The 121,896-nt window shown below is 47.8% G+C and overlaps 2 protein-coding genes across 4 annotated transcripts; both read right to left on the minus strand.

The window, feature by feature from the left end:
- Positions 1-1,551: 1,551 nt before the first annotated feature.
- On the minus strand, positions 1,552-73,413 carry CLUH (clustered mitochondria homolog). Of its 3 annotated transcripts, none has more exons than XM_083587386.1 (26): positions 73,075-73,413; positions 38,498-38,691; positions 35,597-35,768; positions 33,450-33,593; positions 31,854-31,981; positions 30,789-30,943; positions 30,319-30,444; positions 28,092-28,239; positions 26,686-26,778; positions 23,571-24,265; positions 21,295-21,536; positions 19,558-19,662; positions 17,351-17,451; positions 16,938-17,090; positions 16,535-16,597; positions 13,920-14,164; positions 13,462-13,546; positions 11,164-11,317; positions 10,064-10,203; positions 9,408-9,488; positions 8,115-8,240; positions 7,397-7,518; positions 7,017-7,110; positions 6,781-6,915; positions 5,436-5,509; positions 1,552-4,007 (listed from the first exon to the last, which is right to left on the minus strand). In XM_083587386.1, the coding sequence occupies exons 1-26, from the start codon at positions 73,181-73,183 to the stop codon at positions 3,857-3,859; spliced, it is 4,035 nt and encodes a 1,344-aa protein (XP_083443512.1). In that variant the 5' UTR covers positions 73,184-73,413; the 3' UTR covers positions 1,552-3,856. The 3 variants fall into 3 exon arrangements, with proteins under 3 accessions (XP_083443512.1, XP_083443511.1, XP_083443513.1); XM_083587385.1 differs by lacking the exon at positions 73,075-73,413 and adding an exon at positions 47,298-48,596; XM_083587387.1 differs by lacking the exon at positions 73,075-73,413 and adding an exon at positions 39,417-39,545.
- A 17,154-nt stretch (positions 73,414-90,567) lies between these two features.
- On the minus strand, positions 90,568-121,649 carry CCDC92B (coiled-coil domain containing 92B). Its single transcript, XM_083587973.1, has 4 exons — positions 120,839-121,649; positions 115,948-116,104; positions 101,857-101,904; positions 90,568-93,563 (listed from the first exon to the last, which is right to left on the minus strand). Exons 1-4 carry the CDS (start codon positions 120,890-120,892, stop codon positions 92,800-92,802), a joined length of 1,023 nt encoding a protein of 340 aa, XP_083444099.1. The 5' UTR covers positions 120,893-121,649; the 3' UTR covers positions 90,568-92,799.
- Between the last annotated feature and the right edge of the window lie 247 nt (positions 121,650-121,896).

The raw sequence follows: 121,896 nt of genomic DNA on the forward strand, positions 1-121,896 counted from the left end.
AATTCACGGGTAGGCAGAAGGGATATCTGGGTTATATGAAGAAATGGCCCCCTGGTTGGTCCTATTGATGGGTATGTTGGGGAGATCCTATTCCCATTTAGAAGCTTGCTAGGCCAGCTCATGGAGGTGGCCTATAGTTGCTTTCACATGGTTTAATTGAGCCAGTTAAATACAGTGGTTCCTTGGTTTACGAACTTAATCCGTTCCGGAAGTCCATTCTTCAACCAAAGCGTTCTTAAACCAAGGTGAGCTTTCCCATAGCAGCGGGGGACTCAATTTACAAATGGAACACACTCAACAGGAAGCGAAACCTGTTCTGCTTCCAAGGCAAAGTTCACAAACCAAAACACCTACTTCCGGGTTTGCAGTGTTCTTAATCCAAGTTGTTCATAAACTAAGCTGTTCTTCATCCCAAGGTACCACTGTATCTTTTATCCTTGCTGGATTGGGACCGTAGAAATAGTCTAGATAGCAGTTTTTTGTCCTCAGCTAAATGTGGATGAAAGCACAAGAGGCCTGTAGAGTTACAAAGCAGTCTGTGTGTGAACAGGGGCGAGAAGATTGCCTACAGGTGAGGCTCCTAACCTGGCAGCTATAGTCAGGCACCATGACACCCCGAGATAGATGCAGACACCCTTGCTAAGGGCTTACTCTTTTAAGGGTGTGTGTGGGCAGAATGCAGATCAGTTTTCTGTGCAATTGGCATTTTGTGGTGCCCTCCCATCTTACAATTGAGACGACTAGGCTCAGAGAGGCGAGCTCAAATCCCGTTGGCTACGAAGCTCACTGGTGACCTTTTAGCCAGTCACCTCCACTTGGGAGTGGAAGAAGCAGACAAAGCACTTCCTTCATGCAGTGCATAGTTAAAAGTATGGAACTTGCTTCTACTGGAGGGCAGTGATGGCCACCAAGCTAGGAAGCTTTGAAATAGGATCAGACAAATTAATGGTGGAGAGGGCCGTACTCTGCCTCCATAGTCAGAGGCAGCAGTGCTGCTGAATACCAGTTGCTGGAAAGTACAGAGGGCATGAGAGCTTTTGTGCTGGATCTCTGTTGCAGGATTCCCACAGGTATTGGTTGGCTACTGTGAGAACAGGATGCTGGACCAAATGGCCCGCTGGCCTGATCCAGCAGGCTTTTCCTATGTTCTTAAGCATGTGTCCCTCCTTGAGGTCATTAAGCTAAGGACTGGTGGGGAGACCTTTTGGGTCTCCCTCTCACTGGTAGTGGCAGCACCCCAGAACATAATGCACACCTCTGGACCCACAAATTATAGAGGTCATGTAGTCTGTAACATAAGGAAATAACGTGGCAGAATAGCTGAGCCACAGCATCTGGCAAGATTCTGACCATACCGCCTTAAAGCCCCTCAGGAGACAGATACCCAAGGCTGTCATTGGCTTCAAGTATAAAATTAAGCCAAAGTGTCCACTGTCTGCGAGAAAAATTGGGCAGATGGTTCTTTTTCTGCTTATGGCACAAATTTATTTGAGGGGAACCATTACTGGGAGATACTACTCAAAACAAAGCACACAAAATCTAAAGTAAAAGTTGCATTGAAATCTGTTCTTTATTCAGACACTTCCAAGGAAATTCTGTATTTTTCTCTCTCGCCCCCCACCTCCACATCTGGACCAAAGAACATTCTCTCCCCCAGGGAAGGGGGCAGGGCTCTTGCTATGTACCTAAATTGCACTCGCGTCAAGGAACAGGCAACCTTCGCTATCTGGGCCCCAGAACCATGCCAAAGTTTCGCTTTATTTTATTTTGCCCACTGTAGCAGCAATTTCCAGCCACGCTACGATGACGTCGCTCACTCACTCCCCTCCCACCCACCTTTCTTTGGTAGCCGTTTTTGGCAGGTTTAATAGGGCCCCAGGGACCGTAAGTTGCCCAACCCCTTGCACTGAGTCTGTAACACAAGTCCCGCCCCCCCATCCTTCCCCAAAATACAATATTTGAGTCACATGGTAGAAACATGACCTCTCACTCTTGTGGTTTTGAGCAGGGGTGGCGGCTGACAAAATGCAATTTAGTACAAAAGGGAGGAGGAGGGAGGTGGTGACCACCAGACTCTGCATTTTGAACTCAACATGATGTATGCGTTTCTTTAGGCAGGGAGGGCAGAGCTAGGAAATCAGCTTTATTGTTCTTACGAACACATTCAACCTGTCGGTAATAGCAGGGACGTACAGTAGTGAGAGCTATTAAGAGTAGCTGAAGAACATATCACCGTTTTCCCCCTTCAGGGGAGAGCAGAATATTGGGCAGAGCATCCATTGCCAGCAATGAATGCCTTCTTGGGAAACTTGTGTTCTAAAGCTGATGAGACTTTGGGACAAAAAGCCTCCACACGAACAAGACCCTCCCCCCCCCAATCATCTTGTTGCATACTATATAGTATTTAATACAAATTTATTATTATTTTCACTGCGAGAAGGAAATTAGGGGGAGAGAAAAGAGCTTCATTTTAGGTTCATGATTCTTGTTTAGTACATTCACAGATAAACCTTTTAAAAACAACAACCCAAACATTGATTCAATTCAGCTCACCAATTGAACCAATTGTTTTCGAGACAGCAGTCTTCAGCTCCTCGAGTACGATTTTGGGGTGCATAACTTGCGAGAGACGACCGAGGCGCTTTTGTTCCATGCCATTCACACAACTCTTTGAGAAGCGGGTGGGGAGAGAGGTAAAGTATAGGCACTAGGGATTTTCCATTGTATAAGTTGAAAAGGGTAAGGGGGGAATTTATACCAGACTTTAGGGATGCTTTGACATGGGAGGAGCCAAGCCTAGTTACTCAGCACTCCCTCCCTGCCCCCAAGCCATCAATTCAGCTTTTACAGTTAACTTGGCATAGGGGGGCAGCTGGATGATCACAGCTGTAGCATCCCATGGCTTGGTTTTCTTCTTTTTAAATACCCCCCTTCCTTTTGGATGCTGTTTCTTATGCTGTGCTCAAGAGGGAGCAAAGCACAAGGAATTTAGGCGGACACAAAAACCACACAACATCTCCTTTCCTGGGCCATGAAACTTGGGAAAAAACAAAACCGCACCCCACATTCCCAACAAATCTGAATAGTTTGAGGGGGGGGAAGACAAGGAAAGAATAAAAAGAGGAACCCTAAAAGGAATCCAATGGCTGTCTCCTAAATTTAGACCAAAAAAAAGTTCTATGCCATCTCCTCAAAACAGTTTCCTCTGCAGTACCAACTCTGCTCAGGCCTTAAAGATAAAACATTGAGATAAAAAATATGGCTGAATTTATATTTAATATATAATATTTATAGTGTCACGATCACTTAAACAGTGCAGCAGCGGGCTGAGCCTCAAAAGTTGGAAGAAAAAGGAGAACTTTTTTTGGGGGGTGGGGGAGAAGAACCACCAGGCCCGGGAGGTGGGGAAAGTTCCTTTTCTGCAAAGTTATAGATGTCCTTTAAAAGTCAACAGAAAAAATGACCTGAGAAATGTTATTATACCTCACTTGGAATTAAATCTCTTATGTACACGGTAAAAATGGATTGAAACGTACACGCACACACGCATGCCCCCTTTCCACCCTCCCCACGGCATCCCTGCATTCTCCCGCCCCAGTTAGACTCTCCGGGCTGTTGCACCGCCCCGTTTCGGGTGCCCAGTGCCCGCCTTGACAGGTAGGGTTCATTTCTCAAAATTTAGTTCTTTGCATTGTGTATTCATTGTACCAGTGCAAATTAAAAAATAAAAACAACAACAACACAAAAACACATTGCCGAGGAGAAGCCGCCCCGAGGAGAGACTGAGCAACTCTCTACATCCCACCCCGGGACAGATTCAAACAGCCAGAGCCTTCTCCCGACGCAGACCCCCAAGCTAGGGAGCCGTGGCTGCAGGCGGGCTTGCTTCGGGCTCGCTCTCTTCCGTGGGTTTTTCTTCCGACTCCAACTCTTCGCTGCCCTTGAGGACCTCCTGAAGTTGCTGGCGCCGCTGCACTTCGGCTTTAAGGTTCTCCAAGTCTTTTTGGCTGCGGAGGGAGAAGGGGGAAAAGCTGGGCAATCATGGGCAGAGCAAATTCAGAGGAATAGCACGCAGAGCGGGGCGCTCAGGGGACGATAGACAAGAGGTAGCTCATCTCCTGAGCTGTTGCCGTGACAGAAAGACCCGACCTGTGCTTATGCATCTCTCCTATCCAAGCTGCGTACAAGCAGGCAAAGACTCTGTCTGTGATTAACCTGCTTCTGCTCCTCCCCCTTCAATCCTCTCCTGGGTCATGGGAGACAGAGGAGGGGGTCAGCAAACTTTTTCAGCAGGGGGCCGGTCCACTGTCCCTCAGACCTTGTGGGCGGCCGGACTATATTTTGCAAAAAATAAAAATGAACGAATTCCTATGCCCCACAAATAACCCAGAGATGCATTTTAAATAAAAGCACACAGTCTACTCATGTAAAAACACTGATTCCCAGACCATTTGCGGGCTGGATTTAGAAGGCAATTGGGCCAGATCCGGCCCCCGGGCCTTAGTTTGCCTACCCATGCCCTTGACTCTCCACCAGCCTGACCTCTCTCTCTCCCCCTTTCTCCTGCCTCTGACTTTCATCTCCTGGCTGTTAAAGGCTCCCCCAATTCACCCACCTCCACTCCTTGGTGTCTAGCCATTCCTTGATAATCTTATACCGAAAGATGATTCCTAGTTTTTTCGAAAGGTAATTTTGGCAATGCAGATTTGGCCCTGGTGCTTTCTGGAGCAGGGGTATGGAACTGCAGGCTAGGAGCCCCCCCCCCCCCGCCTCTCTAAAGACTCCCCTTTGGCCATTCCCCCTTGTTCCAGGTCACACCCCTCACCAGCCTTGCACCTTTTGTCCTGGCTGAAATGTATCCTTGTACTATGATAATGATTCAGAATGGAGGGATGTGTGTGTGCGCTAGCCTACCGTACAATGTTAAAATGTGCATCAGTTGCTCTGCCCATTTTTGGCTCTGGCCCCGCCCACCCCTGCCATGTGTCTGGCAGGGAACCTATCCCTTGGGATGAAATCCTTTTCCCCTCCCCTGCTCTAGAGGAACAGATAAAGGCAGGAGAGACTTTATAACACAACAAAGGAACTCCCGTCACTGTAGAGCAGATGAAGAGTTTGCTATGCACTTTAAAGTTAGGTGGGGGTGAACATTTGGCTCTCCAACTACTGCTCATCTACAGCTCTCCTAATCGCTGGCCGATGCTTGCTGGAGCTGATGGGAGTTGTAGTTCAGCAACCTCTGGAGGGCCAAAGGAAGTGTTGCCAAAGAAGTGACCTGTAATCGCGAACCAACCTACACCTAAGCTTCAAAATTCTCCTGAAGGCCCCCCTGCCCATTGAAAACAATGGAGGCGACATCCAATGCCATTCATACCACCACTCCTGGAGTGGTAGAGAGAAAGACAGTCAGATACACAAAGTTTGGGGTCTCTTACCTTAGTGGAATGAAGAGAATCCCATTGATTATGTTCAGCTGCTCCAGGACGCTGGCCATACTGGGAGCTGTGAACTAAACGAAACAAGAGATTAGCTTATTAACCAACAAAATAAAAGCAACACATGGGGCTAAGAAACCAATGCACAGTTCTAAGCAGCAAACAAAAATGCTGGGCTGCCTAAATGGGACCGTGGATCCTAGAGGCAGCCAACGCTCTTCCCCAGTATAAAGGGAGGTGGTGATTTGGGTAGCAAGCAGAACACAGGGTTTCTGACACAAACAGGACTTGGTGACTGGACGACTGGGAAGGGCTCCCAGCAATGAGGATACGAACACTGGCTCAGGACCGCAATACCTCAGATGACCGGCTCTCTCCCTATGAACCAACCTGGACCCTGCTGTCTTCATCTGAGGCCCTTCTTCATGTGCCTTCTCCATGACAAATGCGGAGGGCAGCAACACAAGAACAGGACTTTTCTGTGGTGGCTCCTCATTTGTAGAATGATCTCTCTAGGGAGGCGCGCCTGGCGCTTCCATTACATATCTTTTGGCACTAGGCAAAAGCATTTCTTTTCTCCTTGGTCTTTAGCTAATTAAATGATCTATGGCCTTTTACACTGGGGGTGTGTGTGTATTATTTTTGGTTTGTTACTATAGTAACAACAATTTTTAAAAAACATGCCTGGAATGGTATCTGGGAGCCAGGTGTACACCACACCTTGGGTTCCAGGTTGGAAGAAAGACAGGAAATAAATGCAAGTAAATAAAATGTATGCACTTCTCCACCCTTCTGAGCCTGATTCCCAAGAAAAGGAACCCTTTAGGTCAGGTTAGGCTTAGAAGGGAGTTGTTTCCTGGCAGTTCAGTTGAGTGGGGAGGGAACAAGTCACCAAAGGATCATTATGCTGACTTCAGTTGCTTCGTATCTGCACTACAATGAATTAAGCCTTGGCTTTATCTGCCATTTTTATCTTGCCTAGAGCCTTCAGTGCTACAAACACACACACACACGATCAACAGTGTGGCTTTGACTCAGACCCAAGTTCAGGTCCCTGTCCAGCGGCGAAGTGGTCAGGCTGATCTTCAACAATCAACTGCTTAACCCCCATCGCTCAAGGATATTGCAAAGACAAACAATTCCAAGCTATCTGAGACAGGAAAACACCATGGCTGAGCTCTTGTGACGACATGGGAGTAAAAATCCCCGAGTAGTGGTGCAGTAGAGTAAACTGAACAGCACTCCTGGACACTGAAGTGTGCTACGCATTGCTGCTTAACTCCTCAGACAAGAGGTACGTCTTATTGCCAAAGCCAATCTGGGCAGCTACCACAGGGCAACTCACTTTCAAGGGCATAATGTTGGCGCTGGATCCGTTCTTGTAGATCTCATTCATTGTGCGTTGCAGGGCCACAGCCTGCTGAGTCAGATATTTCAAGTACTCCGAGCTTTCTTTGGTCTTATCGTGATGCTCACCAAGCTAGCCAAAAACACACACAGATATTTATTAATACTTCTATATACATACATAACGGAAACAGAAGATGTCCAATGTACTAAAGCAAAGCAAGGGACCCTTACCTGGTTTTTGTAGATCGTGTAGCCTTCCTTCTCGTGCTGCAGAGCCGACCGGAACTCAGCTTTGCTCTCGTACACTCGGGCGACCAAGTGGTGACTGCAGAGAGGATGCAAAAAGGGAAGACAGCAGAATGATGTTTCTGCGCATGGTTGAAAAGCGATCGCGCACGTGGTGAGAATTCGGTTACAGAAGCAGGTCTGGCAGACGCCTCCCCACCAACTTAACACTCAACAGTGTTTTTCAGTACTTTCATATAACATTTGATCAATTGCATTTCCGTGGCTGGCAGGTCACGATATACACATTTGCATATAATGCATATATTTTAGCTGCGAAAGCCCCTCCCTCCCTACTGGGCAAACAACAGGATTGGGCATTTCACCTGAGTGCAACTTTCAGAGACTTGGAGCCGTGGTACTTGGAGTTGATGAGCAGCGCGTTCTCCAGAAACCGCAGGGAGAGATCGTACTCCATCACTCCATGGAGGACCAAGCCAATATTGTTCTAGGGGCAGAAGCAATGTTCCAGTGAGGCAGGGCCAGAAGTGGACCTTTAGTGCTAGAGCTGGCCTTCCCACACACAGAAGAAGCCCTAAGGAGCCCGTCCCCCTAATCCACCCCCATGGCACATACAGGACACACAGTGATCAGAGGTGCGGCAGGGGGCGAGAACCCCCCCATTTTTATGCAAAAGAAGAACTTCCGCTTGTCAGAAACGCTGCATAAAAATGAACGATCATCATAATCCTTACAATGCTGTATATACAATATTTTAAATCAAATCTGAAAACAAGGGACACAGGAAGATAGCAGTCTCTCCCGTCCCCCACAATCCGTTGCAGTTACTTTTGATTATTGAGGGAATTTCTAAAAAAGATTTATACAGCACAGAATCAAGTCTGCTGAATCACAGAACTAGAAGCCCACAAGGGCAAAGGAAATTTGGGTTCCAAATTAGAAAAGCAAAAGGCAGAGGTTTTTCAAGACGCTGCATCTCATTGGAAAAAGTCAAGTTCAGCTTTAGGCGTTCCGCCTGCAGAAACCACACAGGCTCTTTAGCTGGGGCTCCAGAGACCCTGGCCGGCCAACAGCTAAACTTACATCCAAGAGTGCCATTTCTGGGTGATCTTCGCCAAACACCAACAGCATGAGGTAGCGTGCGCGGTATAGCAAGTTGAGCGCTGTAGACAGCTGGCTGTTTGCAAAGCAGTACAAAGCAAGGTGCATCTACAAGAGGCATAAGAGAATCTGGTTGCAGATAAACAATTTAGAAATAATAATAATAATAATAATAATAATAATAATAATAATAATAATTTCAACAAGAAACAAAACGGTTAAAAGTCAGAACCACCCCTCCTTGCTGTTCTCCCCGCCCCCCTGGAGAATCTTCCTTCTGTTTCCAAAATTTGCACTGTGATGCCTTTTATTTCCATAGTCCTAATTGGCATCATTCATGGTATTAGCCGCTGGAGGGGATCGGGATGGGAGTTTGGAGAAATACACTTTTTGCGATTTGGGGGTGGGTGGAAGGAATTCAAAGATAACCCAGTGAGGATAGAGTTTTTTCAGTGACTATGGAATACTGCTAGGATGAAGAAGATAAAATTTGTTTGCTGCTGGGGATGAAACAGGCTGCATCCTGAGTAGACAGGACTTTGCGCTGCAATGTTTTGTTGCAGAACCCGGCTGTCTCCACCAAGGGAAGAACACATAACCCAATGTTGCACCTGCACCTTATATTTAAAGAACTCTTATGCCACTTTAAACAGTCAGGGCTTCCCCGCAAATAATCCTGGGAACTGCAGGTTGTTAAGGGTGCCTGGAGCTGTTGGGGCCACCCTGATCCCCATCACAGAGCTACAATTCCCAGAAAGGTTCAACCAACAACTCTCCTTCCTAGGGAGCTCAGAATTGTAGCTCTGTAAGAGGAACAGGAGTCTCCCAGCGACGCTCGGCACCCCTTAATAATCTACAGTTCCCTGGATTCTTTGGGGAAAGCAGTGACTGTTAAAATGCTATAACAATGCTTATTTGGTGCAGATGTGGCCCAACTTCCGGGGGAGAAGAGAAACTCAGAACTCTGACACCAACCCCCAAAAGACTGCCGCTTGTAGGCAACAGATCTCAATGGTAAAAAAGTGGGCTGATTTTCTTTTTTTGGGGGGGGGGAGACTTCAAATGCAAATGATAAAGGGAATTGGAATGTTCCGATTTCAAGATCTCCCCGCATTGAGAAATCACAAAAGCTAGCACCTCAGGGAAAAGGGTTCTGCCTTCTCCTTGATGTGCTAGTTTTCTGTGGGCAGGGGGGTGTTTCCATGACGCTTCCTCCTTGCCTCCTCAGCTGCCTGCTGCAGAATCCTTCAACCCTCCCCGCTGTCTGCTACTTACATATTCCTGAATTGTGTTGGGGTGCTCTATCCCAAGGACTCTCTCGCTCATGAGCACTGCTTTCTGCTGGTTACTTAAGGCCTGGAACGAAAGGAAGAAGACAGAGTTGAAAAGCCAGGAAAACACAAAACCTTCTCCGCCTCTCACAAAAAACCCCAGGAGATTTTCGGGTTTGGGCTTCGTAAAACCAGTTGCTCTTTCTTGCTTTCTCAGAACGCTTAAACGATAGTTCCCAGGATTCTTTGGGAAGGAATGTCAGCCTATAGCCCAATGGTGTCATCCAACAAAGATAATTGGTGGGGGAGATTCAGGAGAGAAAAAGGAAGTACTTCTTCACACCATGCGGAACTCATTGCCACAAGATGTGGGCGAGTTCCCTCCACCAATTTGTCTAAAACCCACCAAGGGCTAAAAGTCATTATACTTCTACGGTTAGCCCTCAGGGTTTCAGAGGCAGGTGTCTTCTCAACACCAGTGGCTGGGGAGTCAGCAGGAGACTCCTGTTGGTTCTCCTGCCCTGGTTGTGGGCTTCCCAGAGGCACCCGATTGGCCACTGTGGGAAACAGGAGGCCAGACTAAAAGGTCCAACCCAGCAGGCCTCCTGCCTATGTAATGCAGAAGATTTGGGAGCAGCGAGAGGCCAGGGCTGCCCGTACCTCTGAGTAGTCTCCCATGATGTAGTTCAGGCGAGACAAGAGACGAAGGCAGGCGCAGATTTCCATGTGCATGGCGCCATACACGTTGTTGAACAGGTTTAAGGCCTCGCTGATCAGCTCGCAGCCCTCCTTCAAGAAACCTGAAATGCACAAAGAAAAGGCACGCTTGAGATTGCAAGTGATGCTTAACTATAAGCAGTTGTTGGCATCCGTCTGTCTTGAGAGGTGAAGTCAAAACTGCTACATTAGCAGCACCAAAGTGCAAGCCTGGGCAGTGCATATGGAGGCCCAAATGACAAGACCCTCCTCTCAGCCTCACAGATGTGGTCCAAAGGAAAGCAGAGCAATACGTTTGGCACCAGCTTGGCTGCAGGAGCTGCTGAAAGTAGGCGTTCAAGGCATTATCCAACCATCTTAGAGATTCACTCCAGAATTGTGAAGGGTTTACCCCTTAGCCTTTTCTTCTGGATGTGGAGGATGTAAGCAGTGGAGGCTGGTTTTATCAGTGCAAATGGGGCACTGGCCCCACCGCCTCTCAATCTGCCCCCACCCTGCTGCTTACAACCAGTCGGGGAAGGGAGACGTCTCCTTTGTCTCCATATTGCCCACTTGTAGAACTCAGCAGGGAGGAGGAAGAGGACAACGTTGCTGGACAGCTCAGTTGGTAGAGCACGAAACACTTCATCTCAGGGCCGTGGGTTCAAGCCCCACATCGGGCAAGTGATTTCTGCATAGTAAGGAGTTGGACTAGAAGACTGTTGCAGCCCCTTCAGTGTCTGCAATGCTACGAATTACGTGGCTGTGTCTGCTGCTGGAACTGGCGCCACCTAGTGTTGGGCTCCCTGCATTCTGCCCTACCCTACCCCAATGACTGTGCCGTACATACGTGTTGTAAAGTAAGTGCCTCTCTCCCTGCCACATGCCTTGCACAGAGATCTGGGTAAACTTTCGTTTTTAATTTTTTTATTTTTAAACTTCTCAGGGAGTCAGGATCCGGCTTATAAGAGCCCCTGGGCTGCCAAGGTTAAACCCCACCCCCAGGACCTATCCACCTTGGTTCGAAACCAAATTCACAGCCAGTAGTACATTGCAAGTGATACCTTGCTGCACTTTTGCCTGGCCGCTTTGGAAGAAATGGAAGGCGTCCGAGGCTTTGGGGTTGACGTGCTTCACAACCGGGAAGATGTTGAGGATGTCCTCTTCTGTGAACGTTGGCTTGTGGCGGTTATCAAAATTGTATTCTTTCAGAAGGATCTGAAACACAAACACACACAAATGCTTCCATACCTTTCCTAAGAGAAAAGGAAAAGCCTGTTGTTAAGTACCACTCTATGTTGCCTCGGTCCAACCCTAATTGGGAGTCCTGCGTACGCGTTCTGGACGCCACAGTTTAAGGCGGCTATCGACAAGCAGTGTTCCTAATGAGGACTGATCCTGTTGCTTGCTTCCATAAAAATTTTTTTGAAGCTTTTCTACAATGCAATAAAAAGCAAACTAATCTAACTAAACTTTCCAGAGATGGAAAGAAGATAAAAGTCCCTACCAGAGAAGAATGGAAGATTAAGTTGATGGATTATGCCGAAAAGGGAAAAATGACCGGAAGAATCAGAAATCAGGAAGACCAAAATTTTAGTAAGGCATGGGGAATTCTTTACAATTTATCTTTTAAAACCATTGTAAACTGCTAAAATCGTTAGTAGTACTGGAGTAACACTTGCAGTTTAATAGTGAATTTTGGACATAATGGAGAGGTAAAAGATTTGGATTATTATAAAAGATGCAGCAGGAAATGGTTAACAGTAGGACCCACAAAGGGGAGGAGGGAAGTCCAGGAGATTCTTTAGAATCTTGTTTTTATGTTGTATGCTGGATATGTGCAGTGCTTTTTTTCCTTTTAAAAACATGTTTAGGGGTACTCTCATTTTGACTCAAGAAAATCACCATTTTATGGTTCAAATTGGGAAAAATAAATACAGTAAATGGACAAAAGTACAAAGATTCACAAAATGTTTAGGGGTATGCGTACCCCCAGAAAAAAGCACTATATAATATTATCTAAGCAAAAACAAAAGAGAAAAGAAATGCAAAGTCCTCTCTCAAAAATAGATTTTAATACCCTCCAATGATAATAGGGACATTTTCATCTGAGGAACTATGCAGCGTATGCTGCCCCTTCGGCACCTGTGTTTCTGCTGCCACCCCCACCCAGGATTTCTCACCCCCCCAAAAAAAACTGACCCTCATTGACTGCTCTTTGAGTTTTGAGCTGCTCTGCAGCTGTGGGGTGGCAATGGCTCCTTGACCATAGCAAAGGAGGAGGCCTGGGTCTGCACGTAATAGTGAGCCATGGTTAATGGTGACCAAACGAGGCTTGTAAACAGAAAACCTAGTCAACTATGTCATTTTAACCGTGATTTATAAACCATAGTTAAGCTGCAGGGGCTGGGTTCACGAGACCAGCTACAGTTAGCTAAAACCATGGTTTGTAAACCATGCCTCAGAGCAGATGTGGGGGAACGTTCTGGCCCTCCAGTTGTTGCTGACCTACAACTCCCAACATCCCTGGCCACTGGCCATCCTTGCTGCGGAGGAGGAGTTGGAGTTCAGCCAACATCTGAAGGGCCAAAGGTTCCCCACGAGTTACAGATGAACCAGGCATCGTGGGCAACTCAACTGGGAGCCATCCTCTTAGTCACAGTCTTAAACTAAGAGTGTAGGTGGAGATTGCAGAATTAATTGGATTAGGCGCTACCAGGTGGTGTGTGGGTTTCAGGCTGCACCTACAACTGCTGAAGCACAGCAGCAAAATAATGGTTAAAATCCAGCAGTTACTGTACTTTTCTCCTGCCTCAAGCGAAAGTTCCTTCTTAGGGAGATTACTGAAGGGGATGCATGACAGTTTCTATCAGCAAAGCTAGAAATTAATCTCAGGTGGCACTGCATAACCTAGTGGCTGGCAGGAACGCAATGCGTTCCTCCTGTTCGCTAGAAGAGCTCAGTAACTAAGAATGAGTGATTCCTCCCTCTTCCCTCCCAGTTCCTTTTCCTTTTGTGCTGTCGCCCTTAAGATTTCGAGAGCTTAAGGCCTGTGGCTGTTTTACCGCTGATATTTGCAAACTTGCTTTGGGAGCCTTTTCCAGCTAAAGCGGTGTTTCTCAAACTTGGGTCCTCCGCTGTTGTTGCAACTACAACTCCCATCATCTCTGACCACTGGTCCTGAGAGTTAGGGATGATGGGAGTTGTAGTCCAACAACAGCAGAAGACCCAAGTTTGAGAAACTGAGCTAAAGAGTGGGGGGGAAATGCCTTTTAAAAATAAAGTCTTTATGTTCTTCCAAGTTGTGTTCGGAGGGTTAAATGAGGGAGAAGAACTTGGAGGTTGTGTACATTGTTCCCCACCTGGATTCCAGTTTTGAGGGAGATCTCACGTAGCAGGGTGACCTTCTGTAGACTGTATACTTCCACTGCTTGGTCAACACTCTCACTGCAAAAAAAGGAGAAGGGGGAGTCAAAAGGAAGCAACACACCAGAGGGAGCCACATTTTCAAACTAGGACTTCACAGGGGAGACATTCCCAGATTTACCTGGGCATGTCGGGGATTGAACCTGGGACCTTTCCACACATAACACAGGTGCTTTAACCCTGAGCTACAACCCTACCCCCTAAGCTCTGCACTGCCCAAGTCACATCCTGCTGCCAGTCAAAGTGGAGAGCACAGGGCAAGCTAGAGATATAATCTGATGGGCTCTGGAGTCCAATATTGTGTGGAAGACAGTGGATCCCTCGCCATGGACCGATAGCAATCCTTACACACAACAGCTGTGAGTTTCCTAGGTTTTCTTTTTAAAAGACGTACCATTCCAAGCCGAAGTCAAAATAACTCTTGGCTTCCGAACAAATGTTCTTCCACAATTCTTGAGGGCTCATGGTGGCCCAGGCAGTGTTGTCAGCGGCCCCCAAATTCCGATTTTTCCTCCTCTTGTTCTTTTTCTTGGAGACCAGCTCATCGGCCGGGAGATGGGCCACGGGGTTTGGAAAGGAGCTGAGGAAGCAGTTGAGGAAATGGCTGATGGCAGCTGATAAGCCCGACAGCTCCACTCCCTGTGGGAGGGAAAGAGGAGACCGTTAGCGCGCTACATGTTAGTGAAGTCGAATAATGCAAACGGAGTCCGGGGAGAAAAGTCCTTACTGAGCAAACCCAACGCAAGCAGTGTGTGATTTGAGGAGAAGGGAACAGAGAGCTTCCGTTTTCCTTACTTCAGGCCTTCTACATAGCAGGGAGACATTCAGCCAAACATACAGAGGAAAACTCCCTCAGGACTACCCAGCTAGTCATCTGTTCATTTAAAGATGTGTAAACTGCACTTTCATAAAAAACATCGCACGGTGGTATGTCAACTAAAAACACAGTATCACAATAAAAAAACTTAAACCACATAAGAAAGAGCTGGTTGGCAAAGAATCTCAGGTTTGAAAGGACTGCAAAAATAACATGTTTTTTATGAGATGTCTTAAAACGAGCAGGGACGGCTCCTGCCCAACTTCTATTGGCAAGGAGTTCCACAGAGCTGGACCTACCATGCTAAAGTCTCATCCCCTGGTGAAGGCCAGACGAACCTCAGGGATAAGTGGGACCAGCAAAAGTGCCCCCTCAGAAGGCCTTGGCAATTGAGGAGGAGGAGGAATCAAGCAGTCCTGAAGGTACTTTCCATCTCTGAGGGCCTTCTGGCAGTTCCCTCACTGCAAGAAGTGAAGTTACACGGAACCAGGTGCAGGGCCTTCTCGGTAGTGGCACCCTCCCATCAGATGTCAAGGAGACATATATACCATGTTGAGAAGACATCTGAAGGCAGCCCTGTATTAGGAAGTTTTTAATGTCTGATGTTTTACAGTGAAACCTCGGTTGCCGCACGTAATTCGTTCTGGAAGCTCGTTTGGCTTCCGAAATGTTCGACGACCGAGGCGTGGCTTCTGATTGGCTGCAAGAGCCTCCTGCACTCAAGCAGAAGCTGCGTCGGAGGTTTGGCTTCTGAAAAACGTTAAAAAACCAGAGCATTTACATTCAGTTCGGGAGCCGAAATGTTCTACAACGGAGGCGTTCGGGAGCCAAGGTTTGACTATTATTTTTTAATAAATGCTGGAAGCCTCCCAGAGTGGCTGGGGCAACCCAGTCAGATGGGCACGATACAAATAATAAAATTACTATTATTAATTCCTACTACTACTACTTTGTGTCCAGGTCATTTGGGGCTTTGTGAATTAACAGAAGGAGCTTGAACCTGGGATGGCAGTACAGTGGTACCTTGGGTTAAGTACTTAATTCGTTCCGGAGGTCTGTTCTTAACCTGAAGCACCACTTTAGCTAATGGGGCCTCCTGCTGCTGCCGCGTCACCGGAGCACGATTTCTGTTCTCATCCTGAAGCAAAGTTCTTAACCTGAAGCACTATTTCTGGGTTGTTGTTGTTTAGTCGTGTCCGACTCTTCGTGATCCCCATGGACCAGAGCACGCCAGGCCATTTCTGGGTTAGCGGAGTCTGTAACCTGAAGCGTATGTAACCTGAAGCGTATGTAACCTGAAGCGTATGTAACCAGAGGTACCACTGTAAATCAATAACGAAACCTTCGAGAATGATTAGTTGCATCTTCTGCACCAGATTTGCCCAAAAAGTGAATGAAATGAAACAAAGACTGAACTGGATTTTTGGGGGGGCAGGGAGCTAATATGCTGTGGGCGTCCCTCCCCAGCCGAGGCATCCAGAATTCCAGAAGCCCCATGTGGGATTCCACACACACACACACACACACACACACACACACACACACACAACTGCGGAAGGCGGCTGGGAGACCCAACCAGCATTGCAAAGCATTTTGGAGGAGTCATTGCCCTGGAAACAAACCCGAGCAGATTGCTGCATGCGCTGAAAAAGCGTTTTTTTGGGGGGGGGATAGAGAAAGAGGAACCCTTTGCAAGCCGCCCCCTGCCCCCCCGGGATCCGGGAACACCAGGCTTTCATTAACTGTGCCGCAGGTTTGACACAAGTTCACACAAACACTTGCCATCTCCCATCCTTGTTAAAAACCTTTCCTGCTGAGCGCGGAAGACAAAAACACAAGCTCAGCCATGAAGGAATAGTTTTGGAATCACTCTCTCTCTCACACACACACCACACCACACACAGACAAGTTGCCACTGGTTCTCCCTCAACCACACAGGCCTGCACTTATTTTAGGCCTTAATGAGATTGTGCTTCCGGTTGCTAGGCAACCTGTGCAAGAAGCCTAAGGAGGAAATGGCTTCTCTCTTGATCTAGGAAGACCGGGACTGGGCGGGGGGGGGGGGGGGGGCAGAGAGAGAGAGAGAGAGAGAGAGAGAGAGAGAGAGAGAGAGAGAGAGAGAGACAGGCAACCCTTGCGCAGGAGAGGGCATGTAAGGGAAGGTGTTCGGGGTTGCATAATCCGATTTGTACCTGAAGGTATGTCTTGAAGATGTGCTTGGCTGACCGGGTGATCAGTTCTGTGATTCCAATTTTCTGTTCCAAGGAAACAAATTGGGGGGACAAAACAACAAACAGGTCAAGCAGGAGACAAGAAACACATTGAACCTCCGACCTTCTGATCGGCAAGCCCAAGAGGCTCAGTGGTTTAGACCACAGCGCCATAGCATGTACCCAGAAAATCCCAGACGTATGGCAGCCCTAATATATGCGGGCTTTTTTTTTTTTTTTTTAAGCTGAGGTTCATGAAAGACAAATTATCCGAGCTGGATCTCTGCCAGGGCAAATAATCCTCAAGAAACAACAACATCATTTATTTATTTTTAAGTGGCAATTAGAAGTTGGGGGAAAAAGCAAAGAAACTTTTGAGGCTTACATAGATGTGATCTAGCTGAGCCCGGCCAGGGGTCTTGGTGATGAATTCCACCACTCTGCCCAGGTAGCGCATGTTGATGCCTCGCTGGTGCATGGCTTCGGCCAAGGTGGCGCCGTCCATCGGGAGCATGGTGTGGTCAAGGCAGTCTTTCACCTGCCAAGGAAGAAGAAAACACACACACACAGCAGAACTTAGCAAGCCTGGCTTTTCTGCATGCAGAAGGTTCAATCCACAATGACATCTCCAGACAGAAATGGGAAAGTCTTCTGGCCTTAACCTCCGTGTGGACAATACTGAGCTAGATGGACTGAGGGTCTAGGGTTCAGTATAAGGCCGTTTCCTATGCCGTTCTTATGTAAAGACTGCTCCCCACCCTCTTCTCTCCCCCTTCCTCTGGGCGCAAATTCACTCACCAAGCCTGGAATTTGATAGGACACCAGAAAAGCAGCCGCATCCTTTAGCAACCGCTTCTGATCCTGAATCTGCTCTTTGCTGGACTCTGGAAAGCGGACCCCTATGAAAACAGGAAAGGAAGATCAGCCAGCTGGGAAGAGGGCCATACACACACACACACACATACATATATATATGCATGTGTATGTACACACACACACTACCTGTGTGTAATTTAAATTAAGTTTAAATTTAAAAATACTAAAAAGAGGGTGGGTGTCTGGGGAGAAAAAAAAGGTTTTGGCAATCCCACCCACCACTGGCTAGATGGGAGTTTGGCTTTTGTGTGCTATCCCTGGAATGCAACTGCTGTGTTAAGCTGAGAGTTGCCTTTATGGCATATATTTCTGTTAGCAAGATTTCTGCCCAACCCTGCTGGGGGGGGGGGGGAATACACACTTCTCAGAACTGGCCAAAGCTGCCTCCCCTTCAATGTTACCCTGGGGAGGGATGGTTAGCTAGGAGCTTTCCTGCAGCAGGTCAGAGAGTGGCCTGCATTCACACATTGCACTAAACCATAGATTAGAATGCACGATATGGAAATCATGGGGCTCACAGCAGGCCCCCCCCATTTGCCCAGGAGTAAGATAGGACCAGAGACACAGGTGGCGCTGTGGGTTAAACCACAGAGCCTAGGACTTGCTGATCAGAAGGTCAGTGGTTCGAATCCCCGCGACGGGGTGAGCTCCCGTTGCTCGGTCCCTGCTCCTGCCAACCTAGCAGTTTGAAAGCACGTCAAAGTGCAAGTAGATAAATAGGTACCGCTTCGGCAGGAAGGTAAGCGGTGTTTCCATGCGCTGCTCTGGTTCGCCAGAAGCGGCTTAGTCATGCTGGCCACATGACCCGGAAGCTGTACGCCGGCTCCCTCGGCCAGTAAAGCGAGATGAGCTCCGCAACCCCAGAGTCGTCCACGACTGGACCTAATGGTCGGGGGTCCCTTTACCTTTAAGATAGGACTAGTATGGTGTAGTGGTTAGAGGACTGATGTAGGACCTGGGAGACCAGGCCATGAAGCTCAGTAGGAGACCTTGGGCCAGTCACTCACTCTCAGCCTAAGCTACTTCACCGTTAGGATAAAAATGAGGGGGAGGGGAGGGGAGGGGAGGGGAGGGGAGGGGAGGGGAGGGGGAAGTATGCAGGCCACTTTGAGCTCCTCGGAGGAATGGAATGGAATGAATGAATGAATACAAACCCTCCACTTTCGCTCCAGGTCAGAACCCGTCAATTCAACCAGACAGATTGCTTAACATGGTTTCAAGCAATTACAGAATTTTAGAGTTGGAAAGGACCCTAAGGATCATCTAAGTCAGTGGTGGCCAAACTTGGCCCTCCAGTTGTTTTTGGACTACAACTCCCATCATCCCTAGCTAACAGGATCAGTGGGTCAGGGATGATGGGAAGTGTAGTCCCAAAACAGGTGGAGACCCAAGTTTGGAAAACCCTGACTAGTCCAACCCCCTGCAAGGCAGGAATATGCAGCCGCCCCATAGGGAGATCAAACCTGCAATCTTGGCGTTACCAGCACCACGCTCTAACAAACTGAGCTATCCACCCACGTCAGTTTGTAAGCCACCTTCTCTTGGTTTAACAATGGTCAAAGTAATGGGCTGTACTTCAATATTAGTCCCACTTAGAACAGATCCACTGAAAATAATGGACATGACTAACTTGCGGTCCATTTATTTCAAGGGACCGACCTACTCTGAATATAAACTTAGCTTGCTACAACCCAATGTTAACCAGTTTGGACAAAAATGGGCTCAGCTATCTATGGTTTGTGCCGGCAGAAGTAGATGCTTCTGAGCTTCTCCTAGCAATTGCACAGGAAGCGTGTGTTGGCCCCAAGTCTTGCTGCGGATCCTATAATTGTGATTTATTTCCTCCAAGGAGCTCAAGAGGGTGTACGTGGTTCTTCTCCTGTTTCTCAGACACTGTTTCTTGCAGCTTAGGAGCTGCTTTGATCATCGCTGACAAGAAAAGCAGGATCAAGATGCATTGGGGAAAAATACAGAACTGGAGATGCTGGGTGGATTAAAAGCTGGGAGCTTCTGTGTGCAGAGCAACTCTTAAGTGCCCGAAAGAAAACACGCAAACTCAAAAGGGTCAAACACTTGGAAGGGGTTACGTGCTGCAAAGGACTCCAAGCACACCTGAAGCGCCTTCTTACCTGGCGAAAAAATATCTGGGTTGAACCGGATATCGAAGGACGTGTTGCTGATGGAACCGACAGCTTTGCAAGCATTCTGGATCACTTCCCGGCTTTTGGGGTCCACTGGGTGAAGGAGACAGAGTGGGTTGCAGAGCAAATGTGGGGAACCTGTTCAGCTTCATAGAATCATAGAACTGTGGAGTCATCTAGTCCAACCCCTGGAATCTTTTTGCCCAACATGGGGCTCGAACAAATGACCCCGAGATGAATAAAGAGCTCTACCGACTGAGCTAAGCGTGTAAGTCACGACCCGCATCCTTATTGCGATCGGCCTTCATGGGCCAAGTTTGACAGGTGGGAGGGGCTGCTGACCTGTCAACCCCATGACATCACAAAGCAGCTGCTAAAATGAAGACTACCCCCCCTTTCCATTTTAAGCAGAGCTTTCAAATTTTCTTATCGATTCAGGAAGGGCTTTGCATGGAATGTTGCTGACCTGAGCAGGATTTAAACTCTGCTCAGCAGATGATGTGATTTTATCATTTAAACCACCCTGAAACCTGCAGGTATAGGGTGATATACAATACAGTGGTATCTTGGTTCTCAAACAGCTTGGTACTCAAACAGCTTGGAACCCAAACACTGCAAACCTGGAAGTAAGTGTTCCAGTTTGCGAATGTTTTTTGGAACGTGCTCCGATTTGAGTGCCACATTTCCGTTTTGAGTGTTACACTGAGGTCTGTCTGTTTTTGCTATTTATTTTAGGTTTTTGTTTTTGCAGCTCTTTTTGTTTGTTTTTGTGACTGTGTGAAACCCAGTTCAGCTACTGACTGATTGATTGCGTGACTGCAGTACATTGCTTGGATCAATGGTCTCATTAGATAGTAAAATTAATGTTAAATTGCTGTTTTAGGGGTTGTTTTTAAAAGTCTGGAACGGATTAATCTGTTTTGCTTTACTTTCTGTGGGAAAGTGCACCTTGGTTTTGGAATGCTTTGGTTTTGGAACGGACTTCCGGAACGGATTAAGTTTGAGAACCAAGGTACCACTGTAAAATAAAGGAGGAGGAGGAGGAGAAGTGATGGCAGCTGATGAGTGCTGAGTTTGTTCCGGGTAAATGTCACACGAAGCCAATGCAAAATTTTACCCCACACATCAGATGATGTCACAAGTGGGAGCGGGGAGCACAGCCTCACTGGCCACCTGCAGTGGGCAAAGGTCAGCTGACAGGCTGGAGGTTCCTGACCCCCAACTGTAAAGGTGGAAGAAGTGTGACCTTCTAGGTTCAACTGGAAAAACCAAAAGCCTGCCAATTTCACAATGTCCTTATACAAATCTGTGCTTGGGAATTTTTGTGTCCAGTTCTGGTGCCACTCACCTCTTCCCAACTCAAAGCTGTAGAGCTGGAAAAGGACAACCAAAACAATCTGAAGGTTGACGTACTTCCCCAAAAGGAGTTGAAGAAGATTTGGGCTTTCAAGGGTCTTATGTAACCAAGGGAACTCCCTACTATCAAATGACTTTGTACCTGTCTTTGTAAAGGCAAGCAGGCAAATGCATGGAGAAGGAGACCTGTGCACAACTACGAGGTCCGACGGCCAAATGGATCCTACAGGTTCAGACACAGTCTACTTCAAATCCAGCATAAAAACCCCATTCTTATGAATGGAAGGGCTTCTTCATGCACAGGAAGGGGGGTCTCCCTCTTTTCTGGGGTGGCAGCAGTGTTCCCAGTGGGAGAGCACGCCAAGTTACCTGCTCCATCGTCCGACGCAATCGTCTCCGTGAGCTCTTTCACCTGGTCCAGCCCTGCGACGCTGTCCTCCATCTTGCTGTCCTCCGAGGGGGACTTCTCCTCGCCGTCCTCCACCCCATTCTCGGGAAAAGAGGAGGAGGAGGTGGGGCTCCCGCCGTTCTCCAGAGGGGAGGGGGTCTCCTGCTTGATCGCCTTCTGCTGCATCAGCTGCAGCGCAGCCAATTTCATGAACATGAGATACCTATCAAGGAGAGGGAGGAAGATAGAAGGGATGAAGCAGCCCAACGCAAAAGGGGTTGCAAGAAGACACATACTTCTAGTACAACCTTTTCTCCAAGAAGTTGAAGGTGGGGTGCAGAGGTCTCCCCCCTCCCTCACTGTATCCTCACAACCACCCTGCAAAGCAGGCAAGGCTGAGAAGCAGCTACTGGCCCCTCCAAGGTCACCTAGTGAGCTTCATGGTCAAGTGGGAACTTGAACCCTAGTTTCCCAGGTCCTAGTCTGGCACTGTATCACAGTGGCTCCCTTCTTGGTTTGGAACAACGGCTACACACAGCCCTCAAAGCTTCCATCACGAGGGCTAGAAACTTGGGGTCTCTGTTTGTGAGGATGTAGGATTTTGGGAGCCACAGCTGAGTTGGAAAATGCCCTCGGAAACTTACAACAAAACATTAAAAAGCTAAAGGGGCCCCTGACCATTAGGTCCAGTCGTGGCCGACTCTGGGGTTGCGGCGCTCATCTCGCTTTACTGGCCGAGGGAGCCGGCGTACAGCTTCCGGGTCATGTGGCCAGCATGACTAAGCCGCTCTGGCGAACCAGAGCAGCGCACGGAAACGCCGTTTACCTTCCCGCCGGAGCGGTACCTATTTATCTACTTGCACTTTGACATGCTTTCGAACTGCTAGGTTGGCAGGAGCAGGGACCGGGCAACGGGAGCTCACCCCATCATGGGGATTCGAACCACCGACCTTCTGATCGGCAAGTCCTAGGCTCTGTAGTTTAACCCACAGCGCCACCCCTGTCCCAACAAAACATTACGCAGCTCTAAAACCAATGGAGGTTGGACTGGGCATGTTTGGGCCCAAGTGTCTGCCGTTGTTATTTTTTCACGCTGCAAAAAATACCTGAAGAGATTCCCCCGCTGCTCAACTGCCGATGGACTAAAATTTGGTTTACTCAGCGGGTGGATGCTAGAAAATGAAGTATGTTCGATATGTAATTTTCAAACTCAAAACTTTACTCGACAATACTGAAAGGTATCTTAACTGCACAGCCTCCCCTTCTATAACATAACACTTAAGAAAACGATTGAAGGTGCTGAAAATTTTTTCATGCGCGATCCTGTGTCTGTTCCACAGACGATTTCAGCAGACACCTCATATCATAAGCACAGCAGTTAATGCGTTTCTGAGCACAATTCAAAGTGCTGGTGCTGAGCTTTAAAGTCCTAAACGGCCTCGGCCCAGTATACCTGAAGGAGCGTCTTCAGCCCCACCATTCGGGCCGGACACTGAGGTCCGGCACTGAAGGCCTTCTGGCGGTTCCCTCACTGCGAGATATCAAGTTACAGGCCTTCTCAGTGGTGGCACCCGCCCTGTGGAGTACCCTCCAATTATATGCCAAGGAGATAAACACACAACTTTCCAAAGACATTTGAATGCAGCCCTGCATTGGGAAGGTTTTAATGTTTGACGTTTGCTGCGCTTTTATCATGTTGGAAGCTGCCCAGAGTGGCTGGGGCAACCCAGTCAGATGAGTGGGGTATACCTAGTAGTAGTAATAATAATACTAATAATAATACTAATAATAATAATAATAATAATACCAGTAATACCTCGGGGCTCCCACTCTCCTCCAGCTTACACCCCTCCCCAGCCTGCTTCAGATCAAACTTGATTGCTTTTCCCTGGCTGAACTCTCATACCCCTTGCATGGTTGAAACGCAACTTCTTGTCCTAAGCCAAAAATCAACTCCATTGCTCTGCCCACATCTGCCTCTGGCCCCGCCCCTATTGACCTGTGGCCCCTGGAAGGTTGCCCAAGAAGGAATGCGGCCCTTGGGCCGATGAGGTCATTTACTACACCCCCCCAACAGAAACCTAGCGCAGCGATGCAAAAAGTCTGAATAGCTTAGTTGGTGAGAGCGTGTGCTGATCACACCAAGGTTGCAGGTTCGAGCCTGGCTTTGCTGGGAGGGGGGTTGGACTAGATGATCCTCAGGATCCCTTCCCACTCCATGAATTCTCTATAAATTCTGGGCAGCGGCGAGGGTTACCTGTGCTCGACGAAGGCGTCCACCAGCTCTTGCCGCAGGCAGCAGAGCTTGTGGCGATGCTGTTTGGGGAAGCCCATTTTCTGGCATTCCTCGGGCATCTCCTCCCCCTCGACGGGCAGGAAGTTCAGGTCGGGAGGGAAGGTGCGGAGCAGGTCGAGGATGTAGTGGCGCCCGTCATTGCCAATGATCCCCTTGCACTCCACGGATGAGCAGAGCTCCACCTCCTCGCCCTTGTCGTTCAGGACCGCGTGCTTCTGGATCTTCAGGGGCCGGCTGGTCTTCTCCAGCAGCTCCAGGTACTTGGGGTGAGAGACCACCGTCTTGCCGAAGTCGATGGAGCCATAGATGACGCTCTGCTCCTGCTCCCGCTCCAGGATGCCGGGGATAATGGACTGGGCCGTCACCCGGTAGCCCCGGTAGTCCACCACCACCGTGCCCAGGGTGTAGAGCCCTTCCACGTCCACCGCATTGTACGTCCGGACCCCGTTGAGGTCGTTGGTGGGGGCCACGTAGGCGGCCACGTCCCCGCCAAAGTCTTTGTAGTGGTCGCGGACGTCGAAGCCCAGGCTGAAGAAGATGTTGTTCCAGATGAACATCTGCATCTTGGTCTCCTCGCTGGGGTTGATGGCCATCACGTTGCCGTCAATGACCGCCATCGCGCCTCTTGTCGCCGCGGCAGTGAAGTCGCTGTGGACCTGTGAGGCAGAGAGGCAAAGTCATGGGAGATGGTCGGCCGCAGGGAGAGACGGCGCTCGCCGGCCTCAGAGCAGCAGTGGACAGGAGCGAGCCATCAGTAAATATAATGTTAATATAATTATTTTCTATTTCTCATTGGGGTTTTTTAATACATTGTTTTTAACTCTACATTTAATAGTATGCTTTAAGTATTGCATTGTGTTTTATGTGCTCCATTTTCTTCTTGTCTTCTCTACTGGTAATTGACCAAAATTAATATATATACAGCTCTATCTTCATTCTAATCTAGTCATTACATACATATACATATGGTTTTATTTGTAGATGTGTGAGTGTGTTTTTCTTTTTCTTTCCTTTTTTGTGTTTTGTCTTTCTTTCTTGTTTGTATAGTTTTATTTTGGATTCAATGTTTGTAAATTTTGTTGTAATTTTGCATTGAAAATAAAATTTAAAAAATATTTAAATAATAATTATATGTATGTGTATATATATATATATGTGTGTGTGTGTGTGTGTGTATGTATGTGTGTATGTGTATATATATATATATATATATATATATATATATATATATATATATATAAATATATATACAGCTACAGCCGTACCTTGGATCCCAAACGCCCTAGAACTTGGATGTTTTGGCTCCTGAACGCCACAAACCCGGAAGTGATTGTTCTGGTTTGCAAACGTTATTTTGGAATGCGAATGTCCGAGCTTCCTGCAGCCAATCAGAAGCTGAGATTTGGTTTTTGAACGTTTTGGAAGTCGAACGGCCTTCTGGAACGGGTTCCATTCAACTTCCAAGGTACGACTGCTACATTAGTAAATCCTAACAGAATCCGCACGGGAGGGTCAGGCCTAATGAGCACAGCAACTCATCTCCGGCAGGCCTTGCCTTACGAAGCAGTTGCTGAGATCGAAGGTCCTCACAGCTGCCTAAGTCTCCTCCTCTCTAGGGTCTTCCCCAAGCAATCCGAGACTACGCCTGCATGAAGCTAACTTCTCCGCCCTCTTCATGCCTCTCCTGGTCCTGGGAGACCAGGAAGAAGGGGAGCTTGTTGCAGTAGGAGGAAACGACACCCTGGCTTCTTCACCAGTCTGACTCATCTCCGACTCTTGACCTCCCTCCTCTCCTGCTTCCAGACTGCTGGAGTCGTTGTCCCACCACCAATCCCCTGGGCTCCGAGCCTTCTCCCCCTGCAGGTTCCCCAGCTAGTTCCTCCCACCATTCCTCTGCGTCCAACTAGTCCATGACATCAGACCTGTTTGGGAAGCAACTCAATGGCATAAATTAAACAGACACCACTCAAAACACACAATAAATATTTAAAAAAACCAAATAAGCTGCAGCCATTGCTAGTCCTACTCAGAGCGGGTTCACTGAAAAGAATTTAGTTATTTTATTTATATCCCACTTCTCTCCCAGTGCAGAACCCAAAGTGGCTCAGAGCATAAATTACAACGTATTTGGCCAGCTGGTGACCAAATGTCTGCTGGAACGAAAATGCATTTGCCTGCTGGTGAAAGGAAAGCAAGGAGAGGGACCAGCCTGGCCTCCTGCGGAAGGGAGCAGCCACCGAGAAGGCCTTCTCTCGTGAAGGTGGCAGGACTGAGGGAAGGGCCTCCCCAGACAATCTCCAAACTCAGGCAGGCTTAGCTGTGGTCCTTCAGAGAGCCAAGGCCCAAGATCCACAGGGCTTTGTAGGTTCTAATCAGCATAATCCACCCTGTTCAGTTATCACTCTCATTTCTCAGCAGCAGACAGGATTATTCCTGGCTGAACTTTCTTTATAAGGCAGTAGAAACGGAGTCTTTGGATGCACTGAGTGGAAGACTAAGAGTCATGGGGTGGGCAAGAGGGAGAGAGAATCCCACAGCGCTTTGTTTCTTTTGGGTTGTTAGTTTGCCAACGTTCATACAGCTTTGTGAATTTCATGACTTTTCTTGTGGTTGTGCTGTTTTGCCCATTCTTTTTAAAGTTGTTTTGTTAATAGAGTTTTACTGATGATTTTTAATTTGTTCCAACTGATTTGTTAGTTATTTTACATGATTTATGTTGATATTGTGCTATTGTCATTTATTGTATGTAAGCCGCTTTGTGGTTTTTGTGAGTAAAAAGTGGCATAGAAACAGAATGAGTGAACGAAATTATGTTTTGAGGAGGTTTGAAGCTGTGCTGTGTGTCTTCCCCAACACACCTCCTGGGCAACTCTGAACAAATCCATATCCGTTTTATCTGTTACCCACCTATCCCTCCTTCATTCATACATCACAGGGCATCCTGTCCCAACCTCCCTTTTCCAATTACTGAGCAGCAAACTGAAAACTGAAGCTGGGCTGAGGCTTTGGCTGCATAATGAGGACTAGAACCTTGCTAGTCCTCTCTGGGCTGCCTCTCTGCAGGGCTCAAGGTTACCTTAAAGATTGCGCGTTCCCTCAGCAGCCTCTCTGGAAGATTTTTGCGTGGCAGTTCCCTGGTTGTTTGCAACTCTTCGTTCCAATCTCTGGTCTGAAAGGAAGGTTGGGGAAGAAGAGATAACAGGCATCACATGAAATCACAACTTTAGCCTGGGAAAGAGAGAGAAAGATGCAAAACTTTCAGGGATGTTGCCCTCTCTAAGTCAGATGAAAAGGGGACTAAGAGGCCCCATATATCTTCGCCCAACAACGGCACTGCTGCGAGTACCACCACATGCCCCAAAGAGGTACACAGTATGTACTAGAAATTGGGCTTTTAGTGTTGCAGCTTCAGACCCCTGGAAACAGTTACCAGCTCAAGTCAGGCAAGGGCCTGGTGTCCTGCTATTTAGGTGGCTACTGAACAAATTATTGTTTAAGAAGGTTTTCCTGAAATGTGACCCGGGCACTTAATGGAGTATTAACTGCATGGTTGCAGAAACTGTTGTATTGCTTTTAGTTTATTAATTTGGTAAACTTTTGAATTTTATCTTATTTTATTATGCACTGCTTTGGTAGTTATTGGCTGTGAAGAGATTTATAAAATGGAAAATAAATAAATAAATAAATAAATAAATAATAGATGCACACAGAACCAGTTCAGGTTTAATTATCTTAACTATACGTTTCTTCTGCCCTCAAGAAGACTAGAAATGGATGCTGAAGGGAAACATTCCCCCCCCCCCCCGCCTCCAGGCATGGCAAGTGCGTGCTAGATATCAAAAAGTAAAAATCTGAAGTTTTTCTCCTTTTCTTTTCTCTAATGGTTATGTTAAAAAAAGCCTGATATTTCTTCTTTGTTCTTTCAAGGTTTAATTTTTTTAAAAGAAGTAAGACAGCCAAGGGTGGTATAATGGTTAATGTGTCAAATTATTATTATTATTATTCATTAAATTTATATACCGCCCTTCATCAAAAGATCTCAGTGCAGTTGACAGAATAAAATACAAATTAAAACACAGGTAAATAATTAACCAAAACAAGAATACCCCCTTCTCACAGAAGCATTTAAAAGGCTGTAGGGTATGAATAAGCCAAAGGCCTGGTTGAAGAGGAACGTTTCTGCCTGGCGCCTAAAATATATATAATTTTAGGCACCAGGCAAACCTCCCTGGGGAGAGTATTCCAGAAACAGGGAGCCACCACAGAGAAGGCCCCATTCTCGTGTTGCCACCCTCTGGGCCTCTCGAGGAGAAGGCACACAAAGAAGGGCCTCAGATGATGATCTCAGGATCTGGGTCATTTCACATGGAGAGAGGTGGTCCTTGAGGAATGCACAGACTGCAGAGAGACCCCAAGGGCAAGTTTCAGCCGAGAGCCAAGGCGAAGAGCAGCCCCCCACCCCCAAGCCAAGCCATCTCTTACCTGTCCTGGGATGTGCTCTTCGTAGCCCAGCCTTGAGGTGTAAGCATCTTCCGCCCTCACACAGTCCATGGCGTGCTCAGCCAGAGGGGCTGTCCAGCTGTAGACTTGGAAAGGGGTAGATATCCTCTCCAGCGGGTGTCTCTGGACCCTGGGGGGTTGGAGTCAAACAATGCGCAGAAGTTGTCACGTTCCATTCTCCTGCAAAGCGCCCCCATCTTTTCGCCACCCCACTGAAGACCACGAGACTGATCAAACTCAAATGAAGAGTCTTAGGGGCCAAGCTCTGGAGCAAAGGCCACCTTCTCTGCCTTCCAGTCAAGCCTCTTCATCTGAACTGTTCCCTCTCCTGTTTTCTAATTTAAGTCACTGCTTTCCGTACGCTGCCTGGCTTTAACTGCCTTTAATGCATCTCTCGTCGTTCGATGTAATGGGGTGGAAAACCAGAAAACCTCCCTGTACTTATCTGCCCGTTTGCCAAGGAAACCAGAAATACATGGTGTCCCCAACTAATATGAGTTAAGAAAATGTCCCAGAGTGAGGGATTTTTAGGCTAGTATAACATCACGAAAGGGTGGCGCTGTGGGTTAAACCACAGAGCCTAGGACTTGCCGATCAGAAGGTCGGCGGTTCGAATCCCCGCAACGGGGTGAGCTCCCGTTGCTCGGTCCCTGCTCCTGCCCACCTAGCAATTTGAAAGCACGTCAAAGTGCAAGTAGATAAATAGGTACCGCTCCGGCGGGAAGGTAAACGGTGTTTCCGTGCGCTGTTCTGGTTCGCCAGAAGTGGCTTAGTCATGATGGCCACATGACCTGGAAGCTGTACGCCAGCTCCCTTGGCCAATAAAGCGAGATGAGCGCCGCAACCCCAGAGTAGGCCACGACTGGACCTAATGGTCAGGGGTTCCTTTACCTTTATCTGCCCGTTTGCCATGGAAACCATAAATACATGGTGTCACCAACTAATAAGAATTAAGAAAATGTCCCAAAGTGAGGGATTTTTAGGCTAGTATAACATCACAAAGAATCACTCAAACTTGAGGCAATATGCCTTTCAAGATAAGTGTCTTATGCAGTGTTTTGCAGAGAGTGAGCTGAAGGATGTTGGTTAGTGAAAGCTGAACCAAAAGTATCCTGTGTACCCTTTTGGACATTTTACTTGCTGAGGAAGAACATTGAAGCAGTCGGTTATCCTGGACCATTAGGTCCAGTCATGGCCGACTCTGGGGTTGCGGCGCTCATCTTGCTTTATTGGCCGAGGGAGCCGGCGTACAGCTTCCGGGTCATGTGGCCGGCATGAATAAGCTGCTTTTGGCGAACCAGAGCAGCGCATGGAAACACCATTTATCTTCCTGTCAGAGTGGTACCTATTTATCTACTTGCACTTTGAAGTGCTTTCAAACTGCTAGGTTGGCAGGAGCAGGGACTGAGCGACGGGAGCTCACCCCATCGCGGGGATTCGAAACGCCAACCTTTTGATCGGCAAGTCCTAGGCTCTGTGGTTTAACTCACAGTGCCACCCGCATCCCAAAATTAAATGTAGGCAGGTGCTTTAAGCCGAGTTAGGCCACTGGGTCCACCTAGCTCAAGGCTGGCTACACTGGCAAACAGAAGCTCTTCAGGGTTCCAGACAAGAAGACTGTCCCAAGTCCTACCTGCAGATGCTGGGGCTGAACCTGGGTCCACTCACATGCAAAGGAGATACTCTACCTACTGAGCTAGGGGAGGGGGTTGGACTAGATGACCCCTGGATTCTCTTCCAACTCTACAACTCTATGACTGTGCTAGATGGACCTTGGTGCCCTCCACATTTTCAAGCTCATCTTTCCAACCACCTCAAAAGGCTAGAAATTTGAGGTTTGTATTTGGAGGAGCAGGAAACAAGATTGATTTTATTTCATTTACTAAATTTGTCTAGCGCCCTTCATCTGAAGATCTCAGGGAGGTTCACAGAATAAAACCACAAAGTGCATAATAAGAACAAAACAAACCAATAAAATGTCATCATTCTGGACCAGGGTTTCCCAAACTTGGGTCGCCAGGTTTTTTGGGGAACTACAATTCCCATCATCCCTGACAACTGATCCTGCTAGCTATGGATGATGGGAGTTGTAGTCCAAAAAACACACACAACAACAACACATCAGCTAGAGACCTAAGTTTGAGATAAAGTTTGTTTTGAACAAGAGCTTGGGGTGGAGTTGGGGTGGGGAGAGAGAGAGAAAGGTTACCGTTTCTTCTGCAGAGAAGCGAAGTTTCTTTTGAAGGCTGGGCTGATCTGGTTCAGAAGCTCGACCAGGGAATGGCTGAGGAAACTGGGGTTGGCAGGCTTAGGGCTGAAGTTGTAGGCCGTGGACCTGAAAAGAGAAGCCACAGGAAGCATATTTTGGACAAAGAACATCGCAAGGAACAGCCTTTCAAATAATCCACAATTCCCCCCCCCCCCCCAGTCTGTGATAAAGTTTTCTTTCCTCTTGGTTCCTCTATTGCTCCCATATGTTTTGCCATTTCAGCATCAGGCATTAGTTTAGTCTGCCGCCGCTCCTTGGTTGGTACTGAAAATCTTCTTTCCGTTTCTGAGCATGAATAATCCTGCCTGCAGTCGTGGCATAACTAACTCCCGATTTTATATGTACCTTATACGCTTTACAAATAGATAAATGGTGTTTTGTTTTTAAATCAAGCCTGTCTAGCCACTTACTGATTGAGGTAAAAGCCACGGGTGGAGGCCGTGATGCTCACATGGCGATCTTCCATCGTGATGACATACAGGTACATGAGGTCTCCGTGCATCTTGCGGTTGCCAGGAGGAGGATTCCAGCCACTCATGGTCAATACTTTTAGGCACTGTAGAGGCTTTGGGAGGAGAGAGGGATGGAGTGGGAAAAGAAAGAGGGGTGTGTGTGTGTGTGTGGAAAGCTAGCTTCTCAGGGAACAGGTGACCCTAGAACATCTGTCTCCCAGCACACTAGTTTTGAATTACAGTGGTACTTCATTTTGAGTCCGCCTCATCAAGCGTCGGCGGCAAACCCGGAAGTACCGGAACGGGTTACTTCCGGGTTTGCTGCTCACGCATGCGCAGAAGTGCTAAATTGTGCTTTGCGCATGCGCAGAGCGGCGCTTTGTCGTGCGTCCTTTCCGTCTCGCGTCCGGGGCTCCGGAACGGATCCCGGTCGCAAAACAAGGTACCACCGTACTGTTATATACGCCAAAATTGTGGAAACCGTTTGGGAAAAAGTCTTATTTCTGAGGTTTGATGGCTCCTAACACCACTTCTTTTGGGAGTAATACCTTAAAATTATGTATCAATGGAAAGATAATTCAATGAAGAATCTAATGCAACAAAGCTTGTTCAGTTATCTGTATTCTATCAAAGGTTATAGCCAAATAACCAGAAAAAGGAAGCACAATTGCTCAGGTTGATATGCAGCAGCTTTCCTTGATTTGAATGTAGCCAATGAGCATGAGCGTGTAGAGAGCCAATCAGGTGCCATTGGCAATGATTCAATCAGGGGGTTGGACTAGATGACTCTCAGGGTCCCCTTCCTATGATACACTGAAACAGGCCACAACTCCCCAGGGTTTCAGCCAGGGAGTCCTTCTAGCTGGGGACAGAACCTGGGACCAAACAGATGCCCTGCCCCCGAGCTATGATCACCTGGGGGGGCATGAGGGGGCAGGCAGGTGGATGTCCTGCCTTTGGGAAGGAGCTGGCCCAGGTGGGGCAAGCCTGGTGCTTCCCCCTGCTCAGTTCTTAGGTCTCTACCTTCCAGTCTCTGTTCTGAGGCTGAAGGGGGCAGAGGGGACGCTCTTTACTCCCAGGCAGGATATGTTCAGGAGGGGTACAATCGATCTGCTCCAATTCTGCGCCCTTCTTCTTCCTCTTGCCGCTGTCTGGAACAAAGCACAGGGGAACAGGAGAGCAGTCAGCACCATCAAGAGCCAACCTTTGCAGGGGAGAAGCAAAATTGTCACCTTTTTTGCACTGGGGCTAGGTGTGGGGAGAAAGAACCACGAGGCCTAGAGTAGGCATAGGCAAACTCAGCCCTCCAGATGTTTTGGGACTACAACTCCCATCATCCCTAGCTAACAGGACCAGTGGTCAGGGAGTTGTAGTCCCAAAACATCTGGAGGGCCGAGTTTGCCTATGCCTGGCCTAGAGACTTGCTTCATGACACAAGCTCATTCTCGGGACCCTAAGTTAAAACACCCAATGCTTACTCCTAAGACAGGCTTCCTCAGACGTGGCCCTCCAGATGTTTTGAGACTACAGTTCCCATCATCTCTGACTACTGGTCCTGCTAGCTAGGACCCTTGCCTTTGGCCATGCCTTCTGGGAGTTGTAGTTCAGCAAGAACCAGAGGGCCAAAGGTTCCCTGCCACCTGCATTAGTTCCAAGAGGTGGGAAAGCTGCAGTTCTCCAGAAGATATTGGACTACAACTCCCATCATCCAGTGCTGTCTGGGTTGATGCATGCTGGGAGTCTAGCAGCACCTTAAGGTTACCAATTCTCAGTCTTTGTTCTGGAATTAGGTTATGCCCCTTCAGATGACAGGTGACAGCTCACATGCCCGAATGCGCTTCCTTAAGGAACAAATGCTTTCCTTTGCCAGATAGGCACCTGAAGGGGAAGGGGCTGAGGCTCACAGAGCTTTCCTGTAAACTTGCTAGAGGCAACTCCATGAGGTCACTTCCCCTTTGCGTCTCAACAGGAAGAGCATGCTAACTAAAGATGCTCCTCCCTGTCTGGGTGCGAACACTTTCCAACAATGTCTGCAATGTGAGAACACCTGTAACCCTGAGCTCCAGCTCAGACTCCATTTTTAAGCTAGACTTTTGTATGTCTTAGTAAATCCTTTACGCATTTTAAGCCTGCCTACACCAAGCTGCTGTATCTTGATATTCTTCAAGACCTATACTGAGTAAATGTTGTATTTTAAGGGGTGAAGGGAGGGGGGTAATGCCAGGAAAATCCAGTCTGCCTTAAAACATCCAGGATTACCAATATACTTAAAAGCTAAAACTAGCCTATGCAAACTTGCCTTTAAGCTGCAAAAGGATGGAACTCTGTTGAACTCATTAAAGTGTGGAAGGAAGCATAATATCTAATAAATGCATATTCTCCTAGCATCTAATCAAACCCCAACACATTTCCCCCTTGGTCCAAGGCAGTTTCTCAGTCGTGGGTCTCCTGCAGGGACCAGTAGTCAGGGATGATGGGACTTGTAGTCTAAAAACAGCTGGAGACCCACGATCGAGAAACCCTGACCTTGCTTCACAGGCCACGGAAGCACAAAGCAAAGCATCGCCTCGTGAAACAGAAGCAACAGGGCAACTGTGACCCCCCCCCTCTCTTGCGTACCTCCAAGGTCTCCTTCGGTGAAGACGGTGAGGAACGACAGGGAGTTGCAGTCGACGCCGTTGAAAGCGTCCGAGGGATCGAGGCTCTTCAGGAGGTCTCGGATGTGGCGGACGTGTATTCTAGCTTCTCGGACTGTGTAGGGTTCTGGGAAGGTTTGGCGGTTGCAAGGAGAGAAGGAGAAGGGGCAGGGGAAAAAGAAAGAAAAAGGGATTGAGGAGCATGCCGGGTTTCATACGGAGTCCCGTGTCCAGTTCTGAGGGATGCTTGGCTGAACCAATGAGCTTGATGGCAGCATGGAGGATGTGAAGGCATGTTTCTACAGCCCTAGTCCAGCAATGTTAAACTCAAGCCGCGCCCCCCCCAACCTCCAAATGATGTTCTGTTCCAGCCCTCATGAGCCCTAATGGCCATGGGTATCTTACTTATGGCTGGAACTTTTGCTGGTTGGATAGCGTTGGGTAGGACCCGGGTTCAAGACCTCCCCCAGTCTTCAAGCTAACTTGGGTGACCTTGGGGGCTCTAACCATTCTGTCCTAGGTATGCACTTAGGAGAAAAATATTATGTTTGAAAAGAGGCTTTTAAGTAGGCTTCCTTTTTAGGATTTCTCCTCTGTGGGCAGCGACTTCACTGCTAATCCTGGCTCCTTTTCCATGAACGAGTACACCACAGATGGGCCAAGGGAGGTACAAGGCAGTGCTTGAAGGAACCGTCTTTATATCAGGGGTGGGCAACTATGAGACTCTGGGCCAAATCTGGCCCGTAGTGTATTCAGTCCTTGGGTATCTCTGCTGCATTTCCACATTTCTCCCTGCCCAGCGTAGTAGCCAAACAGGTTGCCTAAGGAGGAACAGCTCAGTGTGTGCAAATGGCTGGATCAAGGTCTGTTGCATGGCTGCACAGTGCTTAGTTTTATTAAAAAATATTTTCCAGTTTAAAGATAGTTTAACAATACAAATCCAACGTTACAATTAACTGGAATAGTTCGACTTCCTCCCTTTTGAGGTTCCCTTATATTATTTTAATTTCTGACACTGCATTTTCTTCATTATTCCAGTTATTAGTTCATCCTTGATTTCTCCTTGAATTTGATTCTGTTTGGTTTAAGTTAACCCTGCTAATTAACTTATATATGTGTGCAATAACCTTTCGAAGAATCCACCGTTTCCCCCAGTCTCTGTGCAATGCTTAGCGGCTAGCAGTTTAGCTTTCTTTCCTCCAGATAAAGTGAGCTGGACCTTACAACTGATGAAACCTTATTGGGCACTATTAGGTCCGTGAAAAGGAGCTCTTATTTGGGTATGTGGGTGTGTAAATGGGTGTGGGAGAGTGGTGCGTGAATTGAGAGAGTAGGGATGAAGAGGCAAACCTAGACAGCATCTTAAAAAGCAAAGACATCACCTTGCCAACAAAGGTCCATATAGTTAAAGCTATGGTTTTCCCAGTAGTGATGTATGGAAGTGAGAGCTGGACCATAAAGAAGGCTGATCGCTGAAGAATTGATGCTTTTGAATTATGGTGCTGGAGGAGACTCTTGAGAGTCCCACGGACTGCAAGAAGATCCAACCTATCCATTCTGAAGGAAATCAGCCCTGAGTGCTCATGGGAAGGACAGATCGTGAAGCTGAGGCTCCAATACTTTGGCCACCTCATGAGAAGAGAAGACTCTCTGGAAAAGACCCTGATGTTGGGAAAGATGGAGGGCACAAGGAGACGGGGACGGCAGAGGACGAGATGGCTGGACAGTGTTCTCGAAGCTACCAGCATGAGTTTGACCAAACTGCGGGAGGCAGTGGAAGACAGGGGTGCCTGGCGTGCTCTGGTCCATGGGGTCATGAAGAGTCCGACAACGACTAAACCACAACAACAAGGGATGGAGAGACTCTGGGTATGTTGTAAGCCACCCTGGGATCTTTGAATGAAGGGTGGGATACAAATTTGATTACGTAATTAATTAATAATAATAGCCTCATGTTGTGAGGATACTAATGGAGAGGGGTCCAATGGCAACAGCATCAGTTGCTGTGAGTCTTATTCCAACAGCATCTAGGGTACCACAGTCTCCCTACCTGCAATTTATAGGTAGTCTCCTGTTTTAAGAACGTTCCTGCCACGCATCCGAGGCTACAAACGTTTTCCTAAGTTTTACCTTCAACTACTTTTAACACGGAGCCTTCTTGCAACCCTTCAATGGTTTTCAGCTCGGCAAAGTTGTCCAGGACGTTGCCGTCCAGCTGCAGGGAGAAGCACGTTCGGTGACAGGTGTCCTCGCGGTCCATCAGCACCTGGTGGATTTCCTGGACCATCTCTTGGGGGGATACCTTGAAAGAGAAGCCAGGACACAGTGGTTACATATACTTATTTTTTTATAAAGGGAAGAACGGTATCAACTCAAACCGGCTTACCAAAAAGGTTCATTGCACATGAAACAACAACAACAAACTTATTAAGGTGAACTTAATTTGTACAAAACAAAAACGGGCTGTTAGTGTTGCGGTTCCAGCTCTCTGGAATCAGATCCCTGTTGAAATTAGGTAGGCACTGAGTGTCAGGATGTTTAGGCATCTACTTTTTTTACTTTTTTTTGCTTAAGGAGGTTTTCCCTGGAGGGGAAGGTCATTTATAAAATATTTAAAAAGTTAAAAGGGAAGAAGAGTTTTGTTCTTCTTCCTTAAAGAAAGAACTCCACAGCTTTTGAACTAGCAGTGAAAAGACCCTGTCTCATTTCCCCCTCTTGCCCAGCACTGCTTATTCTCACTGCCAAGGGACTTTCAGGCAGAGACCTGCTCCCTTTTTTTTTTTTTTTTGGTCCTGGAGGTATCAGAGACTGAACCACGGATCTTCTGCATGCAAAGCAGGGGCTCTAACCACTGAGACAGAGGGTTGTTCCAGACATTCCTTCACATTGCATTCTGGATGGTTTGTGCTTATGGTCGGATCCAGGCAGTTATGCACAGATCTGCTACCCATACCACTCTGTACCTGCAAATGCTTTGGTGCAGGCACACCGCTTCATTCCCATTTGGTACATACCCTAGAGCTTTGTTTTGTTTTCTGGTTCCCACTTTTCTTGCACCACAGCACCCAAGTGCCCCTCTGTAAAACTGGGAGAGCACTGCAGAACCACTAACAAACCAGAATGGTATGTGGATGGCCCAGTATAAACCCACCATCAATTACTGCACTACTGTTGCGTCAATGGCATGTTGCAAAATACACCCACGCGCACACACAAAAACCACCCACCAGTCCATGGGTAGGCAAACTAAGGCCTGGGGGCCGGATCCGGCCCGATCGCCTTCTAAATCTGGCCTGCAGACGGTCAGTGTGTTTTTATATGAGTAGAATGTGTGCTTTTATTTAAAATGCATCTCTGGATTATTTGTGGGGCATAGGAATTTGTTCATTTCCCCCCCCAAAAAATATACTCCGGCCCATCACATGCTCTGAGGGACAGGGGACCGGCCCCCTGCTGAAAAAGTTTGCTGATCCCTGCACCAGTCCATAGCAACCCCACAGTCGCCCCCCCAAAATGGCAGGGGGTCCTTATACTGCCTTCAAACTTTATGCTCCTGAATGCACAGTTTGACTCCAGTTTCCTGGGGTTCCAGGGTACATCACTACTGGGAACAAAAAAGACTGCATACAACAAAACAGTTTGCCTGTCCCACAGCCTGCTTTTTACACGTTTCGGCTGTGTGCGCCTCAAGGCTGTGTATCAAGCCCTCTGCATATTCCCCAGGGATGCTGGAACAGACTCTTCCTCTCATCACAACCACCACCAAAAAACGCAAATAAAAATAGAACCCTGCTAGGAATTGCCTGATAAATGCCATCACCGGACAAAGGCCACCCAGACTGATCAGGTTAAGCTCCTAGATTGGAGGTGGTTTATAGTAAGCTGCTGCTGCTGCTGCTGCTGCTGCAGAAGCAGGACACTGGCTAATCTAAGCTTATTTTGGAACCAGCAGAAGCAGCGTTTTGAAGAGAAAAGCAATTCCTTCCTCTGCCCCGTGTGTGCCTCAGTTTCCCTTGAAAAGGCTGCTTGACTGACATTCTCCTCCCTGCCCACAAGGGCAGCCTGCGAAGAGAGAAAAGGAGCTCAGTGACATATATATATACACACACACACACACACACATATATATATATATACACACACACACACACACATATATAATAACTTGTGTGTTCTTGTTTCTCAATTGGATCCTTTCACGTGGTTTTGTATGTTTTGCGGTATTTTATGCATTATGACTTGCCGTTAATTCTCTGGATTTATAGTTTAGCAATTCTTTATCGTAACTCGTAAGTGTAAACGGCTTAACTATTATTTTCTGATATTTCATTTTACTGTTTACTATTATATTCCAATGGATTATGGAATATTGCTTTATTTCATGTAAGTTGCTCTTATTTTAAAGTTATTGTGACTTTTTGTACCAGATCAGATTGTCAATATTAACGTTTGATTTTTTTTATTATGTTTTATATGTGTTGGAAGCTGCCCAGAGTGGCCAGGGCAACCCAGCCAGATGGGTAGGGTATAAATAAAACAACAACAGCTATTATTATTAGGTGTGTTTAAACAGTTACTATCAGCAATGCATGGATCTTAAACCTATAAGTTCGCATGAGCCTTCTAGATGTCCAAATAGGTACCCACACAAAATCGATGCATATATTATTATTATTATTATTACCACCACCACAACTGCTACTACAATTTAATACCCATTCTTCATTCTGAATATGAATCAGAGATGGTAGGAACTGTAATACAAAATACAGCTGGAGACCTGAGTTTGGGGAAACAGTGACCTAGATGTTGTTGGACTTCTGCTCCCATCAGCTCCGACCTGCATGGATAATTGTCAGGGATGATGGGAATTGTAGCCCAGCATTATTTAGAGGGTACCCTATTGGTGAAGACAGATTTGAGACAATAACAGCAACAGCAATGAGACACAGCAGTCCCAATTTGTACACCTGGAGAGGAAGGGGGCCAGCCAAGGAGATTTAGACCAGAGGTACTTCCAGAGACACTCACTTGCAGGGGGAAAGGTTCGACTACCGGCGCATGGACTTTGACCGTAAAACCGGTGTCCTGGATGACGATAACTTCTTGGTCGTTCCCATCGTCTGCGTGCTCTGTTTCTTCGTGGCCGTTCTGCCTGGTCTCCTCGTTGTGGTTCTCGTGCAAGCCATCGCCATTCATCAGGGTTATGCTGGGCGGGGGTTGCTCTAGCCGAAAAGAAAGGGAGACCAATTTAGGTTTTCGCCAGCTGGAGACCCTAAAGGACACTGATACAGACAGCGATCTCAGTTTTCTGGAAAAGTAATACAGTCGTATCTTGGCTCCCAAATGCCGCAAACCCGGAAGTGAGTGTTCTGGTATGTGAACGTTCTTTGAACTCGAAGCTGTGCTTTGGTTTCCGAACATTTTGGAAGTCGAACGGACTTCCGGAACAGATTCCGTTCAACTTCCAAGGTACGGCTGTAGCTTCCGCTGCCCTAAACCACATGGGATCGGAGCCTCAAGTTGATTCCCAACAGTCAGAAATATTGGAACAGAAACACCCGATTATGAAAACACCAGATAAAAGTGTCATCGTGAGTTTAAATGCTGTATTTTCCAGTTCTGAAAATGTCCAAGGCAGGACCATTCAAACAACAATTTGACCTCTGTCTGCCCACAGCCAACCTCCTCCTTGCCCTTAGTCTCAGTGCTGCCCTTGCAGAAATCAGCAGGGAGGATGGGGGACAAAACAGGAATTAGTTGAATCTGCTTGCCGTTGGCTCTGGCGCCACCTACTGTTGGCCTCCTTCCCTTCCATCCAATAGGTACCAGACACACTGCCCACTAAACCACACTGCCTATGAAACAGCACTAATCCTGGCACAGCAAGGAGAGGGAGGGAGAAGCCGAAACCAAGTCTCTTGCCTTCCCACATTTCACAAAAGCTCACCTGGGTGTGGGTCACCGGCAGGAGATCCCAACTCGCCGCAGGGAACCAGCCCCGCGAAGCTCGACTGTGACGGCAGACGCCTTGGTGGGTCACAAGCCGAAAAGACAGCTCCCGAGCTGCACTAGGCCAGGAGCCCGGTTGCAAATTCCAGTCGGGTTCTCCCTCCCCATCCCCTTTTCAAGCTGGCGCTTACGAGAAAGACACGTTTAGCCTTATCTCCCTTTTTCGCTTGCCCAAATGAGCAACGCCCTTTTCTCTGCCTGAGGCAAGGGACATGCCCCAAGAGGGGAAAAACACAGGCAACCAACAGAGTAAGACTGTACACCAGGGGTCAGCAAATGTTTTCAGCAGGGGGGGTGGTCCACTGTCCCTCAGACCTTGTGGGGGGCCGGACTATATTTTTTGGGGGGGAAATGAATGAATTCCTATGCCCCACAAATAAGCCAGAGATGCATTTTAAATAAAAGAACACATTCTGCTCATGTAAAAACACGCTGATTCCCGGACCGTCCGTGGGCCGGATTTAGAAGGCGATTGGGCTGGATCCGGCCCCCGGGCCTTAGTTTGCCTACCACACAGTAAAGACACATTTAAAGCACCCAAAACAAGAACCCTGGGAAGTGTAGTTTACCCCTCACAGAGATACAACCCCCGGCACCCTTAACACAGTACGGTTTCCAGGATTCTATTTTTTGGGGGTAGGAGTGGGGTGGGGAGTGCTTTAACTGAATGATTGAAAGAGAAAAGAGGCAAAAATGCAGGGAGGGAGTGGATTGCAATTCCCCCCCCCCTTTTTTTGAAGAGTAAGAATCATTCACAGTTCAAGTTTGAAGAGACTTATTTAACTAAAATCACCAGGTGCTGGGCGTGGGCAGAGCTGCAGAGCCCAGAGGCATCTGTAAACTCCTGCAGAGGATCTGCCAATTGCACGAAAAATGATTGTTACCTTGATAATCTTCCTTCCTCCCGCTCATGCAGGAAGGGAGGGAGAGCAGAGTCTTGTGCTGCTGCAGTTCTTTCCCTCCCTGCCCCCTGAACACCACACATATGGTTCCTTAGCTTACAAAGACAGAGGCTTAGGGGACTCTGGCAGCTTTGAGGAGTTTAAAGTCGGAAGGCAGGACTTATTCTCACACTAGGTACCAGAGCGTGCGGAAGGGAGGCGGAGAGAAGGAGAGGCTATGCGACCAAGCAAGCAGGGGTGCCTTTTGAGAAGCGGTGTCCCTTTCAGCGCCACAGGAGCAGAGTTCAATTCCCAAGTCGTGCAACTTAAATAAACTTTGCACAACTTTGCAAAATTCATGCAAGTAAGGCAAAAAAAGAGGGTACCACGCAGCCCACCCCCCATGGCCACCAGAGGTTCTAATTTGCACACTGAGGACTGGAAACTTGCTGCATATTGTCGAGTTCTCAGGATGCTTCTTTCGTGCCGCAAATTCTGCATTTATGTGACGCTCGCAGGAAACGCACAGCCCTGCCAATCAATGGCCCAACTATTATTATTCTTTTCAAATCGTATCCTCCCTGGCAACCAGATTGGGAGCTTGCGAATTTGTGGCGAATGTGAATATCAAGGCTTCCCAATGCAGCTTACAAAAAACACACCCAAGGGCAACTGACAGGCCAATACACAACATCAAAACCTTCGGACTTCCCACTAGGGTGACTGGTTAGCGACTGAGATCAGGATGCTGGACGAGATGGGCCTCTAAATCCAATCCATAAAGGCTATAAGTCACGTTGCAACACAATTCTGCCCTCTTACATTCTACAGCAACTTGGGGCTACCACTGAGAAGTCCCTGCCTTCAGCAAATGCCGACTCAACTTCTGAATAGTCTCGGATAATCATTTGTGTAAGGGTTGAGGACAGCACACGTGATTTGGACTCCGAAGTTCCAGATTCATCCCCCTAGCAGATCTGCAAAAGATGCCAGTCAAATCCTGTTTTAGTTACTAGAAAGGAGATTCTGAGTAAACATCAGGAAGACGCTGCAGTCAATTGGAAGTCCCGCCGGACGTTCGGCTTCCAAAAGAACATTCGAAAACCAGAACATTCCCTTCCGGGTTTCGATCGTTCGGGAGCCAAAACGTTTGAAAACTAGGCTGTTCAAAAACCAAGGTACGACTGTATTGTATTTGGACTGCGACACAATCGGTCGTTTGCTGCCCTGGACTCCTAAATAGGATGAAAGAAGGCATGCAGAGATCTTCAATAAATAAGATAAAGGAAGGGGGATTTTATGTGGGTGAAAAGGCATGAGGCACTCCTAGACTCAAAAACCACCGGTGCTCAATCTAGGGTGGTGCAGCAGACCAGCAGCCGTCTCCTTGCCAAAAAGGACAAACACCGTCAAGCCAGAAATTGCAACACAGCAAGATCAAAGGGCAAACATATGAAGGAGGGGGTACCTTTGTCCTGTAAGTTTGGGAAGGGGAGGAAAGAGCAGGAGAGACAGAAGAACGGCTTGCAAGGCAACATCCTTCCCAGAGATCTCTCTCAGCCCCACCCCCCCAATTTGAAATGAACAAACTCCAGACCCTGAATAATGTTCGTTCATTCCAGGATTGTTCCTACAGAGAGAAGTTTCAGATGATGTGGAAACACCGCGAACTTTTGCACAACAGCATTCCTGCACAGGGGTTGGAATACTTAAAAATCCATTGCACAACCGATTTCCACAGCTATCCTATCACATCCCGAGGGTTCAATGGGCAAGGCATAGGGACCCCCTCTGCATGCCCATTTCGGCTCTGCTCAGTTTCTCAATCTTCCAACCTTTTCTTCCCCACATCTTTTTTTTTAAAAGTTCCCTTGGAAATTTGTGAGCATCTTAGCGCCAAGTCATCCCAACACAGGCAGCGAGCAATTTACGTGCAATCCAATCGACGTGCGACCTTGCGCACGTGCATCGCCGCAACCCAAAAGTGGCCAGAAGGGAGGAGGCGGAATGGGCTTATGCGATTGCATGCAGGGCTCAGGAACATAACTGGGGCACACAAAGGTCGTTGCCTGCGTACATCTTTCTGCAAAGCCATTTCCCTTAACCTAATGCATTTGCGTTGATTTCAGTAATAGTTGGGTGTGTTGGTTTCAGCAGTTCATGCATTTCCATGTGCAATGTACCACAACAGATGCACACACTGGCGGGACAACAGCATTTGCAAAATTCATAGGAACACGAATCTCTAAGGGCGACTTTGGTTTCACAAATCGTTTCAGCCAGCATGAGTTAGGTAGGTTCACCTTTCATTGTGAACTGAACCGATTTCTTCTCCATCCTATTTAAAGCTAAAGGGTGGTGGATGGTGGTGGGGAATAGCAGTCACACAGCGAGAAAAGTGAGCATAAACACATGAAATTGCCTTACTCAAAGCTTGAACTTTGTCCATTCTGGTCTTTCTCCCTCTCTCTCCTCCTCCTCCGAGAGAGTCTTTCAGCTGAAAGCCCCATGGATAGAACAAGGGAACTATTGCATGCAGAAAAGTATCTGCTCTCTCACCAAGCCAGTGGTTCTCAATTTTTTTTCTCTGCAAGAAGATTTCAGCGTCTGAATGCCAAGCCTCATAAGGGGGTGGGGAGAAGACGTGCAGATCTGCTATGGGTGGCATGCAGACAATGTCATAGAATCATGAAATTGGAAGGGGACCCAAGGATCATCTAATCCGACCCACTGCAATGCAAGGAATATGCAGGCATCCCACCCAGGGATCGAACCTGCAACCTTGGTGTTATCAGCACCACTCTAATCAACAGCTGATCCTGTGTATCGAACCTTGAAAAGTTGTTCATGTAGCAAGTCTTGCAGAAATGTTGCAGTGTGGGGAATCTTCAGCCCGCTGGTGTTGAGGAACTATACTTCCCATCATCCCTGGTTACTGGCTCGCTTGCTGGGGCTGATGGGACGTGTAGTTCGGCAACATCTGGAAGGCCAGGGGGGTTCCCGCAGCGCTCATGATGCAGCCACAGTGCCAACACACTTTCCAGCAGTTCCACATGGGGCAGGAAGAAGAGGAACATGGCTATAGTGCTGGAACAATATGCGAAAATGGCAGGCATCACTTGATAGCCCGAATGCACGCAATGCTCCTAGAGCAGACTTTGTGCTCAGGTTTCCAGAGGCCTGGCTCTCTGCAAAACCCACCCATCAAGACAACTTCTTGTCAGACACAGTAGTCTCTCTAAGAACTTGTGTTTAAACAGAAATACCCCCAATTGGATTATCCGTGTTTAAGAGATTAACCCGTCTGTGTGCCAGCCACGCAGGTGTTAAGTTTCTTTTGGGTTTTGTTTTAAAGAGACACGCAAGTCTTTCAACCTTGAAGATCAAGAGGATGCTACACTAGTGCGTGGGCTGGCGCTGCTTAAGTTCAGCAGCAAGTGTGCTTGCTAGCCGTAAGCTATTTTCAAATGTGGCCCTCTCGGAAGCACCCCCCCCCAATATGGCCCTCTGAACGTTGCTGGACTGTGGGGACTTCTCTTTGCCCCAGAGAAGAGTTGGGGATTTGTGGGAGTTGGCAACAAAAAAGGAGGGACACCGGTTTTTTGGATCACCGATTCTCTACATCTGCTAACACAACTCCCAAGAATTTCGGCAAAAATGTTTCTGCGTCTTGGATGGAAGCTCATTCAAAATTCCTCAACTGACTCTTCCATTAGCTGGGATAGCTCAGTCGGTAGAGCATGAGATTCAGGGTCCTGCGTTCAGGCCCCACACTGGAGAAAAAGATCCCTGCGTTGCAGCTCTATGCTTCCCTGATATAACACTGGTCCTAAAGGATCTACTTTGACTCCCAATACATTTCCAAGCACAATTCAAAGTGTTGGTGCCGACCTTTAAAGCCCTAAACGGCCTCGGCCCAGTATACCTGAAGGAGCGTCTCCACCCCTATCGTTCAGCCTAGACACTGAGGTCCAGTTCCGAGGGTCTTCTGGCAGTTCCCTCATTGCAAGACGCGAAGTTATAGGGAACCGGGCAGACGGCCTTGTCGGTGATGGCACCTGCCCTGTGGAATGCCCTCCCATCAGATGTAAAGGAAACAAAAAACTATTAGACTTCTAGAAGACATCTGAAGACTGCCCTGCATAGGAAAGTTTTTAAACATTTGATGTTTTATTGTTTTTTTAATATTCTGCTGGGAGCCTCCCAGAGTGGCTGGGGCAACCCAGTCAGATGGGTGGAATAATATTAATAATAATAATAATAATAATAATAATAATAATAATAATTCTGATGGTAGTGGAGAAGAGGAGGTCGATTACAGGACCTCAGGGGTCCAGGCTTTGGCCCAGGGCTGCCAAGGTGGAACATTCTCAGTTGGTTAGAATGTGGTGCTGATAACACCAAGGTTGTGGGTTCAAGCCCCATATGGGACAGCTGCATATTCCTGCATTGCACGGGGTTAGACTAGATGATCCTCAGGGTCCTTTTCTAATTATACAATTCTATGACATGCTGGGTGAACCGAAGACACACACAACAGACGGCTTCTGCACTTCCACAATGTTGTTTTTTAAAAAAACACATGACTTCCCCCCCTTCTGTCAGGAGGAAAACGTTAAAACTACCACACCAACGCGAGGTCAAGGTTCCAAGTCCTCTTTCTGGCTTGATGTTCGATCTCCAGGCACGGCCTGCTTTTCTACAGAAGCCGTTCTTCTCCGTAACAACCGTCAAAAAGGCATTTGAATGGCACTCCGCACTCCTGCGGCTGGCCTTTCTACATTAAACATTAACCCCTGTTCCCTGAAAGCATGCACAGGAAATCAACATACATGGTGCATGTGTGTGTGTCTACTGGAAATTCCAGGTTTACAATATATAAGGTACGTTCTCCTCCACTGACAAGTTTTAGAAGCACACGCAAACACAGAGAGCCGAAGCCAGTCTTTGCCCAATCTGGCACCCTCCAAATGTTCCGGACTACGTTTCCCAGCAGGCCCAGCCAGCACAGCCTGATGGGAGTTGTGGTCCAAACTATCTAGAAGCCACCAGGGCTGGTGAAGAGTCCACCCGAACCACACTCTAGCTTCACCATAGTTGAATAATTTGAAAGCTGACAGGTCCTCTACAGCTGCCATTACTAAGCTTATACCTCAGCTCTTCTCCACAGAGCAAGAGGCGGTGTGTATGGTACTCGTCCTCTCCGCTTGCTCCTCACAACAACCCTGTGAGGTAGGGTTAAGTTGATGTGCGCATGGCTGGTCAAGGTCCCCCAGCGAGCAGTCAGACCCCAGTCTCCCCGAGTCCTAGTCCAAAACTAACCACGCTGCATAATCGTTGCAGTACCCAAACACACATGCTCCAGGCTTCAATGGAAAGGGTTGCAAAATGAGTGAAGGAACATGGCGTCCTGCTCTGATGCATGGACCCACTGGGCCTTTGGGGCCTGACTGGCAGAAGCTGCCCAATGCCTCCCCCAGCCAAGTTACCTGTGGTCCTTTTAACAGGTGGCTACAGGGATCGAAGTGAGAGCTGGACCATAAAAAAGGCTGATCGCCGAAGAATTGATGCTTTTGAATTATGATGCTGGAGGAGACTCTTGAGAGTCCCATGGACTGCAAGAAGATCAAACGTATCCATTCTTAAGGAAATCAGCCCTGAGTGCTCACTGGAAGGACAGATCGTGAAGCTGAGGCTCCAATACTTTGGCCACCTCATGAGAAGAGAAGACTCCCTGGAAAAGACCCTGATGTTGGGAAAGATGGAGGGCACAAGGAGAAGGGGACGACAGAGGACGAGATGGTTGGATGGTGTTCTTGAAGCTACCAGCATGCGTTTGATCAAACTGCGGGAGGCAGTGGAGGACAGAAGTGCCTGGCGTGCTCTGGTCCATGGGGTCACGAAGAGTCGGACATGACTAAACGACTAAACAAGAACAACAACAGGGATCGAACTCTAATCCTTTCCATGCTCAAGAAACCATGTTCTCTACTCACAAAGGGACTGGGGCGTAGGGGAGAGAGAAATATAAAAAAATAAAGACTGCCACATGTTGTTGCCATTGTTCTGGCACTTCAAGCCTAAAACTGGACCAGATGGCTTTTTTTTTTTTTTTGGCAGTGGGGTGGAGTTTAATGCAAAACTATCTGGGTTTCACAATGCTTACGTCAAGAGCGACTCCACTCTGAATCCAGAGGGGAATAATGTGGTCAGGAGCAGCCTTTGAGTTCTGTCAGAAATCATTCCCCCCTTTCTCCCTGGCCTTCCATGTCAACGTCAACTTCTTCTTCCTTCACACGTATCTGCTTTAAAATCGCAAGCAGAGCCTTGTGTCCAAAACCAGTTTCAAGTCCAGATCATGATTATCAGGTTTCATGATTTCTGACCTGGCAATACATTGCGAAACACGATGTGTGTCTGTGCTTTGCAAAAATCACAATGTGGGGGAAACCGTGAAGGCATCCAATGCCTCTACATAGCTCTATCCTTATTTCACACACTGCGACTTATCGCTATACAGCTGTACCTTGGTTCTCGAACGCCTTGGTACTCGTAAGTTTTGGCTCCTGAACACTGAAACCCCGGAAGTGTTTCGATTTCTGAACGTTTTTTGGATGCCAAACATCTGACACGGCTTCTGCTTGAGTGCAGGAAGCTCCTGCAGCCAATCGGAAGCCGCGCCTTGGATTAAGTCCAAGAACAAAGGTTCCACTATATTGCAATGTTTAGCTGGTAAAAGATCACAAAGTGGAAAACCCAATATCACCCAGCTCTAGCCTCACTTGATGCTACATACAGACTTGGCCCCAGTCAGGGCAAACAGGATATATACCCCAAGGTGGGTAGTAGAAACCGCCCCAAGACAAGTGCCCTTTTACTCCTCCTATGGTTGTATCGTGGACCAGCTTCCCCTTCAGGTGCAAGGCCGAACTCTCTACCTGCGTCCCTTTTAGCATCCACAACTCCTTCCACGCTTTCAACTTCCTGTGGCTCATACGAAGAAGCCTGGAGGACAACTGAGCTCTTCTCTCCTGATGGACGAAGCACAGGCTTCTCCGACGGCGCACTGCCCCTCGAGGGTCCACCAGAATCGAAGGCAGCAGAAGAGACTTGGCAACTGCAAGCTGCCAAGCCAGTATCAGCTGGCGTGGGCCCCAGAGCCACGTTCTGGCTCGCTGCCACGGTTCCTTGGCACCGGTGCAGCCCAGAAGCTGGTGTCCCGTGCCTGGCATTTGCTCCACTGCCCGGACTGCCTTCCAGCTGGTTTGATTGAAAGCTTACACCTTCAAGAACCTCGTGGGGCTTGGAAGCTCGACCAAGCGGCCAAGAATAGTTTGGAGGCCGCGATGATTCTTGCTCAAGGTCGGCAGGAAGGGCATGCACCAGACAAGAGCTCGGTGCATGCTGCAGCAAGCCGGGAGCCACGAGTGTCAGGCACCTGACGCAAGTCTTGGTGGGCTCTTCCACCCTCTTCTCGATTAAGCTGCTGGGCGGCTCTGCCCCCCTCTGCAGGTATTCGTGCGACACGCTGCTCATGACGATATCCGGGTACGGTGCAGAGCCCTCGGAAGCTCTGGAGACGACCAGCATGGCTTGGATTTTCCGGGCATCCTCTAGAGCCACGGCAGCTGGCACAGGCAAGAGGGGAGATCTCTCGTCCGATGAGCCCTCCACACGGACCTGGAAGATGAGGTTGGTGATGCAGCGGCAGCAGCTGGCAAAGAGGCTGTTCCCCATTGTCCCCTGCCAGGGGGTACGTGTTAAAAACCAGTCACATCCAAATGCAACGACGAAATCTATGGGCAGAGCGATGCTCTCCGGAAATTCACGGTCTGGATAGGAAAATGCTTTCCAAAGGGGCACACCCTCTTTTCCCAGAAGGTGGACCAAGGTAGTTTTTAATCAGGGAGAACACATGCAGAGCACCTTGGTGAATCGCTGCTTTAGTCATGGGTGGTTTCTCTTTTGAAAAAAAAATAAAATATAACGTCACCAACATCTGAAAGGCTGCATTTCCGCGGTCAAAATTCTCCTGGAGTTCCTGCCAGCGACCTTCATTTTCTGGAAAACCAGACGCCAACCGTGCGTTGCCAGGGAAGACTGCAATCAAGGCGCGATGGGTTTTCTTCCGTGTTCTCCTGGAGAACAAAGTTCCAGCAGAGAGTGCTTCTTTTCCACCCTCAACTCTGCAAGAAGACTGAAAGCAGGAGGACAGCGTTGGCTCCGAAGCCAAGTTATAAATAGAGCCCAGAGCCCGGGCTCCGTACCAACACAACCTGGGACTGCGGCTAAAGGGTTTTGCCCTTGTCAAGCATACAAACAAATGGGGTTGGGGCTGAATAGCAGAGCCAAGGCCGGTTACTATAGCACGTTGAGACTTCCACACAGATATCCATACTAAATAGAGAGCAACAGAAGAACAATTATGGGGCGGAAAGTAGGTCTGAGGCCCAGTTCTCATTGAGGTAGCAAAAAAATATATCTGGGTCTGGACTGGAGAAATAAGAAGGCAGCACTTTCCAGGCCACCCTGAATCCATCACATGCAGCGCTGTTTGCGTTTCACTGCGTATCGTCCTCCGCCCAAACAGATATTGTTTCTCTTGCTGTCTGAGGGGGCAACAATATGCAAGTTCCGTTGCCATTACATTACATATCCCACATTCCACTCATTTCTCTTCTGAACACAGGAGGAATAAGCAAGCACCAGCAGTTTCTAGACCAGTTTCTGTTTTTATTGGCATTCTCCAACATCCCTAGCCTGGAATCCTCAATGCTTTAGGCAGCACATTAAGGAATCACACTGCAGGGGGTTGGACTAGATGACCCTGGGGTTCCCTTCCAACTCAACAATTCTGTGATTCTACGAGTCATGTGATGGAATGCTCTCTTCCTCTCACACCCCCCCCCCCCGCCCCAAGAAATATTCCAAGTAATAACAATTCTCTGCACAGGGAAAGGTACCTCGGAGCCTTTCCTGGACATAACAAAAATGCAAGAGCGTTGCTGGATCAAGATCCAAAAGTCCACCCAAGAGGGGAGGTACTATAAATCAGTGAGTAAAATCTGCAGGGAGGGCTGGGAGAGACCTTGTGTCGGAAAGCCTGGAAAGATGTTGGCAGTCACTGCAGACAATACTAAGCTAGAATTTATTTATTTATTACATTTATATACCACCTTTATCGCCCAAGGACGCGGGTGGCGCTGTGGGTTAAACCACAGAGCCTAGGACTTGCCGATCAGAAGGTCGGCGGTTCAAATCCCCACGACGGGGTGAGCTCCCGTTGCACGGTCCCTGCTCCTGCCAACCTAGCAGTTCGAAAGCACGTCAAAGTGCAAGTAGATAAATAGGTACCGCTCTGGCGGGAAGGTAAATGGCGTTTCTGTGCGCTGCTCTGATTCACCAGAAGTGGCTTAGTCATGCTGGCCACATGACCTGGAAGCTGTACGCCCGCTCCCTCAGCCAGTAAAGCGAGATGAGCGCCGCAACCCCAGAGTCGGTCACAACTGGACCTAATGGTCAGGGGTCCCTTTACCTTTTATCTCCCAAGGAGCTCAAGGTGGTGTACGTGGTCCCCCCCCATTTCAGCCTCACAACAACCCTGTGAGGTAGATTGGGCTAAGAGAAGGTGACTGACTCCAAGGTCACCCAGTGAACTTCATGGCTGAGTGGGGTTTCGAACCCTGGTCTCCCAGGTCCTAGCCTAACACTCTAATCATAACGCCACACTGGTGCAGATGGAGCAATGGTCTGACTCAATACATATAACACACACATAAACACTTTTTGACTCTGCATAGTTCAGCTTCACGTGTTCCTAGTTGGCATTAGCAATTGCAAATATGAAAATGGGATGTTACAGCTATTCTGGATCAGTCAACACAGAGAACAAGTACAGTCACCCCCCCCCCAATTGAAACGGGAGCTAAAAGTATTGGTTTAAATTTTTATTTTAAGGTACTTAATTACTGCTTAATCACGAGCATTTCTATGCACCATACAAAACAAACATTCATCATAAAACTGAACTTAAACCTGGACGCTAGCTTAAAACGCCTGTGGAAATACGAGCATTTGTTGTGCGTCTGAAGTTCAGCAGGGAGGGTGCCTGTCTTCTAATACAAACTGGTGGCAGGGAGTTCCACAAGTCTAGGCCCACAACACTGAATGCATGCATAGCTTCTAGACATTACAAGCCTTGCATCAGAGCTGTGGGGGAACCACCGGACACTCCCCAAAAGTGATCAGGCAGGGGAGAGAAGGGATCAGGAGATCCTTAAGATACATGGGACCTAGATTGCTGTTGGCCTTGTAAATTAAGACAAGGACATTGAACCTGGCCTGCTAACATATAGGCAGCCCGGATCTGCCATGCTCATTAGCTTTAATAGGTATACAATGGTACCTCAGGTTACAGACGCTTCAGGTTACAGACGCTTCAGGTTACAGACTCCACTAACCCATAAATAGTACCTTGGATTAAGAACTTTGCTTCAGGATGAGAACAGAAATCGTGCGGCAGTGGGAGCCCCATTAAAGTGGTACCTCAGGTTAAGAACAGTTTCAGGTTAAGAACGGACCTCCAGAACGAATTAAGTTCTTAACCCGAGCTACCACTGTAGCCTATCGCCGATCAACATTGGAGGCAACCCCACATTTCCAGGACTGACAAGTAAGAGATTAGCAGGAGCCAGAAACTCTTAAAAACTTGGGAGAGTTGAGCGGGGAATACTTTACTACTTCTTTAAAAGGGGAGTATGGAGAAAGAGAAAGAAAAAAAGAGAGTTAACTGGGAACTGGTTTAGTCTGACAAGCCTTCGGCTCATCTACGCTGGCATTTCTTGGCAAGAAGTTTGGTTCTCATGCTCCGTAGAACAACGGCGGCTTTGCAGTCTTCCTAGGAAAGGTTTCTTAACAGGCATTCTCTGGGCCTCGGCAGGGAAGAAAGGTCCATGTTGGCACCCCTGCCAGCGGCCTTTAGACGTCGGAGAACGCCGACGAAAAAGGGAGCGGAAAAGGCCAATACTTATTTGTCCAGAACAGAAAACAACCCAGCAAAAGCAGGTGGGATTCCATGTTGCCGCTGTTGTGTTGAGTCAGCAAATGGTACACAATCGATTACACCCGCTTTGAACCAAAATCAGTGGGGTGGAATGATGTAATCTTCACCATTAATTACGTTAAGTTACGTAATCCCGCCGCAGCGGACAGAAGGACGAGCAACACGGTTTTCGGCAGAAGGTGATCTGCAGGGGAACAGAAACAGCTCCGCAGGTGGCAAATACAGAAAACGACACCATCTTACATACCTAGGAACCATGCATTCAGTTCATGAGCATACTAGGAAAGTCTAGGAAACACTTGCCCCGTAAGAACAATAAACATTGTTGAGTTGCTGGCTACTCTTGCTGCAAGTATGGTGGAGAGCAGGGCAGAAGACATGGGGGTGATCCGAGGTTCAAACCCAGCCACTTGCCTGAAACCCTGTTGTGGACAATAGGTAAAGGTAAAGGTAAAGGGACCCCTGACCATTAGGTCCAGTCGTGACCGACTCTGGGGTTGCGGCGCTCATCTCGCTTTACTGGCTGAGGGAGCCGGCGTACAGCTTCTGGGTCATGTGGCCAGCATGACAAAGCCGCTTCTGGCGAACCAGAGCAGCTCACGGAAACGCCGTTTACCTTCCCGCCAGAGCGGTACCTATTTATCTACTTGCACTTTGATGTGCTTTCGAACTGCTAGGTTGGCAGGAGCAGGGACCGAGCAACGGGAGCTCACCCCGTCGCGGGGATTCGAACTGCTGACCTTCCAATCGACAAGCCCTAGGCTCTGTGGTTTAACCCACAATGCCACCCGCGTCGTTGTGGACAATGCTGAGCTACATATTTGTTTAAGGAAGTTTATACACTGCTTGATTGGTCCTCCCCCCAAAAAACCCCCCACCTCAAAGTGATTTAGAGAAAGATAAAACAATTAAATTAAGAGATTTACAATCCTACTTTAAAGCATACCAAAATTGAAATACTACAACAGATTAGAAGGACCTCAGCTTTCTAAAGCACCTGGGTAGGCATTTCTAAGCAGGAATGTTCTCAGCAGGCACTGAAAAGAACAGCGAAGGCGCCTGCTCGATCTCAAGAGGCAAGGAGTTCCAAAGGGAAAGCGCTGCCACACTAAACAGTCTGGTTCTTACAAGTGAGGAAGGGGCATCATGCTTCACCTGTGGTGGTGCCAATTCTGTCGATCAAAGCGGTCTAGTGGGCCCATGAAGGGTAAGGCAATCTCGTAAGTGAACTATAATAATCAGGTATAAGTAGGGCAAACTATACTATGCTAACTAATCTATGCTAGGGAGTGGGTGGCGCTGTGGTCTAAACCACTGAACCTCTTGGGCTTGCCAATCAGAAGGTTGGTGGTTCGAATCCCCGCGGCAGGGTAAGCTCCTGTTGATGTGTCCCAACTTCTGCCAACCTAGCAGTTCAAAAGCACACCAGTGCAAGTAGATAAATAGGTACCACTGTGGCAGGAAGATAAATGGCATTTCCATGCGCTCTGGCTTTCTGTTGCGCCAGAAGCGGTTTAGTCATGCTGGCCACATGACCTGGAAAGCTGTCTGTGGACAAACGCCGGCTCCCTCTGCCTGAAAGCAAGATGAGCGCCGCAACCCCATAGTTCACCTTTGATTGAACTTGACCGTCCAGGGGTCCTTTACCTTTTTATTATTATTAACTATACTGACCAGCTTCCTATTAAACCCTGAGCACTGACATGGAATTTAATATTGATTTCACATGGGTAGTATGTAGCTGGGCCCTACAAGGTATGGTTGCTAAACTTCTTGGCAAACTATCACTGGCGGTCAGGGTGCCACAAACTATGGCCAGGTGCAGACTGGTCTGTGGTCCATCTTTCCCAAGAACTTACTGAATACACACACACACACACACACACACACACACACCCTTTCGAATTAAAACCTAATGCTTTTTGCTGAGCGGGCTGATTTGAGAGCCCGGCTCATTCCACAGCACTCGAGAAGCAGAAAAACCAGTGTTACTGGTCACCCCAGATGGCTCGTGAGACTGGTCAGGGTGGGGGATGGAGAAGAGAAAACAGAAGCCATCTCCTGTAACTGGATCTCTCTCTCTTCTGGGCTGGTCAAAGGCAGCCTCCTTCCTTGCAAGGTAATCAGTGCAATTTTGCGTTACGCAATTTTCAAAAAACATGTAGTTGCACATTCCGGTGACTTAAAAGGATCTTCGTGCATACATGTACGGGTAAGGGTGGTTCCCACGGAGATATACCAGGCCGCTGAAGAATTAAGCCAGCCATTCAACGCCAAATTATTAAAACGGGAGGGTTGAGCCAATCATAGGTCCAAATGTGAGCCAGCACAGCAACCGCACCCCCAGTCCTGCAGCAAAACCACCCTACCTCCTGGAACAAGAGCAATTCAGAAAGTATAGTGCCCCCCCCCCACTTTGCACGGTGCACAACAAAGCCCCACCTACATCCCATGATGCAAAATTAGCTCCACCCACTTTTGAGTCACGAGAGGGCCTCTTTACACGGGCATCCAAGAACGAGAAGAGAGGGGCTTATAGGACCATACCAGCCAGTCCTGACCCAAATCCCTGACTCCCCTTCCCTGGAAAGCGTGGTTTTACAAAGAAGTGTCTGTAGCAGAAGTCAGCAAACTTTTTCAGCAGGGGGCCGGTCCATTGTCCCTCAGAACCTGTGGGGGGCCGGACTATATTTTGAAAAAAAAACATATGAATGAATTCCTATGCCCCACAAATAACCCAGAGATGCATTTTAAATAAAAGGACATATTCTACTCATGTAAAAACACGCTGATTCCCGGACAGTCTGCAGGCTGGATTTAGAAGGTGATTGGGCCGGATCCGGCCCCCAGGCCTTAGTTTGCTTACCCATGGTCTGTAGGGGAAGAATTCTCAGCACCTCACTAACACTATGGTTCCAATTTTTTAAAAAAAAAATTTTGGAAGGTGCAATGGCCATGCCCCAAGAGAAATGTTAAATTTGCTGTGTAGATTTCAGGGCACCAGTGTTAGAAGTAAGCCAGGCGCCCAGGCGCGTTTGGCAACTGGCGTGGGTCCAACTGCAACCACGCGGGAGATCTCTGGAAATGCCAGGTTGGCGCCTGGGGAAAGCCAACTTAGAGAAGGCTCTGAAATATTTTCCTTGAAGCTTGAATTTTGTTTCATTCCGGATTATTTTAATTGATGTTTCAATGTGGCACAAACAGCTCTGAGATTTATTTATTTTTTAAAATATAAAAAAGAAGTGGAATCATCATCATTTCATTGCAAAAAAAGACATTCCATTGTGGCAACCGCACCTTAGGTTTAAAATGCCATTTGGTGATTATATTATATACCTGAGTTTCTAAGGTTGCTTCTGACGGAAGATTCAGATGTAGCTCCAAAAACCCAGAGAGCACATTGTTGGCAAGCTCGGTGGCACATGAATAACCAGGTGCGCTACACCTGCGAATCCAGCACTACACCAGTTTGTACACGTTTTGCTTATATGTTTAAGCACCAGGTTTTCCGGGTTTGGTCCCGCAAAAGAGGTGCGGAGACCTTTTGCCCTTCCAGATGTTGCAGCTGCAACTTCCATCCACCGTTCTGGGTAGCCAACACAGCCCACAAGGCACCAGTGATGAGCGTTTTCTAGGAAATTTCAGGATGGAAAGTTTCCCACCTGAGGATTCACTTACTAGATGAGTCAAAAGTACAGCCTTATTACACGCTTTGTAAGAAAAAGGATCCCCAATATGCACTGGAATTTGTTATTGTTAGGAAAGGATTCAAGAGCACTTAATGGGCTTTGGGTACTGCAATAAGTTAGAAGCTATATGCTTTGGTGGGAAAGCTAAAGACACAAGTATCGCACAACTTCCTTCACAATGTCCCCCCCCCCATAATTTTTTATTATTTTCCTTTAAACAACATTTCCAACATTACAGTAACAAACCCAAAACAACCTTTTGCTCTGCTGAGCTTACGACTTCCTTCCTTCCCTTCAACAGGTATTCCATATCACATCCAATTGCGCAATTTAAATCTTTACTATATATCCACATTGTAGGATTTATTTCAATCCTGCTTGTGTCTTCAAATTTTTACAATTATCATTCAAATATGCAATAAATATACTCCAGTCTCTTTGGAATTTCTGATCGCCCTGGTCTCGGATCCTGCAAGTCAGTTTGGCCAACTCTGCAAAGTCCATCATCTTCGCCTGCGACTCCGCAATAGTAGGTATTTCTTGTAACTTCCATTTTTGGGCCAGCAAAGTCCTCGCTGCAACTGTGGCATACATAAATAGTCTTTGATCCACCTTTGCAATCTCATTTCCCATGAAACCTAGCAAAAATGCTTCTGGTTTTTTGGGAAACGTATATCTAAACACCATCTTTAGTTCATTGTAGATCATCTCCCAAAATGTTTTTATTTTATCACAAGTCCACCACATATGATAAAAATCACCGTTCGGATCTTTACATTTCCACCTTCACAATGTTTTTTAAGGGGGAAAGGAACTGGAAACAAAAGATGCCGAATTTTTCATTCGCGCATTCCTATAGAGCCTTGCAGCATTTTGAGAAATAAGCATCGTGGCGCACTGGTCAGAATGCCGGATAAGGATTGGAGGGATCCACCAGGGTCTAACTTATGCTGTTGGTAAGGGAAGGCACATTCCCCACTGCCATAGCCGTCTGCCAACCAAAACACCCACTAGCCAAACCAGATTCGTCAAGCAGGCAAATGCGGACAGGAGAATGTTGACATAGAGGTTATGTACTTCCCAAACACCGTTGAGAGAAGGAGGCACGCTCTAGCAACAGCTCCCGCCAATGCAGACACAGAAACGCTCTGGCAAATTTTGGCAAACTCCCCTTGCAGGCAGCCCTGGCACACAAGAACCGGTTTTTAAACAAGTCGAGGCAGAAATAGATGCTAGAGAGAGAGAGAGCGATCTCTGAACCCTGGCACTGCCGGCGCCAAACCCCAAAATGGATGGAAGCCCACAGAAGCCATTTTTTCAGCTTTAGGAGGAATTCCCACCTTGTTCCACCCTACGGGGAGAGCCTCCGATAACCCGACACAGAGAAATTAAGTGTGTTAAGCATACTGGTTTTTCAGAGGGTGGGAAGAAGGAAGCAACCGTGAGTGGGAGATGACTTTATATTCTATGCACACAGTCCCTCTAACACAGTGGTTCTCCAGATGTTGTTGGACTACAACTCCCATCATCCCTGAGCTCTGGCCTTGCTAGCTAGGGGTGATGGAAGTTGTTGTTCAACATCAGAGTAATGCCGGACGTGTGCAGGATGGTTTGCTGGGGTCCAGCGCCTGCCTTGAGGAGCTTACAGTCGCAAGCAACAGAGAAGCAGCAACTCAGATGTGGGGAAAACCTGCCAATGTTCTGGGCTACCATCAGCTCCAGCAAGCAAAGCCAATGGCCACAGATGAAGGGAGTCGCAGTTTGGAAACAGTGTTAGAAATTCGTTGGGTGCAAGGCACGTTTTGCCCCTGGCACACGTCCAATTGTGACTAGGTGGAGCTTTATGGAGGCTGGCGACGTGACATCTCCATCAAGCCAGTTTAGAAGCCTCTGCCTTAGTCCAGAGTTAGTCCAGAGTTAATAAGCATTTCCACTTCCACTGTGCGAGTTTCTCCTTGTTGCGTATTGGGACAAGGGAATTGTAAACGCAAGCTACAGTCATGCAATGTACTCGAGATCACGGAAACATAGAATTGTGGCACTGGAAGGGATCCTGACAGGCTTCGAGCCCAAACCCCTGGCAAATCGACATTCTGCTATGGCGACTAACTTAGGCTTAAGGGGCCATTTGGCTTATATATACACAAAGGGACTGCCTCCCTTCAGACGCCACTGGCTGCAGAAATAAGATAGTGCATATCCATCGTCTTAAATAGAGGCATCAAAAATGCTTCATAAGTGAGAGCTATTCTTCTCCATACAGACCCTTCCAGTTCATCCCAAGAGATCTGGAGTGAATTACACATTTTAACTCAAACAGCACTCCAAGCCCACCACTTATTAATAATTGTAACTGTAAGCTCCTTGTGGACAGAGACCTGCCTTCTTATACTCTGCATAAACCACCATGCACACCGAAGGCACCATATATACAGATTATTCCTCACGCAAAAATCACTACTGCCCTCCTTGAGACGAAGACCTGAATAGCTCAGCCAGTACAGCAGGAGACTCTTAATCTCAGGGCTGTGGGTTCGAGCACACGTTGGGCAAAAGATTCCTGTACTGCAGGGGGTTGGACTGGATGACCCTCGTGGTCCCTTCCAACTCTACAATTCGATGAGCAAACAACCAAAGGAATGCTAGGAAGCTGCCCTATCCAAAGACACGCCATTGCTCCGTCTAGCTCAGCACCGTTTACACTGCCTGGAAGACTTTCAGAGGTCAGTCCAAGCCTAGAGACCCCTGGAGGATTGAACACGGGACCTTTTGCATGCAAGTCGGACCACCTACCCTATGGTCCTTCCTTGCAAAAACCCGTTTGCAAGAGGCTCCTTTTGCTACCTTAAGCCTGCTATGCAAGGGAAGGAAAAGGGTGCCTGCCTCTTTAAAAATATTGCAGGAATGTGGGAGCAGCTACGGAACTGCCAATTGCATGCATGGAGGGGGGGAGGAGGGGGGGAGGCCATTTCAGACTGGAAGGGGGGGCGGGAATCCCCTTTCCAACCAACTCTGAAGGACAACTGGATTCCCCAGGACTCTTCCGCTTCCTAAGCCTCAGATGAGACTTCTATAAAACCACGTGCGTGCACACACCACGTTAAAAAGGACATAGTTAATTTTGGACTCCCTCGAGAAGAGGGGAGAGGGCAGGAATTAGGGGGTGTGGGGGTGTTGCATTCCCACCCCCTCAATGAAAAGGTGGGGGGGGGGGAGAGAGGATACCTTAAAGGATCCTGTGATCTTAAACAAAGAGAGGAGGGGTAGAGGGGAGGAAGGCCCTCCCACTCTGCTCCGATTGGCTGGGCGAAGCCTGTACCCCTTTGAAGGTCACCTTGAAGGAGGTGGCGGAAGCTGGGGGGGGGGGGGCAGAAGGAGACAGAGGAACCAGCTGCAGAGGGCATAGCCCTGGCAGGAGGAGTTTGGGATGCAGACTCTCCATGTTAGGCCCCCTCCCCACTGAAAAAAAACAAAACCTGGCACATATGAAATCTCAAAGTCACCCCTTCCAAAAATTTATCTACAATCCTCCTGCTTTCCTTTCCTCCCTCCCCCCCCACCCTGATTTCCCAGCCCCCTCCTCAGATTATAACTCTGCAAACAGCAGAGGAAGCTGCCGGGGACCAGAGTGAGGCCACTAAGCTCAGCACTGTCCACTCTGGCTGGCAGCAGCTTTCCAGGGGCAGGGAGGCTCTAGGCCCCAACGAGAGTGATGCTGCCAGAAATTGAACCCACGACCTTCTCCCCTAGAAGAGGATGCTCCACCTAGTGAGCTACACTCCAAGCAAGCGCCCTCCATATGAATGTGTGCTACAACTCCCAGATGCACCTCAGGGCTTATGGGAGTTGTAGTTTGGAGGGGGCCAGGGCTGGCGACGTCAGCTCTGGCCTCTTCAGGTTATCCGCATGGGTCTCTCTTCCACCAGGGGAGGTTCCACTATGCAATCTCACCAGTTGGACCCATTCTCTCCCCCCCCCACTGCCCCCTAAAATTCAACCATTCATTCTGACATTTATATCCCACTTTTCCTCCAGGGAGGTCGAGGTGGCACCCACGTATCTTTCCCCATCTCAGTTTAATCCCCACAACCCCCCTGTGGGGTAGGTTAGGCGGAGAGATCGCTACCGGCCCCCGAGAGTGGGGATGTGAATCCTGGTATCCGAAATTCTAGCCTAACCCTCTACACCATGCCAGTACGATCTGCCACTGCCTCCCCTACACAAACACCACATTAAGAACACACTGGAAATTACGTCCAGGGATCCAACCCAGAGCTTCTGCACGCTCAGAACGTGCTCAACCCCTGAGATGTGCTTCATTTACAAGGCTATGGGGGAATACCTGTGGCCCCCTCTGGCTGTCGCTGGACTGCAACTCCCATCAGCCCCTGCCAACATGCCCAGTGGCAGAGAATGATGGGAATTGTAGTCCAGCATCATGTGGAGCAGCCTTTCTCAGTCTGTGGGTCCCCAGATGATGTTGAACTACAACTCCCATTACCCCTAGCTAGCAAGGCCAGAGCTCAGGGATGATGGGACTTGTAGTCCAACAACATCTGGGGACCCACAGGTTGAGAACCGTTGATCTGGAGGAATGCAGGTTCCTCGCTTGTATGCTTCTGCTATTATTTTATTATTTCATGATATATATATACCGCTTGATTGTAGGGAAAAGGGGAAAAAACACCTCGAAAGGTAAAATAATAAAATTATCCTTAAAAGAATTTTTCAACCACAATTTAAAACATACAGAAAGTTAAAGCCACAATAAAATATACCGAAACACATTAAAACTCTTACAAGCTTTCCAAACATCTGGTTGGCTCATCGACATTTGAACCACAGAACTATAGAGTTGAAAGAGACCCTGAGGGTCATCTAGTCCAACCCTCTGCAAGGCAGGAATCTTTTGTCCAATATGAGGCTCAAACTCACAAGCCTTAGATTAATAGTCTCATGCTCTACCAACTGACCCACCCCAGTGGTTATGTCTTTAAAGGTAAAGGGACCCCTGACCATTAGGTCCAGTCGTGGCCGACTCTGGGGTTGCGGCGCTCATCTCACTTTATTGGCCGAGGGAGCTGGTGTACAGCTTCCGGGTCATGTGGCCAGCAGGACTAAGCCACTTCTGGCGAACCAGAGCTGTGCACGGAAACATTGTTTACCTTCCCGCCGGAGCGATACCTATTTAACTACTTGCACTTTGACGTGCTTTCGAACTATTATGTTTTTAGCAGGCGCCAAAAAGAATATAGTGAAGGCACCTGCCTTGCATCAATAGGCAGGGAGTTCCAAAGTGCCGGTGATGCCACACTCAACAACACAAGCCCAGGAAGCAGTCTCAGACTGAGCCACATCTCCTATGTCAGTATTGTCTACACAACTTGGGAGATCATCCTGCATTCTCCCCTGTGGGAGTTCTAAAAACTTCAGATGAATTTGCGATTATTGTGGACAGAGCTTTTCATGAACATTAAATTTAAATACAAATAAAAAAGAAAACACAACCAAAATCACAAGCCACAGGAGCAGTACGGAGCTTGTATTTACTAAACAGATAGAGAGCAGGTAATGTGCAAAAATAAAAGAAGCGAAACACACCCTGGAAAGCCGGATTTTGTGATTTGGTGGGGTAAGAATCATCCAATGGTGGAGCTGGAAAGGACCACGAGGGTCATCTAGTCCAACCCCCTTGCAATGCAGAAATATTTTGCCCCAACTTGGGGCCTGAATCCATGATCCTGAGACTATGAGTCTCACGTTTTACCAACTGAACCAGAGTTTTGCGCATCTGAATTTGACATGTAAAAAAAGAAAAGAAAATGAAATCCCACCAAGAGGTGCAGGAATGTTCTGGGTCTCCCTTTCCCTTAGAAATGTGCAACTTGTGGCTTATTTTTCTCCGTGGCAGCCGGAGTCCACATATTTCATACTGCAACACGAAGCTGAAGCATGCCTTCCATTCCTGCGCCAAATAAGTTCTCACTGCGGCCAGCAGTTTGATCATCACACTTGCTCAAAAGGGCTAAATATGGGGAGCCCTGAACGGGGCATTAAATCTTTTCCTGATATTTCTTCAAAAAATAAATTTGGATGCCGAAGAGCCTTTCCACCCTAAGTGGAAAAACGTCCCCCAACAATTCTTATTATGACCTGGGTCGAATCGCTTTGAAAGCGGTACAGAGGACAGGACAAAGGCTAAGGGGGTTAAACAAATCAGAGCAAACAAAGTCCCCCCCCCCCAAAATAAACTACAGTCCAAGGAAGGCAGCAATAACAATCTAAGAGCTGGTCTGGGGGAAGGTTGTCAAACAGGCTGACAATTATATGTTCTAGACCAGGGTCAGCCAACTTTCAGCAGGGGGCCGGTCCACTGTCCCTCAGACCTTGTGGGGGGCCAGACTATATTTTGAAAAAAAAGAACGAATTCCTATGCCCCACAAATAACCCAGAGATGCATTTTAAATAAAAGCACTCATTCTACTCAAGTAAAAATACCAGGGAGGCCCCACAAATAACCCAGAGATGCATTTTAGATAAAAGGACACATTCTACTCATGTAAAACATGCTGATTCCCGGACTGTCCACGGGCTGGATTGAGAAGGCGATTGGGCCGGATCCAGCCCCTGGGCCTTAGTTTGCCTACCCATGCTCTAGCCAGTGGTTCTCAACCTGTGGGTCCCCAGATGTTGTTGGCCTACAATTCCCATCATCCCTGAGCTCTGGCCTTGCTAGCTAGGGGTGATGGGAATTGTAGTCCAACAACATCTGGGGACCCACAGGTTGAGAAAGGCTGCTCTAGACGCAGGGAGATAAGGAAAGGAAGGTTAGGTTTGGGGAAACAGGTGCAGGAAAGAAGTATAATGATTGAAAGGTCAGGGTTTCAAACGAAAGGTTGGTCTCTCCAAAGATGCAACGATATACACTTACTTGGAAGCCAGGCGGCACAAACCCAGCAGGGCTTTCTTCCTGAGTAAAGCAGGCAGAGGATAGGTCTGTATCAATTTTCAGCCAGGTTCAGGCAGATATCACTGAGATTTAAGTGGGAGTGTGTTAAGGCCCCAATCCAATACAAAACATGTCAGCCATGGGAGTGGGAAAAGCAACAGAGTCAAATGGCTGACCTAAGCTACAAAGTCCATCCAGCTTCTCATAGCCCCTGGGGTTGCCAGTGTTTGAAATTAGCCAGGCGCATTTTGCACCAGGCTTTTGACTACTTGGAGGGACATGGGTGGTGCTGTGGGTTAAACCACAAGAGCCTAGGACTTGCCGATCAGAAGGTCGGCGGTTCAAATCCCCGCGACGGGGTGAGCTCCCGTTGCTCAGTCCCTGCTCCTGCCAACCTAGCAGTTCGAAAGCACGTCAAAGTGAAGTAGATAAATAGGTACCGCTCCGGCGGGAAGGTAAACGGCATTTCCGTGCGCTGCTCTGGTTCACCAGAAGCGGCTTAGTCATGCTGGCCACATGACCCGGAAGCTGTACGCCAGCTCCCTCGGCCAATAAAGCGAGATGAGCGCCGCAACCCCAGAGTCGGTCACGACTGGACCTAACGGTCAGGCGTCCTTTGACTACTTGGGAACAACTGACATTTCCGCCATCTGGGGATCACTGGATGCGGACCTTTTTCACACACTAATATCCCATCCTATAGAATTCTATCAGTTATACTTTATCCAAACAAGCAGAATGAATTTCTGGAACCGAAATGCTGAGCAGGAGCAGTCACCATTAAGAAAAAGAGGTCAGAACAGCCCAATATACTGTATTTTTCTGTGTACAACACGCCCGTGTATAAGATGCCCCCTATTTTGGGGGCTGCAAGCAATCACCCGGCCCCACAATGTACTGCCTGTGTATAAGACGAGCCCGTTCTAAAAATTATTTTTAAGTAAAAAAACCTAGTCTTATACACGGAAAAGTACGGGATATGCAGACTGTCCTTGAATCAAGGGACTTTTCTTCTATAGTATCTCAATGTTCTTAACCTAGCTCAAGGCTGCCATCTGAACTAGGCAGATGTTTAACTGAGAAACAATCACAGTCAGTCCATCATTTGAAAAAGAAGGCTTTAGAGCCATTGGGCCCCTAGCTTTTAATATCCGAGTTTCTAACACGGGCTGCGTTGCCAATTTTGACTCCCATTAGCCTCTCGGGTGGAAGGAAGTAAGAGATTAAATGCATGCACACAAACTGTTCACAAGAGATCTGGCGAATGTGGGCTCTGGCCAAATTTTATCTGAGCCTTGGAAAGCACATAGAGCTGAAAGAGGAAGTGGGCCAGAGCGCCACACTTCCTCCTTCAACTCTATGCTTTTTTTCAAGGGGGGGAGGTAGGCACTCTGGTCCCCACATGACCAAGGGGGGCAGTTCAGACGCACCAGAAAAAGTGGGGGTGGGGAGTGGGAACATTATGCTCACTGACACCACGCTGGCAAACCCTGCCCAAATTACACTGCTTTGCTTTTGGTCATATTGAGCTAGATCAGCATTCAGTTTGCCAAATATACAGGTGATAAGGAATTGCATTCAGGTGCAAACCTGGCAGAGGAGAGATGGATCGCTTAGTCCCTCTTGTTCGATCCTGCTTGGTCAAAAGGGGTGGGGAATTGGTCCTAATCAGTGTTTTATGCTGACCGAAGGGAATGCAGGCTACGGGCCTCTCAGCAGGCTACTAAAAAATCAGTGGCAGTCTAGGAGAGTTTGTGAGTGAATTTAAAAGACAGAGATGGCCATCCCTTCCACTATAGCTAGGACAAAGTTGTGTGGGTCAGTGTCGAGACTATTCCAAATAGCCCAGTGTGGTAGCCTTGGGGAAGCATAATAGAACAACTAATAAAGCAGAATAACCCCCCCCCAAAAAAACCATTCCAAATCTGTACCAAAGAGTGCCCTCTCCGGGAGGAGCGAAGTGTGCAGCTTTCGCTTTCCAGCCTCAGTTTTCCCCATCTGTAGAATGGGAAGCACTGCAATCTACCCCATCTGTGTTACCAGACCAAAAGCACAATATGTTTTACACCCCCACTTTTGCTCTTGAAGCGGCTTCACCTGTCGTAGTCCATCGGCTGATTTTCAGCAGGTCCACGTGAAGCCAAAACAAAGTGAAGCAACCCAGTGTTATAATACGTAGCTAGTGAGATAGCTATAGCACAGATGGTCACTAGCAAGTGGGCGCAGATTCACAGCAGCAGTTCTTTGCTACCCATGGCAGGTCCATGCATTATGGCCGTGCAAAGTTTAGCAGCATTAAACGCAGCAAAGTTTAGCAGCAAAGTTTTACAGCAGCATTTTAAAAAAAACCCCAAAGATTCCTGGTCTACTGACGAGCTGATTCAAGTGTGCGGTTAAATCAGGGCGGGGCAGGAGTCAGGAAAAACTGCCAAAATCAAACCTATTTTATAGCCTACATGCAGAGAATGACTGTGCAGGTGAGAAAACAGTATGTCTTGTTATGTTAGAACAGGAACCAAACAGCCCAAACTCAACTCTGTACTACTTCTTGGGATTTTTCAGTCCACCAAGTTTTCATATGAGGCTGAACTGCTTTCAAAGCTTTATTTAGGATGCTGTTGCACATGGCTGTGATGTTTTGTGAGAGGGTGCTAAGGCCACCATAACCCGTATGTGCCCAGTGTTAGAAATTAGCCAGGCACGTTTTGCAACTGGCGCAAGTCCAATTGCAACCATGTGGAAAATAAACATTAGAACACCAATATGGATTCTGAAAGTCGGATTGCAGGATTCTTATTCTCCCTGGCAAAATAAAATATATACACAGAGAACACACAGATTCATACCCACTGCAACTTTCCCCAAGCCTATTGTGACTTAGCATCCGCAGTGTGTGGCAGAAAATGTTCTGTTTTAGAAGTTTATTCATAAACAATGAATAGGTGCCAACTGCAAATAAGTATTAGGCCAACCTAGCATAATAATTTTATTATTTATAGCCCGCCCATCTGTCTGGGTTTCCCCAGCCACTCTGGGCGGCTTACAGCACATATAAAAACATAGTAAAACACCAAACATTAATCGCATTTTAAGCTTTATTTACTAAATGCAAGTAAACTAAACATGCTAGGTTACATTATGCTTAGAGCACCCGAATTCCCCCCCCCCCGAGGCAAACTATAAATGAAAATCCCTCTTGCTTCAAAAGTTTCTGGAAAGTTCACATCGCTGCACTCTGCACATTCTCAGGGTTTGCTAGGACACATGTGCCAGAATTTAGCCCCAGCATTAGAGCCTGGCACAGATTAAACCCTGTACAGTACAAGCCTCTGGCTCCAACTCCGTTAGAGGAGGGAGGGAAAGAAAGAAAGAAAGAAAGAGAATTTAAGTTCTGGCAGCAATACTAGGTAACACCTTCTTAACACCCTCCCCTTCCTTTTTTAAAAAAAATGGGGGAAAAACACCAGCCCAGGATCACTCTCTTTTGTCAACACACTCACTGGCAAAGCCCTTCACTCAAAAGATTACCGAAATAAGGGTAAGCTATAGGGCTCATCCATACTGTCATTTAACTGTGAATGGTGAAGGTTCTCCTCCATATGTCTTCCCACACTTTCCCCAGCCCTCAGTCCAAAAGGAGAGGGGTTTGAGAAACCTCAGATTGAGGGACGGGGAAATGATTAGGTGGAGAATGTCATACGGGCAGCAGAGAATTGATAGAGGTACAGGTACACAGCTTATAATCATGGAATTGTCGAGTTGGAAGGGAACACAAGCATCATCTGGTCCACACCCCTGAATTGCAGAAATCTTTTTGCCCAACGTTGGGCTCGAACCCACGACCCTGAGATTCAGAGCCCCATGCTCTGAGCCTTCCTGCGAGCAGAATGCAAGCTGCTAAGCTGGGTGGATATCTAATGCCACCAAATGCACATTTAGAAGGTGTAAGGAGCAGGGACGTGGGTGGCGCTGTGGCCTAAACCACTGAGCCTAGGGCTTGCCGATCAGAAGGTTGGCGGTTCGAATCCCCGTGATGGGGTGAGCTCCTGTTGCTCGGTCCCTGCGCCTGCCAACCTAGCAGTTCGACAGCACGTCAAAGTGCAAGTAGATAAATAGGTACCACTCCGGCGGGACGGTAAACGGCGTTTCCGTGCGCTGCTCTGATTTGCCAGAAGTGGCTTAGTCATGCTGGCCACATGACCCAGAAAAACTGTCTGCGGACAAACGTCGGCCCCCTCGGCCAGTAAAGCGAGATGAGCGCCGCAACCCTAGAGTAGTCCACAACTGGGCCTAATGGTCAGGGATACCTTTACCTTTAAGGAGCCCCAAAGGAGGCAATGACTGCTGCTCCTGTTGAACAGAGAACAGGAATGCAATTTTGTCTGTCGGTGCCTTTATTATCCCAAAGTAAACACACACAAACCCAGAGACTTAGCAACATAGTAAACGGTGTTAAACCGAATCCACCTAGTTCAGTATTGTCTACACTGGCAGGCAACTGCTGCCTCTCCAGGATTTCACGACTGGAAGCATCCTTCAGGTGGCCAAGCTAAGCCTACCCTCAGCCAGCCCCCACCTGGTTGCCTGGCTACTTACAACCAGTCCATTTGGGGGGTGGGGGGTGGCCACGACTGCCATCTTCCTCCGTCACCAAGTCAGGCCAATGGTCCATCTAGCTCCACACTGGCTATAGTGACCAGCAGCAACTCTCCAGAGTTTCAGACAACATCCGCTCCTAGTACTTATGAGTACTCCCTAGAGTACTTCTATGGGGCAGCTCTATTAAGTTAAGTAGGTAAATAAATATGAGGAAAAGAAAACGTCACGTAGAGAAAGATCTGAAATATTTTCCTTGATGCTTGAATTTGTTTTGATTCTGGATTGTTTCTATTTGATGTTTTAATGTGTTATAAACTGCTTTGAGATCTTCTTTCTTTAAAATATAAAGTGGTATAGAAGTGAAACGAAAAATAAAAAAAAGGCACCCAGACATTCCTTCGCGGCAACCATAATCCAGATGTAAGATTGGCTTTCATATCCAAGTTTTGAACAGTGGTTGTAAATGGGCCTCCAAGATATCGCAAACAGGGCATCGGCTACAGGTCTACATCGGTTTTTCAATATTATCAGATTTCCCCCAGAAAGGATAAAAGCAGATAAAATGGGACAAAATAAATGGCTGACATACAGATGAGAAGATGTTATTTGGATGGATAGATAGATCAGATTCCACAACAAACCAGCACCAGGAAGAACTCTTAGATCCACAGTCTGGCTCTTCACAAAATAAATTAGCATAATCAAAGCCCTCTCAATGTAACCTTCAGAGATTAGACTTGCCCTCCCACCTGGCCTTTACGGGCACATAAGAAAACATCTCCTACCAAGTCAGAACATCAGTATATCCACCTCTATGTTCTGAACACTGACTGGCAGCAGTTTTCTGGGATTTCAGACAGGAAGTCTTTCCCAGCCCTATTTGGGACCCTCTGTATGCAAAACAGACCCTCTAACCCAATGACCTGTCCTTCAGCAACTTACATCCTTGGGTACTAAAGAGATTTGAGTGTTGCCGCCATTTTAACATCCTTTTTTGCACTTTATTATTTTGATGATGTGCGCTATCTTGAGGGCCCTTCTGGGACAGCTGAAATAGCAGATATAAACCATTTCATGAACAAAGAACCCCCAATATTAGCCCATGGGCTCTTGGTGATTATAGCATAGGTTTCCCTAAGAGAGCACCCATGGAAGACTGGATTCGAGCAACTGGCTTCCCCACCCCAAACTTGTGAACCTCTTAGCGCATGTATGTACAAGCAGCCTTGTATTGAGAAGTTTGATGTTTTATTATGCTTTTGTATGTGTTGGATGGGACATGGGAGGCACTGTGGGTTAAACCACAGAGCCTAGGACTTGCCGATCAGAAGGTCGGCGGTTTGAATCCCCGCGACCGGGTGAGCTCCTGCCAACCTAGCAGTTTGAAAGCACGTCAAAGTGCAAGTAGATAAATCGGTACTGCTCCGGCGGGAAGGTAAACGGCATTTCCGTGCGCTGCTCTGGTTCGCCAGAAGCAGCTTAGTCATGCTGGCCACATGACCCGGAAGCTGTACGCCGGCTCCCTCGGCCAATAAAGCGAGATGAGCGCTGCAACCCCAGAGTCGGCCACGACTGGACCTAATGGTCAGGGGTCCCTTTACCTTTTATGTGTTGGAAACTGCCAGGAGTAGCTGGGACAACCCAGCCAGGTGGGTGGTGTATAGTAAATAATAACAAAACAACAACAACAAGACCCATCTGACTGGGTTTCAAGTGTGGGAAACTCTGATCAACACCAAACTTCACAAGTGTAGGAACCTGTGGTCTTCTAGGCTGGACTGCCAGCATGGATGGGAGTCCAACAACATCTGGAGGGCCAGGATTCCCCCTCTGTCATCCTGATTAAATTCTGAGCAGCAGGAGAGCAAGGGAGCCCCCCAAAAGAGAGGACAGAAACTATGGTTCCCCCCCCAGCTGGAACTCAGTTCCGGCACCTCTCAGGTGGGTACCATTGCCATTACAAGACAACAAGGGAGGCATTCATGGTGAGTTCCAGAGCCATTTTTCCCCTAGAAAAATGGCACTGACAACAACTGTTGCCGTGGGACAGCTTAGTTGGTAGAGCATGCAACTTTTCATTTCAGGGTCACAGGTTCGAGCCCCACGTCGCGTAAAAGATCCCTGCATCACAGGGGGTTGGACCAGATCAGGGTTTCCCAAACTTGGGTCTCTAGCTGTTTTTTGGACTACAACTCCCACAATCCCTAGCTGGCAGGGCCAGTGGTCAGGAATGATGGGAACTGTAGTCCAAAAACAGAGACCCAAGTTTGGGAAAACCTAGATTAGATTATCCCTGTGGACCCTTCCAACTCTACAATTCGGTTACCCCTTTGGTTATTCACATTGCCCCAAGAAACAAAGAGACCAGGTTTCGGTTCACTTATTCTGGGTTCGCATTCCACAAATGAGACACCCTTCCACTGACTCCCTCAGCTGATGTGTAGTTCTGGCCCTCTTCTCAAAAAGGAGGAACTGAGGGCGCCTCACTCAATTTCTACAGCTCTAACCCCCCACCCTCAAAGCAAGGAAAGATGGGGAGCTCATTCTCCACTAAGAAAGCGCCTGTGATTCTATGTGTAGGAGATAGTACAGTATGTGCTGCTGGACGGCCAAGGTGAGAACCTCCATTGCCAAGAGCAGTGTATCTCGGGAATAACAGATGATGAGGACCTGCAACCAGAGGGGACACTTGCCTCTACGCAGCCAACAGCAGACCTTTGGCCTGACCCAGCAAATGCTGTTTCTAGGTTCATTTCACTGCCTCTGGACAAGAAGACACCCTCAAGGGCTTCGGGTGGGTTGGGAAGACTATAACTCCCCATTGTCCATGACCGCTGACCACATCAGATGGGGCTGATGGGAGGCCAGCAGCTTCTGGGCGGTCACTGGTTCCTGAACAGCCCTACTGGATCCTGCCAGTAGCTGAGCAAATACAGCAACCTGCTCTTACAGTGGCCAACCAGAGGCCCCAATGGGAAGCCCGGAAGCAGGATCCAAGCACAAAAGAACTCCTCTCCTGTGGTCTTCCAGCAATTGGTTATCAGAAGCATTTATTGCCTCTGATGGCAGAGGTAGAGTATAGCCATAGCCATCATGCCTAGTAGAAATTAGCCAGGCCTGTTTTGCGACTGGCACGGGTCCAATGGCAACAGTGTGGAGATCTCTGGATGCCAGGTTAGCGATTTTCTCAAGCAGGCAAGCAGGAGAACTTATTTATTGCACTTATATACCACCTTTTTCTCCAAGGAGTACATGGTTCACCTCCCTCCTTGGTCAGTTCCCTACAACGGCCCTGTGAGGTAGGCTAAGGGGCTGTGACTGACTCCAAGGTCACCCAGCGAGCTTCAAGACTGAGGGGGAATTTGAACCCTGATCTCCCAAGGTCCTAGTCTGACACGTTAACCCAGGGGTCAGCAAACTTTAACAGGGGGCCGGTCCACTGTCCCTCAGACCTTGTGGGGGACCCGACTATTTTTTGGGGGGGAATGAATTCCTATGCCCTACAAATAACCCAGAGATGCATTTTAAATAAAAGCACACACTCTACTCATGTAAAAACACACTGATTCCTGGACTGTCCGTGGGCCGGATTTAGAAGGCGATTGGGCCAGATTCGGCCCCCGGGCCTTAGTTTACCTACGCATGCTCTAACCACTACAACCACACTGGATTCCTAGAGCACTTCTTTGAGGCAGCTATATAAATTAAGCAGGTGAATGGGGAAAGGAAAATGTAACTAAGAGAAGGATCTGAAATATTTTCCGTGAAGCTTGACTTCGGGATGGTTTGATTTGATGTTTTAATCTGCTGCAAACCACTTTGAGGTTTTTGTTTTCTTTAAAATATAAAGCGATATGGAAATGAAATGAATAATAATAATAAATCTCAATGTAAAAAAAAGGCTGTTGTGGTGACCGTAACCTAGGTTTAAGGGGCCGATTAGCTTATATATCTGAGTTTCTAACTCTGCTAGTAGCTACTGATTGCCTAATTCCTCTATGATGCACCATCACAGGGACACAAAACTATGGAGGACATCTGGACTTTGCTACACATTCGGACCCTGGGTTACAGGCTTTATTTATTTATTTTGACATCTATACTGTACTACATAATTACATTACTTATTACAGTGGTACCTCGGGTTACATACGCTTCAGGTTACAGACTCCGCTAACCCAGAAATAGTACCTCGGGTTAAGAACTTTGCTTCAGGATGAGAACAGAAATCGTGCAGCAGCAGCAGTGGGAGGCCCCATTAGCTAAAGTGGTGCCTCAAGTTAAGAACAGTTTCAGGTTAAGAACAGACCTCCAGAACGAATTAAGTTCTTAACCCAAGGTACCACTGTATAAACATTTATGCCCCGCACCTACCAATAAGCTCAGCCTAGTTACATGGTTCACCCCCCTTCATTTTAGCTGCACAACAACCCTGTGAGGCGGACATTGGAGGCGGCAACTGGCGTCAAGGTCACCCACCCAGTGAGCTTCATGGCTGCAAGGAGCAACTGAACCTTTGGCCTCCCAAGCCCAAGATCAGTACTCTAACCCTTACAGACAAAACACACTTGGAGGGGCAGGTGTCAGGGGACTCCCAAGCAAAGCGTGTGAATCAGATCAGATGAGATAGTTACTACAGGACAGGCCTAGTTCACACCAACTAAGGGTGGGGTAGGGAATCTGTGCGAGCTGTACCATTTCAGGGGAAAGGGGGGGCCTCTCAAAGGATGGAATGCTCCTCAATACAGAAAAACAAATAAATCCTTGCAACTGGGTATTATCAAGGAAAAAGGCAAGGCTATCCACCCTCCCTTCTTGCCAGTGGGACGTCATTTGCAAATAAGGTTATGCAGGGGTCATTCACAAATCCTGGGAGTCATGGGGGAAGAGGGCCAAAGGTCATGACCCTCAAGCCTAAAAAGATGCGTTATGATGTAAGCAGAAGGGGAGAGGGGGGGATTAACAGTTATTTCTCCCCCCCTCCCCAGTATGGATCCGTCCCAAGAGTGGGAAAACCAGCCAAAGGATTACTCTTCTGCAATACACCGCAGCCACTGCTCCTCAGTATGCACAAGTAGATCTAGGCGTCCATACGTGGGCTGGGGAAATCATTGACCACGTGAGGTTGCAAATAACTCCCCTTAGGAGTCCGAAGTTCAACACTTGGGAGGGTCCCCGAATGCAAAGAAGGTGCCGACTGGCTGTCAACACAAGGCCGACACTTTCACAAAGTTCGCTACCACCAACGGGTGGGTGGGAGAATCTGGGTCACAGCTCACGGCCCATGCTTACGTTGTCAAAGTCTCAGTGAGTTCCACCGGGCTTACTCGCAAGCAAGGATACACGCAGCAGGAGAAGCAGGGACCTCAATAACCCACTGTAGCGGCCGAGTTGTGAAAATATGGGTCATGTTCAAGGAGAAAGCCCCCTCTCCCCCCCCCCAATATAAATATCTCATTTTAATTTCTGTTCTAATGGTTTGGCCTTGTAAGCTGCTTTCCATGCATGGCTGGGAATGCTTCGAAAGGGACTAAAGCGATTGGAGATTATTCAGGAGTAACCACCTCCAAAGCAGGGTGGGCTGGGAGATTTAGCCCAGAATGTGGTGAAAGCAAGCGGAAGTTAAGGCCGCCTACTTTAGAAACCCACCTTAGAGACTTTTACTCACAAGCAAGCGTCACTGACCCGGACCCTTACCCTCAACACCACATAGAGCAACAGCAAGGCTTAATACGGGGGGGGGGGGACGGGGACGGGACGTATACAGAACTGCAACCTTTTCACACGTCACAAGCCACCTTGCAAACCACCGTCGGAAAGGTCACATATATGGAACCGTAAGAGGCCAAGGAACAGGAAATTTTTCCGGCTCGCCATCTCCAAAGGGCTGGGAGAGGGGAAATGGAGTTAGAGACAGGGGTCATTACCCCAAGAAGCAGCCCAAGCGAGACAGCTACACTGGGGCCGGCGCTTTCTCCCTACTCTAACCCCCACAACCCCCAAATAGTAGAACATGCTTAAAAGAATTGCAGCTTTCTCTATTTTGTTTAAGGCGGGGGGACAGGTTTGAGCACACTTGTCAGAAAAGCAAAGAAAAAGAAACTAACCGCGCGCACCTACATGCACACTGCACCCATAAAAAAATAAGAGGGTGGCGAGTTGTTCCAGCAGAACTCCCGTCCCCAAAGCGAAAAAGGTTGCACCCAGCGTTAGGTCTGCTCGAGAGTAACGAAAGGGAGTCAGACCCACCCGGGTCTCCGGCCGGGGTCTTACTCGCGAGTAGGAAACAAGCCGGAGCGAGCAGAGTTTGAAACACTTTGCCCATGGGCAGGGCTGTCATTCCTCGGGAAGGTGAAACGCTGCAGGGAACCCGGAGGAGGGATCCACCCGGGATCCGACCGCGCAGGACGGCTCACCTGCGCTGAGCTCCGGCTCCTTGCCGGCCGGGCCCGGGCTGCCCTTCTGCTGCTGGTCCTCGTCCGCCGCCGCCCCTGCAGGAGCCACCTCGTCCGCCTTGATGACCATGGTTGGTCTCTCCGCCGCCGCCTCCGCCCGCCTTCCCTTCCTCGCTGCCTCTGGCGAAGGCGCCGCCGCTGCCGCTGCTCCTGGCGCTGCTGCTGCCGCTGCGAAGGACAGAGAGAGCCACTCGCAGCCCCACGTGGTGCGCGCTTCACCTCCGGCGGCCGCTCTCTCGCTCGCTCTCCCACCCTCTGCCCGAGTCAAACTCCGCCCGGCGACGGCGACGGCGCCCCGGCTGGGACAAAAAACGGGAGGGGGCGGAAGAGGCGGGGCAGAAACGCCTTAAAGGGACAGCGGAGTCAGAGAGAAGGGGAAGGGCAAGGGGGGAGGAAAAGGAGGACAGAGGAAAAGGAAAAGGAGAAGAAGATGGGAAGGAGTATAATGACTAAGCTGCAATTTAAAGGATTTTTTAAAAAATAAGTCGTGTCTCTGCTTCCCAATTTGTATCCCCCCCCTCCAGATTTCTTCACTGGAACTTCAAAAAGTACATAATTCTAGGTGCGCTAAATGAAAGAAACAGCACCCCGTTTAGAAGGGAAAGTAAAGGGGGCAGGGGGACAAGCCCCCAAAGCTGTATACTGTACAAAGTTGTTGTGGTACTTCACCAGATCTTAACCTATTACAGTATTTGTAAGAATGGATTCACTGAATGTGCCCAGGGTGAATCTGCGTTTATAGTCACGTTGTTCATATGTCCGAGTTTGTATAAGTCTTCAATCAAATCACAGAAGGGAGCCGCATTCCCCCCCCCCCAATTCACCTGTATCCGTCTTTGGGCCATGGTAAGGGCACCAAGAGTCTGTTCATATTGTCCTTTTGTAAGGTTCCATGCGCTGCACATATACAGTAATTCAAAATGATATTTTTGCTCTGTAAACATAAGCTTGTTCCATACAGTTCTGTCAGTGCAGGTAAATAGACAGTGTGTTGATGGACAAAGCCCCAAACACCCAGGGCCCAGTTTGCCTTAAGGACTGTTGTAGCACCTGGGTCACTGAAAGCATCAAGAGGAATAATTTTAGTCCTCTCCCATTTAAACAGGCCTCATTGGCTTCAGCTAGAAGTCAGGCATTTAGTGTTGCCCATATTATGCAGTGGGATACTTTTTTTCCGCAGAGATTTGGCAGGTATCATTGCATTTGACATTCAGGTGTCTCTTGAAGACTTTCCCTCTGAAGACAGGCCTAAGCAGGTTTTTTTTTAAAAAAAAAAACTGTTTTCGGGCATTTTAATGATTATTTTGTATTCCTTCTGAAAGTCTTCTGTACGCTGCTGTGATGTTTTGTGAGAGGGAGGTATATAAATACCTTTATAAATAAATAAAGAGCAAGGAGCAATAAGAGGATGGTCCCTAGCGGCCACCTAACTAGACACTGATCTGTCAGCCCTAATTGCAGCAACATTATAGTTTTTTCATGTTGCTAAGGCTGCAATCTGATGCACACTTACCTGAGAGCAGGGATGGGGTGGGGAGTTTGATTTTTGTTTGGGTTTTAATGAGAAACTACCTACCTAAAACCTCTCAAACCAATACACAAGCCGAGACATTGCTGTCCTTTGAAATCCACACTTCTCTGAATTTTGCAATGCAGGTCTCCAACCAATAGGTGCAAAAATGTGTATATTTGGAGGGGGTGCGTGTTATATTGGGTGGGAAATGGCTTTCAGGAATGTGTCAAGAAGCCAGGCAAAGATGTGTGTATTAGGGTAAATTCTCACTAAAATCCTGGCAAAGTTACCTGAGAGTAACACAATGGAAATTGCTTTCGAGTCAACTTGCGTGCCCAGTGAAACTGAACCCAGAAGTGAATCCTGAGTCAGCATCTTCTTCTGAACAGGTATCCCATCACCTGTAGATGCCACATTCTCAGACTTGGGCTCAACGGTGACTAGGAGTGACTCACTCATGGGAGAAAGTACCTGTCACTCTTTGGTTGTTTATGTAATACACCATTTATCCTGGCCACTTCATTACCAACAGATCTTCACCCTGCTGAATATCTCTGGCTTTCCTTCGTTCTCTCTGAAGCAAAGTGCCACACTCATCTCTTCCAATGCTGCTTTATAATAACATGACCCACCCCCTCCAAAAACTTTCTGTCACTGGTATGTGGTTGGTGGACTAGAGGGGCTAGGCTAGTCCCCTAAATGTCTCCTTGGTGCCTCCTTCCCAAAGTGTGGAAAGTTTCTGCCCAGCTTAGGAGGGAGGCACGATGCTCATGCGCGGGATGTCAGGACGTCACAACATCACACGTGCAACGTAGCCCCCCCCATCACCCTTGCACTGTTCCCCTATGAAAAATTTCACTGCATGCCACTGCATTTCGTCTTTACCTGTGTGTACATATTTAGAGATATATAGATACAAGTCTCTTGCAGAAGATCTGTTTATTGAGCATTCATTCTGCTTTGCTTGCATAAAGCTTACATGGAGGTTAGAATATATCCACATTGGACTGACGTCGGTTCCGATTTGTTTGAGGGAAGGTAATACAACAGTGAGCACCCTAATTTTGCTTGCACGTGGTATATATGTATTTGTGCTTTCCTTCTCCCCCACTCCTGGCACTTTTAAGTGAATTTCCCTGCCACTTTCCAAACCGCAAAAAGAAAGAGTTTTTAACAAGTGGGTTTGTTGCACTGGGGCAACAAAGCAATTCAGTCCGCTGTAATTGTGGATTGCAGGGGATTAGATGACCCTGAGCTGTATACTCACTTGGGAGGCCAGATGCCAAAGAGACAGGGCTCCTCTGCCTTTAACAGTTGTGCAGATGGGGGAATCTCAGCAGGTGCAGCTTGTCATGCAAGGCACACCTGCCGAAATTCCCCTTTCAGTGCAAGTTTTAAAGGCACAGCGCCCCTTGTCCTCTTCTGCATCCAATCAACCTGATGCCAACTTAGGGTAGCATCCTGTGCCTCAGGTGAGGTGGCATCTGGCCACAGTGAACTGGGAAAGTAGTTAAGGTGCTAATGCTTATGTTCTAATATACAGTGGTACCTCGGGTTACATACGCTTCAGGTTACATACTCCGCTAACCAAAAAATAGTACCTCGGCTTAAGAACTTTGCTTCAGGATGAGAACAGAAATCGTGCTCCGGTGGCGCGGCAGCAGCAGGAGGCCCCATTAGCTAAAGTGGTGCTTCAGGTTAAGAACAGTTTCAGGTTAAGGACAGACCTCTGGAACGAATTAAGTACTTAACCCGAGGTACCACTGTATATTGATTAGTGAGAGAGAGAGTGTGTGCATTTATGATGTCTGTAGGATTTATAATGCATGCATAGGAAACTTAACAGTGTAAACCTATCCATGCCTACTCAGAGAGAGGTCTCCTTGTGTTCAGTGGGGCTTGCTCCCAGGCAAGGGGGCAAAGCAGGAGAGGAAACCTCTTTTTCTGTTTAGGGCCTCATTCCTTTGGGGGCAATACATTGAGGGCTGCAGGCCAGTGGTGGGAAATTGGGGCCACTGCCTGTGTTAGTTAAATGGCACTAGCCCTAAACTAGTCAAGGGCTATTGCCATTTCCCTTTTCTTTTGCCTCTGCTCTCTCTCTCTCTCTCTCTTGTGCATGTGCCCGTTTTCTCTCTCTTTCCAGCACGCCCTTCCCCTATTTTTTCACCCTCCCTGCCATTCACATAAAGTTAGGCAAAGCTACATGATTCCCACTGGGGTGTAGGAACGGCATACCCGCCAACATTTCTCCGATGAAAATAGAGATGTCCCATAATGAAAATTTTACTATTTATACCCACCCCCCACATCTTACTGGGTTGCTCCAATCTGGACAGCTTCCAACACACCCACCCACCCACCATTAAAAAAAACCTTCCATATACAGGATTGCCTTCAGATGACTCAGGGGTTGGACTACTCTATACCCTCCAACATTTCTCCAGTGAAAATAGGGACATCCTAAGGAAAAATAGGACATTCCGGGATCAAATCGGAAACCGGGACGGATTCTGTAAATCAGGGATGTCCCTAGAAAACAGGGACACTTGGAGGGTCTGGAACGGAGCTTGAAAGTAAGAGCCAATTCTCTGTCCTGCCCAACTAAAAATTGATCATCACCATTTGCAAACTTCTATACTTCAGCGTGGAGCAGGGAGAGAATGGTTTGAATCCGCTCTTGTTAGCTCTGCCTCTTTAACAATCGTTCGTTCTAGAAAGCAACCAGCACAGCTATCAAGTGATTTGTGCTATTGAAAGCTTCACCTGCCTGCTTCTGTGGTGCAAACACCTGTTAAGGTCTCTGTGATTGGCAGAGTTGGCAGATTCAGGGAGCTTTAACCTGATTCCTCCAGAAAAGCAAGGTAGTTTTTCTTACTCTCACACAGCTGGGGCTTCAAGCTCATTGCTCCTTGTTGAAGAGAGTACTCATGCTTATCGTATTAACACACTTGGCCCTATTGTCTCCCCAGAACCATATGACCTCTCATTAGGCATGGAGGAGATATTAACTCCAGCTGGCATTTCAAGGGGAAACTGCCTAATTCACTTCCTGAAACAATATTTGAACTGAAACCACAGCCAAGCTTCGAAATTTGCAGTGCAATTATCCAGCCAAATAACGTGTTTTAGGGGAAATGCATATAGTTCTATGTGTGTGTCAAGTGTACATAAAATGCATACATTTGTGAAAATAACACGTGAAAAAAACATTCTATTAGGCAAGAATTGCTTGCAGAAATGTGTACAACATTAGGAGAGATTTGCACTAAAACACTGGCGAATTTGCACGAGGACTTAAAAAATTGCAAACTGATGCAGAGGTCCTCATCATTGGATACAGGCAACCCCGAATATCAGGGGCAATGGAAAGACCCTATTCTGCCCCTGCCCTGCTCTTTGAGTGATGTCTTTCATGACATTTCCGGATTCAGCACTGTGCGTGTGAGTGCTGTGACACACATATCAGTCACGCCTGAAACAGGGGGTTCCTGTACTTGCAATGGCCCAACAGGGAGCCCACATTGTGATATATCGGTATATCGTGATGTTTAGCTGGCAATATATCACAGTGTTGAAAATCGGACATCACCCTAATTTTGGCCAGGGAAAAGGCTCGTGCCACTTCGACCCAGTCTCTGAAAACAGATGTAGCAGAATGCCTTCGGCCTGTCCCCTTGCCACTGAAGATCGTCTCAGTTGAGGATGCTATGAGGCTTCTTCTGGGGTGGTGATGTTTATCCTATGCTTGTTTCCAGGCCTGGCAAAGATGGTGCTGAGAGGGTCCGACGGTGGAGTGCTCCATTGCTTCTGGCAGAAGACGTCATGGATGAGCTTCCTTGCTTCCTTGCTTGCGAATGCAAGAGTGCCATTGTGCGTCCTGGGGGTGAGTCAGCGCGAGTGTGGCAGGCACCAGAGCGAGGAAGGGATATCCCTCTTCGCCACCCCCACCCCGAGACTCTGCACAGACAGGCTTAATCGTGGCAACGCAGCAGGAGGATGGATGAGAGATGGGCAAGAACAGGCACGTTCAGGAAGGAGACTCCGCTATTTAGTTGAGCACAGTTCCTCTGAGTCGCAGATCAAGCAACTCATTCTTGCAACAGCACTAGGAAGCAGGCCGCTAAGAAGCCTTTCTGCTCCCCTCTGGGAACTGTAGTCAGTTAAGGGTGATGAGCATTGCTGGGAGACCCCAGTTCCCCTTACGGAGCTACAATTCCCAGAGGGGTTTAACAGTGGCTCTCCTTCTTTCCCAGGGAACTCTGGGGATTTCAGCTCTACAAGGAGAAGATCAGAAGAGGCTGCTGGATCAGGCCAAGGGCCCAGCATCCCGTTCTGACAATAGCCAACCAGATGTCTGTGGGAAATCTGCAAGCCGGACCTGAACACAAGACCACTCTCCTCTTCTGTGGTTTCCAGCAATTGATATTCAGAAGCATTCCTGCCTCTGACCAGGGAACCGTAGCCTAGCCACCACAGCTAGTAGCCATGGATAGCCTTTCCCTCCAGGAATTTGTCATCTTGTAACTCGCAGCACCAGACTTCCCAATATTCTTTGGGCGGGGGGGGGGGGACCCATGGCTGCTTCAAGCGATCTGATACGGCTTTAAATATATACAGTGGTACCCCGGGTTAAGTACTTAATTCGTTCCAGAGGTCCGTTCTTAACCTGAAGCTGTTCTTAACCTGAAGCACCACTTTAGCTAATGGGGCCTCCTGCTCCCGCTGCGCTGCCAGAGCACGATTTCTGTTCTCATCCTGAAGCACTATTTCTGGCTTAGCGGAGTCTGTAACCTGAAGCGTATGTAACCCGAGGTACCACTGTATAGTTAAACCAGTTTTTTTAAAAACCAGTCAAATAACTGTGCTAAAAAAGGCAATTTGCTCTATTATTCGTAGAGTTGCTATCAAGGCAGGACTTTTTTGGGGCCCCTCCCAGCAGAAGGAGGAAGAAGGAACCCAGGATATACCACATTTTGATGTAAGTTAAATACAAAACATGGCTGTATAAAGGCTGAGTGTGTGCTCAAGACATAACGGTATGCAAGCCAACCAAATCCTACTCCAAAGTAGACGAAAATTAGTCCCGTCTGTTAATTTCAGCAGGTCTGCTTTAAGAGCCATGGCTCCCCCCCCCCCGAAGAATCCTGGGAACTGTAGTTTGTTAAATGTGCTGAGCGCTGTTAGGAGACTCCTATTCCCCAACAGAGCTGGAATTCCCAGCATTCCTTGGGAAGAAGGCTTGGTTGTTAAGCTACTCAGAGAACTGGAGCTCTGTGAAGGGAACTGTGGTCTCTTCGCAACTCTCAACACCCTTTACAAACTACAGTTCCCAGGATTTTTATTATTTTTATTTTGGGTGGGAGGGGAGCCAGGACTGTTTAAAGTGTTTTAATACTGCTGTGAGTATCCGGGGGCCTATGTTAGGTCATTTCAATGCATCTAGTTTGTAAAACTTAATTGAATACCGCACCACAGATCATTACTGTGCCTATTCTTAGATTCAGCCGTCCCTGGCATTTCAAACAAATTCAGGGGCAGGGGGGTGTTGCTGATACAGATTAAGCCTTGAGTAAAGGTTAAGCCAGCCTTCCGTCTCCCCAGAGCAAAGCAGGCATGGGAAACACTAGGACAAGATTTCCTTGTAATCAATCCAGGTTTCACAGACCCTTCAAGCGCCCCTATTTTCCAGGGACGTCCCTGATTTAGAGAAGCCGTCCTGGTTTCTGCTTTGATCCCTGAATGTCCCACTTTTCCTTAAGATGTCCCTATTTTCATTGGAGAAATGTTGGAAGGTATGGAGTTATCTGACTCCTGAGCCGTCTGAAGGCAATCCTGTGTATGGAGAAGTTTTTGTTTTTAAAAAAAGTTTAATGTTTTGTTATGTTTTTATATATGTTGGAAGCTGCCCAGAGTGTCTGGGGCAACCCAGTAAGATCTGTGGGATATAAATAGTAAAATTATCATTATGGAATGGGATGTCCCTAATTTCACCGGAGAAATGTTGGAGGGTATGGTAGCACTTAAATCCTCCGGTCACTGAGAGCATCTCAAGGATGACTTTTAGTCCTCTCTCGTTTAAAGAGGCCTCACTGGCTTCAACTGTTGTAAAGGCAGTTTCCTTTGTCGTTTCAAATGTATGAAATTCCCACAGCTACACTGTATTTTTCCGTGTATAAGACACCTCCATGTATAAGACGCCCCCTATTTTTGGGGACTCCAAATTAAGAAAACACCCCTCAGCACTATCCACGTATAAGACGAGCCCCAATTTTAAACCTAATTTTTTGGTAAAAAACCCCTAGTCTTATACACGGAAAAATACGGTATGTTGCGAGGAATCTAGTAGCTAAATGGACCCAGTTTCTTGGAAAGGGAGGAGGAGAATGGAGCAATGGATGCCTTTTACCCATGGGCTCCAACGGATGGTCAATTGATTCAACTTTTGCTGAGTCATCCTTTCTGAAAAGTTGCCAGGTTTACAGTATAAACTTGGCAGGGGAAGGGAGAAAACAAGAGCTCTCGCCGTTCGGCAGCAAGCACAGGCATATTCCTCATGCGGGTGACTCAACAGGAGTGTGTGCACACAAAATCACACACACACAAGTAACAGCGAGGCCTCTTACACCTCTCCTCAGTGTAATCTGCCCCGAGACCATTCTGTGAAGGACAGGATATTTGCAAACCATAAAAAAAGAAATGTAGTGGTTAGAGTGTTGCACTAGGATAAATCCAATAATTTTAATTAATTTTTTAAAAATATGGATCTATTTTTTTTTAAAAAATGGACTCAATAATAAAGATAAATAAGATAGGACGTGTGTTACAAAGAAAAAAATTACCGTACTTTTCCGTGTATAAGACTAGGTTTGTTTCTTTAAAAATTATGCTTAAAAGTGGGGGTCGTCTTATACATGGATAGTGCATAGGGTGGACGTTTGATTGGTTGCTGCTGCGGCTGTCAGCAGCTAGTGGGCGTGTTATTGGTTGCTGCGTCAATGGCTGGTGTTGATTGGCTGATGCTGCGGCAGTTGGGTGGGCGATTGGCTGCTTCTGTCAGCAAGGGGACAGACAAGAGGCGGATTTTGGGACATGTGCGGGTGGGTGATTTTCGGCAATCCCCCCTAAAAAAAGCTCAGCAACCCTGCGTAATCCCCCCCCCAAATCAGCTCAACAACTCTGGGCTAATCCTCTGCAAAAATAAAAAAATAAAAAATGCTCAATAGCTCTGTGCCATCTTCCCCCATTTTCTTAAAATTGAGTCCCCCAAAACAGGGGGCGTCTTATACACGGAAAAGTACAGTAGATGTGATTTGCCTTCCAGAAACTCATGTTGCAAAATGACATAGGAGAGTCTTGATAAATAAAAGATTGGGTGTGGACTTTTTAACATCAGTTAAAACTAGAAAAAGAGAGAGGTTTTAATCTATATTAAGAAGAAGAGGAAGGAGAGTTTGGATTTGATATCCCGCCTTTCACTCCCTTTAAGGAGTCTCAAAGCGGCTAACGTTCTCCTTTCCCTTCCTCCCCCACAACAAACACTCTGTGAGGTGAGTGGGGCTGAGAGACTTCAAAGAAGTGTGACTGGCCCAAGGTCACCCAGCGGCTGCATGTGGAGGAGCGGAGACGCGAACCCGGTTCCCCAGATTACGAGACTACCGCTCTTAACCACCACACCACACTGGCTCTCAACCCAAATATGACCCAAAGCAGTGGTTCAAGGATGAACAAGGAAGAATGACTGGGATACAGATAACAGTCCCGAATCTCGCTGGGTGACCTTGAGCAAGTCGCCGTCTCTTTCGTCCTCTCCTACCTCACAGGGTTGTTTTGAGGATAACATAGAGAGAGGGAGAACCATGCATGCCACCTCGGGCGGAAAAGTGGTGTGTGTAGTAAATAGCAACACATACGCACCACCAGTGCTCTTGAAAGTTGATACGCTATATAGCCAGCTCGAGAATAATATTTTGCTATTCAGGATAGGGCAAGTCCTCAATATATTGCAACTGGACACACACACACGCCCTGCACGACACCTCCCAGTGATTGGCCCCAATCCCCAACCACTTTGCAGCGCATCGCGGGTCGCTCCCCCTGCTGCGTTGGCGCGACTGCTGTTGCAGCCACTGCCTGCCACCTCCAGTCCTGGGCTGGTGAACTAGCTAGCTAGGGACTCAGCTACATTAGTAAAGAAACAGCGATTTGAATGTGTTATAAACATGCAACACAAGATGGTGCCAGAGAGCAGGAAATTTTAAAACGTAATTTTCCATAGAGATTTTGTTCTTCTTGTTGAAAATATCTAATTTCTGACTTATTTATGATGACGTCCTCTCCCCCGGTGTCCAGATCCACCCCAACTTAGTTGGCTGTGGGGCTAGAATTAGCTAGGAGGAAGCCGTTTTTAATACCCCGTCATGCAATGCAGAGCTAGTTATCCCAGAAGAGGTTGCTGGAGTAGCATGCAAGGCACCAGTCCCCGTCGGCCCTGCTAGAACTCCCAGTTCTCAGTTTTTGTTCAGTTGTGCCGGGTGCTGACACTGTGAATCCTGCCACCCCCAGTTGTGCAGCGTCAGGCGCGTGCTCCAGGAACGGAAGTTTCTCAGATCGGAAATTGGTTCAACATAGCTATCCATCAGTAACAATGGACTAGTTTGGAGAATATGGCTTTTAATTGAAATGGTTTGCACTGACCGGGAAAGACGTTTCCAACATCCTCAGGAAAGCAAAACGAAACAAAAAAAGCACCCCAGAAAAAAAACAATTGTGTACATCTGCAGTCTGTGTTAGGCCCAACTCTCAGAAACAGAAGTGAAGTGGTAAACTTTGAAGCTTCTCCACACTGCACCTTCAAACCACAGGTGAAACACTTTATTTCCCTGAAAAAATCGTGGTAGCTGCGGCTTGTTAAAGCTGCTGTCTGGACTGTACCACTTCAGACTCTGGGTTTGTGGCTGCGGCAGTTCAAAGGATGGAATTGTCCTCTACAAAAAGGAAACCTTACATGTTGAAAGCCAGCGTGTCATGGAGAAGGCTGCACTCAGACCCTTCCTCTGACATTGAGGTTTCTACATGCAGAGACATATGCAATGTTTTGTACCGAGGAAAGCAATATATATATATATTTTAAAAACCAAATGCACAGGTATAGAATAAGGGATCCCTGTCTTGGCAGCAGCAACATTGTCTGGGGGTCATGAGCCAGGTTTTTGTTATTTTACGGCAGGCTTTAATGGCATTGTGTGCTATCTGCTGCAACCTGCCCTGGCACCTCACGATGAAGAGCAGCTAAGAAATATAATGAATGAATGAATCAACAAGATCTCAAGAACTGTAGCTGACAGCAAACTGAGCACAAATCAGCAGTGTGATGTGACTGAGAAAAAGAAAAAAGGCTACTGAATAATAGAGCCATCGAGTTTCCTAGCCGCCACCACCACCAGAGTGCTACTTTATTCTGCAAGAGCTACTTCAATCTGAAGTGCTACTTCAGTCTGACCTCATCTGGAGTCCTGTCTCCAGGTCTGGGCACCGCATCTTAAGAACGAGGGATGTAAAGGAGCTGGAAGATGTATGTTGATTGGAAGAGGTTAGAATGAGGTTGTCAAACATGGCCAGGGCTAAGTCCTATGAAGAAAGCAGTGAGGGACTGGTTATACAGTATTTAGCCTGGAGAAGATTGTGTGGAGACCTGCTAGTCTTATTCAAAGTGCTGTCGCCCTGAAGAGCACTTTGTTTTTTAAAAAATGTTTTTATTATTATTATAATTTATATGTTGGAAGCTGCCCAGAGTGGCTGGGGCAACCCAGTATGACGTGTTGGGTATAAACAGAATAAAATTATCATTATGGAATGGGATGTCCCTATTTCATCGGAGAAATGTTGGAAGATATGCCATTCATACACCCCAAAAGGGGTCATGTAGCCTTGCCTAACTTTATGGATTTACAGAAGCCATCCCAGTTTCTGATTTAATCCCTCAATGTCCCGCTTTTCCTTAGGACATCCCTATCTTCATCAGAGAAATGTGTGGGGGGGTATGGAGTTATCCAACCCCCGAGCCATCTGAAGGCAACCCTGCATAGGGATTTAAAAAAAAAAAAGTTTAATGATTTATTATGTTTTATGTATATTAAAGTGGCTGGAGCAATCCAGCAATCCAGTTAGATGGGTGGGGTATAAATAGTAAAATGATGATGGAATAGGACATTCCTGTTTTCATCAGATAAATGTTGGAGGGTATGGAACATCTGAAGAAATTTATTGATGGGAAGAGCAAAAACTGTAGGATTTTATGAATGCTATTTCAGCCAAGTAGCATCCAGTGATGTGAGTCTGCGTCTACGGTCTGTAGTGGCACAGTCCAGAGATCTGCATTTACCACCTCATCTAGCGGTTGTGAGAAGATGGCCTTACACTGTCATTGCCAGATCCAACATCTTACATTAGTGTGGGCAAGCTTTGGTCTTCCAGAGGTTGCTGCACAACAACTCCCATAAGAGCAGTATTCATATATTCCTCCCCGCCCCAAAGTTTCACTTTAAGGGGACACAATTCTCAGAGCGCTTAAAAGCCAGACACACTCATTGCGGTGGAGAGGCAACATTTTCATTTGGAAGGAGAACGTGCAACGAAATAAAGACAAAAAGAGCTGTTCAGTCAGCTGGACAATTCCAGAATGGAGGAGACGGATGCAAAATCAGGAAACCATAGCCCAAGTGATTATTAAGCAACACCGAAGGCATCTTTAGCCCATGTGAATATAACAAGACGTACTGTTTACATAACTACAATGAGTTATTGCTATGCCTCAGCCTTCCCAAAGTCTCGTTGTGAAGCTGTACAAGTTAACAAAACATTTGAAGGTTGGTCCTCATCGTACAAAGCGGGCCAATTTCATTTGGTACGCTCCCTGATAAATGTAAATACAGCAGATATTTACATTTGCGACACCTTTCCCGAAGCTGGCACCCTTCAGATGTTGGGTCCCATCGGCCCCAGGCAATCTGTCAGTCACAGATGATGGGTGTTGCCGTTCCAAACATCTGCAGGGAGCCAGGTTGAAGGAGGCCGATATACACAACAAACGCGCAACCAGTTGTCAGTTCCAGAAGTTAAGTTCCACCTAGTTCAGTGGGACTTGCGCACAGGTAAAAGTACACAGGTAAAATGTGCCATTTCAGCTATTTATAATCCTCTCGCAGAAAGCCTATAACAGAAGATGGAGAAAGAACATCGTAAAAATCTCTTGTTCAGTGTATAATTTATACAAGGCAGTCTGTACAACCACATACACCCATCCACAGCTGTTAGAAAAGATTCTGCATTTCATCAGGTGTGTGCTTTTGCGAGTTATTCCTTCAGACGCAGGGACTCCTTGCTTAAAAATGTAAAAACACTGGTAATATATATATATATTTATATATTTCTGATTGTGTTTATAGAAATACAAAGGTTTTTTGTTATTATTATTATTTAAAAAAGAAACCCAAATCTTTTTGAATGTACAGTAGTTGCTCCGAATGAGCAAAGCCGCATTGCATACCCAGAAACCGCAACACTTACGTAGCGCTACATGCGTGTGAAAGCGGGCTCCGTTCTGAGCTTTTCTCTGCGCATGCAATGGGGAAATCTTCGCCACGCATGCACAGCGCTGGGCAAAGCAGCCTCAGGCGAGCCAGAGCTTCATTCCCATCTCAGAAGCACGCGGAGCTTCGGGCTGCAGCGAAACAGCCGCTGAAGAAGCAGGAAAGGATTGGAATTGCCCACATGTGGGTGTGGAAAAGAGCAGACAAGAATGCGTTATTTGAGGGGAAGCTGTTTTGCAAAAAGAAAGGAAAAGAGGGGGTTTCAGTACTGAAAAGGGCATAGGAAGATGCTTATGTTAGGAGAAGTTTGCCCGAAGAGGCTGATGAATCTCCACGAGGACTTTAAATAAGATTCGCAAACTGATGTGAAAAGACGGGGAAACTTAAGACTAGAAAAATAAGAAACCGAAATTGACAGATTTGCTCATCCCTAGTGCGGCACAGACACTGGCTTACCAATTCAGTGAGAAAATGGCTTTTGTTTATGTGTGCTGTAGCCTGTTTGCGGGCGCTGATTTCTGGTGCTGTCTGTAGCTGCATATACAAGCAGTGGAGGTTGTTAGGTTGTTCCCTTAGGACAAATGAGGCTCTGCCCCACCAACCTCAGTCTGCCGCCAGTCAGCGCCCATCTGTCTGCCTTCTTACTTACACCCAGTCCAGAGTGGAGCCCTGGTGGTCAGCTTCCTCTTTCTCCTTGGTCTCAGTATTGGCCTTGTAGAACTCAGGAGGGAGGAGGAGGAGGACAAAGCTAGAATGAATTGTCATTGGCTCTGGCGCCACCTACTGTTGGGCTCCCCACCTTCTGCCCTACCAGTCGCCAATGGGCATGAGCCACTACCATTCATATGATTGCCAACATTCTATTCGCATTTATTCCAAAGGTGGGGAACCTGTAGCCCTTGAGATGTTGCTGGACTACAACTCCCATCATCCCCGGCTATTGGCCACACTTGATGGGAGTTGGAGTTCACCAACTTCTGGAAGGCAACTGGTTTTTCAGCCCAGATCTATACGATTTCCCAACAGCACAGCATAACGCGACCCTCGTGGAAACAAAACTCCTGATGATTGGAACATTTGATTGCCCAACTAAAAATTAATTATGTTACTGTGCACCTTGTATCTTTTTGCACTGTTCAACTGCATGGATTTACTCCTTCCTACACAAGAGGAAAAGGAAACATAGGACTAAGAAAGACTAGCTGTAAATAAGCAGAGCCTGATTCTGCGGACCCCGCAGATCATTCAAAAGCTTCATTCCAAAGAGTGCCAAGCTGGTACCTCTGAACTGCTTCATTCATTAGATAGGATCCAGACTATGTCAGTTGAAACTTAGTTGCCTCATGATTTCAATGGGAAATAAAGTAGGAACACAAGAAGCGATCCCAAAAAGTTTTACTAAGAATAAACCCATTGAAATTAACGAACATGACTAAGTTAGGTCCATTAATTTCAACTCTTGAGTAAAACCTAGTTGTATACCACCCATAGCAAGCTGTCTTATACCAAGTCCATCTATCTCAGTATTGCCTATTTTGACTGGCAGTGAATTTCGAGGCGTTCAGAGTCTCTCCCAGTCCTACCTGGAGAATCTGGGACCTTCTGCATGCCAAGCAGGTGTTCTACCACTGCGGTCCTTCTCCAAGTTAACTTGCCCAATTGGTTTCTGCGGGACCCAATTTCCGCTTACTTGTCTGGATCCATCCTGCTGAATGTAGTACACAGAGTTACTGGGTTCTGGGTTTGACCCAGAAGTTCGGGGGTTTCATCTCTTGATATGCCACACAGGTGGAAGGGGTATGAAATAGACTGGAAGGCCTCTTACACCTGCACTCCTAATCACAGTTATCTGGGAGTAAGCTCCCGTGGGCTGCATCTAACATTCTCTTGTGCTAGCAGACAGGTGAGTCTTAATGTTGAGCAACAGAAGACGCCAACGCAACAGCTGCAGAAGCAGAAACTCTCTGCACTGATTGCTGATTGCAAAAACTATCGTGCAACCACCTGATGCATTCCCTTGTGCAACCACGTTCCTCTGGTGCAAAACATTTTGTCCATGAAGCAAATATACCGCTAAGTGACTTTCACTTTAGAGCCACGTTGAATATAACCCACTGAAATCAAGAGGGCTTACTTCTGAGTAAGTGCTGTAAGTTATTACTGGCTTTTGTGTTTCCTGAATCTTCTGTTGGCTCGCGAAATGCATCAAAACACATTTCTAAAATGTGTATGAAAATACCTATTTCAATGTGAATTTTTGTGCAGTTAAAAAACAACAACAGATGAATGTGGAAATGGGATCGGATGGATTTATGCACACATGCAAAATGAAATGGACCAGATCTAGATTTGATTTGTGTACCCCAGGCTTAGTAATCTGCTCTTGAATAGATTTTAGTCTTTGGAAGCTCAGGGCTCATCCAAACTTGCCCTTGCACCTGATCTTTACAGCTGAATCGGAGCAAACTTCAATCAGGGTTTCTCTGGATTGTTGTTTGCGCTGATTTATTCCTCAGGGAAAATGGCAGGACAAGGGCAAAACCACTTGGATCAGTGCCTAGAAGGGACAAGTGGAAACCGAAAGGCATGTAGAAGTTCACACATGCAGAATATGTAGCAAAACAAACTAAGGGGTCAACCCCCTCCCAAGTAGAGTCCAATGGAGACTGAGCATGCCAGTGGGCATGGAAATCTGTCAGGGCCCCCATCCGCACTACACATTTAAAGCAGTTTTACACCCCTGTAAACAGTCACAGATGCTCCCAAAGGACTGCTAGAAGACCCTTATTTCCCTCACAGAGCTATAATTTCCAGAGCTCCCTTAGGAAGAGGAGTTGATTGTTAAATCGTTCTGGAAACTGTAGTTGTTTGAGCGGAATGGGGTGACCTCCAAGCATTTCTCAGCACGCTTAACAGGCTACTATTCCTAGGAAGGGATGCGGGTGGCGCTGTGGGTTAAACCACAGAGCCTAGGACTTGCCGATCAGAAGGTCGGCGGTTCGAATCCCCGCGACGGGGTGAGCTCCCGTTGCTCGGTCCCTGCTCCTGCCAACCTAGCAGTTAGAAAGCACGTCAAAGTGCAAGTAGATAAATAAGTACCGCTCCGGCGGGAAGGTAAATGGCATTTCCGTGTGCTGCTCTGGTTCGCCAGAAGTGGCTTAGTCATGCTGGCCACATAACCCGGAAGCTGTATGCCGGCTCCCTCGGCCAATAAAGCGAGATGAGCGCCACAAACCCAGAGGCGGCCACAACTGGACCTAATGGTCAGGGGTCCCCTTACCCTTACCTTATTCATAGGAATTTTGGGGGGAAGTGGTACGATACTGCTTTAAATGTACTGTATTTTTCCGTCTATCAGACGCCCCCATGTATAAGACCCCCCCCCTCTGTTTTGGGGGATTCAATTTTAAGAAAATGAGAGGAGATGGCCCAAAGTTCTTGAGCTTCTCCTCCCACGCAGCTGCGGGCAGGAAACACTCCCTACATCATTTCCCGCACGCAGCGGCATCGGGGGGAAGTTGCCCTCCCGCCAACCGGCTGGCTGGCGGGTGCACCGCTTCTCCCCCCCCCCCCATGCCACTATCCATGTATTGGACGACCCCAGTTTTTTTACCTGTCAAAAAACCTTGTCCAATACATGGAAAAATACGGCATATCGTGCAGCTGATTCTCGATGGCAGGGGAGGAAAATAACGGAATGGAGTATCCTGGAAAAAGGCATCGCTGAATGGCTGGAATCCTAAAAAGAAGATCGCTTCCTACTGCAACATTTTGCTGCAGGCCCCACTTGCGTTCCTAGTATTTCATTCATTCATGACCTCTCTCTCCCACATTTGCTCTGCGGGTACATCGTAAGAGCACTTTGGATCACTGCCTTGAATAAGCACAATGTCACTATGGAAGCAGATGAGCAAAACTTGTAAGCAAAAACTTGTAAGCTAAACTTACACACCATACATGTTAAGCACCTCCCCACCCACCCACCCTAAGAATCCTGGGAACTGTGGTTTGCTAAGGGCGCTGGGAGTTGTAGCTTTGCGAGGTGTGAACTACGGTTCTGAGGATTCTTTGCGGAGAGCAAATGTTATTTCTGTGCATGGTGTGTATGCGGCCAAGCACATGAGCATGGACACGGACGGATGCGTATTTTTAGACCTCGGTGGCTTTCCCAGAACTCCTGAATTCCTGAATTCCAAGCCATACCCTTTCAACCGTCTTGATTGTCATTCAGCGGCCCGTCTTCTGCCTCAAAAAGTAAAGCGACCTGTCGACGAGAATTTGGAACCAAACCTATCAGTCTCAGAACTCCATGAAGATGGCGGAGTTCTAGCCTAGACTGAGCAATTGCTGTGCAATTCCCTCCCCCCTTCCTATACATGGCTGCATTGCAGGGGGTTGGACTAGATGGCCCTTGGGGTCCCAACTCTACAGTTCTATGATTCTATGCGTGCATATCCAACACCCCCCTCAACATTATGCTGGATAGGCTTTCAGCACCCTAACTTGGAGGCCAACCAAGGCTGGAGAAATCCCCAGTCCTTCATGATTTGGGTCCCCAAACATATTTTTGAAAGACAAAACCCAAAAACCTGAATTATTCCTCTTGGGCAGGTCAGTACTCAAATTATTGGAGCAGGAGACAGGAATGCACAAGCTTTGCAGTCAACTAAATTCTACTCGGAGTAGAGCCATTGCAATTTAAACTTAATTACACCCATTCATTCCAATGGATCTACTCTGAGTACGACTAATGTTGGATGCTCCTGCTGGCTCCTCCTCAGTTTTACCCAAATCACGGTCCTCTTGTGGTCATCTAGAAATAGTCACCAAAGGCCCCTCTGTCATTTGAGTACTGAGTAGATACTTTAACTTGAGCTCTTAGTATTGTGATGTTAGAACTTAGGAACTGGAATGCATAGATACATACCCCTGTGTTTATGATTCAGCTTTTGCCCAAGACAAACATTTGTCCAAATTCAAAACTTGGCCAAAAAAGAAAAAAAGGGGAAAAAAGAACCCTAAACCCAGAATTTAAGTTTGGCTTGAAATTCAGATTTCACTTTCAAAATCACCCCATTTAACACTGGGTGTGCCTAGGAATTGGAAGCATCTTCCCTGCCTGCAGAGTGCAAAAGCAAAGAGAGAAAAAGAGGAAGACCACAGATGGGGAACCAGTGGCCGTCCAGATGTTCAGCTCCTATAATCCCCAGTTGATAATCAAGGAGTTGTAGTGTAGCAACATCTGGAGGGACACAGGGTTCTCAGCCTTGCAGGAGAGACTTAAGACTTAGGACTAATCTACACTGGTGAGTTATAACGTTAAAAATGTGTTATAAAAATGTGACACCAGAGGGCGCCATAGAGCAGTGAACTTTCGCCAATGGGAAATTGCATTGGGAGCTATATTTTTTAACAGCATTTTTTATAGCGTTTTCCAGATCAGTGTAGACCCAGCCTTAGTTAAATCCCTCCCCAAATACCTCTGAGGATGGATGCCTGCTATCGCACCCTGTACTGCACTATGCCCATTGGTACTTGCATTATGGGGGGCAGGGAGATAGAGGGCATAACCCCCTTGGGCAGAACACCCCTCACAATTTTAGACAAAGCCTCCCCTGTAGCTTCCAAAAAATAGCCAAGGAGGCAGTCACAGAAGATCAATGGGTTAAAATCTCTCTGGCAGCCCTGTAAGTTAAGCCTGGGTATCCATCACAAATACTTTCCAGGATTTCAACTCTGGTGTTATACTGTTCTCCTATACTTAAGCAGAACAATGGTCACCACTCATGTTTATGTTTTCTAGAGTTGCATTTTGCTCTGTTGTCCAACCCCTCGTCGTGCGACCCCCCCAAAGGAGGTGGATTGAATGCTACTTTCTTAAAAGAATACCCTGCTCTAGATACTCCCCCCAAACCCACTCCCTCCCCAGCACATCCCATCAAAGCCCCCTCCCCAAACACTCTCTCATAACCAGCCTCTGAGGCCACCTTCTCTTTGAGCCAAAGGTATTGCAACTAGTGCTGAAACGGAAAAGAAAATCACACCCATTTAAGATGGGATGAATCGTACACATTCAGAAGAGTCAAAAACCCAGCTGCCAGCACCAAAGCATCAGTTTTTGCCGGTGACGCCGAGATTTCAGACAGCAGGCTTTCGAAGCTGATGTCAGAATTCGAAACAGGAAAACTAAAAAAAGCAAACCAACGAAAAAAGCTGTTAATCTGAAGGCACGGAAACTTCAGGTTCAGTTCCTCGATCCTCTTTGCCGAGACGTTGTGCAGCGCTTGTTGAGTGGTGTGGCGGCAAACGGCTCGCTACATTCACTGCGGCTCCGACCGCAACGTTCAAAACCACTCCAGCCTTGGCAGTTCCGTTGTTGTGGACGCCGTTCCCAACTTGGTAGACAAAATGGCGGCGCCTACGAGGCCCCACAGCACTTCCCTTGGAGACTACCTCTAATTTAGGGATGTACTTGAAAAGATTGGCCCCCCTCCCCAGTGTGACCTCTTAAGAAAAGCAATTTCAAAATGGTTGCATGTGTTTCCCCCCTTTTCTATCATATCTCTCTCACTTGCCTTCCCCCTTTTAGTCAACATCTTTCGAAGTTTGGGGGCTGGGGCCGCTTCGCTTGCGCTGCTCCCCTTTGGAAGACGGCCGCGGCTTGCCCAAAGTCCTGGCGCCTCCGGAAGCTTCCGTTGGCTCCGAGGAGGCCTGCCGGGTGGACGACCTCAGCCGGCTGCCTTTGGGGTCGCTTTGGTCGGCGCCCGCCTTGGCGGACAAGGCCGAGGCTTTGTGATGCTCCGCTCTCTGGCGGTGAGGCGGCGTGTGGTGCCGTTTCATGTACAGGAAAAGCGCCGGGTCGGGCATGGGCTCGACGTCTTCGAAGCTGCTCAGCCGGTCGCGAGGCGGAGGCTCCTTGAAGGCCCCCCTGCTGTGGAAGTTGCTGGAAGCCTGCCGGCGAGTGTGGGACTTCTGCGTCCGTTTCTTGGGCCTTGCCTCGCCGCAGGGTGGAGGGAGGAAAGGTTTCTCAGGGGGCATCTCGGGCAGGGCCTTCCCGCTCTGCCGGGAACTGTGGAGCTTCTGTTTGGTGGCGTGGAGCTGGAAGGAGAGGTAGGCAGCCGCCTCCGTCTGCTTCTGCAGCTCTGTGTTGAGGATGGTCACCCGGTGGCTTCTCCTCTTCAGCTCCTCCAGGAATTTCCTCTCTTTGTTCCTCAGGTTGGAGCGGAGGGCAGCCACCAAGCTCTCCTTGTGCCTCAGCTCCTTGCGCAGCTCCACATTGTTCATCTCCTTCTCCTGCAGCTGGGCTTCCATGATCTTGCACTTCTCCTCCAGCTCCTGGTCAATGATGTCTGCATTCAAACAGAGAACATATCAAGATATTAAACTGAGAAGAACAGATACTACACTTGATCTTAGCCAAAAGGAAGTGCAAGGAGAAGGAAGGCAAGTTCTACCACACGTGGTGGACGTGCAAGACAACAAAAGCATTCCTGGAAATGATATATATACAGTGGTACCTCGGGTTAAGAACTTAATTCGTTCTGGAGGTCCGTTCTTAACCTGAAACTGTTCTTAACCTGAGGTACCACTTTAGCTAATGGGGCCTTCCGCTGCCACCGTGCCGCTGTAGCACGATTTCTGTTCTCATCCTGAAGTAAAGTTCTTAACCTGAGGTAATATTTATGGGTTAGCGGAGTCTGTAACCTGAAGTGTCTGTAACCTGAAGTGTCTGTAACCCGAGGTACCACTGTATATATAATGAGTTGGGGAAAAAAGTTTAAAATAACATTTCTGGGAAAAACCAGAGGCTTTTTGACTAGGAATTTTAGGTGCAGAGATACCAAAGGAGCAGAAACAATTGTTTATGTATGCGACGACAGCAGCGCGGACACTACTGGCCCAGAGATGGAAAGAAGAAAAAGTTCCTACCAGAGACGAATGGCTTATGGAGATGATGGACTATGCCGAAATGGCAAAATTGACCGGGAAAATCAGAAACCAGGAAGAGAGGAACTTAAATAAGGAATGGGGGAAATTACAATTTGCTTAAGAGAACATTGTAAGCAAGTAAAAACTTTGGCAGGATTTGAGTAACGCTTGTAATATACTAAAAACTAAGGTAAAAATGGATTCTTTATGAAAAATGGAGGAAATATGTGATGCAGTAGGAAAAGATTGAAAATGGAAACCATGGAGGGGAGTCTTAGGATTTAGCGAATCCTAAATGCTGGTGATGATGTCTAATTTAAATGTGTAGTGTAAAACTGAATAAAAAAGATTTTCAAAAGAAAAAAGAAAAAGGTCTACATTCAAGAGAAAGAGAGAGGCTTTTGGGCTTTCTTTTTCTTAACTGAGATTTTTCAAGTGGACCAAAACAATTGCAAACGAGATGCAGAAGACGTAACTGTGAACTTAGTCCCGGTGCTATTTGTGGATGCAGAGAAGAAACAGAAAACCCAAGCAATCATGAACAGGGAGGGGGGCAGCTCCTGAAGGCTGAGCCCTTTTGGGGGGGTTCCCCAAATATATTTGGGCTATATAAATATTTTTAAGTGAAATGAAAACAAAGAACGGTCTACTGAGGGTACATCCACACTTTTGCTTTGAAAAGCATGGGGCTGAGCGGTTTCCTGCTTGACCCACACTTTCTAGATATGGGTCCAAGGAGTTTCCCCTTGCCCCACTCCTTTCCCTGGGAAAGGATGATCTTTAGTGCGGAATCAGAGTAGACATCCACCTGGAGAAAACACATTTTGCTCCATTTGATCACTGTAAAGAGCAGTTTTAGCCAGGGGGAAGCAGCCGGACAAGGGGAAGTGTGGATGAGTCCTGAGACCCTTCAAGATGTCCTCAGGGGAATCATAGTATTGCAGGGACCCCAAGGGTGCTCAGCCCAGCCCCCAGCAATGCAGGTATTTTCCAATGTGGGATGAAAAAGTAAGAATCATGGATGGGGTTGAGGTTGGACTAGATGTTCTCTCAAGTTGCCCTCCAACTCAAGGATTCTAGAAGACTGAACACTGAAGATTCTAGAACACTGAAGATTAATAATAATAAGAAGAACAACAACAGCAACACCCCACCCATCTCACTTGGTTGCCTCATTCACTCTGGGAGGCTTCCAACAAATATAAAAGCATAATAAAACCTCAAACATTAAAAGCTTTCCTATACAGGACTGCCTTCAGATGTGTTCTTATACGTCAGATAGTTGTTTATCTCCTTGACATCCAATGGGAGGGCATTCCACAGGGAAGGCAACACTGCGAAAAAGGCCCTCTGCCTGGTTCCCAGTAACCTCACTTCTTGCAGTGAGGGAACCACCAGAAGGCCCTCGGAGGTGGAACTTCAGTGTCTGAACAATGGAGTTGGAGTCAGCCCTTTAGGTTTACAAGGCGAAGGCCATTTAGGGCTTTAAAGGTCAGCACCGACACTTTGAATTGTGCTCGGAAATGTACTGGGAGCCAGTGCAGAACCTTTAGGACTGCTCCCAGTCATCATTTCAGCTGCCGCATTCTGGATTAGTTGCAGTTTCCGAGTCACCTTCAAAGGTAGCATTGCAGTAGTCCAAGCAGAAGATAGCCAGAGCATGTACCACTCTGGTGAGACAAGGCACAGGCAGGTAGAGTCACAGCCGGCCTACCAAACGGAGCTGGTTGACAGCCGCCCTAGACACAGAATGGGTTTTCTGTCAATGTAGGCTGCAAAGCATGTGCTCTACCACCCTTTTCACTGCCCGATGACATAGTTTTTCGAGGAACGACTCCCTACAGATAGCTCCACAAGCTCAGTGCCTGGTGGGTAGTGTTCTTGTTGATCTTTGCCATGGACCTGTTTTGGCTTGCCAGACCGAAAAACCAGGACTGGCCCAGGCAAAAGACAGCTGGAGCGAACAGATCTGGTATGCCTGCAGGATGATATCCAGTCTCCCCAGAAGAAGAGGAAGAAGAAGTCACTTTGCTTCCACTTCCAGCTTTCTTTGTAAATGCCTGCTAACACACCTCTCAGACACTGTAAAGCAAAGACATCCTGGCCAAAGGATTAGCCATGCAAAAACCTGTCCAGAGGGCGTTCCAGTTTGTGGATTCCTTTTATTATTATTATTATTATTATTATTATTATTATTATTATTATTATTTCAACCCTTCTACACGCAATTGCTTCCCAGCATTGCCTCTTCAGAGGCTTACAAGGAGCTCTTTGAGCGACATGGATGTACACAAGGTGACAAGGGGGAAGCAATGATTTGACTCATCATCAATTGATTGCCCTGTAAGATGTTGGGATAGCGAAAGCTGACATAGGCAAAGAATCCACAGGATGAGAGGCGGGCTCTCGCGTGGAATAGGGTGGCTCGTGAGTCAGTTGCTTGCAGATCCAAGGATGTTGAGGAGGAAATGAATTTGCTCCTCTTGCCCTGCTCTTCCCCTATCACCTCGCTTGCCCTCTTCTAGTTAGGAGTTTAGAGAGCAATGAGTCATTCTGATATCCCATGTTGTCATGCACAGTCCTCACCTAGCTCAGGTTCTGGGGCTACAACTGCCATTCCACCCTCCTGCTGACCATTGGCTAGATGCCACAGAGCGGTTGGATGCAGAGGAATGGCGGGAGGAGTCAGATGGGGGACCCCCAAGAGAAGAAGGCTCAGAGCTTGGGGAGCGGTGGTGGGACAACATTGAGTGGTCAGAGGGAGAAGACTGGGAACAGGAGGTGTCGGAAGCTGAAGAGGTAGCAGAGCTTAGTGAGCGGGGAGGGTCTGTGGCAGAGAGAAGTCCAGAGTCAGAAGCTGAAGCAGGAGAGGAGGGAGGCCAAGAGGCAGAGATGAGTCTGGCTGGTGAAGAGGCATGGGTGTCTCCTCCTGCTGCTGCAACAAGCTCCCCTCCCCGCTGGTCTCCCAGTACCAGGAGAGGCATGAAGAGGGCGGAGGAGAAATTAGCTCCATGTAGGCGCAGTCTAAGATTGCTTGGGGAAAACCTTGGAGGGGAGGGGACTTAGGCAGCTGGTGGGGAGGCAGAGACCTTCAGTCTGAGCAACTGCTTCATGTGGAAAAGACCTGACGGAGATGAGTTGCTGTGTTCATTAGGTCCGACACACCTGTGCAGATCCTGCTTTTCCTAATAAAGAATTAACGCCAACAGGCTCAGTGTGGTTTCCTGCTGGCTCGCACCTGTCACCATGCTGGGGTTGCTGGATAAGGGAGAATCCAGCAACATCTGGTTATTCATCCAGTATAAAGGTAAAGGGTAAAGGGACCCCTGACCATGAGGTCCAGTCGTGACCGACTCTGGGGTTGCGGCACTCATCTCGCTCTATAGGCCGAGGGAGCCGGCATACAGCTTCTGGGTCATGTGGCCAGCATGACTAAGCCACTTCTGGTGAACCAGAGCAGTGCACGGAAACGCCGTTTACCTTCCCGCCGGAGCGGTACCTATTTATCTACTTGCACTTTGACGTGCTTTCGAACTGCTAGGTTGGCAGGAACAGGGACCGAGCAACGGGAGCTCACCCCGTCGCGGGGATTCGAACCGCCGACCTTCTGATCGGCAAGTCCTAGGCTCTGTGGTTTAACCCACAGTGCCACCAGCGTCCCTCTATACATCTGATATACAAATTTAATAAATTATAATAATAAATAAATGACATCTGGATGGCCACAGCCTCCCCACCCCGGCCTAGTCTTCCAGAACAGGGTGAGGAACAAAGGAAGCTGTCTTAAACAGAGCCTGACCACTGGGCCCATCTAACCCAGTATTGTCTACACTGAGTGGCAGTGGCAGGAAGATTCTTTTTGCAAATAATAAAGTCGTATAAATAAATAAAGGTATTCTCCACCAATGAGCTCCACCATTACTGGGAACAAAGCTTTTGCATAGTCTTAAATGAGCCAGACATTTGCATGTGCTGGTGGGACCGAACAACCTCCATATTTGCCTAGAATCATAGATTTGTAGAGTTGGAAGGGGATGGGGGTGGGTGTCCTCTAGTCCAACCCTCTGCAGGGCAGGGCTCTTTTGCCCAATGTGTGGCTCAAACCCACAACCCAAAGATTAAGAGTCCCATGCTCTTCCAACGGAAATAAATAAAATTGTGCCCTATCGCAAAGAAACGGTCATTCAAGCTCTGCTCTTTGGATGCTTTTAGTGACGGGGATATCTTTTCAAGAAAGGCAGTTATCAAAGGCTGGTTTCAGAGGGCTGGCTGAGGTTGGTGGGGCTGCCCTTGGTGACCCCTAACGGGCTGACTTCTGCTTTATCTGAACCTACAAAGGGCAGCTGAGGACATCAAGGCGCACCGGATACGTTTCGCTGCGGTGCTGTTTCCTCCTCCAGGGTGTGGCAGGGAAAGAGGAGAGGCTTTTTTTGGAATCGGCCACTCGCTTCTCTGCGTCTGCCTTCCACCAGCATTCCATTCGCCTGAGACTTCTTGCTGCCGTCTACGCCTCAAACACCTTTGTTGTGCCACTTGCAGCCTCGCCTTTTGCCTCCAGGGCCGGGGCGAGGCCTCCAGACGCTCTGCAGCTCCACCTCGCTGTGATAAAAGAGCTGCTCCTGGCGATAAAGATCTCGGGACCTTTTCTCTCTCCCCTCCATTACCCAGCAGCCAAGGTTGCAGGACTACAATTCCCATCATCCCTGACCACTGGTCCTGGTAGCTAGGGATGATGGGAGTTGTAGTCCAAAAACAGCTGGAGACCCAACTTTGGGAAACACGATACTGAGCTAGATAGAACTATGGTCAGATATAAGGCAGCTTCCTGTCCTCCTATTGGTGGCTTTGTCACTTGACCACGAAAGGCCACTGCTGGTTTGGGGTTTCAGCAATCACAAAATCATAGAATCATGGAGTTGGGACCTCCTGAGGGTCATCTAGTCCAACCCCCTGAAATACAGGAATCTCAGCTAAAGCATCCATGGCAGATGACCATCCAAACTCTGCTTTAAAACCTCCAAGGAAGGAGAGTCCACAATCTCCCAAGGGAGTCAAGCAGCTCTTATTGTCAGACATAGGTGCCAACTCCCAGGGGCTGATGCAGTTGAATATTTTTCTGGAGGGGGCTGAGCCCCCTCAATATTCAGAGGATGTTGCCCCCCCAAATCCTCTAGAGAAGCTGGCACCTCTTGCTCTAAGAAAGCTCTTCCAGATGTTCTCCTTTCTTGTAACTTGAAGTCATGGGTTCAAGTCCTACCCTCCAAGGCAGGAGAAAACAAGGAGGCGCCATTTTCCATGTGACAGCCTGTTAGATATTTGAAGATTGCTAGACAAATGTAAGAAAGAAAAAAGAGAGAGAGAGAGAGAGAGAGAGAGAGAGAGAGAGAGAGAGAGAGAGACGGATACTCTAACGATCACACCGATCCTGGGCAAGAAATACGGGCGATGTGCAAATAATGAATGTCATGGAATCCAGTCTGGACCACTGATCCAAACATCTTGACTTCTTTTTCCTATGTACCCACGCAGTGGGAAGCGGTGAGGAAAGAAGGCTTCTGAGCCCTCGATGCCAGCTTGTTCAGTCTGAAGACTTTCAAACAATACCCATAAACATCATTGGTAAAGAGCGAAACTAGGCCAGACCAGAAACCGAGACAGCAAAGCGGAATAATAGTGGAATCCTTGGGAACTGTTCCAAGCCTAGAAGGGAACGCCAATCACATGCTCACTCAGCACCCTCTGCTGGCTGAACTGTTGCTAAGAATTAGGACTGGGTTGAAAAGCATTCACGCCTGGGAGAGCTGGAAAATGAAACTATTTTCAAGGCCTTGGGTTTTAGCCAGGGCTCCCCCCCCCCCCAGCTGGAACTCAGTTCCGGCACCTCTCATGTGGGTGCCATTGCCATTATAAGAGAACAGGGGAGAAGTTCACGGTGAGTTCTGGCACCTCTTTTTCTAGAAAAAAATAGCACTGGTTTTAGCCAAAGCTAGTCCTACTCAGGAGGGACGCGGGTGGCGCTGTGCACCTAGGACTTGCCGATCAGAAGGTCGGCGGTTCGAATCCCCGCGATGGGGTGAGCTCCCGTTGCTCGGTCCCTGCTCTTGCCAACCTAGCAATTCGAAAGCACGTCAAAGTGCAAGTAGATAAATAGGTACCGCTCCGGTGGGAAGGTAAATGGTGTTTCCGTGCGCTGCTCTGGTTCACCAGAAGCGGCTTAGTCATGCTGGCCACATGACCTGGAAGCTCTACGCCGGCTCCCTCCGCCAATGAAGCGAGAAGAGCGACACAACCCCAGAGTCGGTCACGACTGGACCTAATGGTCAGGGGTCCCTTTACCTTTTAGTCCTACTCAGAGCAGGCCCATTGAAAAGGATTTTTTGTTTTATTTATGTCTCACTTTTCTCCCAGTATGGGATGCAAAGTGGATCTTAGCATGAAACAGATACAAGGAAGAACATGCAATAAATATAGATGTTTAAAAAATAGCAAATAAGAACAGTTGTATCTCGGAAGTCGAATGCCTTGCGAGTCAAATATTTTGGCTCCTGAACGCCGCAAACCCGGAAGTGAGTGTTCCGGTTTACGAACGTTGTTTGGAACCCAAACGTCCAATGGGCCTTCCACGGCTTCTGATTGGCTGCAGGAGCTTACTGCTGCCAATCGGCAGCTGCGCCCAGGTTTTCGAAAGTTTTGGAAGTCAAATGGATTCCGTTCGACTTCCGAGGTATGACTGTAGCCCTATCAAAAACTGCCCTGGAAACACTTAACAACATTTAGAAGCATACACACAAAAAAGACAACAGCTACCTAGGGGCCAAAGGCTCATTGGTACAAAAAAGGCTTTGTCTGGTGGTGGAAGGAAAACAGGGATGAGGCTAGCCTGGTCTCCTGTAGAAGGTTAAAACACATTATTAAAGTTAATATATACCGTATTTTTTGCTCTATTGGACACACCGGACCATAGGACGCACTGGACCATAGGAGGGGGACAACAGGAATTTTTTTTTCTTGTTCTCCCCCTCTAAAACAAGGTGCGTTCTGTGCATTCAAGGTGTGTTCACCCGAAGCCTCCGGAGCTCCAGCGGGCTCTGGAGGCTTTGAGTTCCTTTTGACCTGCTCTTTGGGGCTGGCGGGGGGGGGGGAGCGCTGCTTTCCCCCACCGCCAGCCCCAAAGACCAGGTCAGGGAACAGCGGGAAGGCAGCGCTCCACCTCCCCGCTGTCCCTCGAGCTTGTGGGGCTGGTGGTGGGGAGAAGCGCTGCTTTCCCCCACCGCCAGCCTCCAAACCAGGTCGGGTTTGGAGGCTGCTATCCGCAAGCCTTGGGAGCCCGGCAGGAACTCCCACCGCGCTCCGAAGGCTTGCGGATAGCTTCCTGAAGCCTGCACTCGCTCCATAGGACGCACACACATTTCCCCTTCATTTTTGGAGGGGGAAAAGTGCGTCCTATAGAGTGAAAAATACGGTATATATTTTTAAAGAATTAGCACCGTGGCCTCTGAGGGGCAGTGGCTTTCGAGGGAGTCAGGCAGAGAGACATCTTTTCTCACCTCCTGCTACCAAACCCTTTTAACCGGAGAGTCCAGGTTTTGAACCCGGGACAAAGCAGGGGCTCTGTCCCTGAGCTATACAAATGCCCTGCCCGCTTTTTGAATCATAGATGAAGAGTCTCATGCTTTTAACAACATCTCACCCACAAAGCGAGCTTCCTCTTACCTTGCTGACTGGCTTCCAGTTCCTTTGTTTCAAGATCATGAGTCAATTCTAGAAGAAGAAAAGAGATCATAAGAACATAGAAACGTAAGCGAAGCCTGATGGCTCAGTTCAATAACCTGTCTAGCGTAGCACCCCGTTCTCACAGTGGCCAACCAGATGGGATTCGTGAACTACGAACCCCGAAATCTGGGATCTCCTCCAACTTCATGCCAAAGTTTTGCAGTTGTTTTGCAGCGTTTGCAGCAAAAAACCCCCACCCCCATGTTTTGCGATGTAACCACTCTGGGTGGCTCCCAACAAAATATTTTAAAATTTTTTAAAATGAAGAAACACATTGGAAAACAGAAAGAAACAACAGTGCTTGCTTTAAAACATAGAATGCAACCACTTTATAATATGATCATGGGACATCCAGAAAGTCTTTCTTTGGGGGGGGGGTGTTATTGAGTTCTTGTTTTTATTTTGATCATATATACATTTTGGTTTTTATGTTGATCTTTTCTGTGAACCACCCTGAGACCTCCAGGTATAGGGAAGTATATAAATTCTATTATTATTATTATTATTAAGCAATGCAAGAATATGAATCACTCCCAAAATATAATTATAAATGAGCCTTTTACATATGTGCCTTAAGTATGTACGTAAACAAAGTCATTGAGAGGTGTGAGCTTGCATTTGCTGGGCAATCTCATTTATTTTAGGTCTAATATGAGCCAAGCAAACTCTCATCTCCGCATCAACACAAAGAGGCCTTTCTCTTTACTGATCTTTCACATTTGTCTGAGTTGAAAATCCCTGTTCAGAAACAAGATGTTGTGGGGAACTGCAGAAGAATAGCCAATGCTCTTGAAATGTTTAAATGTTTCTCCTTCTTCTTCTTCTTCTTCTTCTTCTTCTTCTTCTTCTTCTTCTTCTTCTTCTTCTTCTTTCCTCCCCATTTTATTTATTTATTAACGTTCTTATGTTACATATGCATACATTGTCATATTACATTACAGGGCTTATTATAATATAATTTCCAACATGTATACAAAGTTTATATACAAAATTTATATACCTAAAGAAAGAAAAGAAAGAACAAAGACAAAAAGCTATTCCAAAATCATATATGCAACAACACTATGGACTTTCTGTCAATCCCATTGTATATTCCTTTTTTACAAATGAATGTACTCTTATTATTGTATATTTATTTACATTTTATCTAATACATTCCCATATCAATGTGTACCCTTAATCTTATTTCTCAACTCAATTTCTCTCCAACGTCAATTGACGTTGAAACGTTGAAATGTTTCTTTGATTTCCCCTTGAATTTTCCTGCCACATTTGCCATCCTCTCCTGCCACACCAGCGCCGCACTCATTGAGAACCACTGCTCTAACCACTATGCCACACTGCCAAATAGCAAGGTCCAAGCTGAAGTGGCGAGGCCAAAGGGATCACCCTTCCAGATCTGCTCCTGCACCCTGAGTGACTTGGATTTCATGCTGCCAGATTCCAAATCAAACTCAAATGCCGGCTGTGCAATTTGAAGGCCGTTTCGGCCTGATTAACTCCGAGAAGCTGAGGCAGGCCCAGAAGTGGGGCAGAAATGCATGCTGGGAGAACACTCAGTCTATCTCCTTCCTCTCTTGTAAAACCAGGCCAGCCCCAGAGGTGGTTGCATTAGAAGGGCAAGCAGCACTTTGCTTGGCAGCAAAGCATGAATCCCAGCGCACTCCACGCCAGACTTGGAAACCAATCCTTTTTCGGATGCCGGTTTCTCTGTGCGATGCAACAAACCCAGTTAAATTTCCAGGGAAATTCCAAATGGTACTCTGTTCTGGCAGTGCGGCCAACCGCGTTCAATTAAACACGGTGTTTGCGCCCTTTGATTGGACCTTAATGGCACAATCCTATGTAGAGACATGAATAGGGCGCAGGAACAGGTCAATGAGATTTACTCCACTGTAAGTGCATATCTTGAGAGTCCCATAGACTGCAAGAAGATCAAACCTATCCATTCTTAAGGAAATCAGCCCTGAGTGCTCACTGGATGGACAGATCCTGAAGCTGAGGCTCCAATACTTTGGTCACCTCATGAGAAGAGAAGACTCCCTGGAAAAGACCCTGATGTTGGGAAAGATGGAGGGCACAAGGAGAAGGGGACGACAAAGGACGAGATGGTTGGATAGTGTTCTCGAAGCTACCAGCATGAGTTTGACCAAACTGTGGGAGGCAGTGGAAGACAGAAGTGCCTGGCGTGCTCTGGTCCAGGGGGTCACGAAGAGTCAGACACGACTAAACGACTAAACAACAACAACAACAAAGTGCATATCAGATTGCAGCCTTCTGTCAAAGCTCTGTCAAGGCTATGGGAAGGCTATTCCTTCCCTGGTTGCAACAAGAGAAGAGACAACAAGGTAGAGTCCCTTTTAATGAGTTTTATCCAATCCCAATAGCGAGAGACAAAAGAACGCAACAAGCCTTAACAATGGCGTTGCTCCAAACTGGGTTCCTCCTCCCTCCTTCGTAGCAACAGCACTTTCCCTTACAGTGGCCACCTGTGGTCAAATGTCTCTGATTCCGTTGTTCCTGCACCTTTAATGAACGCCGAGTTCTGGGGGAAGGGGGATCAGAAATACTCTCCAGTGACAATGTGTCAGCTGGTTCCCCTTCCACATCTCCCCCCTTCTTCTAACACTTCCCAACTCTTCTGTTCGCCTGTCTCTGAGCTGTGACTTCCCTCAAACTCCTCAAAGCCCTGCTGTAATTCAATACTGCATTCCTCTCCTTCAGCAGAATCAGGAGAAGCAGGGGGCATGATCCCCACCATTCCTCCTCATCTCTCGCACCCCCTCTCGAGTCCAATCCCTGACACCTTCATTTGCCACCAGGAGCAAGCCCCTCAACTGAGTGGTAGGAATACCCTATTGAAAAGAAGACAACTAATGGTCTTGATGTCTACCAGCTCCATCTGGTACGCAGGCTGAGACCCTACCTGCCTGCAGACTGTCTCGCCAGAGTGGTGCATGCTCTGGTTATCTCCCGCTTGGACTACTGCAATGCGCTCTACGTGGGGCTACCTTTGAAGGTGACCCGGAAACTACAACTAATCCAGAATGCAGCAGCTAGACTGGTGACTGGGGGCGGCCGCCGAGACCATATAACACCGGTCTTGAAAGACCTATATTGGCTCCCAGTACGTTTCCAAGCACAATTCAAAGTGTTGGTGCTGACCTTTAAAGCCCTAAATGGCCTCGGTCCAGTATATCTGAAGGAGCGTCTCCATCCCCATCGTTCTGCCTGGACGCTGAGGTCCAGCGCCGAGGGCCTTCTGGCGGTTCCCTCGATGTGAGAAGCCAAGTTACAGGGAACCAGGCAGAAGGCCTTCTCGGTAGTGGCACCTGCCCTGTGGAACGCTCCCCCATCAGATGTCAAAGAGATAAACAACTACCAGACTTTTAGAAGACATCTGAAGGCAGCCCTGTTTAGGGAAGCTTTTAATGTTTGATGCATTACGGTATTTTAATATTTTGTTGGAAGCCACCCAGAGTAGCTGGGGAAGTCCAGCTAGATTGGCGGGGTATAAAGAATAAATAAATTATTGTTGTTGTTGTTGTTGTTGTTGTTGTTGTTGTTGTTGTTGTTATTATTATTATTATTATTATATTTATTTATCTATTTATTTATTTATTTATTAGAACGCAGGGAGCTGCCTTCCTCCACATTGGCCCATTGGCCCATCTTGCTCAGTAGTGTCCACTCTGACTGGCAGCAGCTCTTCTAGGATTTCAGGTAAGGAGTCTCTCCCAGCCCTACCTGGAGGTGCCAGGGATTAAACGTGGGACTGTCTGCATGCAAAGCTGAGGCTCTGCCGCTGAGTCAGGGCCCTTCCTCCTGACTCAACAGAAGACACTATATGTTCATTGGGAAAGGGGACGCAGAAGGTGGCAGGTTCAACCCCCAGCATGTTCAAGTGGGACCAAACAAGAGCCTTGCATGGATCCCTGGACAGCTGCTGCCAGGCAGCGTAGACCAGTGTCTATTCACGCCTGCATTGACATCTCTGTGACCTGGGGGACGGAGGAGGCATTACTGCCTTCTCATAGGTGGACAGGACAGGTGGTGTAACAAACAGGTGGGACTGGACATAGATTCATAGAACTGTAGAGTTGGAAGGGTCCAACCCTGAGCAATGCAGGATCTCAGTTAAAGCATCTATGACAGGTGGCCATCCAAGCTCTGCTTAAAAACCTCCAACGAAGGAGAGTTCACCGTCTCTTCCACTGTCAAACAGCTCTTACCATCAGGTGTTCAGTAGGAATCTCCTTTCTTGCAACTTGAAGCCATTGGTTCAAGTCCTACCCTCCTGAGCAGGAGAAAACAAGCTCATTCCTCTTCCATATGACTGCCCTAGAGATATTTTAAGATGGCTATCATATCACCTCTCAGTCTTCTCTTCTCCAGGCTAACCATACCTAGCTCCTTCAATTGTTCCTCATAAGGCTTGGTTTCCAGACCCTCAATCATCTTGATCACCCTCCTCTGCACACATTCCAGCTTGTCAACACCCTTCTTAAATGGCGGCACCCAGAACTAGACACAGTACAGTGGTACCTCGGTTTACGAACTTAATCAGTTCTGGAAGTCCGTTCTTAAAGCAAAACTGTTCTTAAACCGAGACGCGCTTTCCCTAATGAGGCCTCCTGCCACCGGTGCCCTTCCACCATTCGGATTCTGTTCTTAGACTGAGGTAAAGTTCTCAAACCAAGACACTATTACTGGTTTTGTGGAGTTTGTAAACCAAATTGTTCTTAAACTGGACTGTTCTTAAACCAAGGTACCACTGTACTCCGGGTGTGGTTTGGCCGAAGCAGAATAGAGCAGTATTATGACTTCCCTTCACCTGGATACTAGACTGCTGTTGATGCAGCCTAGAACAGCATTAGCCTTTCTTGGCTGCTGCATCACACTGTTGACTCATGTTAAGCTTGTGGTCCACTAAGACCCCTAGATCTTTTTCACATGTACTGCTAGTAAGCCAGAAGCCCCACATCTTATATCCTCCACCATAGCCAGGGCCTTTTCAGTGATGGCTCCGACCTGGTGGAATGCTCTGTCCCATGAGACTAGGGCCCTTCAGGATTTAACCTCCTTCCATCGGGCCTGTATGACAGAGCTATTCCGCCTGGCCTTTAATTTGAATTCAGCCTGATCTTTTCTTTCCCTTCCCTTCCCTCCCCCCCCCCCTTTTATGAAGATCATCCGCTCTGAGACCCGACAGCTAATTCTCCCCTGGCCTCCTCGCTGGCCCAAGCAGGACTAATTCAGCCAGCTAGCCCTGGTGACTATCTAATGCTTATTAGATGGGTTTCCCCCAAATTGATTTCTGAACTTTGAATTTTATTGTTATTTATGTTTTTATACTGTATTTTATGCTGCTTTTACAATTAAGTGTGTTAAATTTGTTGTTAGCCACCCTGAGCCCGGTTTTCTGAACCGGGAAGGGCGGGATATAAATAAAAAATTATTATTTATTATTATTATCTTATATTTGTGCAGCTGGACATTCCTGCCTTAGTGCAGATCATGGTTTATGACATTCCTGGAGGCAAAGTTGGTGGCACCATAGGCTTCAAGTTGCAAGAAAGGAGATTCGTACTGAACACCAGGAAGAACTTTCTGATGGTAAGAGCTGATTGACAGCTGGAGGTGGAGGCGGGGCCTGTGCCTTGCACTGTGAGGACTGGTGGGGAGACAAGGCAAGGGAAATTCACCCCATTAGGTCTTTCCCCAGGACCCTCTTCCTTGGGCTCTCCTGACCCAGGTAGAGACCTTCCCAGCCCACTGGATCCTTCTCCGTGGTCATCTGTTGGCCACTCATCTCCTCTGTCCTGGCCTGGCCAGCTCCTGCTCCACTCAGAGCCTGTGACAAACAGGCTGCTTTTCATATCCAGTGTTCTAAACAAAGAACAGAATGAGCATTCTGTAGCCAGCTCCTGAAAAAGCACTGCATTCTTTGACTTGTATGACTCATGCAAGGTTTGCAAATTAAAGTTGCAGTTCAAGCACAATTGCTTCTTCTTTGGGCTGTCTCTTTTCTTCTGTTGCCGATCACAGAGCTGCAAAAAACCGAAATGAAACATGGGCTCCTGCAAATCGTTTAGTTGAAACCACATGTCCCAACTGCCTCTGTTAACAGGGGTTTGTTCCAATTTTCTTTTACCTAACATAGGTAGTTGTGCCTGTTTGGTCCCCATTGGGGAAAGACCGGATGGGTACCTTCTTCAAACTGCATCAACATGAGCTGCAAAAGTCACCACGGAGTTTCCTGCCTGCTCTGTGGTCCCTGGGGTGGAGAACCTTGGAATCACAGAGCTGGGAGCTGCCTCAAAGGTTCACCTATCAGGGATGCTGTTACCAGAAACCCATTGCTCTGGCATCTCTGATAGGTGGCCATTTGGGCTCTGATTACGAAGGAGAGTCCACCACATTCAAGGCACTGAACAGCTTGCACCACCAGGAAGCTCTTCTAGATTTAAGTCTAAATCGGCATGGCTAAACTGTGGCCCTCCAGATGTGGTTGGATTTCAACTTCCATCAGCCCCAGCCAAACTGGCCACTGTTTGGGGGTGACAGGAGCTGGAGTTCAGCCGAAACTCTGGAGCCATCCTTCCTCACCCCAGCCCTTGTGAGCTCAACTCCACCACGTCTGGCTTAAGGATGGGGTGTGTGTTATTCAATTCAATTCAATTTCAATTGATTTCACGTCCTCATTTTTCCAGCCTTATGTTCGGTTCTCCCCCTTTTTGTCCAATTTCTCTCTGTGTTGTTGTTGCTGTTTAAAAATGAGGACCTCATGACCTCACTAATATATGCATTCATGCACACTTTCCCTAGTATATGCATTTTTGTAAACACTGTTTTATTGCAGAACTTCTATTGGAGAACTTTTGTAAACATTGTTTGGTTGGAGAACTTCGTTGCAAAATTTGGGGAAGTGAGAACATCAAAGGACAGCTGTGTTTTGGTTTGAATTAGGTGGATGTGCCTTTAAATGTCAACTGAATTGAATTTCTTCCCTTTAGCTTGGATGCGCAGAAGTGTTTTGAAGCAAAAGCAAGAACCACAGGTGAGTCCAAATCGTGGATCTCCCGTGGTGCCACGTCTATTTTTGTTCCCTAGTCTTTCCTTTCTAATAACTGAGCCTGATAGAACCCTAGAATGGTGGAGTTGGAAGGGACCACAAGGGTCATCTAGTCCAACCCCCTGCAATGCAGGAATCTTTGGCCCAACGTGGGGCTGAAGACCACAACCCTGAGGTTAGGAGTCTCATGCTCCACCAACTGAGCTATCCTAGGCCTTATTTGATGCCTCCAAAATAATTAATGGACTGCCATGAAATTAAGAACAATGGTGGAACAAAATTGGGAGGGGAGGGAAAGCACTTAGGAAAATGAGGAGGCTGAGAAAAGAACAAGAAGTGTAATAGTTAATCATTGTCTTTCTTAAAAATTAAATAGTTTTCATATTGACTCTAACCTTCCTTGCTTGAGCATTGTGGTGGATCAATGTTGCTGGAAAACAAACCCCAACACCCCTGGCCATTGGCCATGCAAGCTGGGGCTGATGGAGGTCCAAAAACATCTGGAGGGCCACAGGTGCCCCACCTTTGTGCTAGTCATTGCTGTGACTTTGAGACAGTGATCAACAGGGCTGAACCTTCACTTCCTCTCCCTCCCCCTCCCCCTCCCCTCCGGATCCTCTGAGAATGAGATCAGTGGCGGAAGCATGCAAGTAATGGACTAGGCACAGCAATTTCTGGTAAGCTATTCAGATCTCTCCTGCTATCCTATTGCAAATCAATACGGGCAGCCTTATGCCCACCTCCTCCTGCCTCGTTCCTGCAGCTATTGTAAAACTCTGCAGCATCTCTCTGGCAGAGATGGGCGAATCTGCCGATTCCAGTTTCTCAATTTCCCCCCAACGTTATGTTCCGCTCTCCCCATTTCCACATCAGTTTTTGTTTTCCCAAGAAAGCAGAAAGTCCTCATGAAAATCCACTACCATTTCAGTGTGACTCTTTCTCGGCGCAGACAGTTTTGTATGCAATTTTAACTAATGTGCAGATTTTTTTGAAACTCATAGAATTGTAGTTTGGAGGGACCCCGAGGGTCATCTAGTCGAACCCCCTGTGATGCAGGAATCTCCACTATCTCAAAGCACCCATGACAGACGACAATCCAACCTCTGCTTGAAAACCACCAAAGAAGGAGGGTCCACCAACATTCCACTGTCAAACAGTTCTTCCTGTTTAGTCAGAATCTCTTTGCAACTTGAAGCTGTTGGTTCGAGTCTTACCCTCCAGAGCAGGAGAAAACAAGCTTGCTCTATCCTCTATGTGACAGTCCTTTAGATATTTGAAGATGGCCCTCATACCACCTCTCAGTCTTCTCCAGGCTAAACATCCCCAACTCCTTCCACTGTTCCTCATCAGGCTTGGCTTCCAGACCCTTGATCATCTTGGGTGCCCTCCTCTGTATATGTTCCAGCTTGTCAATATCCTTCTTAAATTGTGGTGCCCAGAACAGGACACAGTATTCCAGGTGTGGTCTGACCAAGGCAGAATGAGCGGTACTATTATTTCCCTTAGTTGGCCAAATCCATTGCCCAATTCTGGCGTTTCATTATCGCTTCAGAAACAAAACTGAACGTTTCAGCTGAGTGTTTTGATGATTAGTGTCTAAAGAAACACATCCTCACGATCCCTTTGTGTGAGACGTCCACTTCTTTTTTGTTCATGGCAATGCTAATTAAGGTTCCCATTTTACCTTCCCAGGACTACAGAAAGAATGGGGTGAGGAGACCTGGAAGCCTACATTTTCCGCCTAAGTTTAGGCAGGGTGGGAGGAGGGCCAACTTGCACCTTTCGTATGTCAGGCTCATTCCAAGAAATGACTCATTCCTGTATTGTTAACAGCGTTTATCTTCCCACAAGACCTGATACTGGAAATGTGGGGATTACAAAGGACTGGAGAGTTTGGCCCTTTTTCTTTCTGGTGGCTACTCAGGGAACAGAACTGTGTTTCGGAAATGACTCACACATGGGAGCAGGATGGGCTTAGAGGCTGACCGCGGCCATCCAGGCCTCTCTATCTGACTCACGGGGGTGGGGGGTGGTCCTCCCTAAGCCGCCCTCCCCAGCCATACCATAGAATTGTAGAACTGGAAGGGATCTTGAGGGTCATTGAGTCCAATCCCCTGCAATCTCAACACACAGTCCTCCACCCAATTTGAAACCATACTGGACCCTGCTTAGCTTTGCAGATGTGCTAGCAGTTTTCTAGCTGCACCCCTTCTCTACAGACCCTACACCTCACCTTTTGCTTCACTACGATGCATCCTTGCATTCTGATAATGGGTAGAGGACAGAGGGTGTTGTCTGAGTAAATTAGCATATGTGGCTCCACCCACATTTGCTCCTGGTCTTGCCCACCACTGGCATGTGGGCCCGGAAGGATGCTGGAAACGAGGTGTGGCCGTCTGGCTTAAAAAAATGGGTTCCCCACCCCTGATGTAGAATAAGGCTTACAGCCTTGCCTAGCTTTTGAACCTGGGGGGCGGGTCTCCTCAGTGGAAGAGGAGGGCAAGCAGGATCTCCTAACTGATCTCTATGCCACCAGGGAGCTGTCTGCCCGTTTCCTGCACCTAAAAGACCATGCACAACTTGCAGAGCAGCAAGGCAAGCAGAAGCAAGTGGGCGGGGGTAGCACACTTGCTGTAACCATGGGTCACTAATCCAACCCCTATCCTAACAGGTTAATGCATTTGAGGCAGAAGGAAGGCATTAAGTAAGTTCAGTCTGCTTTGTTGGTACGATTGTGTCACTGTAAAACAAATATTTCATTTGGCAGTTCCATAAAAAGAAAATGCAGGTGGGCAAGACTCCTGAAGTAAGGGGAAAACAGAGCGACTTTATTCTGAAGTGTAGTCAAAGTGATACATCTCTTGCCTCTTTTTGGGGGGGGGAGCGAGTCAATTTAAGGTTTTCTAATGAAACTGGAGCAGAGGAGAGCGGATGGCAGAGGGGAAGCATCCACTCCTGTTTTGGCTTAGTCCCCCTATGCAATATGTAACAAAGCTCTGATTGAAGGTTACAATTTTGAGCAGTGAGGAGTAAATGTATGCTTAAGTCTTCCAGGCTTAGTTGTTTTCCTTAATTATCCCCCAATATTCCTTTACCACTAACAAGAGAGCAAATGCCTACTTGTGGCTCAGCCAAAAACTGCTGAAGCAACATCACCCACCTTTCCTTGGGAGGTCTCCTAGGACCTGAAGCTACCTACCGCTGGACAGTAATATATGTCCTCCCTAGGAGCTCTCCTAAGTCCTGAAGTGGCTCACCCTGCCTACTATCTAGAGCAGCAGTTCTAAGTACTGTAGTCAGCAGGTTAAGCCTCTTCAGGACCTCGGAGAGCTCCATTGGAAGTCATACATACACTGTTGTCCAGCAGGTCATAGAGAAGTCAACCATAAATATGTTTCTACCTCAGGAGCACTCCAAGATCATGATTTGCTAATATGGTGCCCATGGGACAGAAGTCTTCTCTGGTGTTTGCAGGGCCCTGCCCCTCTCATCCTTCCCCTATTGAAATTGAGTGAGTTCAATGCACAGGGAGTTTCAAAGTGTAAGGTAGAGGTAAAGGGACCCCTGACCATTAGGTCCAGTCATGACCGACTCTGGGGTTGCGGCGCTCATCTCGCTTTATTGGTACAGCTTCCGGGTCATGGGGCCAGCATGACTAAGCCGCTTCTGGCAAACCAGAGCAGCGCATGGAAACACCGTTTACCTTCCCACCGGAGCGCTACCTATTTATCTACTTGCACTTTGATGTGCTTTTGAACTGCTAGGTTGGCAGGAGCAGGGACCGAGCAACGGGAGTTCACCCCGTTGCGGGAATTCGAACCGCCGACCTTCAGATCGGCAAGTCCTAGGCTCTGTGGTTTAAACCACAGCGCCACCTACTAAAAGATTGATTCTCTTACAGTTGCAGAACAAATATTATGGGGAACCCGTCATCGTGCCAGTTCCACAGATGGAAGAAGGTTAAGTGGGCATATATTGGCTAAGGTGATCCTGCACATAAACTGGTCCCAAGCTTGTTAAAGCTTTATATTCTAACACCTTAAACTTGGCCCAGTAGCAAATGGGCCGCCAGTGCAGATCTCTGAAAACAGGTGTTATATATGCTGGCGGGGGCTTCACACCTGTCAGCAACCTGGCTGCAGCATTTTGCGCCAGCTGCACTTTCTGGGTCAAGCGCAAGGAAGAATGACTTAACCCAAAGCCAAGTTAATCTCCTCATTCTCTGTTGGCAACCTTTTGCTTCTCGGATTTTCTTTCGTATTACACTTCTGGAACTTGAGCAGCAACTGAGGAATCTAAATATTGGATCCACAGCTTCCTTTGTCTCTTCAGAAGAGACTTCTGCAAGCTGGCTGGATGCGCGATTGCCCGCCCGTCCCCCACCCATGCGCCAAAACCGGTACAAATGAGATCACTTAACACTGATGCACATGGCACAGGGCTGAAATTAATCCTCTTTGAAGAGGAGGAGACACAGGGGGTTTAATGATGGCTTTGTAACACACAATGTACTTTGCCCCTCCCCCACAGTGGCTCCCTCCCACAATCTTGGATCAGGCAAAGGACTGCTGGATTAACAAAATGCTCACACTCATATGTTCCCCTCCCCACCCCCAGGCTTTTGTCTATTGTAACTCAAAACACTGTTTAGTCGTCCGCCCTAACAGAAAGGAACGTCTTAAACTGGATTGCATTGAAATCAAATTTAGCCCAACCACCCTAATTACAATTCCAACTGCGTTTCCTAAAAGACAGACAGAGAGAGAATGTGGTAGAAAAACCTCTCTCTTTCATTCAACGTGTATTCCCAGATGGAAACCAATTAGAGAACTGATTACTAACGTAAGCCACATTTGCACCATACATTTAAAGCATCGAGGTGTCACTTTGATCTGCCATGGCTTCACCCAAATGATTCTAGGAGCAGCAGTTTGATAAGGAGGCTGAGATTTGCTAGGAGACCCCCTGAGATACAAAACTCAGAAGAGGGAAGAGGGATTGACTGTTAGACCATTCTGGGAACTGTAGCTCTGGGAGAGGAATAGGGGTTCTCCTAACAACTCCCAGCACCAAACTACAGCTCCCAGAATTCTTTGGGGGAAGCAATGGCTGGTTAAAGTGGTGCCATAGTGCTTTAGATATAGGGTGTGAATGTGGCCTTGCTCTGGCATCCTTGAAATCTTTCCAGGCAGCAGATTACACAGTCTCCCAACACCAATGTGTTCAATTGCCGTCTGACTCTTAAAGGTCTTTCTCAGAAGCTGTTGGGTCTATGACCAGAAACTTCTGGCTGTGTGTACGTACTGATGCTCTTTGTCAGGGATGGGGATCCAGTGGTCCCTCCAGATGTTGTTGGACTCCAAATCCCATTGCCTCTGACCACTGGCCATGCTGGCTGGAACTGAGGGGAGCTGGAGGCCCTTGGAGGTGGCGTGGAGGGAACGGTCAGATCAGGAGGAGGGATGGGAGGAGCCTGGAGAGTTAGAACCACATGACCCCAGGGAAGGTCCCAGTGGAGTCCAAAAAGCAATGCTGGAGCCCCAAGAAACTTTGGAGCCAGAGAGGGAGTTGGTGGGCACAGTGGCGTAGAGTGGGTTGCCAGAGCCCAGGGCCATGCAGAGCGGGATGGGAGGGAGGGAAAGGGACAGAGTACACATGTGCATTCAACTGCCTAGTGGCATCTGCATCACCCAGGAGATCGCAGCTATAGAGATAAGAAATGAAGAGTTGTTCCATTGTCTGGAGAGGTCACTTCCTGGTTTGCATGAAGAAGTCATTTTCAACAGAGCCCAGTGACAGAAGCAAGCAACTGTATTGAAGCAGCACTGGGTATTGAAATTTTGTGTCCCTAAATTTTTTGAGACCCGGGCAACTGCCCCATGCTATGTCACTGGGTGGGCAGGAATGCAAGGAGCTGCAGTTCAGGAGAGGGTTCAAGCCTGTTGTCAGGGAAAGAACTTTCCCCTGTGTTACCACCAGACACCCTAGCCAGTTCCCTCCAGAGCCTTCTCTAATAGAAAGGCTTTTCCCTTGGAAGAGACAAGTTGGATGCTGAGCTGGCATTGACTCCCCTTCCTAGGTCCTGGAAATTCCAGCGAGAACATCAACCAACTCAGGGCTTGTACACACTTCTGCTTGCCCCATGCCTAGAAACCACGGGGCTGGGAGGTTCTATGTTTGACCCACCACTTTCCCTGGGAAAACCCACTCTTTACCACTGAATCAACTCGCAGAAAACCCATTTTGACATTTGCTCCAATTCAATGGCAAAGTGCAAGTTTTTCTCAGGGGAAAGTGGTGGGACAAGTGGAAGTTGTGGATGAGCCTTCTGAGCTTGCCTTGTCCAGTCCCGAGAGTCCTCTTGCTTGCTGCGCAAATAGACTGTACCTGGCCTGTTCTGGTTGCATCCACTTCTTAGCTTGCCCCTAAGCCATGCAATTCACCTGCAGTGCCTTTGGACCTTTGCCTTGCCGATGCACCATAGTGAATAAAGTCTGAACGATTTGGGCAGGAGCAGGCATTGGAAATAAATTAATAAATTAAAAAAATTGTCCAGTAGCATCTTAGAGACCAACTAAGTTTGTTCTAGGTATAAGCTTTCGTGTGCATGCACGCTTCTTCAGATACACTGAAACAGAAGTCACCAGACCTATATATATAGTGGGATGGTGGGGTGGGAGTTTTCTCAGAAGGGTGGTAGGAGATGAGTGATTGACTCAATGGGTACGGTAAACCTGTTGATGACTGTTAACGACTGCAATTAGTCCTACAGGAAAAAGCAAAGGATAGTATGCAGAGGTTGGAGTTCAAGATCTCCCTCCAGTGAAAGACAGGACACCCATACCTTCTGGAAGCCCACAACTCCCGACAGACCCAACCTGCATGCCTAGTGGTCAGGGAGCTTCACGAGACTTGGAGGGCCACCGGTTCCCTGCCCCACAACCCACTCAGCTCACCTGTGCAGTGCTTCTGTAAGTGTAGGATCTCCAGGTGCAAATCGTGGAGGAGTTCCATCTGCTCCTTCTTCAAGAAGGCAATGTGTCTTTGCACACTTTGGATATGGTGCTCCAGGGACAGGGTCTCCATCGCAACACAGTTGTCAACCGTCAGAGCCTAGAGGGAATTAGACGTGGATTCATGAGTTGCTCTCACGGCAATAGTGGCTTGCGGGAAGAGGGAGCTGCTTCTCCTCTCCTGCTACCCTCTCTCAAGCGAGTCCTGTAGGCTGATGTACTGAAAGACATTGGCTTTAAACAAATCAAGCAATTGATATATTTGAATATATTTGCACGTTCCACCTGTTTGAATAAAAACAAATCAAACAGGCTGCTGTTCTTGCACAGAGCAGAACCACAGAATCGTAGGGTTGGAAGAGGCCACAGGGTCATCTAGTCCAACCCCCTGTGAGGCAGGAATCTTTTGCCCAACATGGGTCTCGAACCCAAAACCCTGAGATTAACAGTCTCACGCTCTGCCAACTGAAAACTATGACCTGGGAGACCAAGGTTTGAATCCCAACTCAGCCATGAAGTTCACTGGGTGACCTTGGGCCAGTCACCATCTCTTAGCCCAGCCTACCTCACAGGGTTGCTCTGAGGATGGAATGGGGAGGAGGTGAACCACGTGCACCACTTTGTGCTCCTTAGAAGTTAAAGGTGGTTTATAAATGCAAAAAATAAAAATAAAACAGCTTTTTTAAAAAATTCCAAATATGGTGTTTAATTAGATACTGAATGAGAAATCAAGATTATTCACAAAATTGTAGGTTAGGTGATTTTCAACACAATTCTGTTGAAGCAAGTCCCATTTTCAGCTGGGCTTACACCCAGATATGCGCTCACAGAATTGCAAAGTGGTGTCAAAGCCTATTTATGCAACTTCTTCTTCTAGGCACTTAGCTGAATTTAATACATGGTATCCTATCTGAACCTGCCTTCGAGTTCAACTTCTGAAGGGCTTGCTTACAGACCCACATTTAAGATCCTTGGGATTGGAGGGCGTGAGACACAAGGCTTCTTTGGTGGTGGCTCCATGTTTATGGAACCCCTTCCCAAGAGAGATACATTTGGCCCCATCAACAAGGGTTTTTAAACAGGCCTTAGAAATCCATCTCTTTTGGTTTCCAGCTGAGATACTGGTCTGAATCTAGAAACAATTTAATGATAGTGTTGCAGGTGTTAAACCATTTCACTGTTTCAGTTAATGTTACACACGTGCCCTGCTGCCATGTGAAACTTTTAAAACACCTATTTCAAATGACTAGATTTTTATTAGAATATGATTATGTAGTTTTATGTGGTTTTTAAAGTTGTCAGCCACCAGCCTAAAAGATGGCCCAGGAGCACAGAAACACAGAGAGCTAGCTGCCTTATACAGGGTCAAACTAGCGGTCCATTTAGATCAGTAATGTTGGCACTGACTGACAGCATCTCTCCAGCATCTCTCCAGGCAGGAAGTCTCCCCCAACCTTACTTGGGATTGATCTCAAGACCTTTTGCTTTCACATAATGCTTTATCACTGAGCCTCTGAACTATTTCAAGGCAACAACCAACCAACCTCTAGCAGATATTTCTCTGACTGTGCTCCTAATGCAAATAAAATAAATCAATGATGCAGAACAATGTCTTATATCTTCCCAGGAAAAGATCAGCACCTGGGAACCTCATAAAGGACACCAATTCATAAGAGAGGGAGCAGTGGAATGTTATATGCCTACTCAAAAGTAAGCCCCATTGAGTACAATGGGAGTTGGTTACGTTTTTCTCGAACTGCACCCTTCACACATTGAGATCTTGCTTTTCCACTGGTGCTATTAAAAGTGGCTTACTGTTTTTAAAGGAAAGATTTATAAACTAAACAATAAATGAACAAACAATGAGCAAACTCAGGTGCTTTTCCCTTGTGGGTTTCTGTATAACCGCAGACCTAAAATCTTGAAATACAAGAAGGCAATTGCAAAGTAGGTACAAATGCATTAAGGAGTATTGAGACCATATACCCAAGAGAATACAGTGATGTTCTCTAGGTACTTAACTAATATCAAGGGACGTGCCAAGTAAACATCTCTAGCAAGAATGTTTATTATTAGTATTAGTATTGGAACGGGGAGGTTCTGCTCTTGATCTGCCCATCTAACCTCCAACCAGTCAAGGCTTGTCCGTAAGGGCACCCGGGGTGCTTCCACCAGCCTCAGTCTGCCTTCAGCCATTCCCTACTTGCCTGCCTTCTCACATGCAACCAGTCCAGAAGGTGGCCCTGACTGTCAGCTTTCTGCTCTGTCGCCCCTGCAGAACTCAGCAGGGAGGAGGATGGGGCCCAAACTAGAAGCCGTTTGCTCTGGCTGTCATTTCCTCTGGCGCCACCTACTGTTCAGCTCCCTGCCTTCTGCCCTATCAGTCCCAATGGGCACTTGGGAACCAAACCAGGGCTTCTGGTTATAATATTTCAACCAGGTTCATAGGAAAGAAGGGGGTCCTTTCATGAGAAGAAAGGCATGTGGGTCAGAGGGAAAGTGACTGTGGAAAAGAGGAAACAAGGTGCATAGGAAGTTGCCATACACTGAGTCAGACCACTGGCCCAGCTAGCCCTATATTGTCTACACTGACTGGCAGTGGACCTCCAGAGTTTCAGACAGGGTTCCCTTGACCCCCAGTGGGAAACCTACCTGGAGATGCCAGGAGATTGAACCTGGAACTGTCTGGATGCAAAGCAGATGCTCTTCCATTGAGCTACAACCCTTACCATAGGACAGATCTGCGATTCCACAGCTGTACCGCAGAAGCACAACATTTGCTCTGGAGATTCATCTTCTCAGGACTTTTGGTTGTTTTAGGATTACACAGGCAGGCTGAGTTGCCTGCCAGAGCAGAGGCGGCTATTGGTCTGCGTGGACCAATGATCTGACTTGGTATATAAAGCAGCTCCCTTATATGGGAAGTGTTTCCAGTTCCTGGGCAATGCAGTTTTCCTTGGTATCTTCCAACTCAAGAGACATCGCTCCCGGTGGCATTTTTACTAGACAGACAAACTCCAGAGAGGAAGCCTCGGTTTGTGTGTCGCAGCAAAGTCCAGCCGTTGAGTCTGACCAAACTTTTAAAAGGAAGAGGTTGATGGTGGCATCACTGGCATGTGTGGGGCCACAGTCCACATTGCCAGAGGCAAAACGTAACCCCTCCTCCTGTGAATACACAGCAATCTAGAGCACAATCAACCCACTGAGTCCTAAGATACAGGTTGCCCACCCAGAAGTGACCCAACGGGACATAGGAAGCTGAGTGGGATCATCAGCTCAGTGTTGTCTGCAGTCAGTGTGGTGTAGTGGTGAGAGTGTTGGACTAGAAGCTGGGAGACCAGGGTTCAAATCCCCACTCAGCCATGAAACTTCCTGGGTGACCTTGGGTCAGTCACCATCTCCCAGCCTAAGCTCTACCTCTCAGGGTTGTTGTTTGGATAAAGCGGGGTGGGAGAGAGCCATGTATCCCACTTTGAGCTCCTTGGAGAAAAAGGTGGGGTATAAATACAGGCAACAAATAAATAAATTCCCAGACTGGCTTTCCATGGTTTCAGGCAGGAGATATTCCCTGCCCTACCTGGACAGAAGCTGGGGCCATCTGCACGCACAGCAGATGCTGAACCCCTGACCTATGGCTCTTCCCTGTGGTTATGACCTCTTTTCCAGATGTTTGTCCAACTCATAGAGTTGGAAAGGACCTTGGGAGGTCTTCTAGCTGAACCTCCACCCATCATTGCAGGTCAGAAGAGCAGAAGGACCAGACTGAGTGCTCAAGTGATATGAAGGCAACGCTTTAAGGGGGACGAAGAAGCTGACAGGCAGCGCCACCCCCTGGGCTGAGAGTAAGTAAGGAGGCAGGCAGGTGGGGGCTGGCTGAGGGAAGACACTCAGGTTGGTGGGGCAAAGCCCCCTTTGCCCAAATGGACCAGCTTCCGCTGGGTATTTGACCTCTGAGCCACCGCTTTATCTGCTTTCTTTTTTAAAAAAATAGTTCAAAGACCTTGGGCGCTGACTCTCATTCTTCTTTGCAGCTGGAGAGGAGAACACTCCGGTGTTTGCACTAAGGGAAACTGAATTGCTGCTTGCTTGTTTCTGCCTAGGGCAACTGCCTTTGAGCATAAGCAGAGTGCATTTTCTGATCCCTCCCACCCACTCCAATCTGGGCTTAAAAAGGCACTTTCCAAGCCTGAGGAGTCCCCACCTCTGCTGCCCCGAAACTCAACACCTCCCTTTGTTGAATTTAGGAACAGAGGAAATGTCTTATACCGAGCCAAATTATTGGTCCATTCAGCTCAGGATTGCCAACACTGTCTGGCAGCCTCTCTCCATGGTTTCAGGTAGGGGCTGTTCCCGTACCTACCTGGAAATGCCAGGGACTGAACTCTGGATGCTCTTCTGCATGCTCTGAACACTGACCTATATGACCCCCTTCCCCTGAAATTAACCAGAGGTGGATGAGTTGAGTCTGTGCCATGGATTCCTGGCACCAGCAGGGGGTTGGACTAAATGACCTCTGGGGGACCCCCTTCCACCTTTCTAGGACTGCAAAGCAGCTCGACCCTTTTAAAAAACAACAACCAGTCAATCCACAAACTTCTATTATTTAGCAGGGAGCCAGTGGGATCACCATCTCCAGAAAGCGGCAGCTGCTCTGTATTCAGGTTTCCTAGGAAAATCCTCTCTCTCTCTCTCTCTCTCTCTCTCTCTCTCTCTCTCTCTCTCTCTCTCTCTCTCTCTCTCTCTCTCTTTCTGCTCCAAAACAGATCTCAATATGCACATCTTTCCCTCTCCGTCTCTCCCCCCCCCCCGCTTCCCGCCGCCTCGCTTTCCTTACCTGGGCAAAACGAGGAGGCGACAGCAGGAACTGGTGGCCACGGCTCGGTGTCATCAATGGAAGGAGATGCCAAGGCAAGGAAGGGCAAACAGGTTGGGTCCTCGTCCCCCCTGGAGGGTTATCCAAACGCTCCCCTCCTCCGTGTCAGCCACAAACACCCGGCGGGTGGCGGGGGGGGGAGGTATTAAGGAGGGAGGCGGGAGGGAATGGAGGGGGAAGATCCCCTCCCGCCACCCCTGGCGCCCCCTTACTGGGTTTTCTCCTCCTCTTCCTCCTGGATCTCCTTCAAAGCCTCCTGGCGCAGTGGACACACAAGGGCACCCGTCCCAAAGTTGCGGACTCCATGGTGGCTCTCTCGGCTGCTTCTCCCCCGTCTCCCCGGTCCCCGTCCTCCTCCTGCGTCCTCTTGGCAAAGCTGGGGAGGTGATGGTGATGGAAATGGTGGGCGCCGGAGGTGGTTTGCAGCAGGCCCTGGCAGGTTAGAGGAGAAGCAGAGGCGAGCGAGGGAGCGAGCGAAGGCGTAAACACAGAATAACGTGACCGGAACTGGTGAGATCAGTCTGGGTTGGCTTGTACAGCAGCAGGAGCAGCAGGGAGAGGAGGAGGAAAGAGGAGGATGGCTGCACTTGACAACATCCAGCCGATGAAATCACCTCTCTGTGCCTCCCCCAGGGGACTCGGCCATGGCACTGGAGGCTGCTGATTCAGCACAGAGCCAGGGGAGAGTGGATGGAGACTGGGGTGGTGGTGGCAGAGACCCACCTGGGGAACAGAGGCGGAGACATCTATTTTAAGCCAGACCTCCTCCTCCTCCTCCTCCTCTTCTTTCCCCCCTCCTTGCTTTTCCCTGCAGCTCTCTGAGATCCCAGAGCAGGAAGCGGAGCACCCAATCCGCCAATCGGGTACTTAGAGGAAGCTCATAGGCAGGAATTGAAGGTAATAGTTTTAGATCATTTGCTGGACTCCCAGCGGCTGACATTCAGAGATATGCTGCTCTTCTACATGGAGGTTCTACTTTCGGCCAGGCAGGCTGTTCTGCACAAAGCAGGGCTACAGCT

The sequence above is a fragment of the Podarcis filfolensis genome (assembly GCF_964270895.1).
Source record: "Podarcis filfolensis genome assembly, chromosome: 15".
NCBI classification, from domain to species: Eukaryota; Metazoa; Chordata; class Lepidosauria; order Squamata; family Lacertidae; genus Podarcis; species Podarcis filfolensis.

Coding starts and splice junctions, on each gene's coding strand:
- CLUH (XM_083587385.1), bottom strand. CDS start 48,096: ATGGGGAACAGCCTCTTTGCCAGCTGCTGCCGCTGCATCACCAACCTC. Junction 19,663..21,294: donor TGCGTCGGACGATGGAGCAG/GTAACTTGGCGT, acceptor TCCTTCACCCAG/TGGACCCCAAAAGCCGGGAA. Junction 9,489..10,063: donor TCATGGGAGACTACTCAGAG/GTACGGGCAGCC, acceptor CTTTCGTTCCAG/GCCTTAAGTAACCAGCAGAA.
- CCDC92B (XM_083587973.1), bottom strand. CDS start 120,892: ATGACACCGAGCCGTGGCCACCAGTTCCTGCTGTCGCCTCCTCGTTTT. Junction 101,905..115,947: donor CTTACAGAAGCACTGCACAG/GTGAGCTGAGTG, acceptor TTCTTCTTCTAG/AATTGACTCATGATCTTGAA. Junction 93,564..101,856: donor ACTGGAAGCCAGTCAGCAAG/GTAAGAGGAAGC, acceptor GTTTGAATGCAG/ACATCATTGACCAGGAGCTG.